This window comes from Halichoeres trimaculatus, unplaced genomic scaffold (genome assembly GCF_033239565.1).
Source record: "Halichoeres trimaculatus isolate MK-OKI-2021-1 unplaced genomic scaffold, fHalTri1.1 fHalTri1_scaffold_17, whole genome shotgun sequence".
NCBI classification, from domain to species: Eukaryota; Metazoa; Chordata; class Actinopteri; order Labriformes; family Labridae; genus Halichoeres; species Halichoeres trimaculatus.
This window is the reverse complement of record NW_027437195.1, coordinates 2,759,204-2,881,099: the sequence shown is the minus strand read 5'-3', so window position 1 is coordinate 2,881,099 and position 121,896 is coordinate 2,759,204. Positions and strand designations below refer to the sequence as shown.

At 40.9% G+C, this 121,896-nt stretch overlaps 5 protein-coding genes across 7 annotated transcripts in view; 3 read left to right on the top strand and 2 right to left on the bottom strand.

The window, feature by feature from the left end:
* Window positions 1-534: 534 nt before the first annotated feature.
* Window positions 535-5,920, bottom strand: odc1 (ornithine decarboxylase 1). Its single transcript, XM_074692732.1, has 11 exons — window positions 5,614-5,920; window positions 4,544-4,691; window positions 4,215-4,342; window positions 3,822-3,995; window positions 3,409-3,581; window positions 3,097-3,313; window positions 2,924-3,007; window positions 2,649-2,811; window positions 2,446-2,561; window positions 2,110-2,324; window positions 535-1,906 (listed from the first exon to the last, which is right to left on the bottom strand). The coding sequence occupies exons 3-11, from the start codon at window positions 4,314-4,316 to the stop codon at window positions 1,768-1,770; spliced, it is 1,383 nt and encodes a 460-aa protein (XP_074548833.1). The 5' UTR covers window positions 4,317-4,342; window positions 4,544-4,691; window positions 5,614-5,920; the 3' UTR covers window positions 535-1,767.
* A 17,506-nt stretch (window positions 5,921-23,426) lies between these two features.
* nol10 (nucleolar protein 10) lies at window positions 23,427-46,359 on the bottom strand. The gene is made up of 21 exons (XM_074691242.1): window positions 46,161-46,359; window positions 45,932-45,977; window positions 45,721-45,819; window positions 45,546-45,623; window positions 45,425-45,462; window positions 43,588-43,724; window positions 43,423-43,488; window positions 43,200-43,260; window positions 41,312-41,397; window positions 41,015-41,093; window positions 40,698-40,847; window positions 39,332-39,398; window positions 38,566-38,618; window positions 30,799-30,925; window positions 28,166-28,245; window positions 27,913-28,011; window positions 27,632-27,724; window positions 27,226-27,402; window positions 26,505-26,818; window positions 26,071-26,173; window positions 23,427-24,413 (listed from the first exon to the last, which is right to left on the bottom strand). The coding sequence occupies exons 1-21, from the start codon at window positions 46,224-46,226 to the stop codon at window positions 24,255-24,257; spliced, it is 2,178 nt and encodes a 725-aa protein (XP_074547343.1). The 5' UTR covers window positions 46,227-46,359; the 3' UTR covers window positions 23,427-24,254.
* Window positions 46,360-47,825: 1,466 nt separating this feature from the next.
* On the top strand, window positions 47,826-60,326 carry LOC141806845 (V-type proton ATPase subunit C 1-B-like). The gene is made up of 12 exons (XM_074692531.1): window positions 47,826-47,981; window positions 48,461-48,528; window positions 49,033-49,118; window positions 49,783-49,877; window positions 52,401-52,492; window positions 52,577-52,672; window positions 52,769-52,837; window positions 56,268-56,360; window positions 56,454-56,541; window positions 56,854-56,951; window positions 59,185-59,314; window positions 60,204-60,326. The coding sequence occupies exons 1-12, from the start codon at window positions 47,826-47,828 to the stop codon at window positions 60,291-60,293; spliced, it is 1,161 nt and encodes a 386-aa protein (XP_074548632.1). The 3' UTR covers window positions 60,294-60,326.
* Window positions 60,327-63,747: 3,421 nt separating this feature from the next.
* On the top strand, window positions 63,748-65,359 carry kcnf1b (potassium voltage-gated channel, subfamily F, member 1b). The gene has a single exon (XM_074692534.1). It carries the CDS (start codon window positions 63,825-63,827, stop codon window positions 65,142-65,144), a length of 1,320 nt encoding a protein of 439 aa, XP_074548635.1. The 5' UTR covers window positions 63,748-63,824; the 3' UTR covers window positions 65,145-65,359.
* Window positions 65,360-119,246: 53,887 nt separating this feature from the next.
* mocs1 (molybdenum cofactor synthesis 1) overlaps window positions 119,247-121,896 on the top strand; it is an 18,665-nt gene continuing 16,015 nt past the window's right edge. For 2 of the 3 annotated variants that reach the window (XM_074692756.1, XM_074692758.1), the window contains exons 1-2: window positions 119,247-119,531; window positions 121,882-121,896. The exon at window positions 121,882-121,896 is cut by the window's right edge and continues 97 nt beyond it. In XM_074692756.1, coding sequence (XP_074548857.1) covers window positions 119,331-119,531; window positions 121,882-121,896 — 216 coding nt within the window. In that variant the 5' untranslated portion in view covers window positions 119,247-119,330. The remainder of the gene's footprint in view (window positions 119,532-121,881) is intronic. The other variant, XM_074692757.1, reaches the window with a different exon arrangement.

The window sequence follows — 121,896 nt, the reverse complement described above, 5'->3', positions numbered from 1 at the left end:
TCCCCCATTTACAGATTTTTTCATATCTGACCAATGAAGGTTTCCAATGAAGAGCACCAGAGTATTAAAAGGTGTTTTATAATATGAGCAGAAACATGAAGTTCCAGAAGGAAACATGAATGTAGGCCCTGGTTTCACGGTGAGTAGCCAGTCAAAGACGAATTTGAATCTCATGAGTTAAATGTGCTTTCTGCACAGAACATATGAAGTTTAAGTTTGTAAAGAACGTATCCTGTGTATAAATGTGTCATTTGCTGTGAAGATTAAATTTGTTCAGTGAAGTCACTAAATTAATGTTTATCGATTAACAAACATTTTAAGCAAGAAGGCTAATCAGGAGTGTTGATTGACTGGCATGATAAATCTTGACACGGCCAGATCAGTCGTTCAGCAAGTTCCTCCTATATACACTAGGTGGAGCTCTCGATACATTCATTGAATTTTTACAAATGCGTCAGTGATTTCTTCAGATCTGTCCCTTTTGAACAAAATACACAACATCCACAATTTGGCTCTAATGTTTTATTTATTAAAAAAATACAAAACTTCAAAAAGTTTCCATAGGAAAGCGTTATGACTTTGCAATCCCGTCTCTTTCGTATCCATTTCAAAACGTACGGTTAAACACTGCTTCTTGTTATCACGAACAGCCTTCTACAAATAACAAAAAAAAAACAAAGATAAAATAAAATAAGGAGAGGAGGAGAGGTGCAGTCTGCATCTTGAGTCCCTGTGTTTGTGTTAATCTTGAAGATCTTGTTAGTGTGGCAGCTGTGGCGTCTGGTGACCGAGAGACCTACATTAGAATTGCATGCTCTATATAGGGAGCATCTGTGTAGGTATATGTTGAAGCTGACTCAATGCTGCAGAGTTACACTGTACAGTCCGACTACATGCATTATGTGAACATGCATTTTCATGTGTTTATGTGCATTCTTGTACATTTTTAGATATTGCTTTCATTCTGAAAACAAGCAGACACGTACTCCCAGGCTGCAAAACACGCAGTTGATAGCACTATGATGCACATCAGTCTCAAGAATAAAAACATTACTTGTAAACATCTTAAAGATTAACACTTGAGGAGTTCTGTACAGAAGCTGAGATTTTGGAAAATATAAATAGAAAACATAGCAGCCATGTTTTGAGGAACACATTCACCCTTCAATCCCCCTTTGCAGTAACAAACTACTTCTGCAGTAAACAGGGCTGTGGAGGATTTGCAGTTTGAGAATAAACCAACCCTCACAGTTGGAATTTGACACTATTGTTCTGAATAGTATTAAATGATTAGCATGAGTAACCCTTCACCACTTGGACTAATGCTACAGTTTCAAGTGTTGTGGTCTTATGGTGATGGGGAACCTTCAGAAAAGTAGTTGTGCAATGTCTTTGCAAAACAATGGTTTCGGGTTCCAGAACAGATCTTCATGATCTAGAGTACTCTATCTCTTAGTCACACAGACTCCCAAAAAGAGACTGCAGGAAAACATTCAAGTGTAGAGCTTTCCTGCAACCCTCCACCTGGAACATAGAGACACTGAAGAGTGTGATTCAGCCTCATTACATTGAGTCACATCCTCAGCTTCCATACAGAACACAGAAGTTTGTGCAACGAGCCGCTCTCCGTCTCCTGTCAAGTAACTGGCCTTCAAATGTCACGTTTTATATTAGGAGAAGAAAAAGAACACATCGAGTCATCTCCAGGAAAAGAAAAGAAAAAGAATGAGACATGTTGCGGTCATTGCTTCGAAGTACAGTATTCATTTAAACCACACGGGCCTGGTAGGGCTTGGTGGGCATCTCCAAGCCACTCTCTCTGCCGCAGCAGGCTGGCACCTCAAACAGACTGGACTCCTCTGCAGGTGCTGGCATTCCTTGGGAACAAATCTGCTGCACTTGTTGCCTGCAAACAAAAACATAAGTGTTAGTTTGCAAAAGAAGCAACTTCAGCTGCTTGTTTTTGTCTTGAGCAGTCAGAGATGCTTGAAGAAACAAAATCCAGTACTACAGCAAAGGAGGGCAATTATTGTCAAGTTTGGTGTGGAGCTCAAAGAGATGTTCACTGATTTCATCTTTGACCATTTCCAGCCTCTGAACTTCACTTACCAAGCAGTGCGGGACATGACATAGTGAATGTCAGGCCTTTGGAAGCCGTTGAAGGTAGAGGAGGCTGCCACTGTGTATGCACCCATGTTCTCAAAGACCAGCCAGTCACCGACCTGCATGTCAGGCAGGCTGCACTGCTCAACAATGCGATCCAGGCCATCACAGGTTGGGCCCCAAATACTGCAGGGGTACATAGCCTCATCTGGCTTTGGCTTCTATGAGGTTTAAAACGGACGTAAACACACAAAGTTACTCACTACTGCATTTTTTTCACTTTTCTGAGATCATTTGTGATGACACATTCTGATGCCATTTAAATCCTGAACAGTGACATACCTTGTGCAGTGTTGGCAGGCAGTGAGCGTGGTCATAGAGTATACAGTTGAAGGATCCGTACACTCCATCATTGACGTAGTACATCAGGGTCCTGTCATTGGTCCCCTCGTCTTCCTCTGTGAAGAAACAAATGTTGAACTTGAATTTTTGCATTAAAAAAAATCATTTTATAATTTAAGTCATTTTCATATTTAGATCTTTACCATCTGATGCAGACTCATCATCCATGATGACCTTCTTGGCAATGATGTTAACAACCAGTGTGTAAGCTGAGGCCACATAAAAGCGGCCTGGCTCAGCAATGATCCTAACACCAGCATCGACAGGGAAATACTTGTCCAGGGCTGGGTTGATCACTGCAGTGATCTACGAAGAAGAGAAGAGAGTGCCCAAGTGTTAAAACAAGTCTCAGAAAACTCAAAAACCTGTGCCAGCTCTAAAAATTTGTCTTTGAAAAAGCGTAATAAGTGCACAATACCTCTTCAAATTTAAGCTCAGTGTCATCTGAACCAGGGAATCCACCTCCAATGTCCAGCAGGTCCATGTTGAAGCCCAGTTCATCCTGGTGGAAAAAATTCAAACACCTGAGTCAAATTTTCTATGACAACCTACAGATGGATACACTGCAATGTGTGTGAAGTCAGAACTCACCCCCATATCGAAAACGCAGCGGGAATCAGCGATAGCCTGGGTGTAGGTTTCAGGGTCAGTGCAGCCACTGCCGACATGGAAGCTAACACCGATCACATCCAGCCCCAGTTCTTTAGCCCGCTCCAGAAGACCTCGACAGGCTTTAAGAGGGGCACCAAACTTCACACTCAGTCGACACACCGCCTTTGAGTCATCTGTGGCAATGCGCAGGACCAGCCTGAACAGAAGAACAGGCAGGGTTAGTACTAAATCAAAAAAACTCTGAAGAAAGAAAGATAGATGCCACACAAAACCTCAGTGAAGAAAACTTACTTGGCATTGTCATGACAACGTGCCACTTTCATCAGTTCCACCTCGCTATCAAAGGTCATCATCTGAACGCCGTGGGCAGATGCATACTTGATCTGAGAAACTTGCTTGCAGGGGTTTGCATAAATGATTCTGCTTGGATCCACTCCCAGAGACTGGACCAGCTGAATCTCAGTCTAGAGAGAGACACAGCCAGCAGGTCAGCAAAAAAACAGAAAAGAGTGCTAATTTAGAAACACAAGCTGCCAGCACGTTTTGCAGCTCATCATTAAGAGGGCTTTGTACTGTGTTATTCTGAGAACATCTGCTACTATGAAAAGTTGCACACACACACACGCTCATGCGCTTTAACACACACACACACACACACACACACACACACACACACACACACACACACACACACACACACACACCTTGCTTGCACAGTCGAAGCCAGTTCCCAGGGATGCCAGTGTCATGACTACAGCCCGGCTGTCGTTGCATTTCACGGCATAGAAGGGAGTGACGCGCGGCAGGGCTCTTGCCCAGCGCAGTTGTTTCTTGAGCACATCTCCTAGGTCACAGACATAGAAGGCGTCTCTGTCATCCTGTGATGGAATACAAGGAGGAAAAGGGGACATTGACTTAAAACAGCTTTCCTGAATCTTATGAAAAAGACAACAATCAAAAGCCTTAGAGCTGAATGGAGACTACAGAATAACAGGAATCTGACCAGCAGTGTAGAGTTTCAGTGACACAGCTATTCAATGGTATCAATGACAAATGAGGTCATCTGTGTATCCCTCAAACAATGACAAACCATTTACCGTCATGGATGACTCGTTGATCTTCTGCTCAACAATATCCCTGGCAGAGAAACCCTCCTCCAGGAACGAGAATTCAAACTCAGTAGAACTGGTAGTGTTCATGGTCACGGTGCTTGGTCACAAGAAAACTGGATAGAAGAGAAAGGAGGGGGAGACATCAAGGTTATGTTTGGTGTAGAGAACGCAGCGTCCTTATTTGATTTCCCCAATCATGAGAAAAGCGAAAACATGAAAATGTCAGTCATCACAGTGTATTGTATTGTAATGAACAACAAACTGTACCAGTGTTATCTTTCAAAGATAGCCATGGGGTACAGTGAGACACTTACTTGGATATGAAAGAGATAGAATTATTTTGCTGTTTTCTCAGGTGCAGAGAAGCCAAGGTGGTTCACCAGTGAAGTTAAATCCCTTCAAATAAGACTCGAGGCCAGGGCCTTCAGAGTAGCCAGTGTGCGTTTTCCTAGAGTGATGATTCTGAGCAGAACAAGAGCAGAACTTTGGTTAGAATACTGAACTTCTTCTAAGGAAAAAAGGGACAAGATATGACTGTCTCACTATGCCAACTACCATCCTGGAATGTTCAGAATATTGTGTCCAATAAACACACAGAGAGATATGTATTGCTACATTAAATATTTTGAAGTTAAAAATTCTAAATGCTTGATTTTAAAAGGCATCGAGTACTCGCCAACACAGCCAGCAGACATTAATGGCGCTCTATTTCATAACTATAGTGTGACAACTTGACACCACCTGCACAGGAAAAAGTCATTCGAAGTGTCTTAACTCCGCCCACTACGGGTTTTAACCAATTGCAAAGAAGGCCCGCCTTCAAATGGTAAAGAGTGGAGCGAAAATAAACCTATCAGAGGTTAGCGGATGACGCACCCCCCCCAATATGCCGGTTCCGCTTACTGCCATGCGGCATTTTAGCATTTGAGGAAAACGTCAACGTATTTATCTCAAACTATGCTCCCCGCACAAAAATATGTTACACAAAAAGTCCACACATCGATGTCGATGGTCCAACACATTTCACGCAGCGGGGAACCGTTATGACGGCTTCCCATTGAGAGCAGCACAATAGCTCCCAGCTAGCTGGCTAACTAAGTTAGCACACCAGCTATATAAAACGCCGGCCACGTATGAACTAACGATTTTACATACCAACTATGTGGCTTAAATATACATTTTAAAAACATCTGTCGTCAATAATTCAGTTAAACAGCAAAACTCCCCCCTCCATATAGACACAATTTCTGTGCTTTTTACACCGGCCCGGTTGCCCGGCCAACTGGAAAGTGCTTATCTTGAACAAGCCACTGAACTGTCACCAACGGCTGAAGCTGAGATATGACGTTGTTGATAATATGGCTTAGAAAGAGTCCTTACTCACCTTAAAAAGCATTTACAAAGACTTTGTCCATTAGACTCGAATGCTGGGGTGAAAAATAAAGCAGCTCCCTTCACAGTGAAGTCCGCTGCTGGAGGTGGATGTCTCTGCCAGGACTGATACCAGAGTGGAAGCCGGTTCAGGACTCCGAGAGTATTTATAGAGAGCTTGTTACTACGGCAACGCAGCCAGCTGAAACCGGACTCCTTTCCACGTATGAGCCGGTTTAGCCTTGTCACCTCATCCACATGGTGGAAAAGACAGACAGAGACTGCACCGAAGATTACAAAAGGTAACACAGCCGGTTCAAACCGGACTCCCGGGCACTCCAAAACTTCAGCCTTTTAGCACATTGTGGAGAAGTCAGGCAGACAGAGGCCACCAATTAGTTAACTCGCACTGAGCCACACAGCCCCGGCTTGTGTTGCCTCCATTTAAGAATGCGCAACGTCTCTCAGACGGTTCTACACTTAAACTCTGGATGAAATGTATTTTTGAGCCAGTTAATTTCAAAGGAGAGGCATTTATTTAATAAAAACAAAAATCATGAAAATACCTTTCCAGACAGGTTTGAAAGTAGGTGACATAACATAACTGAACATTTTTCTTACATTTTAGGAATACAGAAAAAATGAAAAGAAAAAACAAACAAATAAATAAATATAAAAAGTGAACATTGCCAAATATATGCTAATGGTGGACAGTAGGTGTCAGCCAGTTTGCTAAAGCAAAAACATGAAAGCAAAAGCCACAACACAACAGAAGTAGAGCCACAACAGAAGTTAAGAGGTTATCCCAACGGACACATAAAAGTTGTGAAAGTCAGTAAATGATGGCTTTCTTCTACAGTGTACGCTATGACAAATATAGCTTTAATGCTAATTTTATGACGACTGATTTATAAAGCTAAATATAAGATTACACATTACAGGTAAATATAGAAATACTATGGGGGATATCACAAGGTGACACTACTATAAAGCTATAGTTATCATTGATGAAGTTGAAAAAAAGATAATTATTTACTTACTTTCGCAACTTTTCTGTGTCGGTTTTGATACCGGACCTCTTTTCACTTTCGTTGTGGCTGCACTTCTGTTGTGCTATGGCTTTAGCATTCATGTTTTTCTCTTGCATTTGTCACCCATTGGCCAGCATATACTTGTGCTATTCATTCACACCGCATGCAAAAAATGTCCCTTAAATGAGCCCATGGCTGGTATAATGTGCACACTGGCACACTGTGCAAAATGTCCAAATTGTCAGTTGGTTACATGTTAACCTCGGTTTTTCATCTTTTTTTTGCAGAGCATACTCAGGGAATAACAAAATGTGATAAAAAGATAGAGTTAAAATATATTAATTTTATATCTAACAATGTGAGCATTGACAAGAACTGAATATGTATATATATATTTGAGCCCTCATTATATGCCAATCTATAAACTCATCTGGTATTCATTAATATAAATAATCATTAATTCCTGTCCCAAAGCTCCTCATAGCCAGCTGGTATGGATTAAGCAAGCACTGGATTTGTGTCAGTCTCTGAGATGCTCACTCATACTGTCAGACGTAGACTGTCTGCTGTCTGACTATATGACCTCGCTTGACAGCCGTCTGCTCAGTTCTTGACCTTCTTGATGAGATTAAAGGAGATCACAACATGAGTCAGATTGGAAGTTGTCAACACCTGCATGCAGGTCATCATTGCCTTGTTATATGTGTATGGATGTACTGTTAATGAATTCTCATGTGATGCATGAGAAAATTATGGAATTTATCACACTGGCATCCCTGGCTGTGATCACAACAAACAAAACACAACAAACCAAATAAACTGTGGAAGGTTCATTTTAATAGTTTAAACCTTCAAAAGTGGAAATAACCCTTAACCCCGACACTCTGACTCCCCATCTCCCCTTCTGCACAGTCTAAATAGCCCAAAGGTTGCTTTCATAGACAGTTGGTTTGCAGGCAGACATTACCAAATGGAGGGAAATGAAGAATTTGGTCAGTGTGACCTAACAGCACATGTGGAAATGTTGCACCAGCTTTGGTTTAAGGACACTGACAGGATACTGTAGGACTTCACGAGGGCCACATATCTGTGGGCTTCATTTAATATGTTTTCCAGGTCTTGAGACCACAACCAAGGTGCCTTCCATTCTCCGCACAACAGGGTTCTTTCCAGATTTTTCTGCAGAATCGGTGAATAAAGTCAATTTTTCCAAGTGTGTATCATTTCCCTCAAAGAAAGGAGCAATGTCCTTTCTGAAATGTTAAAGGGGTTTAAGTGAGGTTTAATGCATACTGCTGGGGCGACTGTGGCTCAGAGGAAGAGGAGGTCATCACTCAAAGAGAAGGTGAGGGTTTGACCCCAGGTACTGCTGTCAACATGCGGATGTGTCCTTTGGCAATACTGGTGTTCTCTTTACACAGCAGCATCTGCCATCAGTATGCACAGTGTATGTTGAGAACGGGTGATTGTGGCATGTAGTGTGAGAACACTGTGAGTGATCTAGAGAAAGGTCTACATAAACACAGTCCACACAGTCCATATCATTTCACTGATGACAATCTGCAATGATTGTCATGCACTGCAGTTTTGCGTCAAGTCTTGCACTCAGACTGAACTATTTGCCCAGCAGCAGGCCTCACCTCCTGGGAAGACTCGTGGCTGTGAGGCAGGAAGTGGGAGCTCACTTATGGATAATTAATTTTCAACAGATGTTTATCAGATTGTTAGAAATCACAAGATTGATAAACACTGTAGTGCATTCCATATTAACTTTAGATTGTCTCTCTTAACAGCCATCATTTCCTTTTTTTTCCTATCCACATTTTCATGTCATGTCTCTCCTTTTCAGCCCTTTCCCTCTGCTCCTCTTGTAATGTCTATCTCTCGCTCTGTGGAGTTTCTGTTTTCAGTACTGTAGACCATTGTGGCCTGACACCCACATTTACAAGGCCTCAAAAAAGACAAGGAGTGTTACTGTTAGAGGCCACCCACAAGATACAGTGTTCAGGCCTTAGTGACTGCATGTAGCTTGTTCACATCTTCAACTCATACAGGCACATTGGAATGCCACAGTTACATTTACTGTTTCATCAACAGCAGTAATACAGAGGTGCTCCAGAAGATAAACTGTATTCATTCTCATTTGTTTCAAGTTATTGAAAGCTGATGGCATGACACAACTCAAGAGAGGTCCTCAGCACTTTATGACCAAACTTATAATTCAAGTTTAGCATGTAGAAAAAGTTTGCATTGTGTAGCTAAGATTACACACAACTTTAAATAACAGAAATTTGTTACTGTGCACAATGAGGCTTGGAGTATATGAAGCGGTGGATCATTACTCATGTATTGTTGTTGGTTGTTGCTGTTAAGTTTCTAATATGTTGAACGCAAGGAGCAACCCCTGGTCTAAAAATAGGAGACAGAATCTGCTGTTTCTCCAGTGTCCTCTTGGGGCTGGCTCCAGAAGAACAGGAAGTCACATAAGCTGCGTTTCCACCAAGCAGTACGGGTCGGTTCAGTACGGTTTGGGACAGTTAAGTCTGATCCCGTTTGCGTTTCCACAGCAAACTGTGCTCTCTCGTGGTGGGCGGCGTGTAAGCCGCATGCCGGAAGCCACAGCTGGTAAACAATAGCGCGACGCCGTAGCAGCTTACCCCGCTATTAAATCCAACAAAGAAGAAAACGCGACACAGTAAACAAAGAACACGGATGGAAGACATGCAGCATTTCGTCCTCTCTGTGATTTTCATGTAACTCTTTGTTACAAAGTGCAATCAAGCTTCGTTTCAGAGAAGTCTGTGAGCCGCCAGGAGAAATGCAGCCGCTGTCGGGGTGAGTGACGATTCTTTTGACCAATCAACCGTCTGCAGTGTGTTGCTCCACCTCCCGAGAGCGGATCGGTTCAGTCTGGCACCCATACGAAAGGGTCCCAAAAAAGTGGGACAGCTCGTCTCGGTTTTTAGGGATCCGTCCCGGGATGAGTCTGTGGAAACGCCGCTAAAAGCGCACCGTACCGAGACGAACCGACCCGGACTGCTTGGTGGAAACGCGGCTATATACACCGAGCCAAAAAAGCTGTTTTAACAGCTGAAATTAACCTATTTACAGCCCGGTACAAAAAAAAGTCTCCTGGGGGGGGATTTTTTTTCTACACAATGGTTTAAAACAGGGGCTGTCTGTCTTTAGACTAAGGACCCCTTTCAGGTAAGAACCCCTCATTGTCATAAAATTAATAAGCATATTTTGTTTTATTTGAAATAATGTACCATGTAGGACTTTGTAATTATAGAATCAGGCTACATTTATACTTTAAAAAGTAATTCATTTTGTAAAATTTGAGTGAATGATGGTTAAGTTTTGAGTTCAGTTTTGTTTTGAGTTTTTTTTTTTTTTTTCCATTGTTGCGCTCTATGAAGCAATAAACATGTCACGATTATATCAGAATTGATCTCACAGCACAATACTAGGCGGGAGTATTGGGGGAAAAAAGGGTTTTATTGATGCAAGAGACCCCACATTGTTGGTATGCTTTTTCAGTGATGTAGCACACTTTTACAATCATTTCTAAATTACTCTTTGGACCCCCAAGCTACAGTTCAGGGACCCTACTTTGAGAATCACTGGTTCACAATATGTCAAGATCGAACAGTTTAAATTGACACCTACAGCTGTTTTTGAGACATTTTATTTGCAGAAATTTTATTTTTCTTCTCTGACGAATGTTCTGGTCACAAATTAAATTTAAATATTTTTAACTATTGAGCTTTAGGCAGTGTATTAAGGCATCCATCTATTATGATGTGACATCAGTTACTGCCCGTAAAGATACTGTTTGTGGTTTCACATGGTTAATCTAGGTAAACTTGTTGCTGCAACAGCAACTTATCCCTCTGATCTTTTAAACCATCCATGTCTTTTACTGAAACTACATTGCTGCAGGATGAGAATGAAGAATTAGAGACTCCATAGTAAACTCCACAAAGGCTTGACCCAAATATGCATGACATTTTGGCTTGGGTCAGATGGCTACTTATGAGGCCGGAAAGCTTACAGATGGTACCTGTGGTGTGTCTTTGCTCTCTTGACTCAGGTGCATCAGTAATTTCAGATTAGACGGGGAGATTTCAAAGCTGTGAGTCCAAAACAAGCATGTGACACCAGATAGATTAACCAACTCTAAGCTCTGACGACAGACTTCACCCAGATAGCTACACAGTTTAAACCTCCACACCACACAGCCTCTGAACGGTAAGTAGCCACCCACAGGGAAAAAACAGTGTATTGATGTTAACTGTCTATGAAATCCCTGAATTAAGATACAAACCTGACCTGTTTGTTACGTCAGTAGAGAATGATGAGACGATGCAGCACGTCAAACTTAAATGAGACAAAGATATTCCATGGAAAAAAAGGAGGTAAATGTCAGGAGCTGTGTTTTTATAAAATACACAGACAATGGGTGGCTTGTAATTTAGGTCATACTTGAAAAGAGTTAATTAAAGGTTTGGTTTTGTGGGTTTTTGCTGACTGAGTGCACTCTGTTCATTCACAAGGCAGATGGTACACAAGCCATGTCTTGAGTCCATGTCTAAGAAATCTATTTTTAGATTAAAGCCTTCAGTGCCTTTACTGGCACACAGAGAAATATCAGAATCACATCATGGTTTATGTTTGTTTTGGGGCTTTTATGTCCCTTTGTTGAGAGGAAAGAGCAGCAGATAGAGCTGGTATCTGGGAAACAGAGGGAGTGGTGTACATGGGGCACAACCCCAAACCAGCACTACACATCTTGATAAATATTACTTCTCAGGCAGCATGGTGGAGCAGTGGCTAGCACGGTAACCTCACAGCAAGCAGGTCCCTGGTTCAACTCCAGGCCAGGAAGGAGTTTATGGAGCAAGCATATTCTCTTTGTGCATGTGTGGATTGCTCTAAGTGTTTTCTAGTCAGGTGTGGTAGGTCACACTTTAAATCGACTGTTGGCTAAGAAACGGCCTCAAACATGATGAACCAATCACAGCGCATATATCTACATTTCCTGCCCGTAGTTTCATTGAAATACTTTTCAGAAAGTCAGTTTTGGTTTTGTTTTACAAGGTTTTTGTAAAATTTTGAATTTAAATAATGGTCAAACAGTGTTCATAGGGTGCGGTCAACCCCAACACAAGATAACCTGAAAGACTGGCCGAGGGGTTGTATTTGTTTATCCTTTTCTAAGACACATCTCAACAGAGAAGTGTCTCCATCTGCTCTAAGGTCAGCTAACATCATATTTGAGGCAGCAGATTGTTACTTTGCTGTGAAGAAATATAAAGTTATCTTGAACACTAGAACCACCACTGCAGAATGATGGACGCTTTGGGATTTTCTCTAACGTTGGCTAAAATTAGCCTAATGTTAGCTCCTAGCTGTGTTGTTCATCATGTCTCTTTGTTTGTTGGGAGTTCAGTCTGTTTTGTTCTAGTTTCTGTTCTTTGGTGATCGTACATCATTGTTAGCTGTTGTCCAAAGAGCTCTAGTTAAACTAACGTTAGCTTCTGGAGCTAAGCGTCATTAGCTTATCTGTAGTAGCTGAGATAACAAAGGTTGTCTAACATTGTGCTGAATGATTCAGTGTAAATCCTGTAGCTCAAACTAACAGAGACACACTCTTGGTAAAGATGGTAAAAAGGAGGTTATATTTTTGTCCTGACCAATGCTGATCCTCTGTCTTGTTGTCTGAGATGCTAAAGCTAACCAGATGCTGTTCATCAGGTTTGATAGTCTGTAAATTGAGTCTGTAACTGAAGATTTCTATCAAGCTTTTCAAAAATAAAAAGATTCATGTTTCCCTCCAATGTGGACTTTAGAGACTTTTGGTGACTGAAAGATGATCTGTGATCTTTCTGTCTCCCGAAATCATCAACAGCATCCTGTGAAATGTCTCCTACAGTTACACCTGCCATGGAGCCTGTTAGTGAATATTCATTGTTTGTCCAAGTGAGTAGAGGGGGCGGGGCTTAGCCATTGGTCAATTCTTGTTGGTGAGATGATGCAAGCCCCCAGTGACCCTTGCAGGTGAAGATAACAGATGAAAAGGTGGCTCCAGCATCTTTTCTTAAAGAGTTGATATTTCTGCCACAAGCCATCTTTTTCATGTGCCATGCTTCTATGTGTTGAAAAACTGCACTGATTCAACAAAAGAATTCAACACCCGTGGTTTGCTGTCAAGCTTTGTTGTGGTTCCATCTCAACCAGGTTCTCAGTCAACACTGATAAATATCAGTTTGGTGAGAGTGAGGAAGAGGTCATGATTTGGGCTAAGGGCCGATCCCAATTGACATTCTTGCCCCTTCACCTTTTGTCTTATCCCTTTTTCTATTCCTTCCCCTTGGCCCTCTGATTTTAGGGCCAAGAGTAAGAGGTAAGAAAACATCTCTTAGAGATGAGACGCCACTTGATTCCTGCTACGTCATCACCCTAAGACGCTCCCTGACTGTCGTAGTCAGAGCGACTGTTTCTTCTCTTTCAAAGACAACACATTTTCACAAAGTGATGATAAACTGATGTCAGATTAGGGTGACACATTCACAGCAAACAAACTTCAATACAATGAAATGCATTATATGAGTGATGAGACAGCTGAGCTAAGAAAAGCTAACATTAAGCTAACGTTACAGTATTCAGAAGCTATATTATGTAGCATCTGAATACTGTAATGTTAGCTTAGCATAGCTTATGTAGCTAATGCAGCTCCTGAATGCAGCTTATCTGTCTGATCCTTAATGAAATGCAGTTCATTGTAGTGAGGTCTGTTTGCTGTGAATCTATCACCCTGCTCTGACATCATTGTAGCTTTTATTAGCTGTAGCTGTAGCTATAGCAGTGTTAGCTGGATTGTTTTTACAAGTGATTTTAAAATACAACCAACAACCAAATGTTTTAAGAAGCATATCAAAAAGCTGTGCAATTCAATTAAATACAATATCTCTTCCTTTAGACATATTAGGAATAGTCTGACTACAGAGGCATCTTTTATGTACTTCAACGCAATGATCATTTCTCACATCACTTATTGCCTGTCTTGTTGGTCTCAGGCCAATGAGACCACACTCAAACCACTCAGATCCGTCTATAATCAGGCACTAAAGGTACTGGACAAAAAAAACTTTTGGTTATCATCATTGCAATTTTCTCAGTAGGTATAAAATATTACGTTTTGACAATTTAATTTTATTTACAAACTTAAGAAATATCTTTAAATTTTCAATCACATTGCTCCACCTCCATTAAAAAAATTTGTTCAACTTTACTCTGAGCAAACAACCCGAATATCTGGCTCGACAGTTCACAGAAACTATGCTGTCCTAAAAAGATCCTCTGCCTTTGCTCAAACAGCTTTATCATTCAAAACCATTAAACAATGGAATCAGCTCCCAGACAGTCTGAAATGTTCTGTAGATTTAAACATTTTTTCTAGAAATCTAAAGAAATATATTCTTGATAACCAACTGTGTCAGCATCAGTCCGGTTAATTTTGTATATTGGATTTGACACTGATGTATATTAATTTTAAATGAGCTAATGTAATGTGTTTTGTAATAGTTTTTAACATAAACAGTTATGTAGTTGCATTGTGATTGTTGTGAACCTGCCCAGGGACTGCAGATGGAAATTAGCATTTGCTAAATTTGGTACAAAGCATCTTTTCCATTGAAAGATTAATGTATTTGTACATGGTCCCTGTCAAATAAATCAATAAAAAAAAAAAAAATCAAAAATGACTAATGTTTACGTGGAGGAGCAAAAGAATTGTATGTCTTGTAAAAATGTTGATATCATGTGAAATTTGTCAAACCCAAGTGAGGTCCTGGTTTATGTTTGTTTCAAAGGCTGTGTAGCTTTTTCCTTTTACTTTACGGGGATTTGGGACACTGCTTCTCTACACATAGGCACAAGCAAAACCAAGGGCTAAGGAAAGAATTGTGACTGATCTGAAGAGAGTCAGCTGGAGCTTTTCATGTGAATAAAGAGTTCAGGAGAGGATTAGTTAAACCCAATTGATAGACATCTTCTGCTCGCATGGGACTTTTTGAACAGACTTTTTCCACATACATGTGAATCTAGTTCATGTTTACAAAGTAGTTTAAAGTTTTTTTTTTTTTTTTTCATGCAGCTGTTGTTTAACAAAGTGCTTCCTTTGGGTGGATTAGAAATAGTTCATCCTCTACCAGATGCAACTGATGATAGTTTATATGTAATACATCCCAGCACTTCAGTGTTCAGGCCAGACTTTCTTAAATTTAGCTTAATTACATGGTGAAATTGACCTTTTCTGCACCAGCTGTTTCTGTGCTGGTTTTCAGACCAGTTTCTGGGATCTTTGTGGGGGAAACACCTACTGTTGACAAGCAAATCATAAAACTCTTCTCTATCAAACAAATCAGCCCGTCTCTTCATAAAGGCAAAAACTGGGGCAGCCTAGTTCTCAAGTATCATAATTATAATTGGATATAAAGTTGCTCCAGGGTCTTGTAACATAATGTGGCTCAAATGTGAAGGTCAGACTATCTACAAAATTCCAAAATCCTTTCAGTGCCAATGCTCGTTACATCACCGTCTGCTTATCAAACTGAGAGTTTTTACTTTTAATCCTGAGAGTTATTTCAACAGTGTGCTCATCGGGGCAAGAAGTGTCACAACTCTGTGCTCTGAAGTTTGTAATCCTCAGTTTATCATGTTTGTCAGTATTAGGAGGAGCTGTGGGGTTGATGTGTCTGGGTCAAATCTGCAGCATTACCAGGAAACTCGATGTGAGTGTTGGTAAAAGTGAGAATTTTAATGACAATCTCATTTTACATTGTGGATTCTTAACATGCAGATCAGTTATTATGTTCTTACAGTGTCTGTGAAATTTAAGGCAAGAGTGGTTTTCATCAATGCATTAAAACAGTATGGGACAGCTAGTTATCTTGTGATAAATATAAAACATACCTCACTGTCAAAGCTTGCCAAAAAAAAAAAAAAAAAAAACTGATTTTTGTGTGTATGTTGCTCTTTGTATTCCTGAAATCAGATTGTGAAAAACCAAATGAGTCTCAGTTTTCCAAACAATGTGAAATTTGAACTCCTGCAGGAGGAAGAGCTGCAGGTGAAATACAGAAAAGGTCTCATAATTTTCATCAGTGCATCATCATCAATCTAAAATCAGTCATTCAATAAAGCCGTGCCTTACAGCCTTGAATACTTCTGTGATGAATGTCTGACCGTACTGCTGCCCCACTTGCCTGCTCTGTCCCTGGAGAGATGAGAGGAGACCTGTTTAATCTGGCCCTCTGCTGACTCATCATCTCTTCTTCTTTCAAGGCTGAGTTGTCCAGGGTTGGTGATGCAGCCTGAACTGTCGAGACTGGGACAAAAAAGAAAAGTGATCTTATTTTTACTGGGACATCTTTTGTGCTTTCCTGGACTGGCCTGAAGCTCGGCGAACAGGCTGTGTCAGCACATTTCACACCTTTAATCCTTTTGGGGTCAGACAGTGGAGAAGGTCCACATTTTGGATGTCATGGTTTCACCACAGACACGAGAGATGGGGGACGAGAGCAGAGATCAAAGGCGAAACTAAAGTGTGCGTACAATTCAGAGCATTTACAGAGGTCAATGAGGCTACTGCAGTTATTCAAGTTCAAAGACCCTTCAAAATAAGAGTCCTGAGATAACTTTCAAATCACAGTTTTTCTTGAATTATCCTCACCATTTGCAAAACAGTAAGAGCATTTCTCAGAACAGTTTGTACAAATAGCAAAACACCATGGATTACCTGCAAAAGCCAGTCTCTGTCTCAAAATCCTTAGTTCATCCCTCAAAAGTAAATTTCTGTGTCAGTGAACATGTCAGTGCATCAGAATGACCAGTCCTGGTGTCATTATGTATGAACAGGACTGTCAAAGTGCTGAGTTCTGTCAGTATAACAGTGAACTCTGGAAGGATGTTCTGATGTAAACTAAAGTTTTGATGACAGTTGTAAATTGAAAGTTATGTCTTAGTGTGTGTGGGAGATTGATTATAAGAGACTGGAGAAAATATTCACTTTCACTGTTGGTGCTGTAATTTGTTGACTGACCCCAACATTGTGATGAACATAGATCAGTGTCTTTAGTGAAAATTGTGAAAACAGTGCTGTGGGAATTACAGAGCAGTGCAGTCTTCCCCCACTTCCTTATGTTCCTGTACGCTGAGTAGGGATGGGTACTTTTCACATTTGAAACGACACGGTACCAATGCCCGGTACTAGGCGATCAGTATCGGTACTCAACGGTACCAATTTTCGGTACATTTTTGTGCTTCTGTGGTAAAAAAATATAAATTGTTTTAACAATAAAATACAAAAAAAATCAACTTAACATACTAACAGTGTGTACCCACCGAAAGCATCGCAAATTTTTCATGCGTTGATATTACATACAAAGTCAATTTAAAACCCCAAATTGACGCTGCGTCGGGGCGAGCATAGAGTGGCGCCAAGCGTTCAAGCATTGAGCGGTGAGCGGCGAGTATTTCCAGCGAAAAACGCTCGATGCTCACCGCTCAACACTTGACGCTCGAGTTGAAATAATTGAACTTTTCAAGCGAGCGAGCGTCACCGATGGACAGGCGCTCCGCAGCTGGAATGGAGCGCCTGTAGTTTGTATCCAGGCAGGAGATCCTGGCACCAACCCTGGATAGTAGGTCTTCAAACTGGGCAACAGTCAGCCTGAAGTACCGCTAGAACCGGCCGTCGTCCAGACGTAGCTCCTGCAAGAGACGGTGGAACTCACCAAGCTCACACCGTCTCCATAGGGTAGCATGCATCCAGTACTGACGTCGGCGCCTAGCCTACAGCTGACTTCTCGACAGCAGGTACAGAGCAGCCATGGTGGTGATTGGAGCCATGTTCAACGATGAAATGATGATGGCGGACTTTTCGTGCAACCAAGCCGCGGCGAGCGGTGAGCGTTTTTTGCATATTTGTACCAGCATCAAAACTTGAGCGTCTAGGGCGGCGCAATTTTACTTGACGCGCGAATACATTCGCCCTCAACGCTTTCGGTGGGTACGCAACGTTATTCTTCAGTATATAACCTTAAAATGCTGTGTTTGTGTCCACCATGGAAAATCACCTTCTCATCCACGCCCCCACAGTCACAAAGATGCATCTAGGTACCTAAACATGGTACCTTTTGATTTTACATGAATCGGTACTCGGTACTTTTGACAAAATTCGGTCGGTACCTATAAAAGTACCTGATTCGGTACCCATCCCTAACGCTGAGCCACAAATTCTCATCCACATCACAACAAAGATCTTCTCTGTCCACAAACAGTCTGAATGATTGAGGACACAGTTGTTCTCTCAGCTTTTTGCTGCATCCTTCAACCAACCTGGGCCACTGTAAACTGATGATGGAGAACATGGTCCACAGTCTGATAGATCTTTATTGTCCTTTACAGGAAATGTGTTTCCACTGTCTGTACACAGGAAAGTACACAGACACACTGACCAGCTGATGGTTCATGAGATGAACCTTTGAGCTGTCTCAGAAAACTGGTTGATCATTGGTTGATCTGATGCTTTACACATTTTCTTTTGTTAGAGAAAGTCAAGATTGACCAGGGAGAAATTTACCAACCCAGACAGATTAAGGAAAACAGTCTAATGGAATTGTGTGGAAAGATATGATAACAATGATAACTTGTTCAACCTTTGTGCATGTAAAAACTTATGAGATGAACTCATGACTAACATGACTAACAACAGAAACCATGACAATCCATTTTGATCAAAATGTCAAAAGCAGCTAATAATGTAGGAAACAACAAAGGGTTATACATAATCATTTGCATGAATGTCCAAAAACATTTGCAACTTGTTCAAAAAAATAAAAAGTGAAACTGCTTTTCTGATGTGCACAAGTGACACAATGATGTGAAGAACAAGTAGTTTTGAGAGTTTCAATTGTGATCTGAGAAATGAACCAAAGCAACTGAGAAAAACAGTAAAACATTGAGCTCTTTATCTATTTCAGAGTTGTCCGACCATATTTCACTTCACTCCAGAGAAAGTGCTACAAAAAAAAAAAAAAAAAAAGACTAGCCAGATACAGGTTGCAAAGCCATCAGTCATACCACAGTTATCCACAGGGGACGCCAAAATCAACACGATCATCACGAGTCCTTAAGTGGACGTGGGTTGAGGGGTATTGCAGCCTGCATGCTGACAGAATGATCTCACTGGAAGAAGAAGCACAGAGAAGTTAACGCTAATTACACAACCACATTTCTATTAAGAGCCATGAGTCATTTTCCTTTAGCTGGAGAATCTTTGATGGTATAAACAAGGCAGGTCAATCAGTGCAAAGACTCCAAATAAAAGAAAGATCTCAGCACTCTGGTATCATGACCACATGCTCTCAAATGCACTAAAATCCATCTTGATTTTCAGTTCCAACAGAAGTCCTGAAATGGTATCATGGCTTCTCAGATCCTTCCCCGAATGTTGGAAATAAGGAGAAATGGACATTGAACTTCCTTACTTCTTTTGTCAGAATAAAGTGAAGTCACATCCCTATCTTTCTACTTCAATCACCCAAAGATTTGCTTTGACTTCAGTTTTCCCACTTCAGTCTGTTTTTGATTTCTTTCTAAAGGAAGCTGAAGCAGGATATCGTTTCACAGCTGAGGCCGACGGCTGTTCACACATGATCTATCCAAAGTTTGCATCACAATCTTAATTTTTCAACCTCATTTTTCAGTTGTAGGTGCCTCTGTAAAACACGTTTAGGTCTCACCAGTATCAAGTGATTGATCTAGAGAAACTAGATCAGACAGATTGATAGATATGTGACTGTAATCATCTCAAAACTCACAGAACGCTGGTTTGCTCATCAGGAATAATGTATGTAACATCTCATTCCTTCTTCACAGGGATTTGAATTTCTCTTTTTCTCTGCGCCTCCTTTGGTTGACCCACTTCCTGTGGCCTGATTGCTGGTCGTCATGGTGAAGCCGAAGCGTTATGAAAGGAGAAAGGAAGGTCATCTTCTGGAAACCCAGAATATAGAGCTGTACAGTTTGCTGAATGGTGTTTATTTGTCCTACAGTGAGACAGAGTCGGTGGTTTCTCAACACAAAAGACAGAGTGAGGCTGAAGCTTTGTTGTCTGACCTCAGAAACGTACTCACCACTGATGGAAACCTCCAAATAGACACCTGCAACTGAAACTTTCAGTTCACACTCACAAAGGTCACGTGATGGAGTCTTCATTTAGAAACTCTGGCTCTTGTTTTTAAACTCTATGAGAGGCAAAAGAGTGAAGAAGCTTCCTCTGTCTCTCTTTGTCATAACTGTTTGTATTTACCCCCGGAATTTAGCTCATCTTAGCATTAACACTTGAAGATGGATGCCTGTAAAGGTCATACTTAAATTGGGGTATGCTTCAGGACATACAGGGTGAAGCTTTGGCTCTGGTCTTGTGTCTGACTCTCTTCAAGGTCTCCCTTCCAACTCCAACTCTGGGGCCACTTCGCCATGTCTTCTTCAACATCAGTCTCTTGATCCTTTTCAGTCCTAAGATTTTGTTTTTCACTTTCAGGGCCCGTCTTGTGATCTAAATTTCCGGTGTAGTCAAACTTCTTTCTGTTGCAGTCAGTGAAGCGCCACAGAGTCTTGACATTGATTTGAAAGAGGTCACACTCCTGCCTGCCATTAAGAAAAAAACTGGTTGCCAGTTGTGCTTCAGATTCTTCTTCAGACTGGAATTCATAGTGCTCATGTCATAAAGGAACACTACAATGAAGAATGAGTAACCGCATGAAATGTATTCACATCTAATTAATACTTGAGTGAAAAAACTTTACATTTAACTTTAAACGTATTATGTAAGAAACCATGAAAAATTTCATCCTGATTTTGTTCTGGGTAACACTTTAGTCTGTGGGAACCATCTGTTTCCAGAGCGGGGTTTGAAGTTGAACAGATTTGAAGTAGAGAGGTAGAGCTGAGGCTCTGGGCCTTGTTAGAGCCTCATATGTAACAATGTCCCAAAATGTAATAAAACCTGATATGTAACAAGACGCTGAGTCCAAAACCTAACAACTTGTTACATTATCCTGACCTACAGGTATGGTGTTGCCTCCTGTCAGTCAGCTTGGCTGTGCCTCTGATTACACAGAACTCATTATTTTATCTTTTGTTCTGGTGTGGTTAAAGAAATATCATCCCAACAAACAGTGGAGAATTTATTTTTGTACTGGGCTGTAAACATGTTCAATTTTGTCATGAAGATCAGCTTTTTTGAATGTGTGTGCCTTGGTTTCTTGTTCTTCTGGAACTGGCCTCAAGTGGACACATGAGGAACTGCAGTTACTGCTTTTTTCCTCCAGGCCTGAGGTTGCTATTCGGTGATAAATGTAAGGAAAGAAGGACGCTCACCCACTGGATTCTGCCAAGGGGGAAACTATGGTATAAGATATGAAGCCCAGTGTTTGCCATAGGTTTACAGCCTTGGGGGAGCGGTGACGTTGTCGGAAGGAGGGGGGAATGCAAGTACACAGGAGGCCGAGTGTTGAATCTTCACGGAGAAAATGTTGAGAGATGTTCCTTGTGGTGGTTTTCTCAGCTCTCTGTCCGCTATATGGAACAAGCTTGTCTGTGTGTGTAAATGCACGCACGTGTTTGTGTGTCTGTGAATGCATTGGAGTGGAATCTCATCGTGCGCTAAAGATCACATGCTCTTTCGCGCACGGTGAAGTTCCGTGAGGAGAAATGTGAGCCCAACGACGTACAAACCGACATCCCATCACGTAAATTAGATGAACAACAAACTGCTATTTAGTCTGTTAGATTAAAAAACAAGGTTTAGACCTGAGTTATAAGAGAAGGAACTCTAAATTACTTCTGCTGTGATCTGGTGCTGTATGGAAAATAAAATTAACTTGACTTTGAGGGGGGCCGGGCTACCCCCCCTACTTAATGGTAGGCAAAATACTGGAAGCCTACACAGAAGAGCTAAAAACTGCAGTCCTTGAAGAGTCCACAGGTTGATGATGGTGTATGAGGTAGTTTAAGGTACCTTAGGACGCGGTCACACTGGCAAACCGTGCCGTGCTTAAGCACGCTTCAGCCCTAAAGCACGCTTGGAATGGCCAGTGTGGCTGCAACCGTGCCATGCTTGAGCACAATTCACTTCTCTGCTTTGGCACGCTTCGGAGAGGTGGGCTTCAGCACGGTTTACTTTATGCATGAGCACAAGCACGCGGACAGCGCGTGTGAACCATGATGTATGATCACTGCGAGGGCATCTCTCGACAATCATTTTAAATTAAACGGGGTGTTAGAGGGCTGTGCCAGGCGAAAACGACTTACCATAAGTCCAAAAGTCTCTATAGTTGTAGCAGATTTGTCCGTGTCTGTTGACTGATGAGATTGCACTTCATGTTAACAGATGCTTCACGATGACGGAGGCGGCCCATGCAAGTGTGTAATACCTGGCAAAGACTGGTTCATATAGGGGTAGTGTGACCGCTGGCCGTACTCTCCAGCTGGGGAACAGCTCTGCAGAAAAATCAAAAACTCTGTCCTGCTTCTATTTCTTATTATTGGCATTTGTGATTTAAAGGTAGAGTATGCAGGTTTTCCCTAAAAAAAATTAAATGTCAACTCTCACAGGAATAATCCTGCTTGATCATCTCCTCTGGGTCTCCATACATGTGTGTCAGTGTCTGTGTCTGCCTCAGCCCCCTCCTCTGCCTGGATGTTCATGTATTGGTTGGGATGTTTCTGGGTGGACAATAACTTGGTTACATTAGCCAATCGCAGAGCGCCCAGTGTGCAAAGTAAATTTTTCTTGTTGATAAGTGAGTGGAAGAAGCTAATCAGAGCAGCTACGATAATGGACATAGCGTGGAGGAAGAACCAAAGTGAAACAACACGCCAAACAGATTTCTAAACAAGAGTGAAGCTTGGCTCGACTTTTACTTGCTTTAATACTTTTGATAGAAATCTTAAACTTCATCATTTTAAGAACTTGAGTCACAGAATTGGCTAGTACACGTCTGCTGACATCTGACTCATAACACTGATTTGATATATAAAAGTGTTTAACTACACTCAGCATTATATTAAGACCTGAACTTGTAAAACGTCTTCCTCTGCTGACCTGAACAAAACCTTCTTGTGTATCCTCCTGTAAATAAGCAAGTGAGAGACTGACCCTGGTTTCGCATTTTTGCACACTGAGCAACACTCTTTTGTTTGCTAGCTCTTGTCTGAGAACAAAGTCAAAACAAAAACACTTGGATAGTTTGTCAAGCTTTACAATAAGCCTAAAGGGAAATTTCCAAACACGTTGTGTTATGTGGGTTTGATGACAGTTTTAGGCGTTGACGGTTTGTTTTTACTTAGTATTGAGCTAAACCTAAATCAGTAATAAGGATGAAAGTATTCAACATCTTAACAGATAATATTTAAGTTTCCATACTATTTCTATTTCTTCATTTGTTTGATTATAATCTGACTGACTGAATGTAAAGGATCCTGCCTCCTTAGTAATGAAAGCATGAAGCATGGAATAAAAAATGAGTCGTGTCTCCGTTCCGTGGATTCTATTTATGAACCCTGTGGACAAATTCCTTGAAAACCAAAAAATGATGAAAGTTTCCAAAACATCTCGATATCTCTTCTTATCTTCTTATTCATCAGTACAAAATGTAAAGTGTTAAACTGACAGACATCTGACTCAGACTCCAGAAACTACAGATCCTTTGCCAAGAACCAGTCCAGCACATAACCCCCCTCCCGTGAAATTGGGCATTGTCGTTTTTTCCACTTCTTGCTTTTGTAGGCAGCTGGGTCATGGTGAAAATTCATGGAGACATAAAATGAGTTCAAATGAGCCCTGGGGGCCAGTGTCGGCATGCTGAGAGGCTCCTATGGACCTCCCTCACATTTGAAATGGGCCAATGCTGGAGCAGAGGGGGTTCACACCATCAGCACAAAGGGGGATGGGAAAGACACCCAGACAGTCCTCCTGTTTCCAAGAACTGTAGTTAGTGGCGGGGAAAGAGAACAAAACCCCTCTGCCCTCCTCTTTCTCCTGACGTATATACGTGAATAACTGCTGCAGGGGGAGCGCGCTCCAGGAGAGCATGGCACTGAATGGTAATGATGCACATGACTTTAAGAATAAAAATGATGTAGACGAGAACATTTAAAATTTAGTACAAGTATTTAATCCAGAGCTGGTTAATAATAAACATTTAGGACAGACAGCATTGAAAAATACTCACTACTTTGTCTCATGTAAAGACAGACCATGTCTCTGTGCCTCGTTTCTGAATAAAAAAATCTTTTAACAGCAGAATTCTTTTTTTAAATATGCTGAGCTGAGAGATCAGTCCAACACATGTTCCAGACCACCCAGGTACAGGCCTGTCTGTCCCCGTCAGTCTCTGACACCTGTGCAGCATGTCTCCTGCATGTCCTCAGAACTAAAAATAGTCTTCTTTTGAGGAAACAAAAATAAAAAAAAACAATATTTAAAAGAAAAACAACTTGAATGTGAGCTGAGGTTTGTTTCCATATTGTGGACGTTAGGTTGCTCTCTTCAGTACCGGCCTCTCCCTCCTCCTCCTCCACCCCTGCCGCCGCCTCGGCCCCGCCCCCTCCCTCTGCTGCTGCTCAGGTGTCCGGCGGAGCGCCGCAGCTTCTTCCTCTCCTGATGGTGCTCCCACTCCGCCTGCTGCTGCTTCTTCTGCTGCTCCGACTGTAAAAAAACAACAGGAACGCGTGTTAAAGTAACAGTCGATGGGTTTTGTCCATTATTCAGTCACTGGATCATTTCAAATATAGACTTAAGAAGGAAAGACAGGGTGTTTTTTTCCTCTAACATAAGACTGCATTTTGTCGTATTGTCAGTGAAAATGTGCAATAAGTTCACACACTAACACACCAAATGTTGTCAGGAAGTTACAATTCAGGACTACAGGAAGGACCGTGGACTCGTCTACTCTAAAGGCTCCACTGTTGTGTTAGCAAACTCAAAACACACTTAAACCTTTTAATCTAGCTTTGAACTGAGTTTGACATATGTACTTATTTTAAAGTGATCTGAAACTGTTTAAAAGCATTTATTTTTAATGGTTTAAAGTTAAATATGTAATTTTTATCTGTTTTAACTTGTTTTTCTTTTACTTCAATGCTTCTATGAGCTTTTAGTTTTACATAGTTTTCTCTTTTACTGCTTCAGGTTTTTAGTATTTTGTTACTCTAATTGTTTCTTTTAATTTGGTGGACTTATTTTCCTATCTGGATTTTTAACATCTTATTTTACCTGTGGTGTTTCCTCATTAAAGTCACCAAATAGTGTTTCTGTTCTCAGTTCATCTGCTCAGATTTTAATCGTGTTGTTCTTTTCTTATGCACTAGTGTTACAGGGGGTTGTCAGGTCACTTTATTTTGATATTATTAATTTTCTGTATGTCAAACACTTTGTGTTACCATTTCTGTGTATGAAAAGTGCTCCATAAACAAAGTCTGATTGATTGATTGATATCATACCATTGAATAACCTCCGATAGAGCATTTAAAATATGTGTTTAAATAATTACACAGCTATACAACTGTGATTGGCTAAAAAGGAGATAGAAATCTGATTGGCTACAGACTTTCCCTGATGAAAATATAAAAATGCATGCATGAATCCAAGTACCTCTCAGGGGCCTCAAAAACCCCACACAAAATCGAGCAAGGTTCAAGAATGACAAACATTTGTAAATACAGGCTGAACAGTTTGTCTATAAATGTAACAAAATACAAATGTATCACATGTTTGTGGATATATATTCCATTTATATAAAGGAATAAATATTTGTATATGAGTCTGAAATATATTTGTGAATCCTGCTGTAAGCAGTTGTGAATACTGAGACAATCTGTCTAATTGTCTGTTGGTTCCTCCAGAAACACATTCTTCAGTATGGATGGTGCCTCCCTCAGTGTGTAAGCTACACGTCACAGCCATGTGTGCATTCCCACGCCATCACAGATACTGGAATTTAAACTGTGCAGGTGGTGAATGAAGGACACAGTGTCCATGATTTCCAAAAAGGATTTCAGGTTTTGTAGCTAAGAGGGGCTCAGGCCCAGATTTGCTGCTGGTGTACCAGGCTCATGTTTACCTACGAGATCATTGTTGTGTGGTTCAGTTTAAATCATCACCCATGGATGCAGCATCAAACTGTGTTCACAGACGTTGGTTTTTGGACGTGATTTTGAGCCCATGCAGAGACTTCCACTACAGAGTCAGTGTGATGCTTAATGCAACTCTGCCTTGCAGTACCTGTGTTGGGCCTTATCCTTTTCTTAGAGAGATTAATGAGTTGAACATGGGTCAGACAACAAAACACTGTATTAACATTTACCTTTTTCAGAGTGAAGGTCAGCTGTTTGCTGCCCACGGCTGAGTCAACCACGTTGCTGATTCCTGAGTTCTCCTCCAGCTTTAAGCGGTCCTCCAGAGACGCCCTGAAACAACACACACACAAATACAAATAGTAAACAAAACACAGAGAGAGCGGTGTGAAGGTGGGTTTGCTGTTCAGCCCTGAACTCCTGCACTGTTGAGTTGTTCTGATTTTTACAAATGTTCTCCAAAACAGCCTAAAACCAAAGCTCAGATTTAAGAACTGCCTAATTATGTTCTGAATCCATTTCATGCTGCCAAATGCACCAGATGCTTATCCTGCAGCAAGTTTCGACACAGAGCAGGAACTAAAACAGCCTCTGCTTCAACAATACAGGTCAGGTCTGCTCAAAGCTCTACAGTAATGTGGACGGTTTGTTTCAAAAGACGTACTTTTGCAGTTTCTGCTTGCGGGCCATGTCATTAAAGCTTCTGAACTCCTCCCCGGCTTTGATCTGATAAAACTGCGGCTGACTTGTCCTCTTGCTCTCAGCCGTGTTTGAGCTCCTCTCTTTTCTGCTCCCATCTCCCTCCAGCAGAACGGTGTTGCGGTCTGCTGCCTTCCTCTCCTGTCGGCGGCGGTCTCGGTCCTCCTGCCGCAGCAACCTGCGCTGCTCCCTCACCTCCTCCACCCAGCTCTTATCGTCATCTGAGCTGTCCTCTTCGGAGGAAGCTCGACCCTCAGGCTCTTCCTCGTCTTCACCCGCCTGGACAGAAGTCATAGAAAAATAAAAGTTATGCTGTGAAGCTCTTTTATTAAAACTATGATTTATAACTATCTTCATCAGTTACGGTCTGTGGAAACACAGCATGCCTGCAGAAATCTGTTCTAAAATAAAACTGAGGACTGTATCAAGAAGGATTATGGAGCGTGTCGGCATCATGCTTAATTGAATATTTCCAAAACAAGAGCCAAATGTGGAAAGCCACAAATTTCTGCATTTCTGCATGCCCTGGTTCAAACTCATAACAAAAATCAGCCCCCAGGCTTGTTTCTCCTCTGTCTCACATGGTAGTAACTTGGCAGCTCTTTTCTGATGCCCTTCACTGACATATATTTTGTTTGCCTCCGTTTTCAGAGGGTGCTGTAACTCATGGAAAAGTCCAGACCTACCTGCTGGGAAGCAGCGGCCTCCTTAGCGAGCAGTCGCAGCTTCTTCTTCCTCTTCTGCTCCACCTTGGAAACAATGGGGTTGAGGAGGCGGAAGTCCTCGCTCTGCTCGTCGACCTGGTAGTCAGGGTTCTCGAACATCACCTTGAAGCGGTTGTCCCCAAGGATGCTGGGGAGAGCCTGCAGTTTGGAAAAAGTGAGATGTTGAAAGCTGTCTCCTTTTTTTGTTGTAGGTGTTCAACTTCAGAGCTGCCCTCCATTTAGACTGGTTCATACAGACCAAAAAAGATCTAAGGAACTGAGAACAGTTTCTGAGTTTTCGAGGTAGAAGTCATGTAAATTAACTCCTTTAAAAGCATCTCACTCAGACCTTAAAAGGCCTTTGATCTTCTGATGTTTGCTCTCTTACCTTGCCCTTCTTCTTCCTAGCAACCATCTCCAGTTCATCATCGCCCTCCTCCATCAGCTTCAGCGCCAGCTCCTTGTTAACCTGGGGCAGTTTCTGTCTCAGACAGTGACACAGAAAATCAGACACCAAATACAATCAAACCAGGGTTCACTTACAGAGAAACATGTAACACGAGAGGTGAAAGGTGAGAAAAAACAAGTCAGGCAATTTTCTTTCTTCATTCAAAAAAAGGAGGACTCGCTGGTCCAGTCAAAAGCTCTGAGCGTGAAGACACGTCTCACCTTAACCTGAACTCTTTGAGTCCTTGTCTCCTCGATCTTCTGTCGGATCTTATCCTTGCGATACTCTTCGTATGCAAACGGGTTCGCCATACTTTTAACCTAAGGGTCGACCAAAGAGACACAATTTTAAGTTCAAACACTCGTCTTTGAAAAACAAACATGGTACACACACACTGTGTGAATCTGTTCAATTTGTCAAACAATAAAAACTGTTAAAACAAAGATGATGAAGCTGCTAAAAAAGAAAACTCACCTTGTGATAAAGCCTGATGTCCATGAAGTAACCGTGCATGTAGGCTCTCAGCAGAGATGAACCCACCAGGTGAGACAAACCTGTGAGACACAGTCGACAATACAAATTGGAATTTAGTAAATAAATGAACTTAAATAGTCGGAAGTGGTGACGCTAACCTCAGCTAAGGATTAGAAATCATTTAAGTCACATTGAGTCCAAATGTTCATTTTTCAAGATGACCAATTCCTATCTTTTCTCTGTCACACACACAAACTGACATTTCCACCATGTTTAATGCAGCGTTTCTACAAACATGTCTGAACGAATGGAGATTAGATCTGAATCATTTATGCTAGAATATGTCATGATAAGTGCTGCTGGTTTGTGACCCACATCACCTCCGCAGTTTCCTCACACATCAAGAGTGAATGAAGAAACAATGATCTGCAGAGCTTCTCATCAAACCAGTGAAGGTTAGAACCTTTATATTTAGACACTTGAGCTGTTCAATCAACTTATCTCACTATGAACCTCAGCATAAAATATCATTTAAGAGGCCATAAGGAGGATCTGCGTTGATTAGACTACAGCGCCACCCTTTGGCTAGGAGTCTCATGCACACTGTTGTGATGATGTGACTGTTTGGAGATCAGATCTTGTTTTCAAAACAATTTTTCTTTGTTCAAGATATTTTTTTACCATATACAAAGCAATGAGGTAAGGTATATATCACAAACGCAAATTTGTAGCACAGTTGAGTAGCCGGATATGTATAGCGCTACTAGCAAACTATGTCAGTTTGTACCGTAGTTTTCTAGCTGTCTATATTTAGCTCAGCTGACAGCCCGGTGCTCTGAGACATGTCTGGAATGTGTAACGTTGGTGAATCCTGGTTCTGTCCTACCAGAGCTCATCTACCAACTCCAACCTCACCAAGCAGAGCTAACGTAACTAACCTTGGTTAGTATGAAAATACAATTTAGCTCCCATTCAGCTTTCTTCTGCTCTCCTGTCCTTTTTCTGTCTGGCAGTCAGGCTCCAGTGTCCACTAAGCAGTCTGGTTTAGATCGGTACAATTTGGTACGGGTCGGATCAAGGACTGATCCTGTTTGTGTTTCCACAGCCAACTGTAACCCCTTGTGGTAGGCGGCGTGTAAGCCAGTTGCCAATAGCTGCATCAGTTGAGTAATAGCATTAGGCCATAGCAGCGCGACACAGCGTACCCCGCCAATAAATCCAACGAAGAAGAAAAACGTGACACAGTAAACAAAGAGTAATGATGAAGACATTCAGCAATTTTTCTTCTTTGTGATCGTCATGTGTCTCTTTGTTACAAAGAACAATCAAGCTTTGTTTCAGAGAAGACTGTGAGAAATACAGCAGCCGCTGTCACACAGGAAGTGACCTTTCTTTCAACCAATCAGCGGTCTGCAGTGCTCCACAGAAGGGTCCCAAAAAGTGGGACAGTTGTTTGGGGCTATATCCCACAAAATACATGCTGTACAGAGACAAACCGAACTGAGCCGCTTGGTGAAAACGGGGTTTAAAGCTCCAGTGTCCACCATCACTACAAAATTAATCACAGAATTCACTTTCAGCAGAGAAAAACACAGATCTCTCTTCTCACTTCTAAACTTCATCCGCCGGCGTGGTGCTGTCATAGAGACTTAGATGTGCCTGCTCAAGCTGAGAAATAGCATTTAGGAATAATCTATGTTGGTGCAGATTATCTCATTTTTTAAGTGTGGATTACAATCAGGTATCTAGAAGGGGGAGACTTTATCAAGATCACTTAGAAACTCCTCACAGGGACTTTAAAGTACAACAAAGAAAAGTTCAGAGATTTGCACAAGAGCACATTTCCTCACTAAGAGCTGTATGTGAGATCTTAGTTGATCCCCGAGCAGATTAAAGCTCCTGCAGCTAGCTTAGTTAGTTTTTTTTTCCACTGATGGCTTCTAAAAATTATACTACAGCATCAGTTTCAAATCAGCTGAAATCTCTCCACAGTAGCTGTTAATAGGAGAGAGTTCACCCTGAGATTACTCACTGCAGGGTGTGAATGGGTGCAGCAGCATGCTCAACTGGTGTTGGATTTAAAAAAAAAAAATGCATTGGTTGCGTCAAAGCGTCAAAGAATGTGAAGTGGCTGCTCCCAGGATCTCCTATCAGCGAGTTCAGCCTTGGTGTTACATAACCAGGCCACATTACGTGGCTCCTGTAAATCAACACCGCTGTTCCCCTGGGTGCCCCCCTCCTTTCCTTTTATTCCACAGCAGCCAACCGTCTTCCTGCTTCTTGTCATTTGATCTCTTTACTGCTGAGCCTGCATTCCTCTGTTCATTCAACCCTTCCAGTGTCCCCCTCCACTCACACTACACTTTCCTTACCTAAAGCCTCTCAATCATTACCCAGACCTCTAGTTAGGCAGTCTAGCCTCCCGAGCTAACCCCCAAGGCGACAAAGTGGCTCAGGCTGATTCATAGTTTAGGGTGTGACTTCCAGAGACGGCTTCAGATTCTCTTTTTTCACCGTGAGCTCTTAATCCCTTTTGCTTTCTAACAAAGAATAAAAGCCACAATTGCCTGCTGTGAAAACTCAAGGTGTCTTTTCCAGAGCAGGCTGGTTTGGTGAGAGGAGCAGGAGCTCACCCAGGTTCTCCAGGTCTTTGCGGGTGACAAACTTGTAGTCGTCGTACACGGTGCTCTCCGGGCTCTCCTCCAGCTCCTCGGTCAGGTTGTCGAGGAAGGAGCACCATCGAGGTGCAGGGCCCAGAGCCTGTGGGTTCAAACACACACACACGAGTACTTGGGTCAGACTTGGAGTGGAGAGTGAAATCTGAACAGGATGAAACACACTTAGAGTTTCTCAAGCTGTTTCCACTCAAGGTCAAATGTTCGCGTCTGGTTTTCCACACAGACCAGGGGATTCTGCTCAGGCGTGTATTAACATGATGTGACTAAAGCTCAGCAGAGCACAGACACACTGTTTCTCATTCATTCATTCATCTACAGACTGACAATAGGAAACACTTCTTGCTCTCTGCTCATTGCTTGCTTTTAACTCCCTCTTTGACGAACTCCACACTCACATCTGTTTTTATTCATTCTTGTTTCTGTGATAATGTTGTAAGTCTAAAGTCCTCTTATCAAAGGCAGCTGCTGATTTTATGTTATAATTACTTTTCTTTGGAATATTTCATGATTTCACTTATCTACAAACATGAGAAAACAGCTTTAACCCCTCTGCTGTTGGACTGTTGGTGCAGTTTGCTAACACCTCTGTGTCTACAGGAAACCATGTGTCAAACAGCCAAACTGTTCATCCAGAAAGAGGAATTAAACCAAGAAAATGTGATGGATTATTTAACTGAAGCCAGCTTTCTGTCAGGATCCACTGGACCAGAAGTCACCAGGAGCTTCAAGTTAACAGTATTTTACAGCCCAAAACGTAACCAACGTTACCAAAACTGTAATTAAAAAAAAAAATGTGATAACTGACCCAAAATATAATCAGATTGTTACATTTTGGGTCAGTATTAGATTCCATCCATCCATCGATCTTCCACCACTTGCCATGGTCAAGGATATTGGGGTGGCTGTCCTCAGCCACTTCCTCAAGCTCCCTCTCGAGGGATGTCAGGGCGTTCCCAGGCCAGAGACACAATCTCTCCATCATGTCCTGGGTCTACCTCAGGGTCTCCTCCCAGGTGGGCATACCTGAAGCGCCTATCCAGGGAGGCATCCTCACCAGATGCCTGGTCCACCTCATCAGGCTTCTCTTGATACAACCTCACCGGGTGTGTGAGCTCTGAACTCTGTCTCTGAGGCTGAGCCCAGACACCCTGTAGAGATTTTCAGCTGCTTATATCTATGATCTTGTTCTTTTGGTCACTACCCACAGTTTGTAGCCAGAGGTGAGGGTTGGAACATAGATTGACTGGTAAATTGAGAGCCTTGCCTTCACCACAATGAACCAGTTAAGTGTCTCCAATTTACTGTATTTTGGGTTTTATAAGTCTTTAACGTTTCGGGCTCAGCACTTTTTTTTACATTTCAGGTTTTGTTGTATTTTTTATTTTACATATTGGGCTGTTGTTACATTTTGGGCTGTTGTTACATTTTGGGCTCTAACAGGGCACCCTGTGAAATGTGAGTTAGGGATGGTTAACGAATAGGTACTTTTATAGGTAGGTATTCTGTCTACTGGGTACCGATTCACTTAAACTCAAATGGTACCATGTTGAGGTACATAAAAGTACCCTTGTTATTGTGAGGAAGTGGAAGAGAAGGTGATTTTCCATGCTGGACATGAACATAACACTGCAAGTTTATATACTAAGAAACAAATGTGTTAAATTGAAGAACTTTGAGATTTAAGCATTAAACAGATTAATATTTATAACCACATAAACACGGATAAGTACCAAAAATTAGTACCGTTAAGTACCAGTACCCATTGCCAGATACCGAGCATCAATACAAATGTGAAAGGTAGCCATCCCTGATGGGTGTAAAACAAAATAGTGTAGGTAAAGTCCAGTGCTCTTAAAGTGAACCTAACAGTTCTCAAGCACTTAGCGCTAACGCTGCGATAATTAGCTAAAGACACAACAAGTTACAAGCTAGGCTACATCAGACTGCAGTCTGAGGCCTGCAGCAGAGATTTGTTGGCCAGAAGAAACGCTTTGATACTTTCAAAGTAAGCTTGCCTGTTTGTCATTTAGAGTCCAGGTGAATTTGGTGTATACTTTGCATCAAAATATGAACAAACATTTGCTAAAGGGCACAGATTGAAAGAAGGGTAAAGACAACGAAATAAGAAAAATCTTTTTTTTCTATAAAAATGAGCTATTTGTGTTGTAAACTGGGACTGATTGTTTATTTATCTCCCATGAACGTGTTTGTATACATCCTTGGTACCTAATCCCTGGACATCATCCTCCTTCCTCTCTACGAGGGCTCCTCTGAGCTCGTCCTACAGATTCTATAGTTCAACCGTCATATTGTGTCAGAGATCTGAGTCAGCTGAACCAGGAGGATATCTGCATCTTGGCAGCAGTCTGTGGGATATTGATCAAGATCAAAGAGCTTTCTTCCAGCAGCAGATCTTCATGTGACTCTCAGAAAGTTACCCTCTTTAGCATCTCACCGAGGACAAACAGGGCTGAGAGAGAAGCAGCTGAACTGGGCTTTTGTTTCCTCCAACTTTGAACTGAGTGATGGCACATCTGGCATGTGATCAATTCAGTTGTGTGGATAGACTTAATTAACTGTGTTATATTTACCTGAGGATGAGAGACATCAAACTAAGTATATGATCTGTATGAGTGTCATTTGAGCATCTCATAAATCAAACTACTCTTCTCTCTTTTCTCTGGCCAAGAAACCCTCAACACTCTGAGACAACAGAGATTTATACAGTTCATTTCAGTATATACCTCTGATGTAACCATTTCTTTTCTCAGTACTCTGTGGGTGTGCTCAGTCACGTTACATAAAGGTGCATGTCGCCACCTGAGAATCCTGAAAGGTTAGACTGTCACTTATCAGAGTAACTTGTACAAAAATCATCTTATCTTCTTTTCTTTGAGTGTGTGTAGAGTTTTCTGTCACATCCTGTCTGTCAGGCTGAAACTTGACCAATTTGCTGACATACCTGAGTTAATGTGATCAGCCATATTAAATGTGTCATTCTCACTTGTTTTATGGTGACTGTCATTAACTTCTGATTCTAAAAGTCCAAGTCTTGTTACAGGATGCTAAATACAGCAGAGAGCTGGAGAAAGGTCAACTCCACTCCACTCACGCTGTGATGTGTCACTGAGGAGGAATCAATGAATGACTGGGAATCTTAGAGTAGGTGTAATCTGCTCTGTTCATGTGGATAACGACATCACAGAGAGCTGCACGCTGAGGTCAAAGTCTACAGAATCCAGCTTTAGCTCCTCCTCCTCCTCCTCCCCATTCATCAGCTTCATCACCACTGAGTCTGTCACTGATAAAGCTTCAGGTCAACCTGCAGAGGTGATTTCAGGGCTGAGAGTGAGTTTTGGATGCAAAGATGTGCAGGAACATAAACAGCAGGTCCCTTCAACAGTCTTAACATGGAGTGTCTATGAAGTCTGTTCCTGGAAGTTTAAAAAAAGCATCCTTATTTAAAGTCCCCTTCATGGTAGAAGGAGGCTTTTCAACATCAAAATGAGCTGATCTCAGGCCAGAGCTGCACGGAGGCTGAATCTCTCAGCACTTCTAACCCTTAAAGTCAAACAGGACAAAACTTTCAGCCTGCTGAAGACCTTTCGCTAGTTCTGAAACATTTATCTCTGAGTTTGGGAGGTAATTTTTTAAAAACATTTTGTTGATATCTCGGGGTCTTGTTCACGAGTGAGGGAAGGATGGAGCGAGAGATTGACAGGCGGATCGGTGTAGCGTCTGAGTAATGCGGACTCTGCACAGGTCTGTCGTGGTGAAGAGGGAGCTGAGCCGGAAGGCAAAGCTCTCTGTTTACCGGTCGATCTTCGTTCCCACCCTCACCTATGGTCATGAGCTTTGGGTAGTGACTGAAAGAACAAGATCGCGGGTACAAGTGGCTGAAATGAGCTTCCTCCGTAGGGTGGCCGGGCTCTCCCTTAGAGATAGGGTGAGAAGCTCGGCTATCCGGGAGGAGCTCGGAGTAGAGCCTCTGCTCCTCCACGTTGAGAGGAGCCAGATGAGGTGGCTCGGGCATCTGATGAGGATGCCTCCCGGACGCCTCCCTGGTGAGGTGTTCAGGGCACGTCCCACCGGGAGGAGACCCCGGGGCAGACCCAGGACACGCTGGAGAGAATACATCTCTCGGCTGGCCTGGGAACGTCTTGGGATCCCCCCGGAAGAACTGGACGAAGTGGCTAGGGAGAAGGAAGTCTGGGCTTCCTTGCTTAGGCTGCTGCCCCCGCGACCCGACCCCAGATAAGCGGAAGAAGATGGATGGATGGATTTTGTTGATAGTTGTAAGAAAAACAGTGCATATAACTGGAAATCAGTGATAACATAAGCGAACTGTTGGGGAGTAAAACGTCTCATGTTTTCGTCCAATAAAGAGACTTCTATTTGAGATGATGGCACATACTTGTAAGTGGTGCCTGATTTTTTTTTGGCTTTTTATGTTTTTAATTGGATAGTATAGAGGACAGTGGATAGAGCAGGAAACAGAGTGAGAGTGGAGCATGTCATGCAGGAAAAAGGCCACAGGCTGGATTCAAACCTGGGCCACCAGAGAGGAGGCCAACCTCATGGAGCGTGACCTAAACCAGTGAGCAATCTGTGCACCAATAGTGTCTGATCCAGACCCTCTTATAGGCAGAGTGATCAGGTCTGACTGCTTTAAGAGGGGGAAAGGCAGAAATGAAACGCTACTTTTTTTAAAATGTCAGTATTTACTTTTTCCCCCTGAGGTCACACTGATCATTTCTTTTTATCTTTTCATTCCGATCATCCATCATGACCAACAGAGGAGTCCGAGTTCAGCAAGACCATGAGGATCATGTGGAATGTGAAGTCTAGTTTACCACACACACACACATGCACACACACAAACTAGAGCAGCACATGGGGTTTGATCATATCTGAGTCACAGGACAGAGTGTTGATGAAATAAAGCTGTAATAAGCTTTAAACATTATGCTGCAGCCCTGTGATAAGCAGATTAATGAACACATGTTCATCAACAGTCATCTGAACCACTCCGGCTGGTTTGATCCCCTGAGATGAAACCCCAAAACAAGAAACTGACTGACTAACTTTGTAAGGTCTGCTGTAGCGTCTACTTCCTGCTCCTGTGTGCAGGAAGACCTTTCACCATGAGGAAAAGGGAGTAACAGACAACAACCAGGCTGTCACATGATGCACACTGGCCAAGACACATCGTCTCCTTATCACCTTATGAATTTCATTAGGGCCACACAACATATTGTTTCAGTATTGTCAGGTGATATGCCTTCATACAATACTCATATCACAAGGTTGTGCTGTAGGGATGGGAACCTTTCACATTTGAAATGATACGATACAGATACTTGGTACTTGGAATCTGTACTCAACAGTTCCATTTATGTGGTAAAAAATATCAATTCAATAAAATTTAATAATAATTCAATCTCAAATTTATTTAATTTAACATATTTTTTCTTCAATATATATAAAACTTGCAATGCTGTGTTCATGTCCTGCATGGAAAATCACATACTCTTCCACTCCCTCACAATAACAAGGCTGGGTTTAGGTACCTAAACATGGTACCTTTTGATTTTAAATGAATAAGTTCCCGGTACTTTTGACAGAATTTGGTTGGAACCTATAAAAGTACCTAATTCAGGGCCCATCCCTATTGTGCTGTATGAAGATATAAAAAAAGATTTGTCAGGAGCCTAAAATATGAAAATAAAATATAATATGAGCCTTTTAGTTAAGTTTATGTGACCTGTCTACACCAATTCACATTACTAATAAATTTAAATGAGCATTAGAGCTGAAACGATTCCTCGAATGATTCGAGGTACTTGATTACAAAAACTACTCGAGTAATTTTCTCCGCCTCAAGGAATCGTTTAGTTTTAAAAAATTATATTATTTCAAATGGAGCTGAGGCCATATTAAGAGAGTTTTCAGACCCCTCAAGCTACCTCTTATACAAAATAGCAACTAGCAACAAATCTAGCTTCTTATCTGGTGTTTGGAGACTAATGGGTCATTCTACCAAGCGGGTGCCATTTGGGGTCCGCAACATTTGATGAGATGTACAAGGCACAAAAAATGTGTGGAAGTGTGTTTACAAATTTTGGAGCTACCAAAGCAAGTGCTCTTATTGACACGCTGAATCAGAAAATTCTATTTCTTAAAGAGAAAAATTTTCATTTGAAAAATAACTGCTCTTTAACCAAACAAAAATGTATTTTATCTGATTACTCGATTAATCAATGGGTTTTCAGTAGAATACTCGAATACTAAAATATTCGATAGCTGCAGCCCTAATAAGCATCCATTTATGTACTGCACCACATCACGTGCAAACACTGGCACAGTTAGAGCACTCTGTCATCGCACCTGCTGTGATCAGGGTCAGGCAGAGCAATGTACAGCGTAATTGGTTGAGAGACTGAGACAGGGAGCAGGGATTCTGATAATCTGACACTTTGCTCATAGTTAATATCACATGAGAGTTAAAGGCAACAGCTTCCAGATCTGTGTGTTCCACTGTGTCTTCAGTCAGAGCGGGCTGTGGGTTTGTCTTTGAGCTCTGAGTTTTGATCTCCTGATAGCCCTTTTTATTGTTAATCGTTTCCTCCTTCCCACGCCTTGTGACTTCATCAAACCGCCATAAAACTTAAAACAGTCATAGTTCAATGTCAAAGTAATCCATTTCTTAAAGTTTGCTTTGCATCCAACAGAAATCGCAGTTTTTTTCTTTTCAAGAAAAAAATTATTTGAGCCTACAAAAAGGCAAAAAGAAGAAGTTCAGCCTGATTGTGCACCCTGCTGTGTTTCTGTCTCCGCCGTGCAGGATGGAGGGTCGCAGCGTGTTAGCATGTTTAATTATTATCCCCATAACATTATTTGGTAGTGGAGGGAAACCTAAATGAAGGAACCTCTGTGCAGGAGAGCATTATCAAAGTCTGACCTGATGTGAGAGGAATCACTCACAGGAAATATTAATAATTGATGGATATCAGCACGGTTAAGACTCTTTGCTGATGTGTACAACATTCACAAAGGAAGAGAGACAGAGGCAACCAGGTGAGAGTCTGTGATTTCAGGAAGAATTCAGCTGAACAGAGTGAAGCCGTTAAGTTTAGAAAATATCAAAAAAAATATTCCAGAGGTTTGGACACCACTATTGGATACCATTTGATAGGTCAAAGCTCCTGTGACGAACCTTCAGCTTGTGTTGTTTTCTTGTGGGTTAATTTAAATCTTTCCTGCTCTCATACGTCTTACCATGAGGACATGAAGCGTTGGTTTCAGCCAGTTTCATAACAGCTAAAAACTCTAAAAAGGTGCTTTACGTTCCCAGAATGGTCCCTTTAAAGCCCTTATTTTAAGTTCTGAGCAATCCTGGGTTAAATTTAGCTGCAAAGGAGATGAAGGCTAAAGGGGGGTGCTAGTGAGCCTTCCTCTTTTGAAATTCAACCACACAAGGAAAATTAATGGTTCATTTTGTGAAATGTGTTTGCCTGAAGGATTTCTGCCACAGGAGCTCAGAGACATCCTGACATGGGCCAAAGGCACACAGATACTGATAGAACGACCCAGAAACACTGAGTATCCTCTGGCTCATGTGCTGTTTGTGCCCTCAGCCCAGCACCTGCTACACAGGATGTGGATGTGACCTGTGCTGCTTCCTGTTTTTACAGTGAGGGAAATAAAGGCCTCTGAACTCACCGGGATGTAGAATGTGCTCATCTTTGGATCTTCGTTGGCAGTGAAGAGCATACCTGACAGACGGACAGACAGAGGCAGGATGCAGACACAACAATGTGAGGATGGAAGTAGGACAGATATAAATAGAGATCATCTGCTGTGGAAAAAAACTGAATTTAGAGTCAGTCCTCTTTGTTTGGATGCGTCATTAGTGTTTAAAAACATGAGGCCTTTCAGATATCAGTATCATTAGAATTTTTCCTGGAGAACTGTTTCAGTTAGCTCTCATCTGTTGGGGAGGTGAAAAAGGATATTGATGAGGCTGATTTTAAAGAAAAGCTGACTTTTCTCTAGCTTAAATACGTAATATAAATCCAAACAATATTTTACATGGTAGAAACAGACCAAAAGCAAAATACGTCTGCACTTTTTTGTGCAATGGCGCCACCTTGAGGTGACACAGCTGCATTAATGTTGAAGAGTGACAGGAAAAAGTTTTTAAGAGGTAACAGTTCTACATCTCCTCTGTTCGTATTTGCTCGTGTCACTCAGCCTTGATGATGATCTATAGAATTGCAGACACAGCTCTGCACACAGGCTTAAACTGTGTGTGTATTTACTCCTCCTCACTCCATCTGAGACAGTGTTTGATGAAGATTGATTCCTTTATGTACATTAGATGCTCAGTATTTGGAAGTCCAGTCTTTTTGTTTTGTTTCTCTTTACTGAGAATGAAACCAGTTTAGTGTAATTTATCTCATGGTCATGTGGAAAAAGTTGTTCTCACCTGAGTTAGGGTAGATGCAAACGTCATTGATGTTGGTTGGAGGCTGGATGGAGGAGAACACTTTTCCCTGTGGTGAAAAAAACAGAGCACATGAGACAGAAACACCGACGGGAAAGAAAGAAATGTAAACTGCCAGTGCTGTCTGTTTCTGTGACTCCAGGGAGGATTTTTTAGTTTTTGTAAGCTTGACCTTTTTTCTCTGGGAAGTGACAATGACGAAGCAAAGAAACGTTTTAAAGATGTTCCTGTTTGTTAAAGCTAGCAGTCATAGAAAGCTGTGACATAGGTTTTAAAGAAAGGGTATTGTTCTTTCCCATGTTTTAAACACAGATATAAAATACTAATCTGTCTGTAAACTGACCAAGGAGTCACAAATTGCTCTCTTTGGTAAGTACACTTGGTAAGTGCACTGTGTACACTCTGCTCTTACGGGAACAGAGCATGAAATCTCACAGGGTGGTGTTGTCCCATATCAAACACTGCGGCTTCACACTTACTGGAAACTACCATGATATTTCACATCATATCTTCGTATCTTTAATGATTAAATATTGTTGTTATCAATGAATCAATCAGGTGTAGTGTTTTACAAAGCAGAGAAATTATAAAGCACATCATTATTTTTTGACATATAACAACAAAAAGACGTGATTTAAGGTTTTATGTTATTCTGGATTGTGACTGCTCAGAGAATTCCAGCGTGTTGGCCAAAGAGAGAGCTTGAATTAAAGAACTTCATGATGCTATGTGGTTTTCAGGGCCTGTATTCGCAAAGCGTCTCAGAGAGCTCCTAACTCAGCCTTAAAACTCCCAGCGAGGAACCCCGGCTTAAAAGTGCTTCAAGAAGTTTCTGAGAGCAACTCTGAGCAAAGAGGGGACAGAAACTTTGATCTCAGTGAGGAGGTGTGGTTGACTCTGTTGCTAGGTATGACACAGTCTGCTAAAAGCTGTGATTGGTTGGTACAAAAAGGGAACAAAAAAAGGTGCTCTGTGCTCCTAGTAATGAAAGGACAGAAAAATCAACAGATCAGATCGCTTTGACTGTATTCAGAAATGTGTAACTGCGACATTAATTTGAAAATCAGCTAAATGTAATTAATTGTGACACAGCTTCAAAATGTTTAAACGTACTTCATTCAGGATTACACTGATCTGCTTATTGTTCTGTTTACTGTCCATGCTGCTAATGTTACTACGCAGTGTATTTGATTGTAATGGTGTAACTGTAACTCTAAGACTTTTCTGGGGATGACGTTACTTAAAGCTACTTTCAGCCTCAGGATGTTTGTGGATTTTACAACAAGTGGTCTAATAAATTGACTGAGCATGTAAATAACTCTTGGTGAACATGGAAAACAAGCCTTACTGTGTCTTTGTTCCAGATCTTTATAATCTTGGAGTCAGCTGACAGAACCAGGTCCAGCTGATTGTGGAAGTTGAGGGACTTGATTGGCAGGTTGTAGAAGTGATCTTTAACCAGCAACGGTTGATTGGAGCGCAGGTCGTAGAGCAGCACCTTCAGGAGGAGAAAACCATTCAAATCTAATTCATTCTGAACAGGAAGGCCTCAAATAATGTTTCTCTAATTATTATCATTAATATTTGCTGAAGACAATTTGTGACCTTATTCTGTGACTCTTTTTTATTTGTCACCAATCAAAGACTGAGCATGTTGTGGCTCACCTGTCCTGTGCTCGTACCCACGGCCATGGTGAGGGAGCCGTTAAACTTCAGAGCACTTATTGAGGGCAAAGCTTGAACTCTGTCATCAAAAACAAAATTAGAAAAGTAAATTAAATGAATATGAAATGTTTTTTACAGAACAATATTTTCAGTGTGAAGCAGATGAAAACTTTGTCAGAACTGAGCTCAGCTTGTTTCTCAGAGACAGAAACAGCAGATGAAATGCTCTGAACTACACAAACATGATCGTCAGGCTGCTAAAATGGTTTTCTTCTCATGACATCAGTAGGTACATACTCTGTTCCTTCAGTGACGCAGCTCAGAGCACAGTCCAGCATGCCCACTCTGCTGCGGACGCGAGGGTCCCAGCACTCCACTCTCCCCTGAGAACCACACGGAGGACGAATCAAACAAAATGATGCACAAGAATGGAAGAAATGATTTCTTTAGAATAGGGATGCACCAATCCAGCTTTGCTGGTCCCAATACTGAAACATGGGCTTTGGGTGTTGACCAATACCGATCCTGATCCAATACTAGTGTTTAATAATAGCCTGCATGCTCTACTGTGGGAGAAGACTAGTCATTTTTTTAAATAAAAGACAAAAACAAGTACATGTGGAATTACTGAAGTTAATATTTATTTAAACTAGTTCTGTCAGGTGATTAAGAAAAAATCATTTAATTAATTACAGGATTTGTAATTAATTAATCTAATTAATCACATTTTAATCTCATATCTGCTTAAGGTCCCAAAATGAAGAATTTGATTTTCAGGACATTAAAATGCATTACAAGACATAAAAAAAAATAAATAAAATTTTACAATAAGGTGGGAATATATACAACACATTTTTAGGTACCCTGAGGCATAAGGAACACATGAAAAAAGTTTTATGGTTCTATCTTTACAAAATCTACACAGTCCTGCACCTAAGATAAGCTGATTTGATTTTTAGTACGGTTTTTGCTTCTGTCACATTTTTACTCAATGTGGACTCAATTTTCACTGCAATATGAACTTCTATACTTCTATGAGGTCAGGAGAACCAGGGCTACAGGCTAAAAACTGTGAGGAACTATGTAAAAAACACTTTTTTCAAGTCTTGGATCAAAGAAAAGTGAAGTATTCTCAGTTTAACATGCTCTGAACACACAAACTGTTGCTCATTGGTGCAGAGCAGCCCCAAGCTGAAACATGACACCAGGAAGATGGAAGGAAATTTTCAAAGAATTCTTTAGATTTATTTACAGGACAAATATCGATCATTCAGGACTTGGTTAAAGCGTGTAGAAGAGTGTAGAATTATCTGTTTATTACAGAATTGAGCAAGAGCAAACGGTTGATTTTCTGTAGATTTACAAAAAGGACGTGTGAATAAATAAGATGTGGACGGCAGTTTCACGAAAATCACTCTCTTCCCCCCGGTTTAAAGCATGTTGCTGACGTCACGTGTGATACATTTAGGGGTCGTTGGAAGTTTGAGAATCTGACTTGAACACCACTGTTTTACAGCTTTTGAATAGGAAAAACGGTGAGTAAATGCCAGACATTTGAAAATAAGTGCGTCTTTGAACGCCCCGCGGGTTTGGGATCCAGATTAATCTGCGTTAATTTCTATAACCTGTTAATTTGCGGTGTTATTAATTATTCAATTAACGCATTAAAATGACAGCCCTAATTTAAACATAGGTGATTAAATGTTCAACAGCAGTTTGGTTCAAAAAATATTTCAGAATTTACAGAAATGATGATTTTATTGTAAAATTTTAAACCTTATAGATCAAATCATAGTTTAGCCTTAGTGTCAAGTTTGGACGGATCCTTTCCCATTGGGGATAATCCAGGAATATCTCTTACATAAAATGGAAACGTGGAATAAAATGTTAATGCTACCAGAGGCTGTCTGACGTCTTTTTGTGTTTTAATTAAAAGAATCGACAGAGTTCAAAGATGTCAAACTTAAATGTTGACGGCCCCAAGTTTTAGGAGCTGGGAGCCTGAGATCATAAATTATCAGTCGTTAAACACTTGTGTAGCGTAGTGTTTGTCGTTATTGACATTTATCACATTTATCTGATTCAGTGTAGAGCAAGTCTTTGAGGACTTTCAAAACGCTCTGCAAACACACAGTCACACTTTCACCCGTGCCTCATCTCACACACAGCCTGCTCGGACACTTACCTCAGAGGATCCTGTGGCAAACAAATGATGGACTGGATTAATGTCACATACATTGTTCTCCCTGAGTGGGAAGTCCAGAAAAAGAAGCATGATGAGCATCATCTGAGAGCAAACTGAGTGGTATTCTGTTAATGACAGTTTGCACTTCCTGTGTGTCTGATTATAGAGTTCAAACAGTTTCTGTTAAAGAGTTATTCATAAATCCCTGCTGGGTTCTACTCACACAGCGTCAGTCTGAAGAGAGTTAAGGAACCGTCCTTGCTCCAGATTCAGTCTAAACACCTCTGAGCTGGAACAAAAAGAACAGAGTGATCCAACAGGTTCAATCCAACTGAAAGGGAAACATCAAGAAAAGTGTTTGAACACCTGTATTTAATGTTATTCTCACCTGGTGCCCACAAAAAAGAGATCACAGGAGGGATAGTGGTAAGAGAAGTCCCGTCCAAACTTTGGGATTCGTGTTTTGTAGTAGTGTCCGTGCTGTGAGTGGAACTCTACGAACCGATCACTGTGCAGAAACACCAACTGCAGAGGAGAAAAGGTGCTGGGGTTAGACACGGATACAAGTTTATCAGCATGATCATTGTAAGAGGGATTTGAGCAAAGATTAGAGCCAGAGCAACACAGAGCTGTTAATAAAAATGATAATAGGTGAAGAAGTGCACGAAGAAAGCAAAGCCAAGGAGGTTGTAACTAAATATGTAAGTTTAAGAAAGATTTCAAGTTCAAAGCAGGGGGGGATAACTGAGTTTCTAATTAAGTCTTGGAGGCTGAAGGGTCAGCGGTGTCACTAATGTGTTGTGGGAGTAAGTTCCAAAGGGAGGGGGCAGCAACAGATGAGGCTCTGTCCCCCGAGGTTAGGTGCTTGGTCGTAGGGACCATCAAAGAGTAGGGATGAGCATAATTATTGATTAATTAATACACCACAATATTTACCCTCCCAAATAGATATTGAGTCAGCAAATACTCTGAATCGATTCAGCAGGGGGCACTGCAGGTCTTATTTGAGTTGTATGGACGGTGGCTGCATGAGACCAAACAACAACTAAACGGCAACCTAAGCAGACAGCAGCGGTAGAAAGCCAGGGAAAACGGTGACATACCACAAATGATCACATGTACATGAAAATAAATAGTTAAAACTTGTCAGCAGGAACCTCAAACTATCGGTGTATTTCTACTCCTTGCTGAAATGGCATTGAGGCATTTAAATCGATATCAAATCCAATTGTGTGAATATCAGATCACAACCTAAAGAATCTAAATTGAATTGCATCATAAGGTTCTTAACATAACCTAGACCTAGTCAAGAGGTTTGCGTCTGAAGAGTTGAGGGAGCAGCAAGGGCTGTAAGGTTGTTTTTATTTTATTTTTATTTTATTTTTTAGCTACACCCTAAGAATAAAGTCCCCAGTTTGACAGCCAATAGAGTAAAAGCTGGGATACAGCTGGAAAACAAGTCTCTTTGGGACAACATTCCCCATATTTTCCCATAAAAAGTTGATCCTTCTTTTTTGTCACATACTTGTTTCAGAATTTGAAACATATTTCTATCATCGATCATCTCTACAGCTTCTCTTCATCAGTGACATCCAGCTGAAACTAGGCACATGGCTGCTGTAGGTGTTTCTTTTCTGACAAAGTCTGAATTGGTACTTAACATTTCAGTGTGTTTTATAATCAGATAAAGACTTCTTACTGGGCACATATTGTGATTGCGACTGCAGGACAACACCATACACACACTGGTCATAATTATAGGATAGGCTAGGAAAGGATAAGATAGGGTAGCATAGCATAGCACAGCATAGCATAGATCAGGATATAATAGAACAGAATAGAATTACTGATCCCAAGTTGAGAAACTGTGTTGTTACAGTAATTATCAGAGCCAGTGGAAGAATATAAAATATATACATCAAAATGTAAAAAAAAGAATCAGAAGAGCTATAGACACCAATGTTTAGTTTTACATACCAACTGGTTTTAACTTAAATAAAAAATACAACATTTACTTGGAAAAGTCAGCTGAATGTAAGAATTGTGGCAATTGCTTATTAAGTTAGGAGGTGATGTTTGTAAAGCACAGGGATGACAGAGGGAAATGTATCATAATATTACAGAGGCAGAGCAGTCAGACTATGTTTTGAACTTAAAATTAATGTGATGTAGACTGTACAGTAAAATAGGAAAACATTATTTGTTGGTTGAGGACCCCATCTTACCTTAGAGTAGTCATCTGACAGGATGTCAAAAGCTACAACTATAAGAAAAAGAAAAGAAATCAATTAAACTCTCATGAACTACATCACTGGAGTACAGCTCTGAGTGTGTCTGCTCATTTACCATCTGAATCCAGACAGCGCTCAAACTTCAGGGACAACTGGTAGGTGTCATAGCAGCGTATCCTGGGTTTGTAAGTTCCTGTGTTCAGTAGGACAGTGTTATATTTCATTACAAAAAGAATCCTTCTCTCTTTATAGATGTTTGGAGAAACAACTCCCACGGAGCTGGTTCCTACCTGCTGCCAGGACGAACTGACCATCCCTGGACACTTTGATTGAGGTGCACACAGTGGGCATCTCGAAGTCCTGGATGAGCTCAATCCTGCGCTGGATGTCTGTAGTCAAATTAAAAAAAAAAAAAAAATAAAAAAAAAAAAACAGATCAATGGGTTGTGATTCAAAGAAAGTCGAGTATCTGTGCAGCTGAAATCAAAGCAGCCAGCTCACCAACATCTTTCTTCTGTAACTGCCTCTTCTTTCGATCTGACAGCCACTAGATTAAACAAGGGGAGATGATTACGATTCAGCATGACGGTTAACTTTCAAGGAGGCCATAGATACAGAAAACCTTTAAATAATAAGTCAAAATGTTCCACTGAGATGGCAGACTGTCCTAGCCAGTTAGCCGGCTTAACATCACAGGAAAAGTGAATTAAGAGTGAATTGTTGTCCTCACCTCCGGGAGCGACTTCCCATGGCTCAAATTATAAATCTTCACATCGTTCACACTCGATATCTGCATCGTAGAAAGTTAAATACGGCCTGGTCAAACATGAACACAGTGATCAAACACCCATGGACTGAAAGGGATCCACGTTGTTGCTGCACGGCAAAAACAGGATGTGACGCTGAGTTTTCAGAAATAGGTCCGTGTGGAAACCACACTGCCCAGACAGTTCCACTCTTCTTAAAGGTTTATTTTCCGTTCAAAAGTTAAAGATAATTATCACAGACGGTATATAATAATTATTATAATAACTATCATTTATCTATAATTGTGAAAATTATAACATAATGATGATATAATATTTATAATTATCATAATGAATAAAATAAATATAACTTTTATAATAATCACATAATTATAGTTAATTATCGATGATCATACATTTTTAAAGCCCTGGTAAATAAGACAGAAAAAAAAAATCTCACGACATATTATATGTTTAAGCTTGACACTTTGTTTTCTAACAGATGCATATTTTCAAATGGATAAATAGTGAAAAGTAAATACAGCACAATAAGAATTAGAGATACATTAAAGGTTTATTATGGTTGTTATATTGTTGCTGTTGTTGTTCTTATCTGATTTAAAATGCATTAGTTACATGCATCAGTTTTGTACAGTTGTAGTGAGGCAAGAATGATTTTGATAATTAGCTTTGAACTTAAGCACTTATATATATATATATATATATATATATATATATATATATATATATATATATATATATATATATATATATATATATATATATATATATATATATATATATATATATATATATATATATTCTGTGTGGAAAGATTCATTTCAGCTTAATATACATGCTTGAATTATGTCAAGAAATGAGCAAACAACAAAAAACGATGAGTTGAGTGATATTATCAATATGTATTATCAAATTCAAAATTATTTTGTAATTCTTCAACTTTATAAATTTAATTTAATTCTTGTTTACAAAATATATTTAACTATCCATTAAAATGTATACACCATATTGTCGTTATTGTGAAGGTAAAGTAGATTTTGTGGCTTCAGAACGACTTTAATCCAAGGAGATGAGTAAAAACGGTTCCTTTGATCACAAAGGTCTCATAATGGGCTCTTTTCCTGATCAGAAAAAAAACTGACTCCAATAAATAAAACCAACACATGATTTCCTGGATAGAGTCTGTGTTTAATTTCCTGCTGACCTAACAGGTTTTACCTGCTGAAATCACCTGGAGTGATGTAAGAGTTGTCAGTGATCCTAGACGACAAAGAGCTGTCAGTTTAGTCTCAGGTGGAGCTGCTGCTCAGACTGTCCCAGCACTCTCATCGAGACAGACACAGGGCTGTCATGAGGATTACGTGAAGGTAAGAATCCTGCCTCTCTTTAATTATCTTAGTTTGCTTTATTTGGTTTTATTCATACACTTAAACAAGGAGATTTTTCATATGATGTCAGGATGCCTTAAGCTTTTGGAAACAAAAGGATCAGTAACAAGGTGAAAAGTATATAGGTTTGAATGTATGAATGAAAGAGTCAGCATCGTATGAAGGTTTAACTTTGTCTGTTCTGTGTCTTGGTGACAGTGTGTTTGGTGCCAAAGCTCTCATCAGGAGGATTTTGTCTGGATGTCTCCATGTGAAGCACTGGGAGTCATGACCGATTTGTGGTTAATTTCTGTCCCTTTGGACAAAACCAGTTTAACCAGTGTGGACAAACTGAAGCGTACAATAGCCAAAACTAACCTCGCATCCTGCTGCAGGTTCTCCATCCCCGACCTGAAGGTAAGGCTACGCACCTATACAGGGAGCCTGAGGGGTCAGTAAATATTCGTATAGGAGCTGTTTCAGGAGGAACTGTTATTTAGTATCATTGCAAACACTGATGAAGAACTGTTTGAGTGTTAGCTCTGTGTTTGTACAGTAGAGTGCAGCTGAGGAGGCTGATGGTGTTTGGTGTCCTTCTCTGGTGAAGGTGCACGGGCTCAGGTTGCTCTCTACAGTTTGAGGCAAAATTTCCATCTGACCCATTTCACTCAACGTGATACACACTCACCTGCTCACGTTTAACCAGAGGTTTTTCCATTCTTTAGAAATCCTCTGATAGAGCCCCTCAAAGTCTTTGAGGTTGTTCCCCTGGGTTTCATTTTTTTTTTAAAAAAAGCTGATACAGGCAGAAGTGCTGCTTGTGTGATCTGAGCTCTCTGAGATGTAAAATCGATGATACAGAAACACTAACTGTGCTGTCTGTGCTGTGACCTCAGGTGGGAATTCTGGACAGTCTGCTCAGCGTGTCAGATGATCTTTCCAAGCTCGACGCTCTGACTGAGAGGTAAAAAAAAAAAGAAAAGAAAGAAAGGTCAGAGGATGATGAACCAGACAGGAAATGTTGCTCATGCTCTGCTGAAAGTTTTTGTCTTAGTTGTTAGTTTGTGTTTGTAGCTCAGCATGCTCTGTCGTCCTTAAATAAGACTTGTTGCTCTGAGCCTGTGTGCCGTCTGAGCCATGATTAATTAATGGTCAGGTTTGTTTTCACTCCTGATTTTAAATTCATTGTTGGTATATTTGAGCTGGAGAGCTCTGAGCTGGGACGTTAAAGTTTAGTCCATTCTTGTTCTGTAGACTTTAATAAACTGTTTCTGAATCTCTCTTCAGCTAAAGGCCTTTGCCTGGAGGAATAAACCCTCTGGTTCCACATTAATGGTTCATTGTTGGCCTTAGTGTCAGCTCTGCATTTAAAGGAAGAGAAATAAAAAAAAAATAAATAGAAGAAAATAATTCTGCAGAAATAGTGTAACGTGTGTAAAAAGTGCTTTTTTCCCCCATGTCTTGTCAGTGTGATCAAAAAAACGCATCAGTGTATGAGGGAGGTGATGGAGCAGTCAGATGACAAAGTGCTGGAAAACGCTTTAGCCAATGGAGGTGAGTCACACACTCTCACACACACAGGAACACATTCTCAGGGTGTTAATTACCTCGTATAGAAACTCATTCAGTAAGTGTACAGAAGCTTTAGGCCACAGCCACAATGCAAACCACACTGGAAGCCACTGACGTATGTGTACACACAGCATCTTTCCCCACACACTCAGAGACAACATGTAACCCCTAATGTGCATCAGCCTTCCAGGAAAGATCAACACAAACTCTAACCACCTTCTCTGATAACTCTCCATCAGACCATGGCAAGACTCAGAGAGCCGTCTTGTCCCCCCTGAAAGCTTACCTCAAGTCCCTGAGGGGTATTACCTCTGCTGGAAGTTTGCTCTTTGAGCTGGAGTGCAGTGCTGTGACTCTTTGTCTGAGAGTGCTGTTTGTGTCATGCATGGTTTTCAGAAAGCTGCACCAGATAAAGGAAAATATGTCTATTTTGTCACAGTAGTGGTTTATTATATTTTGTTGAATAAATTTAAAAAAATATTCAACTCTTTTGGTCAGGAATTAAAAATAAACCATGTAAAAAAAACAACATGATGTTATATTTTCCACTATGTTCTCTTTTTTTTTTTAAATATTGTATTGTGGTGTGTTCAGCTGTGCATATTTCCCTCTGTTCCAACACTTTTCTATCTGCTTTTGTTTCTAGTGGATTTGCTGAGCTATGTGACCAAGTTTCAGTGGGACAAAGCAAAGTATCCCACAGCTCTGCCTCTGTCCAGCCTGGCAGACATCATCAACAAGGTACAGACATTTTCATACATCAGGAATAGACATTAGATACACACGTTTCCTTTCATTTCGTGGCCTTACAGAGTATGCACACTGCAGCTTAGGGAAAGTAACTTTAAAGGTAACTGCATGACAGTACGTGCTAAGACCTTCCTGCAAACACTGACAGCATGACACAGTTTATCAAAGTTTACTAAAAACTTTGATAAACTTTGAAAACTGAGCAAAAGGGACTCTGTTGTTTCCTCTTCTTAGTTTTTTTGGTGAGAGAGGTTGGTGTGAAGGTTGTTCCTCTGTGTTGTAGCACAGCTAAAGAAAGACAGAAAATGCATAGAGTAGAAAGTGAGGAAAAACATAGAGCAGGTATGGCTGGAAGCTGAACCTGTGGCTGCTGAAACAAACGTGTTAACCCTTACTGCCTGAATTAATTAACAATTTTTTTAATGTGTTTTTGCACTTTTACAGATGTTAAATTTAGTGGAGATTGTAAATTTATTATATACATAGACATGAGAAGTTCATCCCCTGACCAATGTATTGTGACATAGTGGATTGGCAACATCTTTGGTTTGTGTAGAATATGAATCAATAGGTAATAGTAAGATACAAAGGTCATTTCAGCTGCATCAGGATCTGACAGGGTACGTCGCAAATATCCAACAACAGGCATCAAGGGGTTAACAGAGTTATAAAAACATAATCTCTGCAGCACCTGTTTTATAACTGTATGCATTCTACTTTCTGCTCTGACAGGATATTGATGTGCAAAATTACACATACTCTTAATTGATTGTAGGGCTGATATAATGTATAATAAATATATTTTACAAAGACAGATTTTCTTGTAAATTTAATGATAGTTTAAGGTAAATTTTATATTCACAAATATGAACTCTAAAAATACACCCCCTATTTTCCTGTTTATTTACAAAAACAAAAATTATACTTTGAATTCCTTAAATTAATCAATAGCAAAAACCAAAAGTAATCAAACAGTCTACCTTATTAATGAGTATCTTGAAGAGAATTTCCCTCATTGCATCTGAAAAAATATAATTTATATAATCTTATTCATATTTTAAAGTCCCTGTAAGGAGTTTGTAAGTGATCTTGAAAAAGTTTCCCTTCTAGAAAAAAAAAGCCAAATCATCATTCACACTTTAAAATGAGATTATTAGCACCATTGTAAGTTATTCCTATGCTACTTCTTAGCTTCCTGACCGGGTCAAGCAGGACCAGATTGATTTACAGCATGTCTCTGTCTCTATGACAACACCACACCTGCTGACAAAGATTAGTGATGAACAGAGAGATCTGTGTTTTTCTCTGCAAAAACGATTTCTGTGATTAATGTTGTAGTGATGGTGGACACTGGAGCCTAACTGTCAGACAGAAAAAGGACAGAAGAGCAGAAGAAAGAGAAACAAGAGTGAGATAGAGTATGAGCCAAAGGCTATAATACAAGCTAAAAGCTAAAGCACAGGCTAAAATACAAGCTAAAGGCTAGAACGCAGGCTAAATGCTAACACATAAGCTAAAGGCTAAAACACAAGCTAAATGCTAAAATACAAGCTAAAAGCTAAAATACAGGCTGAAAGCTAAAACACAGGCTAAAGACTAAAAGAGCTAAAGCATTTGTGCTGATGTTAATTCCAACCCACAGTCAGCAGTTATTCTGCAGTGGTCTGTTCAAACTTGAGAGTCTATCAATAAAATGAAGAGTGAGGTTATGTTAGCTCTGATTGGTAGATGACTGGCAGGACAGAACCAGGATTCACTAACGTTATACATTACAGACATGTCTTACAGCTTTGGGCTGTGAGTAGAGCTAAATATAGCTGGTTACTACACTACAGTACAAACTGACAAATTTTGCTTGTTGTCACGTTTCAAACACCAGTGCTATGTAACTGTTGATAAATACCTTACCTCGTGTAGTTGTATCCAGTAAGAAGTTGTCTCGAACAAAGAAACTTTGTTCATTTCCAAAACAAACACACACCTTGTTTAGAGTCACGTCGTTGAGACAGTGTGCCTGAGACTCCAGGCCAAAAGGTGGCGCTGCAGACCAATTAAAACAAACCCTCCTCACAGCATCTTTAACAAGATTATATGGTTATAACAAGATTATAACAAGATTATATACCATGTCTTTGTTTTGATTTTTATCCTCACCTGTTTTATCTATTATATTTGTATTTTTTTCAATATCATTAGTGGTCAACTTGTATTCAAACAATCAGTGAAGCAAACGACTGACAAAGAAGAGCTCTTGATGATAAATGTTAGCAGTGAATAATCATTCCTAAGGCTTCGTTTGCAAAAATGATTTCTGTGCATGAGGTCGAAATAAAATAACCACCTTTTGGGATTTCAGAGGCTCCTTAGTAATTTGATAATTTTTTATTTATTTATTTATTTATTTATTTTTTAAAGAGCTGTGATAGGTATAGATGTTTGGAGGTTTCTGAATGTTTTGAGCTTCCCACATGTATTTTCAGTAACTTTATGCACTTATCATCTGCCTGTCTGCAGGAGGTTTCCCAGATGGAGACAGAATTAAAATCTCGAGCTCTGGTCTACAACACAGCGAAAATGGGCCTACAGAGCCTTGAGCACAAAATAAAGTGAGTTACCTCCGTTAAAAGAGTTATGTGTGAAGATTACTGTGTTCACCTTAAGGTAACAAGCTGGCGTGTCTTTCCTCACAGTGGGAGTTTACAAAGTCGCAGTCTGAGTGACATCGTGAGGAGAGAAGACCTGGTGGTGTCCGAGTATCTCACAACTCTGCTGGTCGTAGTGAGCAGGTCAGTGACTCGTAACCACTCATAGGGTTTCAGGCTGTTTCACTCAGTGTAAGGTCACCTGTGAAAGTCTTCCTGGTGATGTGTGTTTCCTGACAGAGGGAGCTACCTGCAGTGGGAAAGGACTTATGAATCTCTGTCCCAGTTTGTGGTCCCTCGCTCCAGCAGGTGAGCTCTCTGTGTGCACTCTGGGCTGTAAGTCAAGACACTCCACCTGATCCAGGTGCCTGTGCACCTTGAGTCCGTTTCCCAGCATCTAAAGGTCAGGCTCTGTGACAACAGGTGTTTCATTACCAGCAGAAAGTAAGAGTTCATGTGGCCTGGCTCGGCAGCACAGCGGGAAATGTATTCAGTTGTTTTTAATATTTCAAAGCTTCACGTTGTCTCGCCAAAACCAGCAGGATGCTGGAAGAACAGTGGAGAAAGAAAGAGACTCTTACGATCTGCCAGTGAGAGAAATGGATGAAACAGAGCAGAGTTATTACTCATCTAAGCTTGAAACAGAAATATGATTTTTCTGACTAATTATGTCAATATTAATCACAAATTCATCTTTGATATTCTATTTGATGTTACTTTGACTCTAGACCAAATAAATCATATAAAGCAGGGGAAGGCAAACTTTTTCATGACTCATGCCATTTTAAAATACACTCATGCCCAAAGAGCCAATACTTACTTTTTTCATAAAATCATTTGTAAATGATCAGTTTTACAGTATTTTCACAGTGATTAGACATGCTCACAGCACAGTTCACCCCATAGACTGTATGAAACATGGACATAGTCTCCCTGATGTCACCCGTCTGTTTCTGAAATGGAAAATGAAGCACATTGGCTATTGTAGTTATATTGGTAGTGGCAAGGGCTTCGCATACAGTCATAGGGTGCCTGTCGGTCATGTGACCTGACCTGTGCCTCTGATTGGGTGAGCTTATGATCGTAATATCCTTTGAACTGCTGAGTTTGGAAAAAATAATTTCCCGTACACTGTGTGCCAATAGTAAACTTAGCGACTCTGACAGGAGACGTTTTTTGAACCAGGCTGTAAATAGGTTAATTTCTGCTTTGAAAATGTATTTTCTTGGCTTGGTGTGTATGTGACTTCAGGTACTTCTGGAGCCAGCCTCAAGTGGACACTGGAGAAACAGCAGATTTTAGCACTTCAGCATTGTCTCATAATCTTAAACAGGAGGTTGTCGCTTGGTTCACTCTCATCTGTCTTCTATCGCTGTAGCTCATCATAATAGCAAAGTGCGGGACATCTTTGATGGTCATGCATTGATCCACAGCCACACTGTATTCAAGAATATCTTGGGGCCCATTTGCTTGGTCAGTCATTAAAAAAATGGACCATTAGTCCTAACATTCTGTCATGGAACGACCCGTTTGGCTGCAGCGTTAGCCACACCCACGACTGCAAATAATCAGCCGGTTAACTAATTACACCACAGAAGAGACGCAGGTACAGATTACATCATAATTAAAAAGAACCTCCTGGAAAACCCCATCAAACACATTTGAAATGTGCATGCCATGACTGAGAGAAGATCAAGAAAAACATTTTTCAGAGGAAGAAATGGAGATTTTATTACAAGAATACACAAACAGCTGTTATCAGTGAGTCAATCAGGTAAACAAAGAGAAAGAGAAAGTTTGGTGATCTTAACCTGAGCAAATGTGTGTGGTGTTTCTGAGCAAAGAGAAGAAAACCTTAGTAATTAAATCAGTGGCATGAAAGCTGTTTTGAGGAACAAACACTGCAGCAATGCCCCAGTACCTCGATGAATAAGGGCGTATTCAGACCTGGACTGTTTGGTCCACTTTAAACGGACCAGGGTTCGTTTCCCACGCTGGTGCGGACTTTTTATGCAGGTGTGAATAGACAAGGACCGAGACCTACTTTTTGAGGAGGTCTCGGTCTGCGTCCAAACGAACTCAGGTGCGGTTCGCGGTTCTCTGGTTAGGTCCATCTGAACTAACTACAGGATGCATGCACCTTTTGGGCCTATAAAGCCACCGTAACCTTTAGTTCATACCTGATCCTACGTCTTCTGTTTAGCCACGCTGTTGCTAGCATGTTGTGGGTCAGGACACGCAGAGCATAGCGTCTCCTTGCTGCACGCATTCGTCTTCGCTGTTCTAAAATTTGAAACAGTGTTGTTAAGCCTGCTTTGAAGGAGCTGCTCTTGAAACATGATTTTTCAGCTCTAATAAGAGCACAAACATACATGTTTACCTCCATTTCCAGGTCTGTATTCTGTGTGCCGCCCTTTGTCAGTGCTGTCTAATAGTGATGGGAAACCCGATTCTTTTTACTGAGTCGAGTTTAAATGAGTCATTCACCAAAGTGAATCGGGTTTTGAGTCATTTGAGTCCCTCGAGTCAGTTACCCAGAAAGTGCATAGAAATCTATATTTCAGAGAGATCCATACCAGCAAAATGACTGAGAAGGACAATTAATACACTCCAATGTGAAAAAAAGAGTGACCCGTATGTGCTAAGAGTCGAGTAATGCCACGTACGTTCGAGCTGGCGAATGACTCGTATGTGCTTTGAGTCATAGTGTGAGTGAGTTAGTGATCCGTATGCACTGTGAGTTGAGCCATTCTACATACCAGCCATTCTCCTGTGATGTGAGTGAGGGGCTGGGCTATCGTGAGCTTTGTACTGAGTCAGTAAATGAGTCATTTGGGGCGAAGAATCATGATTCTGGAATCAGTAAAGTGATTCTCGGGTATTGAACGATTCGTTCATGATTCGCACAACACTAGTGTCCAATGAGAGCACCGATCGTCACACACGTGGATGTGTTCAATGAATGCAGTCCACTTGCAAAAAGTAAAATCTGAATACGAACCGCACCAAACGAAAAGAATAAAGTCCGCTTTTGGTCTGGACCAAACAAGTGGACCAAAGAACTTTTCTGACTTTTTTTTTTTTTTTTTTGCAAGCGTATCACTTTCCTCGCTAATGGCTTGTCATGCATACAAGCCCAGGAGTTTGCTGCTGTGACACATTGTTTTGGTGGTATTTGAAATAAGACGTTGACAGTTGATAGGAAAGTCTATTTTATGTTTTCCCTGTCAGCGAATGGCTTTCTATACTTCACTACGCAGTGAGAAATGGTATTACTTCGCTCCGTTGCCTGGTTTCTAATCATTTTGAACGCGTTGCTCTGTTTAGCATTCTTTGCCAACGCTGTTTTGGCTGTCTCATCTCTAGCACTGTTTTTCATGTTTGGTCTCAAAAAGAAGCCACACGCTTAATGCCCTACATATCACACTTTCACAGCAAAGGGTTGCCATGAGAACACCACTAAATAGATGTAATTGCAAGCTAGCTGACTGAATGGCACCCATGCCCCAGGTTGCCTACCCCTGGTATAAAGGCTCAATTATTTCATTTAATCAACACAACATTGATAAAACTCCATGCTGACAGATGTTCAGAGTATGATAACAGGGCAGTGTCATGATACAAATATATCAGCCAACTTTTGCTGACAGAAATATTGAGAACTGAATTTCCTCTTTGGTGCCTGTCACCCTGACCGTGAAGCTCTAACAGCACGTTGTGATTTTTGTGTTTCTGTCAGGAAGTTGTACGAGGACGAAGGGGAAGGCCTTTTCTCCGTCACACTGTTCAAACGAGCTGTGTGTGAATTCAAAGCCAAAGCCCTGGAGAGCAAGTAAGCAGGACGGACTGACAGAAACTCCTCCGTCGAGTCCCGGCTGTGTTCTCTGTGTCAGTGTGACCAAAGTGTAGTCTCTGATCCACACAGGTTCGGCGTGCACGAGTACAGCTTTGATTTGGAGGAGAAGAAGCAGCAGGAGATGAAGCGGCTCAGTGTTCACAAGAAGGAACAATACGTGAGTCAAATGTCACGTCTGTCTCACCAGAACTCACAGGGTGACACGGAAACATGTCAGCTAAGAAGATCAAATGATGAAGTGATGACATTTATGCCTAAAAGTCAAAGATCAACCTCACTGTAGTGTAATATGATGAATCACCTGAAGGGTCATCTCCAAATTCTGCTGGAGCATGAGCTCAGTGATTACTGTGAGCTTATTTTTCCACGAGCCACAGACCTTCCAAAACGCTGACTCTGAGTTGTTTTTGTTTTTATTTGGAGGTTTTGTGTTGAATCATGTAATAAATTAGCACTTCCCCCTCCATAGGGCATCTTTGTGCGCTGGCTGAAGGTGAATTTCAGCCAGGTGTTCGTCGCCTGGATTCATCTTAAAGCACTGAGAGTTTTTGTGGAGTCCGTCCTCAGGTCAGTGACGTATTTCCTCTCATAAATAACAAAGTATTGCTTCAATTCTTTCAGTCTACAAGTTCACAACTACGATTAGGACCACCTAAAAAGAATAACAAAAACTTCCCATTTTATTATCATTACTATTTTTTCTCAGAAAAAAGTCTGAATTCTGACATTTTTCTCTATGGACGGATCACTTCCGTGTTGGCGTGAAGTTGCTTGGACATTTCCTGTAAGCAAAAGAAGCGGTAGAAAGTGACAGCAGACAGTGTTATGGCGGCAGAAATTCAATAAATATGTTGTCTGCTGGAGTTGCTTAAAGTGTCTGTCAATGATATACGGAGAGTCGTCCAGATATCTAGTAAAACACCATTTAACAAATTGTATAAAGGCTTTAAAATGTACATGCCTGTATTTCTTTGGAGTATTGAAGGTTATTTGCTAACAGTAGCTAACCTGAGCTAGAAGACGTACTTGCGTGTTAAAAGTTGAGAGCTTCAGGTCAGTCATACTTCAAAGAAAGTTATTGGGCTCTAATTTTGTGGCGCAGCCTGCGCAGTGCTAATTTCGTGCGGGGCACCGCCGTGCGCTGCCAATTTGACAATTTGGTAGACTGTCTGCGCAGAGATGGGTGTGACGGCGCGCCAGGGGGAGTTGACGGCGCACCAGGGGGAGGTGTCAGCAGATTCATGTTGGCGCAGTGACAGTTTCGTGCCAAAAAAGTGCGCTGAAAGCTCGCCAGCTCCAACCTGGTCTATCCTCGGCGCAAGGCGGAGCGCACCCCACGCAGCTGTAATTTGGTGACAGGCGCACATGTGCACACATGTCATCAAAGCCTCAGAGGCAGGTTTCCAGAGTGTCAGGCACATTTTAATGCAATAAACAATCACAGCAATCACTATTTAATGTAACCGTCTGAACCAGCATATACATTTATATCTATATTAACTGTCCCGTCACATCTGATGTCAGATTAAAGCCGTTTGTCATAATGGAAAGTGAACCTGACGGCAGCTGGAAGTTTGATGCACATCTTACAATTAAACAATAAACAGCCTTAACATCTGATACTGAGTATATATCTGGTTCTCTCATTTCATTTAATTCAAAGAAAAGAGGGAGAGAAAAGACGAAGAAAAAAGAGACAAAATAAATGTACGTCACTCAGGATTTACCCGTGATTTCCCATATTTCTCTGTTTTAGTCTTTATTTTTAACCTGATCTAAAAAGATGGAGTACATTATTGTAAGGAGGATGAGGTGGAGACACTGGGAGAGTATACAGTATATCACCAAAGGTTCTGCTATTTGGTGATGACAAACCAGGAGTGCAGGTGGATCAAAAGTATTCTGAATGGATAAGCCAGCTGTGTAACTGTCTCTTCATTTTTTACTCCGGATAAAGACAAAGGAACAGATTACATCTGTCCCAGGAGCTGGCCCACACGGTGACGCGCTTCGTGTCCTCCGATGCGCCCCGCTGTCCATTGACCTGCTGCAGGCACAGCGGCTCTGACCATCTCCGCTACCAACACTCTCTCCATAATGCTGGAGATCACTCAGACCAATCAGACGCTGCGCCTCAGTCGCAGGGCATTTAAAGGCGAGGAGAGGCGCTCATTTGATTGGTGAAAACAGCGCTCGGCTGTGTTAAACCCACTCGCGGCTTTTCTCCTCCCTCTCTGCCATTTGCGCGGAGGGAGGCGTGGACGCGCAGCTCTGCGCTCATGTGCGCCTGTACTGCGCCTCTCTTGGTAATGCAGGAAACTTGCAAAGTGCGCCGGTCACGCCCTGTGCGCACGGCGAAGGCCGGCGCAGGGCAGGTGCGCCTGCGCCTGCGCCTGGTCTACGAAATTAGAGCCCATTATGTGTATGTATCTCTCACTTCAATAAAGCAGAGGGAAAAAACAGAGCTATAAGAGATCTCCCTGAGAGTCCACTGATACAGGACTCTCATACAAAATATATGCTAGCGGTTAGCATACAATGATAAAACTTTGGTTTTTAAGCAAAATTTCAACATTCATCACTGAACACACAAACAAATGTACATAACTTCCTCACAAGACTCACAAGACACACTCCTTCGGTGCTTGAAACATCAAGCCACAGTTTAAAAACATCAACATTACTATTAACACTAACCACACAGCAATGATGACGGACCTATCCCCAAAAAAAAGTCAGGATTCTGATACGTTTTTTTTTCCTTTCAGTGGCCCTAATCTACCGTAATGTCTCTTAACAGGTACGGCTTACCTCTGAACTATCAGGCTCTTCTGCTGCAGACAGACAGGAAGAGGTCTAAAAAACTCAGGGATGAACTCTCTTCACTGTTCAGGCATCTGGACCCCACCGCCACAGCTGAGAAGACAGAGGTATGACTGAAGCTGCAACTAACACTTCTGTTTATTCCTGGCTGAGTTTTTCTCTCAAAGGAGGCGTGACAGCATTTTGCTTTAAACCACAAACCAGTAGATCAGATCAGGTAATGTCCTTTTCATGCTAATGTTTCCCTGAAACATTCATCCATTCACACCCTTCTATTTGATACAGTTTGAAAAGTCAGATGGGGGAAAAATGACTTACTTTAAAAAACACAAATGAGTCAATGAAGGGGAATGCAAACATAACTTTAAAACTGTTTCAAAAATCTACTTTATTTACACTTAATGTTTCCTGGCTTTGCTGCTAATTTTTAAGAGAGATGTGTGTGTGTGTGCAGTCTAACAGGAAGTTTTGAAGCTGTCGATGGGGAAGAAAGGGATTTTAAAGGACTTACTTTGATGAACGTATCTGATCCTTTAAGTTTATCTTGCAGTCGTTACAGTTAATGATAAAACCAGCTCGACCACTCTAAAACCTGTTTGTCAGATCAGTGACAGAAACAGGTTGCTCATCCTGGTTCATGGTATTTTGAAATAACTGCTGTGGAAAATGTCAAAATAAAAAATTGCATCAAAGTTGTTATAGTGTATGAACAAATCTCTTTTGTAGTGAAGCTACTCCTCTCTTTAGTTTTTACACTTTGCAAAGTCAGGCAGCTACACTTTCCTAAAAGTTTCTCCATCAGCTTTAATACGGATGTCTGAATGATGAGCCACAGTGTTGATAATCCAGTGTAATGTGCAGTTTGCAAATATTCCACTACTCCCAAATATTTATTGAAAAGAAGAAAACACAGCTGGGTGTAAAACTACATTTATTTAACGGAGGAGTGGTTAAAGACTGATCCTCTGTGTTTTTCTGTCTCCCTCGGCCCAGCAGGTGAGCCTTGACATCCCAGGACTGTTCCAGCAGGAGTACTCCTCCGTCATCTGCTTCAGTATCAACACCAACCTGCTGGAGATCAGCTAGCAGTCAGCAAAGAGACCCAAACAGTAACCCACCAAAGAGACTCCTGTCACTGACGCTGTGGACAGCTCCTCAACAGTCAGAGCGGGGAGCAGTGAGACCCTTCACTCCTAACAAAGCTCAGCTGATGAAGAATATATCCACAAATACTTTGGTCTCAACATTTCCTGTGAGCTGGAAAGAAGTGAGGAGCTTCCCCTGGACAGCCCTGTAGATAATCTGTGAGGGAAATAAACTTTGGTGTTCTTTACCGAAACAAGAGCTGAACATGAGCGACAGTGTTGAGACCAGCCGCTCATGAAACTGTGGAGCTACTGTAAATGTGTATGTTAGTGTACAGCTTTAAGTATTTAAAGTTATTTCTTCTTTGAAATCACACCACCATCCCAGAATGATGAAACAGGTTTCAGTCTTCACAGCTCAACAAAATACAGAGCATGAACAGTTTATTTTGAGGAGAAGAGCATAATCACAAAGAGTCAGGGGTATCTGTCTATCAGGTGAAACTTCAGAAAGCACCTAAAATGCCTCATAACCTCTACAGGTTAATGTCTGAGCAGGTGTGTCCAGATACTACCTGAAAAACATCATTGATCCAGTAATTCAGTCACACAGGCCTGATTTCATCCTCATGGTTCTCAAAGCCCCGGCTCACTGAGGTCCCATCACGAGGGAACAGCTGCTGGAGGCTGGGGTACCTCAGATACAACAACCTGGACGTTCTCCAGACTTGACTCCCACAGAAAGCCTCTGGGATCAGCAAAGCTGTCGTCCAGAGCAGTGGTTCTCAAACTTTTTCAGCTATGCTCCCCCTACGAAATGATTTTTTTTCTACCAAATATTCCTTTTTAGTTGAAAAAAAAAAAGACTGTCACAGTGTCTGATTTGTAAATTACTCTTTATTAAAAACATTGTTGTTAACCCTGAAAAATCGTGACCAGACAGGCTCAAAACATTATAAAAACATAAAATATGAAACAAAAATAACTGAAGACATGTTGAAAAGGGAAGATTTATGCACATAGAAATATCTGTCGCCTTAAAGCGCCCTCTGTTGGTATCAAAGTAAATAGCTGTTCTCAAACCAAAATAATTAACTTAACATAAGATAAATAAACATTTTGTCACAGAAAAGACATTAGGTCATTTAAAAAAAAAATCACAATGCCTTGGTAGGGTTGCAACCTGTGGACGTGAATCCAATTAAAGCACATTTTTACAAACACCAAGAGAATTTTGTCTGTTGTAGTTTTTCCTACTTCAGCATCTTTAGAGTCCCACTGTGTTTTCAGCAGCATTGCTGCTACGCTTCAACCACGATGCTGTTATTTGTGTTGTTATCCTGGTTTGAAGGAGAAGGGTTGGTTACCTTTCACATTTGAATCAATACAGTACTGTTACCTGGTTCCTGGCAATCTGTATTAGTACTCAATGGTAGTAATTTTTGGTACTTTTGTGTGTTTATGAGATTAAAAATTTAATCTGTTAAACAATAAAATCTCAAAGTTTTTCAATTAATCATATTTGTTTTTTAATAAATAAACTTGCAAAGCTGTTTTGATGTTCAGTATGCAGGATCACCAAGCCTCCCACTCCCTCACAATCCCAAGGATGGATTTAGGTACCTAAACACGGATCCGTTTGATTTTAAATAAATTGGTATAACACAGGGTCACCCAAATTCTACTCAGTGAAGGGCCAAAAACGGATCTGGATAGAGGGTCGTGGGCCAAAACGAAATATTCATGTTGCAGTGCATGATATTGAATATGCCTATGGCGTAACTATGAAAAATAAATACTCATACAAGTAATTTTGAAAATAAAAACACTTTTCTTTACTGTATTTCACAGCATGAAGTTACTGAGGATCCATATGGCACAAATACTAGGCCTATGTCTCCAGCGACATTTAAGGAAATATAACCCTAAACAACAAGGGGCACAGCATGCTCCTATGAAACAAAAATAATGTATTTTCCCTCCTTTTAAAATAAGGAATAATAATTAAACTGGACACCTGCTTTAGATTTTTCCCCTTTAAATGACCACTGTATTTACATTAATTTATATTATTTTAAAGTATATGTGTAATAAAATTGAAACATGGACAGCGGACCGAAAAAAATTGCTTGCTGGCCAACTTTGGCCAGCGGGCCCCAAATTGGACAGCCAAGGTATAACAGCTCGAATTCGGTGGCTACTTTTATCCAGTTCAGTACCCATCCCTATGAGAGAGAGACTCTTATTTTGCGGGGTTTAAAGAAATGCATAATCTGGATAACGTGCAGTTTATGAACTTAAACTGATATCTGATTCAAACATATATTGAATAAATAGTGTTCAAGGAATTTTGCTTAGTTGCTTTTATTTGAACATTTTTGAATTTTGTGCAAACCCTGGAGTGCCCCACGTGTACCCCCAGGGGTACTTGTACCCTGTTTGAGAACCATGGTCTAGAGGGCTGTACCCCAGAACTTCACAGACAGGTTATGACAAGTTATTGAGACATTTGTGGTGGTATCCCCACCACTGCTGTTAGCTCCTGTTTTCAGGAAACTGAGATGATGAACTTAACATCTACAATGTAATTTTGTTGCTCTGAAACATGTGCAATGAAGAATAATTGCATACTTCAATGTCCCACTTCCATAACATAATAGCACTGTTAAAAACCTTTCACTTGTTCCATAAACTTCACCTGTTAGTCAAATATCCCTCACTTTATGTCAGCAGAGTGTTTAATGAAACTGTCTTTATGTTTATTTCTTTCAGCTCATATGAGGTCACAGTGTATTTAAATGTAAAACCTCCATCAGAGGGGTACTCAGATTCTTTATCCGATTAAAACTACTCACACAATGATGTCATCACCCGTGCTTATTCTGCAGTAACTGTCAAAGTCACCGGCTGCTATATACAGTACATGGTCAGCAGAGGGCGCACTCTCTGGTCCGTGCAGCAGCCACTCTCATGGTGCTTAATTGATGAAGCAATTAATGAGTTTCTTGTTGAAATTGTCCTTTGAAAAAAAGAAAAAAAGGATCAGCAAGACACAGCAAAGACCGTTAACTACCCTCATTAATTAATCTTTATAAAAAATGTCACTTTCACCGATAGTTTCAAGCTCAACCCTCCTGACAGGAAACTGGATTTATTCTGAAATCGAAGCAGAGCTGATTAATTGTACAATACTCAGTATTGACTTGAACAATCAAACAGCTGCATATTGGATTCCTATGATGTGAGCGCCTGAGAAAGAGAGAGGAAAGGAGGTATGTGTGTGTGTGTGTGTGTGTGTGTGTGTGTGTGTGTGTGTGTGTGTGTGTGTGTGTGTGTGTGTGTGTGTGTGTGTGTGTGTGTGTGTGTGTGTGTGTGTGTGTGTGGAGGGGCTGTACCATTAAGCATTAAGCCCAAGAAGCAGTCTTGAGACGACACTTTTACGCACCAAAGTCATGAACACATTGGTCGTTAGCGCTGAAACCGTCGATGATCTTCATGAAAAACAGGTTATTACAAATTAAAAACTTGTAAAATGTGGACAATCCCGAAGCCAAACTATACAAGTGGTGTGTGTGCTGAGGGGGATATCGCTGTGAACATCGGCGGAGTCCGTGTGGTGCTCTTCGGGGACGTTTTGAACCGCTACCCGGAGAGCAGACTGGCAGAGCTGCTGAACTGCTCCGCTCAGGATCGAGACGTTATCTCATCACTCTGTGATGACTTTGACCCGGGGAGGAAGGAGTTCTACTTCGACAGAGATCCCGATGCTTTCAAGTGCATCATCGACGTGTATTACTTTGATGAAATTCACATCAAGCGCGGGATCTGTCCAATTTGTTTCATCAAGGAGATGGAGTTCTGGAAAATTGATCCAGGCGTCTTGGACGAGTGCTGTAAAAGTTACTTAAATGAGAAGGAGGAAGAGTTGAGGGAGATTGCCAGCAAAGTGAAAGTGATTCTGGAGGATCTGGAGGTGGACCAGTGCATTACGCGCACCCAGCGGTGCCAGAGGTTCCTGTGGAAGCTGATGGAGAAGCCGGGTTCCTCCCCGCCTGCGCGCTTCATTGCCATCGCCTCCTTCCTCTCCATCCTGGTGTCCGCGGTGGTGATGTGCGTAGGGACCATCCCAGAGCTGCAAGTGACGGACGCCGAGGGGAAACAGGTGGAGCACCCGGTCCTGGAGGCGATCGAGACCGCGTGCATGTCGTGGTTCACCGCGGAGTACCTGCTGCGCTTCGCCTCCTCTCCAAACAAGCTGCACTTTGCGCTCTCTGTCATGAATGTTATCGACTTTATGGCTATTATTCCTTTCTACGTGGTCTTATCCCTCACTTATCTCGGCACCACATCCATGATGGAGCTGGCTAATGTGCAGCAGGCAGTGCAGGCGCTCCGCATCATGCGTATCGCGCGTATTTTCAAGCTGGCGCGCCACTCCTCCGGGCTGCAGACTCTCACCTACGCGCTGAAGAGGAGCCTGAAGGAGCTGGGGCTGCTTCTCATGTACATGGGTGTGGGCATTTTTGTTTTCTCAGCACTGGGCTACACCATGGAGCAGAGCCACCCGGAGACGCTCTTCAGGAGCATCCCGCAGTCTTTCTGGTGGGCCATCATCACCATGACCACGGTTGGTTACGGCGACATCTACCCCAAAACCACGCTCGGCAAGTGCAACGCAGCCGTCAGCTTCCTGTGCGGGGTGATAGCCATCGCCCTGCCGATCCACCCCATTATTAACAACTTTGTGGTTTTCTACAATAAACAGAAAGTTTTGGAAACAGCTGCAAAGCATGAAGTGGAGCTGATGGAGCTGAAGTCTAGTGGGGACGCGCGCAGAAGAAGCAGGGATTAAGACGCACGGACAGTAAGACCCGATGAAGACAGGAGCGCCAGCGGCTCCACCTGTACATGCTGTAAAAATGTAATTTAACAGTTGACACTAAAATCAGAGAGTCCAAGCTTTCAAATCAAGTCACGTTGACTCTTTATGGACCTTGTTCGGACTGTCCCAGTATTTCTGCAGTCAATCATTTTACTGGTTCTCCTTACTGCGCTTCACGCTGCTCATTCCACACTGCAGTTATCTCATTGTCTGTTACTGCTAATTACTACTGTGAAGGCTGTTGTTACCAGATAATTAAAGGATGTGCATGCCAAACCGTGTGCGTGGAGGATTATTACAGCCTCACTGCAAAGTGACAGATAAAATATACGATGATAAAAACCGAGTTGTAATCAGGGGCGTATTTAGTGGTTTGGGGGCCCAAGGCAAACCCAGTCAATGGGGCCCTCCATGTCCTTGTAACTCATCTTCCTCAGAGCTAGACTGGCCTTCCCTGGGTCCACTGTCTCTTTGCCAGAATCAAGGCATGAGTCAGTGCTAATCTTGTACATGGTAACTTAACACAACTAAATGCATTTCCTCAAGTTCTGTACTTTAGTTTGATTTTGAAAAAAGTGAATACATAATTTAGTCCACTTTGTCCTGGATTTGAAATCTTTTGAAATCTTTTGGTCAATTGACAGCTTATTTGTCCCACAGTGGGAAATTTACAGAGTAACAGTAACAAACAAGAAAGTATGAAGTGAAAAACATTACAATAGGTAAATATTGAAAAAATAATTTAGTAAAGAAAAATATGTAAATATCAAGCACAACATAAAACTGGAAAAAAAATCTACTGAAAGAGGTGATATTTACAGTTACCATACTTTTTGATACTATTATTTTAAAGTTAATGTATTTTTATTTGACCCCCTGTCCAGTGAGTTATGTATCCATAAAAGAGATTTTGAACAATGATGTTTATCACCAACTGAAAAAGTTTGATTTTGATAAAATGATCCTGTTTCCTGGGCTAGATAAAGTCCTTAAAATCCTAAGTCTGATGTGTTTATCTCAGATATCAAAGAAACATTGTTTTTATTTCTGACTTGGTTGAAAATAAGAAAAAAAAATGGGGAAAAAAGTGTTTTTTACCACTTTCTTCCTGAATCAAATTTTCAGATGTGTTGTAACATGGAATAGCCCATTGAATAAGAAGGGAGGGGGAGTACCCACGATCATTAAAGATTATTCGATGTATTTTGAAGCATGTGAAGTAAGATTTAGAAAAAAGAAATGCTTTCAATTGAAGAGAACTTCATAAATCAGTTTTTAAGAGATGCTTTGGGGGGCCCCTGGGAATCTTGGGGCCCCAGGCAACTGCCTGTGTTTGCCTAATTGTAGCTACGCCCCTGGTTGTAATGTAGGTAGTAAAAAAGAGTAACAGGTTATAATCAGGTTACATGTCTAGGTTTCAAACTGATGACAAGAATAGGGCAGTGTGAGAAAAAAAAAAGTTCTGTCAAATCTGATCAAATATAACCAGAAATGAGGAAAGATGTCTCAAGGAAGTGATTTTTCTAGAGGAGATATTTTACAGGGACAGATTTTTAAGACCTGTATGATGGGGCTGAACAACCTCTCTGGGCATTCAGCGCAGGAGACACACTGTGAGAGATAGTTAATTTTTGATGAAGAGGGGTCGTCTGAGGTGCCGGTTCAATAAGAGTAGTGTAAAAGAAGGGATTGTAAACAGGAGCTAAGCTTTGTGTGCTGTGCAGTGGATCAGTTAAAACATGCTCTGAAGTCACTTAAAGATTTCCCTTCTACTTCAGCACTTTCAGCTCAAGAGTCTTTCTATATGGGACAATGTTGGTATTACCACCATGACCGTTTTTGGCAGTAAAGTGTGTGTCCATACCTGTTACCATGAAATCTTAGAAACATGTGAGGAAAAACTGTCCCACAGCTGTGAGGTAAACTTCCAATGGGACTTAGTGTTGACCTGATTCAGGTTTGGTGTTAAAAGGTCAAAGGTCAAGGTTAGTGTGATCCCTCAGAGGACAGTTTTGTCAAAACAAAGCTATACTACAGCAATCGTCAGGGTTAGAAAGTAAGAATAAAGTACTAAATTAGCAAGGAAAAAAAATTATGTGACTATTCTCATAATCTTATTCTGCAGCTATAGGATATCAGAAGATCTTAGAAAAGATAGAGGACAATTTCAGTTCCCTAGTGTTGAGGACAGCTTGTTTAGAGGAAAATACATTTGTAGCACTCAGTCCACCTCGCTGTGAATGCAGGGAGGTGTGGATTTGTCAAACAATGTTCCACTGATGAGTTATTGACCAGGAAAGACGAATCTGTGAATATATATTTTTTTAGCTCTACCAGAGTTCTTAACAAAGCCCTAGTTTCTATCACAACATCAGCATAACATCATCATAAGTCTAATTATACTTATCTTAATTAAGCTGATGAGCATAAAGATGGAATAATTCCTCATCAGTGAAACCTTCTAAAGTATAACTCTACATGAGGCTCCATAGTCCTCATTTTTGTACAGGGGCTCTCCTAATGACCCAAAGCTATGGAGTTAAACTTATGACTTTTTTCTCATAAATTGATTAGATGATTGTCTTAAATTAACTTTTTATTTTATTTTCTTAACGTGGTCCCAATCCTCCACCATACAAAAGAGAGGCTAATGTAGAATGAGGGAAACTGCAGGTTAACAGGTGACAGTCATTAGATGTTATCTTCAACCGTTATCAAATTGCATCATATGTAAGAAGCATGTTGTTGTGTCCCTGATGAAGCAGGAGTTATGACGTTTCAGCTGCTTCCCAGCAACAGAGTCAAACTGCACAGCAAATCAAAAAATCCTAGGTTTTGAGGAATTTTTATAGTTAACAGTACAGGTTTGCAAAGGGGTGGGAAATTTCAGGAAAGTTTGCTGAAAATTTGAAATTGAAAATTTTCAGGTTATTGTTCCCATAAACTTAAATGAATTTTTCTAAAAATTTCCAGGATATTTTGAGAATTTCCTTTTTTTTCTAATCAACTTAAAAGAGGTTTTCAAAAATGATCTTGTTTGAAACAACTGACTGAATGCAATTTCAACTGTGTACGATAAATCATGAGCAAAAAATTCCAAGCGCATTTGATCATCATTAATCTCTACTTCACCAGCTTTCAGCATTTCCACTGAGACTGCATCTCTGGATTTGGAGTCTAGAAGTCCTGTGAAGGTAGGTTTTGATGGTGGCACTGGGGTAAATCTATTTTTATGGTTTGTTTTAACTTTAAGTAAAATCAGCTCTTTCAAGCTTTTTCCAGCTGAGACCTCTGAGTAAAGTTAAGTCCATTGTCCCTGCTCATGAGTTTGAGAGGATGATACACACGTTTATCACATCTCAATTGGACTATTGTAATTCTTTATACGCTGGTGTTGATCAGTCGTCTCTGTGGCCCCTACAGCAGATTCAGGATGTGGCTGCTTGCCTACTGACTGGGAAGAGACGACGTGATCATATCGCGCCTGGTAATCTTCACTGGCTTCCTTTCAGCTTCAGGATCAGGTAATATAAATTGTGTTGTTGGTCCTGAATGAGTGTCTGAACCTGGACGCTCCAGTCAGAGCGCTCAGGTCAACACACCAGGTCCTCTGTGATGTCCCTCTGGTTTTGAGTAGGGCTCAAAACCAGAGCTGACAGAGCTTTCATGGTGGCTGCTCCCAATCTGTCCCTGCCCCTGAATAAACAAGGTCCTTAGATTATTGAGAGCTTTAAATCTGTAAAACACACCTCTTTGCATTGGCATCAAACACCTGCATGAGCAACACATCCAGCATTGTATTTAGCTTCAATCTATTGTGGCTTTTTCCTCGTGTTATCTATTGCGTTTTTTATTTCTATTCTTTTGAATTATTTTTTATTAACAACTTTTTTTTTTTATTTATGCACTTTTAAGCTTGTACAGTAGTGATGGGTCAGTCGTGAACAAACCGGCTCTTCGAAGTGCGACAGGAGCCAGTCCTGATTGGGAGCCATTTTTTCTTTTTTTTTCTTTTTTTTTTTTTTTAAGGAAAGAATGAAAGAATAAGATAAACAGTAATCTAGAGTAATAAAATGAATAAAGACCTTAATATCCAATGAATCATTTTACATTGTTTGTGGTAATAAAGGTAAAGGTAATACGATAACTTGGAAGCTGAAATCTCTTATTGAGCCACTGATTCTGTGTTGTTTCACCAAATTTGTTGAGTAGAAAAAAGCTAAAAGTGAAATTGTAAATAGTTTGTTTTTGCATTTTAAAATTATTATGTTTTTGCACCCTGTAGAGTGAGTAAATAAAGGAAACATAATTAGATTAAAAAAACAAAACAAAGTGCAAATTTTTAGATCAATAACTAATTTCGCATACAATTTTACATTATTGTTGGTATTAAATTAATTTAAGCAAAAAAAATAAATAAATAAAAAATAAAAAAATTGAATAGCCGCTTTGGAGCCAAAAGAGACAACTTTTTTAAGTGAGCTGAGCCAAAGGAGCCAGCTCTCTAAAAAGAGCCGTAATTCCCATCACTATTGTACAGCACCTAGGTCAACTGTGGTTGTTTTAAAATGTGCTATGAAAATCAAGTTTGACTTGACTTAAATAAAGTAATGGACACAGTTAATTTAAACTAACAAATGGTCGTCAAAATGTATATAAGTTTCTGAGGCTACCTACAACAAATATCAATGGCAATGTTCATGACAGGTAGACACCATGAGGACAAATTTCAGAGAAATCCCTGAAAATTCATAATTAAGTCATTTCAAAATGTTTGCATGCAGGTCTGGTTTAAAACAAACCAAAATGTGTAATATCTATACATGCATATAAACAGGTAAATGCAGATGATATCAATTCATAAAAAATCCTGTTTATTCCTGTTAATTTCAGAATTTTGCAGCCATAGTTAACGGATTCAAGCCTTCATGTGAAATGCCTCCAGAGACTTCCAGAAAATCTACATCAGTCCATGGAAGGAGGAGGTGAGGCTGAGGTCAGTGTTTGCAGTGTTCCCTCCTCATCCTGTGGGATCTGGGGGTTGATTTATCAGAGCGTCTGTGTCTTCATTTATAAACTGTAGGATCATTTTCTCTGTTTATTCCTGCTTGAGCTCTGCAGGCGACAGGATCTGAGGCAGCAGTCTGTGAGAAACAGCCGTCCTCAGCAGGGGAAGCTTCAAAGTGGAAGTGTATACACCCACACGCTAAACACTCAAATACTTTAACCCCCTCCACCCCGCCTCTTTCCTCCAGCATCATACCACCACCACCCCACCTGCTGTTCCCCTCCCGTCTCCTCTCACTCCTCCGCTCTGCCTCCACCTCCTCATCCTCCGACTCAGACGGAGATCTGTCAGCTCCTCATGCTGAGCGAGCAGCAATCAGACACTTCCTGATGCAGAGATCTAAAGTCGTGAAGTGTTAAAACTTTGCACTTTAAGTATGAAAAGAAAGTTTACTGCAGTCTGAAAGTTTTAAAAAAACAACTAAATGATTGTTCATCAATATACAAGGAAGAAAGATGACAAGTGAGACATTAACCTGCAGTGACTTCAGCCAAAATAGCTCCTCATATGATATGCATCAGTGAGCGCTCCAGGTGACACAGTCTGACTGCTGCTGGTCACTCAGGTGACGTTTGAAATGTGCTGCTTGAACATCCATGGTTAAGTTTCTATCCACTGTTAACACACATTTCCTGAAAGCTTGTCTCATACTGTCAGAACTCTACACACAAACACAATAAAACCCCCAATTCTCCTGCAAAATAAAACTTTACAATAAAATCGATGTAATGTCTTCTCTACATAGTTTTTGTTTTCTAATGACACACCAACCTCCATATGTAGAGACATTAATAAGAAGCAGCTGAACACTGATGTGCTCAGTGTGAAACACTATGATGAATGGAAACTCGTCTTCTCTATTTATCATCAAGTTTCTATCAGTTGTTTACACACTAATTCTGGTAGTTGAGACACAATGACCACAATATGTGACCCATGCATTAACCCCCGGGACCTATCCATCCATCCATTTTCTATACCACTTATCCTGTTCAGGGTCGAGGGTGACTGGAACCTATCCCAGCTGTCATTGGGCAAGAGGCGGGGTACACCCTGGACTGGTCACCAGTCAATCACAGGGCTGACACAGAGACAGACAAACATTCACTCACACACTCACAAGTGACCAATTAACCTGGTGACATGTTTTTGGACTGTGGGAGGAAGCCTGAGAATCCAGAGAGAACCCACACATACACGGGGAGAACATGCAAACTCCACACAGAAAGGCCCACCGGACGAGGTGGGGATTTGAACTGGTGACCTTCTTGCTGTGAGGCTGCAGCGCTAACTGTTGCGCCATCATGCAGCCCCAACCCCAGGACCAATTCTGCTTAACTCATGCTTTACACTCAAATGCAGTTTCTAAAACACACTAAAAAATATAAATAAAATAAAAAAAACAAAAACAACAACAACAAAAACACTCATACACACACAGAGTTGTCTGAATTGGTCAGAACGTAATGAAGAAAATCTCTTTTTCACAAGGAAAACACCGTCATTCACAAGTCTAAAGTTAATTGACCTGTTATGCACTCTGACTCATCACATGGGCAAACTCCTGTCACATTTTTACAATCAGCAATCAGAGCTTTAGCATAAAAAGACAACAGGTGAGCTTTTCTGTTTTGGAACGATGGATGACAACACTGGAAAACAGGCAGAGCCAGAGGAGTGAGAGGAAGAGGAGGAGGAGGAGGAGGAAAACAGAGGACTGTAACCTCTGATGAGATCTGAGCCTCTTTGGTAGACCATGTGGTCCACCATGGTCCACCAGCTGTGAGCAGGTTCACTGTACCATCCATCATCAGGACTTTCTGAACTGAGAACAGCTTAAAAAAAAAAAAAAAAAAAAAAAAAAAAAAAAAAAAAAAAAAACTACTCAGTGAAAAACTGCAGGACTGCAGGTCAACACAGGACTCAGAGAGTACAGTAGGACAGAATGACCTGTGGACTGTTCTGTAGGACTGTGAAAACAAAGTCTGCTCATTTGGGAAATGTATTCCTGATTTGTATTCCTGTACTCACACTATTAATATTTTTACAGCATTTTAATTTTTACTGTTTGTAGCAGACATGAAAGATTAACAACACAAGGTGGTTAAGAACGTTTTCAGTCTCCTGAACAGGAAACTTATCAGCCAAGAGAGGATGAAGAGAGGATGAAGAGAGGATGAAGAGAGGATGAAGAGAGGATGAAGAGAGGATGAAGAGAGGATGCAGCATAGTTTTATTTGACTGTTTACAGTAAAGTCTTCTGTTGTTTTGTCTGTACATCACTGTCTGTTCAGCTTTGTGTTGGTTGGGATGTTCACTGTGTTCATTGTTTTTATTTAGAAGAAGAGTGTCCATTCATCATAGTGTTTTTACACTGAGCTCATCAGTGTTCAGCTGCTTTTATCAATGTCTCTACATATGCTGGTTTGTGTTTCATTAGAGAACAAAACACTATATTAAAAAGTAACTCTGTTCTGATTGTAAAGTTTCATTTTGCAGGAGAAATGAGGGACTTTACTCATTTTGTGTGTGTGTTTTTGCTTTGTGTGTAGCGTTCCGAGAGAATGAGGCATGATTTAAGAAAATGTGTGTAAACGACTGAGAAAAACTGTGATGACTTAGGCTTTTTGTGTGTGTAGTGTTACACAGACAGTACAGACAAGAGCGTGTTGTAAAATATTTTAGAATATTATTTTTACACTCAAAAAAAAAAACACAGAAACAGATTTATTTTTCCCACAAACACAATGAACACAGTGAACATCCCAACCAACACAAAGCTAAAAAGACAAAACCAGAGAAGACTTTACTTGACAGTACAGTAAAACTATATTACATCCTCTCTTCATCCACTCGTCTGTTTCTGTTTGGCCACAGCACCTCATCCATATCACCACATGGTCAAACAAAGAGGCTCAGATTGAATTTATGAAAGGATAGCCCCTTGAGGTGCATCATCTCATTTTCAAGAGGGTCCCTGAACAAACATAAACAGAAAACTCAAGTCACACTACGACACATTCACATATAAACATATAAAACATACAACAGCAGAACATACAGCAGATACAGACATCTTGCTCGCCCTACTCCCATACACAACCCCAACCAACACACGCCTAAAATGCAGAATAGACAAAAAATAATAATAATAACACAGATCAAAAAATGTGAGTGTAAAAAAACTGAAATGATCTTTTCCCAACTTCTTTTAAAATTCTAGGAACAAAAAAATGGGTAGTTGATATGCCTAAGGGTGTATGGAGAGTTGTATGGAATCATGACTTCTTTTAAACATGGAGGGCAATGGAAATAAACACATTTGAAAAGGAAGTGAAGCCAGTGATATTGCCGTCCTGATTTGGGTTGTAGCCAGTTCAATGAATAAATAAATAATACATTCAAACATGTCAGATGGGAGTCTGAGGTGTTTTGATAAAAAATATCAGCATAATTAACAATTGGTAATATGAGTTGTGATATGAGTTGTGTTTTTGTCTTCTTTTGTCTTTTTCTGACGTTCAGTGTAAAACAATTAATAGAACGATAAAGTGATGCAAGACAACCATATGTTTATAATCTATGTGAGGTTTGAAAGTGAGTTCTGGATCGATCCAAAGTCCAAGGTATTCCAATGATATAACTTTATCAACAGGAGATCCATCAGAGAAATAAATGTGAAAGTCCACTGGATAAGATTGGAGGTGACGCGTACTAAAAATCATGCTGCAGGACTTCTTTTTGTTCAGATCTCATCAGATGTTACGGTCCTCTGCTTTCCTCTTCCTTCTCCTCCTCCTCTTCCTCTCACTCCTCTGGCTCTGCCTATTTCTAGTGTTGTCATCCATTGCTCCAAAACAAAAAAGCTCACCTGTTGTCTTTTTATGCTAAAGCTCTGATTGCTGATTCTAAAAATGTGACAGGAGTTTGGCCATGTGATGAGTTAATGTGTATAGTAATGTAACTAGCTTAAAAAATGTAAATGACAATATGTTCCTTTTTGAAAAAGAGATTTCCTTCATTAAATTTTGGCTAAATTCAGAGAACTGTGTGAGTGTTTTAAAAAAGAGTGTTTTAGAAAATTCCAGTTTGAGTGTAAAGCAGAAGTTGTGTTTGTAGTTCAGCAGAGTTGGTCCAGGGGGGTTGGTAGATTGATCACATGTTTTGGTCATTGTGTCTTAAGCACCAGTGTTTGTGTGGAAACAGCTGATAAAAACTGTAATAATGTACAGTTGATGCCTCTCTGCTTGGCTCATGGTGTCTGACCTGCAAACAAAGACATCAAAGATGGAAACGCTCCCATCGATACCTGACTCCCCTCTGTGCGCCTTGATGCTTCTCAGGAAGATCTCCCACGATCTTTAGCGTCCCAGTGTGGGCTGGAGGAGCAGAGAGTGGTAAACAGCTCCTGTTTGAACAATGGTTTAACTGGTCATTAGAGCGCTTTTTAATTAGCTCCCACTGGTCGTGCTGGAGGTGAGGGCAAAGGTAGGTGAGTGTTTAGGTAGCTAAAGTTTACACCTGTCTAAGCATTTTTTAAGACGCCTCTTCATTAGCACATTTCATGTCCACAGTGAACGGAGCTTTGTTTACACCTCTGGTAGGTCTCTAAGGAGTTTAAAAATATGAACTTGGACCTCTCTGATATAACATCACAAATGAGCTCGAGGGTTAGCCTCATGTGGTGCACGCCCCAACCGCTGGGCCACAGTAGAGCATGATGCAATGTTTTTAGAATAATACAGCAGAAAGTCAAGATCATACGGTACATTTCATTTCATTTTATTTCCACATCAAGTCACCTTGAAACTTTGAACGATTAAATTATGGAAGATTCCTAAAATCAGTGAATCATGAAGACCAAACCAACATCAACAACAAAGTCATCATCTGTGTTAGAGTCGGCCCCCCATCTGTTTTTAGTTTCAAATGCCTATAAGAACCACATGAATTTGTTTAATGCACTACGTTTTTTTTTTTTTTTTTAAATAAATAAATTAAAAAAAAAAAAACTTAATCAGGAACACCTATTTCAACAAAATAAAAAAGATAAAAATAAATTCATTCAATCATAAAATACTCTTGGCTCTATGGCTCTTGTCTTGTTAGGTTTGCTGTTGACCCGTTAAAATAGGACTATAAAGCAGAATTAGAGCCCAAACTGAAGTCATTAGTGCTCTGTCAGACAACTCACTGACATCTCACTGTCAGCTGACCCTCTTCCAATCATTTCAGGTTTAGTCCATTCTTTTTTGCCTTGTTCTACCCTGTACAAAAAAAAGATGGTGTGTTCAGTCACAGCAGTGTATAAAGTATTTGGAAGCCATAATTGAATAAAAGTAATATAAAAGTGAAAGTCACTCTCCAAAAGATCGCTTGAGTAAAAGTCTTAAAATATCTAAAATGAAAAGTATTAAAAGTTAAAGTAAAACTTAACAAAGCTAGAAACTGTTGTTTCTTACTCAAGATTTAAGAATAATTCTCCCTCCCTCCTCAAGTGGAAGAGGTTGTTTCCATCATACTGTGTAGACACTGAGGAATATTCCAGGCAGTGTGCATCTCGCTAAGATCAGTCTGATATGAGAGCACCAGTTATTCACTGAGAACACACAGTCCTGATAGTCTTAACATAATTTTGCAGCGAGTAATGACAGTGACAATGTAAAAGTAGAGGAATAAAAGTAAAATTTGGAATGAATGTAAAACTCAAGTAAAGTATAGATCCTCCCAAAACCTACTCCCTGTGAGGAGTTTGAAAGGGATCTTGAAACAGTCTCCCTGCTCAATACATTCCTGAAGGTAACTTACACTTTTTTTTGTTCCTTTACACTTCTGTTCAGCTATGTGACGTTGAACTGGAGTTGGTGACTTGCAAAGTTTCATCTCCAGTCAGCAGCCTGCTAAAATGAGAAAGAGATTCACAGTGGGCCAAGTTCTAGATAGAATCTTTGGTAAAACTGTCACTGAGCAGTAGACGCAGCCACAGCCCCACTCAGACCACCTGACTCTGAAAGAGAGAGACGTCGAGTCTGCCCAAGCAGGACTGAAAGACCAATGAGCAGAACTCTAACTGCAATAGATATATCTGCAAAGAACACACTGGAAGGGTCAATATTTGCCACACATGCATCTGATAACACACTGACACATACATGTTCCTGTAAACACACAGAGACTGGTTTGATACATTTAAACTGTTGTTGTTTGTTTGACCCTGCAAATCTAAATTTAGTGTTTTGCATGATCTGCTTTTAATTTTTTCATTTTTCTTGAGGTGCGCGCGCACACACACACACACACACACACACACACACACACACACACACACACACACACACACACACACATATATATATATATATATATATATATATATATATATATATATATATATATATATATATATATATATATATATATAAATATATATATATTCTGATCAGTAAAAGTAACATGAAAAGTATTAAACTAATGTCTCAATCATAGTCACGTAACACAAAAACCTTTTTTTAATATTAATTTAGATTTCTTGAGGTTCATTTTACTTTACTTTTTTTTTCTAAATTGAAACAGGGATATACTGACAAAGAAAGGCCTTGAGGAACACACCAAAAATATTCAAACTATTTTTTCCATGGGTAATGAAGCCTAGGTAACCATGACATGAGGAACTCTTGGATGAGAGGTGGGTTGTATTTTTAGTGTATTTTAAAAATGTTTAACACAATGGATGGGTAGTGAAAGCTAACACAGGAGCAGACTTAAGTTTCTGAAACACTGAAAACCCCAGAGCTTAGCGGCAGACTGGCTGTCACACCACAAGTAAATGATTTTCAGTATCTCTCCCTGCAGAGGTTTCTCCATTTTATTCTGACATGAAGCCTTCAAACGAGAGAGCAGGAAATGCTTCCTTTAAAGTCAAACGTCTCTTCTTCAAACCCCCTGCACTCTGCAGGTTCATGGACTTTAAATTCTACAGTTATTTTCATGCTAATTCTTTAGCGACATTCTGCCCTCTGCTTCTCTCCCTCTCACAATGAAAAAACACAAATCTGATCATTTCCTCTGCAGAGCTGGTTTTCTGTTGTCATGGCTCCAGTCTTTAAATAACAGCCTGGCTCTCATTATTCTGCCTCGACGAAGGCTTTTGCTTTTTGTCTGGACTCCCACTGTAAATGCACCCAGCGGTTCATTTTAATACATCTAAGAGAACAAGGTGCTTTCAGACTGTGTGTACGACAGAGGATGAATCATTACAGATGTTTAAGGTCTTGAGGAGCTGGAAATTAAGGAGGAATAACATGAACCTTAAATCTAATAAAGCCCCTGTGTTAGTTTTCACCAAGGGTTGACTACAGAATAAAACACGACACCCAGCTCACCCTGATTTTTACACGCTCTTATTGTGTCTTCATAAGTCTTAGTTACCAGCTGGTTTATGAATAGCTGCAGGAGAGCAGCTGGTGTTAACAGTTTCATATCTGAAACATTTACAGACATATGGAAATTTGCTGGAAAGTGATGGAAAATGATGGAAAAAGGACCAACTTTTGTCCTTTTAAAACTTCAGGTCAACCAAAAGCTTACACTCATTGGCCACTTTATTAGATACGTGTCCAACTGCTCGTTAACCCAAATTTCTAATCAGCCAATCACATGCCAGCAATTCAATGCATTTAGGCATGTAGACCTGGTCAAGATGATCTGCTGCAGTTCAAACTGAGCATCAGAATGGGGAAGACAGGGATTTAAGGGACTTTGAACGTGGTATGGTTGTTGGTGCCAGACGGGCTGGTCTGAGTATTTCACAAACTGCTGATCTACTGGGATTTTAACCCACAACCATCTCTAGAGTTTACAGAGAATGGTCCCAAAAAGAGAAAATATCCAGTGAGCAGCAGTTCTGTGGGTCAAAATGCCTTGTTGATGTCAGAGGTCAGAGGAGAAAGGACAGACTGGTTGGAGCTGATAGAAAGGAAACAGTAACTCAAATAACCACTGGTTACAACCGAGGTCTGCAGAAGAGCATCTCTGAACACACAACACGTCCAACCTTGAGGCAGATGGGCTACAGCAGCAGAAGACCACACCGGGTGACCCTCCTGTAAGCTAAGAACAGGAAACTGAGGCTACAATTCACACAGCAACACCAAAACTGGACAATAGAATATTGGAAAAACGTTGCCTGGTCTGATGAGTCTGGATTTCTGCTCCACATTCAGATGGTAGGGTCAGAATTTGGCATCAACAACATGAAAGCATGGATCCATCCTGCCTTGTATCAACGGTTCAGGCTGGTGGTGGTGGTGTGATGGTGTTGGGGATATTTTCTTGGCTCACTTTGGACCCCTTAGTACCAACTGAGCATGGTTTAAAGTCCACAGCCTACCTGAGTATTGTTGCTGACCATGTCCATCCCTTTATGAGCACAGTGTACCCATCTTCTGATGGCTACTTCCAGCAGGATAACGCTCCATGTCATAAAGCTGGAATCATCTCAGACTGCTTTCTTCAACATGACAATGAGTTCCCTGTACTCAAATGTCCCCCACAGTCCCCAGATCTCAATCCAATAGAGCACCTTTGGGATGTGGTGGAACGGGAGATTCTCATCATGGATGTTCAGACGACAAATCTGCGGCAACTGTGTGATGCTATCATGTCAATATGGACCAAACTCTCTGAGGAATGTTCCCTTTTTGAATCTATGCCATGAAGGATTGAGGTAGTTCTGAAGGAAAAAGGGGGTCCAACTCGGTGCTACCAAGGTGGACCTAATAAAGTGGCCAGTGAGTGTATGTTACTTTAAACCTATAATTTCCAATACCTTGAAGGCATGGTTTATTTCACAGAAGCTTGAAGGGAGATCCAACTTAACCCCCTTATTAACTCCAATTCAAAGCAAACCAGGCTTGATAATGTCCTAAACCAAACTGACGTACTAAATACTCCTGCTGCTGCTAAGACATGGCAAAACAGACTGGGTGTGAATATTGATGAGGATAAATTAGAGGCGATATGCCTTGTTCATATCCTGTAGAATGTCAAAGTCTGTTGGTATTTCTGAATTAATAATTCATGAATGTAATTAGTTACCAAGGAAAGTAATTCTTACGTGACTTTTTTGAAAAAGAATTAAGTTTTTGTGCAGGTTTTGCTCTGAGAGATAATGTTCACATATAGGCTTTTGCCTTTTCCATCTATGACGTTGAAGGGCTGTCAGTTTACTCCCATTCTGAAAATGACATTAAGCCTTGTATTATGTTGAGGAAATTGCATTGATAATATTGTGGGTCATTTTAACCCATACTGTAAAAAAAATAACTTGAAACAGTAAAAAAAAAAAAAAACCATGATGAACAGATAACAGCTTTATTTTAGATTATAAAAACATTGTGGGAGGAGGCAAAGAATACATTTTCAATTCCAAAACTTTTCTTTAGAACAATGTAGTTTCTCAAACACTCTTTCTTTTCTGTCTCAACTTGTCTCATTTTTGCAGATTTTTTAATGTTCAGGATTTCAACGCTCTCCACATGAAGGACAGATTGTAACAGTATGCTTTCTGCAGATGTAGTTCTTGCATTTCACACAAAGAGTACTTGTTTTACTGTCTTCTCTGGGGGGACAGATCTGGCACCTTTGTCATTTTTCTACACCTGTATCCACTGGACCCACTGCAGGTTGGGTGGCCTGAGCTTGACCTTATCGATGACAGCTGCAGCTGCTGGGGATCAAGCCAGCCTGGCTTGCCTCTGGATCTTTGGAGGGACGAGTGCTTTGCCGAGTTCTTCCAGGAAAAGGCGACGTCTGTACAGTTTGCTGGCATTCCATTGATTTCAGTCTGCAGTCTGTATGCATCGTAAGCAGATACGTCCTCAGTGTTGTAGAAAATCACCTAGGGCCAACGGGCAGTCTTGCGCTGACAGCTCTAGGTTGCTGTGACTTTATCTGGGTTGTCAACTCCTCCTTTGGTGGAGCTGTAATCCAGGATCATTAGTGGCTTAATGTCTGCTCTTGTACTCAGAGATGCATCTGTGTGCACTGTGTTCATTACAAGGACATTCTTGTTTTTCTTTGGGCAGTGTGGAACAACCATTTCTTTCTCAGTGAAAACAGATATTGAGGATTGCAGAAATCTGCCCTGCATCTTCAGAGTCTCTTTGGGAAGTTCTAGCTTATTTCTTTTCACTGTTCTTTACAAAGTCAACTTTCTCTTCTGAAGTTCATCCCCAAGGCGGGAGGATGGAAAGAAGACGTCACATGCAATGTTATGACCTTGCAGCCCTTCACTCATCTTCAGCACCACACGCAACCCCTGATTCTCCTCAGATGTTCCTCCAGGTAGCTTTCCAGTGTACACTTGTATGTTCCATGCGTAGCTAGATTTTGTATCACAGGCAGTCCATATTGTGATGCCATACTCAGCAGGCTTTTTGGGCAAGTACTGTCGGGGAGGGCAGCGCCCCCTGGATGGAACAAGGTGTTCATCTGCAGTCACATGAGGACCAGGATTGTACAAAAAATGTAGAATCTCAACTCATTTGATTGTAGCGAGCTTGTCTCTTTCACCAGCTCTGGTGTTGTGATTACCAAATCGGATCACACGAGATATCATGTGAGATGTCTCCAGAGACATTGTTACTTGAAAGATTGGCCTTCCATTGTCTTGCAGTTGATTCTCCCTTTGACCTGTACACTCCAGCTAAAACCAGAACTCCAATCTAAGCATGCGAGTCAGTTTGATCCAGTAGCTTTCATTTTTCTTGAACAACTTGCCTCCCCTCCAAGTTGGTAATGTCCAGTACCATCTTTTGTTTTGGTGGTAATATGATGAGCACAAATGCTGACTGAATATCATCATCTCGTGTGACTGCAAATCTTGTAGGTCCAAGAGTCATTTTGATGACACTGGAAGATGACAGTCTGCATTGGCTTTGGAGTGGTGATGTTGACTGTTTTATATGACCATCTTTGGTTACCTATGTCCTCTCTGTGGATGATGATTGCTGCATTCCTTAGTTTTCCTCTGATGGAGAGACAACGGCACACTCATCCTCTGAATCCCCCTCATCCCAGGAAATTTGACAATCTGAATCATCAATAAGATTACCCTCTGTCTCTGAAAAATCGTGTCTCTGAAATCTCTTCCTCTACACCACTATCCCAGTTCAAAATCTGTGATAATGCTTCTTCAGCGGTAAACTTTCTGGAGCTCATTTTTGGTGTTTTTGTCAAAGAGATGACATGAGAACATTGAAAAGGAATAGGAGGAGAAAGCTCCTCTTCTACTCACACCTGGGTCTCTGGGTATGAACTGCTCTTCAGAGGCAGTCAAAAGACAAATAACTGGGCAGTCAAAACAAAGTACATCAAGAAACATCTTTATTTTGGATCTGGACAGCTAACTTACCCACATTAAAGGGTCTGGGTCAAAATGACTCTGCACAGATATTTCACTACACTGCAAAGTGTCCGGATTTTACACACAAGTTCATGACCCCAGATGAGGAGAAGTCACAAAATTTCATGCAGGAAAATGAGAGATAACCAGGACTTTGATTAACACTAAAACTGAAATGTGTCAAATTGACCCTTAACATAATACAAGGGTTGATGTAGAGCCTGTAGGCCTACTCCCATCCAGGAAAAGCCAGTTGTAACCCTACAGACCACTTGGCACTGGCTCATATTAAAAAAACGCTTCTGTTCTGTGTCTGTCTGAGTGAGTCCGGTCTGATAGACCTGCCAACACTCCTGATTTCAGAGGGATTCTCGTGCTTTCTAGCCTTGTCTCTCGATCCACTGTCGACCTGTAGTTGCTCCAGATTAACCCCTTATTTGTAAATTTGGTCCTGTCATCTGTAATGTTTTTTCAAGTCAAAACTAGTCAGCTACTTGTGTCTTAAATTCAAACCTCAGAAGCATCCCCCCCTCTCCCTGGAGTTGGCTTGGTCCAAAGACGCTGCAGGAGATCCTCTCAGACTGCAGGTTACACAGACACACAGGTAGCTGTGTGATATTTGTTGCTGAAAAGTTGACTTTAGCATCAGCTCTTTGTTAAAGACATGTCAACATGATTGTTAACTTATGTGTCTGCTGCTTTTCCTCACATTTTATCTGCAGTTCCTCTCTGTGCCTGCCAGAGCAAGCCAGGTCAGATAAATAGTAGCGTGCCTCATTTCACGGTAATGGTAACGACCTTGTAACGTTTGAAGTAGTGATTAATTAGATTACCTGTTACTGGAAAAAGTAACTGCATTAGGACCAGAGTCAGTTTTTATGCCATTATTCCCAGCACTGGTCCTACATCAGACAAAACCCTCATGTCATGATTAAGTGGTGGTTAATACAGTGAATTTATAATAACTAGTGTTTTTACTGGATCAGAGATGTTTTGAATGTTCAGTACCATGTTTCTCCAAACCACTGTGTCATCTGTTAAGAAGTTTGAAGGTGGATCCCTGTTTGAATACTGTTCAATGTGACGTTTCTCCATCTTCAAATGTCTGCTGATGAACAGCAGTGCAGCTGACTCCTGACTGACATCTTTGCTTTCCTGACTTAGGAATGAAATCCCAGGACTCGCTCCTGGTCCAGTGTCAGCTCTCAGCTCTCAAAGTGTCTGTTTAAAACCTCAGCACTCTATCAGGGTCACTTCCCTGCTGTAAAGAAATGCATCAGTTTAGATCTCAACTTGACTGTGAAGTGGGAGACAGAAACACTTTATGAATGGAGTGAGACACCCTTGGGCGTTCTCACTTTAGACCCAACAGTCCTTCAGATGGCTAAATTATTGATCTTGAGATTTAATCTGTAAAAGCCGCGGGATGGTGACCTTTCAGACATCTGTTTTCTTTTCAGTCTGCCAGTCTAATGCCGAGCGAGCACTCAGCTTCGCCCGTTCATTGATTGCTTTTCACTCCTCCTCCTCACTCACAGCTGGTCACTGTGTCTTGTTTCTAAGGCCGGGCTCTGAGAATTTGAAACGTAAAGACTTTTTGTATGCTTCTCTTTCATTTTTGAGCACTTCTTGTTCAACACTGTAAGAGCTACCTGAAAGGACCATGTGTCTGAACAAACACTGACCAATGAGAAAGTCAAACCACAGAAGAAGGAAAGATCTCAAACTGTACGTTGCGTCACTTTAACCAGATCTCAAGTGAATCATGCTCCATGTTCTGAATTTCTAGTTTCAGTTCCTCACCCCACAAAACAATCACCAAAAACAAACACATGGCTCTGTAGTTGTTAACGTAGCCACAGCAGTGTGATGTGGTCACTGTTGAACTTAGGGACTGAACACTTTCTAAATATCATCAAGGACAGGATGGAAACTCAATCACATGCTTGAGCTCGCTTCCCATTCAGTCTATTTCTTGCAAATTACTCTCTTAAATGTCACTGACCACAGAGCAGCTGCCAGCATGAAAAAGTTTCCTTAAAGGGGCTGTGAGGAGTTTCTAAGTGATCTTAAAAGTCTCTCTTCTAGACATGTGCCTGATCACAATCCACACTTTAAAATGAGATCATCAGCATCAATGTTTTTCTGCTGCTTCTCAGCTTCCCACTAAGGTCAGACAGGACCAGATTGATTTACATCACCTTGAATTCTCCATGACGACACCACGCCAGCTGATGAAGTTTAGCAGTGAGTAAAGAGATCTGTGTTTTTCTCTGCTGAAAATGATTTCTGTGTTTAGCTCTGTAGTGATGGTGGACACTGGAGCCTAACTGTCAGACAGAAAGAGCACGAGCCAGAGGCTAACACAGGAGCTAATCTGTTTGTGCTAATGTTGATTCCAACCCACAATCAGCAGTTATTCTGCAGTGGTCTCTTCAACCTTGATAGTCTATCAATAAATGAAGAGTGAGGTTACGTTAGCTCTGATTGGTAGATGACTGGCAGGACATAACCAGGATTCACTAACGTTACACATTACAGACATATCTTAGAGGACTGGGCTGTGAGAGCTATTAAACTACACACAAACTGACACAAACTGACAGTGTTTACTTGTTGTCCCGTTAGCCTACAGATACATCGATCGAAATACCTGGCTACCAATAGCGCTACATATAGCCGGAAACCACAACGTTTGCTTGGTGTCACGTGTCAAACAGTAGTGCTACATAACTGTGTTGATAAATACCTTACCTCAGCTTGTTGTATCCAGTAAAGTTGTCTTCAGCAAAGAAAATTAGTTTTGATCTGATCTCCATTGATTCCAAAACAAACACACGCCTTGTTAAATGTCTTGTCTTCACGACAGTGTGTGTGAGAGTTATGGCCAGAAGGTGGCGCCACAGTCTAAGTAAACTTCAATGGTGGAAGTTGATGTAAGAGAAAGAAGTTGGCCAGGACTTTGATAACTCTGCTTTGTTTAATTTCTGGAGGGGGAGACACTGGTTATGAAGAGTGAATGTTAAGATTTATGAGGACTGAGATTGTTTGTGAGGTCTGACTGGATTTCCTGGGGTGCATAGATTAGGAGTTCTGTTTCAAAATAAAACATGTTGATCCTAGATTTTTGACTTAGCAAGCAACAAGTAAACATACTGAAGAGAGCCAGGCCTGGAGTCAGTTAGTCAGAGGTTTTCAGTGGCCGGTAAAAAAACATAGAAGAGGAGCTGGAAGACAGAGCCAAACTGGACCAAACACAGATCTGCCAAAAGTGTAGCATTGAAGTGCTTCAGAATAAAATAACTGGTGGATAATTAACCATTCTCCTCTGTCATATGACATTTGGGATCAATCCAAATTCTACCCCTTAGCCCATAGTTTTGAGTGTGCACGTCCAGTAAAGAGGTGTCCTAATTCTCCTTAAGGTCAAGCTGAAGAGCTACACAGCCCTTGAAAGAAAGACAAACCATCTCACTTGAAACCAAGAGGTTTGACAAATTTTCCCTGATCTTTTTTTTTATCAGATATCCAAACTTTTGCTTCTCTATGTAAACATTAGCCACGTTTTGAATTGTTGGTTGTATTTGAAGTTGCTTGTTGTAACAATCTTGCTAACGTTGCTAAAGTAACAGCTACAGCTTGTAATAGCAACAGGGATGTCAGATTAGGGCGACACATTCACAGCAAACAGACCTCACTACAATGAACTACATTTCATGAAGGATCAGACAGATAAGCTGCATTAGCTACACAAGCTATGATAAGCTAACGTTACAGTATTCAGAAGCTACATAATATAGCTTCTGAATATTGTAATGTTAGCTTAACGTTAGCTTTTCCTAGCTTAGCTGTCTCATCACTCATGTACTACAGTACATGGTAGTGAAGTCTGTTTGCTGTGAATGTGTCGCCCTAATCTGACATCAGTTTATCATCACTTTGAAAAATGTGTTCACCTTGGAAGAGAAGAAACAGTCGCACTGCCTACAACAGCCAGCGAGACAAGGGGTGATGACGTAACCAGGATCAAGTCGGGTCTCATTTCTAAGAGATGTGTTTTCACCAGTGGTGAACTGGGACTGAAAAACAGCCCTGGGCTTTGATTCGGCCCAGCCAACAACAACGGGACACATCTTCCACCCCCTGACAGAACCAGCCGTCGTCGGGAAGCACCGGCCCTCGGCAGACTGGCAGCACCAGCCATTCTGGACTTCTCCAGAACGTCCAGGTGTCCAGTTCGCCCCTGGTTTTCACCCCTTGGCAGTCAAAACAGAAGGCCAAGGAAAAGGGGAAAGAGTGACAATTAGGACCTTAAAATGAACCTCACCTTCCTGCACTGATACTTTGTCATACATTTGCACTCAGCAAAGACTGAAAGTTAGACTGGGGTAATTGTTCAGATTTCCTTTAGGACCAGATATGAAGTGGTTTTCAAACCATTCTTACATAGAAACAGGTTCAGGTCCTATTCTGATGGATATCAGTCTCAGAGCCACGTGTGAGGATGAGTTCAGACTCCCTCCAACAGGTCGCAGAGGAAGTCACTTCTTTCATTAATAACTTTCCCCACAGCTATCCTGAGGTTAACTTATAGCTTGGTGTCTGGATGAACCCACTGTGCAGGCTGTGCAGTGAAAAGATGTTCGCTAAGCTGAACAAATTACTCACAAATATTTCCATGGTTGCTCTCTAAGCATTTCTATAAATAATCTGTTTGAATGGTGTTATACATCATGGTTTGAAACAGAATTTCAGCAAAGACTTGGTTATTTAAGAATCCTTTGTTTTCCCATTATGACAGATTCTGGTTTCACTCCAAAGTTATTCATTTCTCCATAATCCTGCAACAAATCCTCTGCTCATGCAAACTGATGCACAGAAAGTCTCATGACTCTGATCCAAGAAAGTGGAGGGTTAAGTGGGTACCGGTCCAAATTGAGTTCAGCAATGAACGAAGAGGACAAACCTAAATTATGCATGTGCTGACTACCTTTTCATTAATCTGGGAGAAGTAGAAAGTGCTTCACCTCTGCGGGAGTTAATTATAGCTCCTGTAAAGACAGAAAGGATGGAGGAGAGACCAAACTACTGAGGCCCTGAGAGATAGAAGTCAGGGAGCATGCTGCCTCAACCTTAAAGTCCTGGACATGGTGGTGTATTTGAGTATTGCAGAAACAGCATCTCCGTGGCGATTGATTTGTCACAGTTCAAAAATAAAATTAAAGATATCATGCTATAAAGGTGCAGTGTGTAGAAATTAGAATTTTAGTGACAGATTTCAGAATGATGACCTTGATGACTCCCAGCTCTGAAACGCTACATTCATATTTGCTCTCCTTTTAGTCGCTGTCTGTCCCAGTTTCTCTTCATTTCTTCCTGATCTTTTTGGACCAAAATCTGATGACTTGCACTCATGACGCATGTTTGTCATTCTCCATCAGAAAATACTCTCAATATCAATTATTTCCTGCAAAACAACAAAAACATACCCTGTTATCCTTTTCTTATAGGTATAGTCCGCAGGAATTTTGATTTTATTTCAGTGAACACACATTCAAACTGGGCTCCTCCTCCTTGGATCAGTGCCAGCAGCAGCGCACACCCACAGCCTCTGACTACAACTACGTGAACACACCTACTAGCTCAGCAACCACCTGTAGCATCATGTTTCTACATAAGAGAAACTTGAGAGCCGTGTGCCTGACTTAGCATGTTAGTGACGTGTCTTTCCTAGAGTGAGGTTCACTCCTGGTCTCCTTGATCTGACTGCGTTATAAATTTGTGGGCCACTTCCCTAATACTGGCATGAAGAAGAGACGGAGTTCAATGAAGAAGAGAAGGTCCAATGGCAGCTTCAGTCCAACATCTTTATTTGAAGTTTACACAACGATGGCACACAGACAAAAACCCTCCTCTCCTCTCCTCCTAAACCTGATGTCCTAGCTCCCTTTATACTGCTGGAGCGTCTCTGAACGCATGCAACTAACCATTTATGGTAAACAGACTCTGTGTCTGTAGCTTGTTTTTCTGTAACATGTAGTTGCTGGGCAAGACACCTTGGTCAAAACAGCTGTGGGTGCTAAATCTTTCAATCCTGGTGAAATGAAGAGTCATCTCAAGTACACAGCTAGGCTATACTTGTCAAAGGGTCAAAGGTTGGCTCCTGCAGGCCCCTGGACCTCTGCAGGCTGCTCTACAGCTCACTCTAAATGAATCCACTCAGAATGAATCCTCAACATTTCCCCCGTTTCGTGATGTGACATCACGACAATCTAAAACTAAGACTAGGGGTACATTCTAAATCTATAACATTACTTTACTCGTGCATAAATATAGTATAAGAGGCTAACATAAAGACAGCATCATTACCATTAACGTTGTCAAAATCAGCTAGGCTTAAAACACTGCACATCTACATAGATAGTCAGGTGGGGCAGTCCCACTCTGTCACTGAAGTCAACTTCTGCTGGGGCACTCCCAGACAGAGGCACATTTCTTGGATAACAAACATTCACAAAACATTCAATCTTTATTAACAGCATATTTGTGTACTGCAACTGTATGAAAGGCATTATGAAGCATTAAACAGTAAATTTCAGTTCCTGTAGGATCACGTTGATTCTGGATCAGTCTCAGAGTTGTGTTGCAAGGCGGTCGCTCGTGGTTCCTGTAAACTGAAAGAGGTTATTCTTTATTCTACTGGTGCTGGAGACTCTCTTCTGTCAGATGTTTCAGACGTCACCCATGGGTATTACTGGTCCTGTGGAGACTTAATCATGTTAGCTGAGACAAACATTATTGCTATTATACCTAAGGATTTATTATTTGCAGGTCTACTGAAAAAGTGATTAATGCGCTATGCAATAAAGATATTTAAAAACTGCAACTTCAAATATTATTCCTTAACCAAATAGATACTGATGGGTCAGCCAAAAAGAACAAAAGAAGAGAAGCCACCTCTGTCCAACCCACAAAGGGCCGTTGGAACAGGGTTCTCCTCTCTGCCAAATATAAACTAAAAACCCTAAACAACAGAAATAAAGCCGCGAAAACTGGACTACCGGTCCCATCAGAAATAAAAAAGAGTGACATTAAAAGTACTACATGTGATTACAAACTCAAGTCTACTAACTTCTCAACTGTTGCTATATCTAGAATAAGTAGAGCTGCAACCCTTCACCTCTTACATCTATTTTGGGTGCTGAGTGGTCAAACCTGCTGAAAGACAAACACAAGATGAGTGAATATGGTCAAACTGAAAAGCAAAAAGGGCATTATATCATACATTTTTCAACCACTTTTATGATAAAGCTTAACTTTATTTACAAGCTTATGTCGTCTGAATCCGAGTCTGGTACAGCTGGCTCTATAAAGTTGTTCATGTCAGTGAAATACACAGAATTATCGATATGCACTGGTAATTGTCCTATGGTTTTTGTTGCACGGTTGATCATTAACTTAATAAGAGGAAAAATACAACATGAGGTGAGCAATGCAACTAATATTATCAGGGCTAAGAGTGTTCCTATTATAGAAAGGACTTTGGAAATAGACAGTTGATTTAACCAGTTCCACGCTTTTTCCAACCAATGGGGTTTAGTTCTCCAGTTTGAGTTTTGAACATGTTCGTCTCGAGCTGCTTTTAATTGTTTCAGTATCTCTGTTAAATTACCTCCTTCTCCTGTATGCATTGGGATTACTGTGCAACACTCTTCACCCACCAGGGTGCAAATACCCTGCTCAGGTGCTAACAAAGTTTCCAAAACAAATCTATTCTGTAAAGCCATTAAGGATGTAGCATGGAGTTGTTCACTAACACTTTCCATGGCTGCTATAGTCCAATTCATAAATAATGTCATAGTTTGGAACTGAATGTAGGCATTTTGGCTTTTGTATTGGATGGCTGTGCTTTCATTTTCAGGAAACTGTCCTTCTAGCATCGCTGTTACTCCTGCAGCTAATGCACATTTTGTTAGTTGTTCCAGTCTAGATTTCCTCTGTGGGTTTTGGCAAGTAAAAACTGTAGTGACTATTAGCCAGCTTAATATTATCATTATCACTATTTTAAGTCCAATTTGTAACATATGACTTTGTTTTTTGCTGTTAAGATGTTTTATTATAGATGGTATTGTGTTTTGCAGCTTTTGGTAGGTGTATGGCTGGCTCTGTACTGGCATGTTTTCTTGATTTTTAGGCCTCATTGTCTAGTAGTCCTGCTGATCCTTTTATTTAGTCGGTTGTCTGCTACCCGTTATCATGAGAGGCTGTGTTTTCTCTTTTCCTTTTTTCTGCAAGTCTTCGTGATCGACGGTTAGGTTCAGGGATGGGATTGTCTTCCTTGCGTCTTTCTGTAGTTCTTGTCTGCGCTTGATTCTGTGGTGCAGTTGCTTCGTTCTTGTCCAATCCAGGCTGTGGTTCTTCCACATCCGTTGGGTCATTTGCACGGCAACAATGGTTGAGATGAAACCAGTTGGTCTTTCCTTTGACCTTAAGGGCTGTCGGGGTTGTCAGAATGACTTCAAACGGGCCTTCCCGTCTTGGCTGATCCCATTTTCTTTTGAATACTTTCACATACACCCAGTCACCGGGTGTCACTGTTTGCAGTTCTGGTTGGATCTCTGTCTTTCGGTCTTTGGTAGTTGCCTTGGTCCGTTGAAAGATAACTTTGTGTATTTCAGTTAGATGTTGCAGATAGATCATGAGATTTGTTTCACATTCTCTTGAAGAAAGTCTAGCACCTGGTCCTTCTAAATGAGGCATTGGCATTGGCCTTCCCATTACCATTTCATGCGGAGTTAGATGTGTTACTCGGTTAGTCTGAGATCTCATGTGCATCAGAGCAAGTGGCAAAGCATCCATCCAGTTTAGCTTATTGTTACTGTCTGCTTTAATCTTTGCCAGCTTGGATTTTAGTGTTCCATTCGCTCGTTCAACCATGCCTTGAGATTGAGGATGATAAATACAACCAAACTTTTGCTTAATCCCTAGCATTTCTAATGAACTTTTCAGCACTTTTGACACAAAAGCAGGACCATTATCTGAGCTAATAGTGTCTGGAAATCCAAACCTTGGAAAAACTTCCTTACACAGAAATTTGGCTGTGGATCTAGCATCTGGACCTCTTGTTGGAAAAGCTTCTATCCATCTGCTAAATCGGTCAATTACCACAAGAATGTATCTGTAGCCTCTTATCCTTTCTGTCATGTCTATGTGATCCAGCACTAGATGTCTAAATGGGCCATCTGGGGTCGGGATGTGAGCTATAGGGGCTGAGAGAGTTTTTCGAACGTTAAATTGGGCACACACTTTACACTCTTTTAATGCTTTGTCCACCATACTGGCCATATAAGGGGACCACCAAACAGTCTTGAGTTTTCTTAGTATTTCTTGTCTTGCACAGTGGTCTTGACCATGCGCCTCTTTTATGGCACTATGCAAAAGTCCAGTTGGGATTACAAACTGTCCATGAGGGCCTCGCCACAAGTTTAAATGTGGTCCATCATCCGAACACTGTATTGCTCCTTTTTTCCGCCAGACATTGTGCTCAAAAACTCCAGCTTGACGTTGTGCTTCTATCAAAGAAGAGATTGAAGTGAGAGGCTGAAAGTCATCATTAGAGAGTAACGGTCCCATACAAGATGCAGTTGCTGCTCGTCTAGCTGCTACATCAGCTTCATTGTTTCCTTTCGCTACAAGAGAATTGGGTCTTTGGTGGGCTGGGCATTTAATAATCGCTAAGGCTGATGGTTGGTGAATAGACTCTAACAAGGCTGCAATATCAGTTCCATGAGTTACTTTTGTGCCATCTGTTTTTGTAAAACCTCTTTGTTGCCAAATTTTGCCATTAATGTGACATACTCCATATGCATACGCTGAGTCAGTATACACATTAAGTCTTTTTCCTTCAGCTAATTGGCAGGCTGCAGTCAATGCTTTAATCTCTGCTAATTGAGCCGAACATGGTTGTGGGAGTTGTTCTGCTTGTATCTCAGTGAAAGAATTATCAGGGTTTAACTGTATTATCGCATAGCCAGCATGATAGCCTTTATCATCTCTGGAACAGGATCCATCAACAAAATAAGTCAGATCGGCCGTTATCGGTTGATTATGCATGTCTTCACGGGGCTTCATAAAGGTCTCTGTTTTCTGGACACAGTCATGAGGGGTTCCTTGTTCTGGCAATACCATTCGAGTAGCTGGGTTAACAGTATTACATCTCTGAATAGTCAGTTCTGGTGCCGAAAGAATTACTTCATATCCAGTCCTTCTTGCTTGGGTTAGAACAAACCGTGGACTCGTAAGCAACGCATGTAATTGATGAGAGGTATACAAAGTTACAGGGTATCCCATTGTTATCGATGAGGCTTTTTGAAATGCAAAAGCAGCTGCCGCTAGTCCTTGATAGCAGGGAGGTAGTCCTGCCTCAACATTGTCCAACTTAGTACTATAATAAGCCAAGGGTTGCTTACCATTTGGGGTCTGTTGCATTAACATTGCACACGCATATCCTGCTCGGTCTGCTACATACAAAAGAAAAGGTTTACTGTAGTCAGGATTACCCAGAGCTGGAGCAGTCATCAAATCATGTTTCAGTGCTTCAAAACTTTGGTCTGCTTGGTCATTCCATATCAATTCAGCGTTCTTGTCTGTTTGTCCCGCTGCTCGAATTAGAGCTCTCAACGGGGCAGCTTTTATGGCATAATCACAAATCCACATTCTGCTGTATCCAGTCATTCCTAGAAAAGACAACATTTGCCCTACAGTTTGTGGCTTTGGTGCTTTTTGAATGGCTTCAATGTGAGAGGTAGCAATTTTCCTCTGATTTCCACTTAGTTTTCTCCCTAGGTATTCTACTTCGGTTCGACAAAACTGGAGTTTCTCTTTGCTGACTTTGTGTCCTCCGTTAGCTAACGCACTTAGGACTGCAACAGAATCTTTTTCACACTGCTCTTTAGTGGGGCTAGCAATCAGAATGTCATCCATATACTGAATGATGGTGCTTGGGACATCTAAGTGGTGCAAATCTTTAGCTAAAACTCTGTTAAATATAGATGGACTGTCTACAAAACCTTGAGGCAAGCGAGTGTAAGTGTATTGCTGACCTTGAAAAGTAAATGCAAACAGATACTGAGATTCGGAATGTATAGGCACACTGAAAAAAGCAGAGCATAGATCTATCACTGTGTACCACTTGGCATCAGGTGGGATGTTTGACAAGAGTGTATGTGGATCAGGTACCACAGGAATTTCAGCATCCACTATGGAGTTGATAACTCGCAGGTCATGTACAAGACGATAATCAGAAGAATTGGGCTTTTGGATTGGATAAATTGGAGTATTACAGGGACTATTAGTTTTATACAAGATTCCAGCACTTATCAAGCCTTCAATTGTACGCTTGATTCCTTCGACAGCCTTTTGTGCTAGGGGATATTGATGCTTGTATGGTAAGGTGATGTTTGATTTCAGCTTTACTTGAATGGGCTCAACAGACTTCAATAAGCCTATATCTGTTTTGTGTTGTGACCATACTTGCGTTGGTACCTGTTGTAGTGCTATCTTATCCTCTTCAGAAAGTGGCAATACCTTGGGGGTTGTACTAGCTAACAGAACTTTCCTTGCCTGTCCCTCATCTTTTGTTGTCAGTGATAATCTAAGGAACTGTTTATCAGGTGATGCATGCAAGAATCTATTCCTAGTGGGTTGCCAATTGCGAACCTGCAAAGCGGCTTTCATCATAGGGCCTAAATCTTTGGACTGATAACCTTTTGCTACCAAGAGTGCTATGTGTGGTGCAGAATGTGACACTAGAAAACAAGATTGCAATTCAGGCGGGAGTGATACAAATGCAGCAACTCCTTGTGGACCAATGTAAATGTCTTTTATCTCCAAACTGTATGGCTTGTTCTTAATCACTTTTTGCCAGCATGCGTCATAATCCTCTTGATCTTGGCCGTTGTCATACATGAGAGTGCAGTGTAAGGGTGAAGCAGGCTCAGTGACTTCTTTATATTCGTTCTGTATCCTCTGTTTCCACTGGTTCCATTTTTTCTTTAGGTTGGACATGTCTTTCAGTTGTAGCCAATACACAGCATCCTTTGTCATGGCAATTTGGTGTTCTGACGCTTGAGATAACATCATGGTGGGTGGAGGTTGATGAGATTCTGGGGGTAGATCCAGCCAGATTCCATCTGGGGTACACATCACTTTGGCCTTTAATGAACATAAAATGTCTCTTCCTAATAAATTCACAGGCGTTTGGTTAGAGTACAGTAAAGGTGCAACAACAGTTCGTCCTGCTATCAACATAGGCACTGGTTTAGTTAGGGGGATGATTTGGGTTTTCCCAGAGAATCCTACAGTCTTTATCGAAGATCCAGAAAGAGGCAGTATGGTACCACTACTCTTGATGCAAGAATACGTCGCTCCTGTATCGATCATAAAAGTATATTCCTTCTCTTGAATTTTAACTGTTATTGTTGGTTCATCACGAGGTTGTGACGATATAGCTGGTGCTATTCTTTCCCCCTCAGGATTCTCTAGGCACCTCTATTGCCAATTTCTCACAGGCCCCTGCCAAGGGTTCGTGGGACAATCTCTGCGTTGGTGGCCCGTCTGACCACATCCCCAACATATACTTCTGTCATCAGGATTTGAATTTGGGTTCATAGGAGGTCGAATTTGGTTTCTGGGTTGTATTGGGCGGTTCCCCAACTGAGGTCGTCGGATTGGACCTTTCCATGGCTCAACGTGTTCTCTTGGACATTCGTGGTGTGGCTCTGAACGTTCAACATGTACATGAACAATAGGTGGCAATGGCGCTGGTATCGGTGCTACTTGACTGTTACTTGTTATCGGTGGTTGGGTTGGCACTTGGATATGCTGTTGCGCTGTTGGCAAGGCAACAGGGAATTGAAGAGCGGTTTCCACACTGGTCTGGGCGTTGGGTTGTTCCATTGTCAAAACTGGGGTTTGAGTTTTTCCTTTTTCCTTCTTATGTCTGGCACTCAGTTCATTTAGCTGCAGCTGTGTCAGCTTGTTGGCTAATGATCTATTAGCATCTTCTTCCTTTTGCTGTTCTCTTCGCACATTTTCAACATGGTGGATGATGTGTTCTGTAAATAGCGGCCAATCCATTTTCATGAGTCCAACCACGTTTTCCAGGCGCTTCTGTACTTCCAGAGGCATAGCTTTCTTTACCATAACTTTGAACAGGCTCTCAGTTGTGCTGTTGGCATTCCATGCTCCTCCGGTTTCTTCTCTCCATTTCCGTTGGAAGGCATGCAGGAACTTTGCAGGGCACTCGTCTGCTTTCAGCATCTCTCCTTCTAACTTGGACGGATCCATTTTCTCTGGATAATGCTTGCGTAGCTCAGCCCATATCTGATTGCGATGTCCATTAAAGCCAACATGGTCTGCCTTGTTTCCTTGGATCAGTATCTGTAATCCTGCCTTTTCAAGAAGCTCCTCAGCAACATGTTTTCCAATAATATGCATGAGCAATGCTTTGATGTCTCCCAAAGCCAATGTTGTTCCTGCCGTACTTTCTTCCACAGCCGTAATCCATTTATTTGCTCCTTCAGTAAGATCCGGTAGTCGGCCAGCAAGGCCTATCATATCACAGAAAGACCATGGTATGTATTGTGGCTGCTTATTCGGCTTTACCAGCAGGGGACACATACTGAAGTCCTCATGTGGTGTGATTGCTCTTGATTCACCAAGACTGAAAAACGGGTTGGTAGGGTGAAGCGTTTTCCCACTTCGAAGGGTCATTCCAAGTCTTTCATGGACATGTGGTTCCTCAGTTAATCCTTCAGATTGTTGGCTGGTCTCATGCTGTGGTATGGGGTCTTCCTCCTGGATTTGTAGTCGTTGTAGAGTGTCATTCATATTGTCCATCTGCTCCCGTAGCTGGGTCATATAGTTGTCTTTGTTTGATGTCATGGTTCCAGACAGCTGTATGGTAACAAGCTTTGGACTGGTATTTTCAGGTGGATGCCGCGGTGTCAGTTGCTTCAGACTATTGATGATTTCATCTGCCATTTCCTCCACATGTGCTAATCGCTGATCCATTTGGCTCTGGTTTTTGTAGTCTTCTTCCAGGAGATTCTGTAATGATGGAGTTCGGGTTAATGGTTCTTCCCGCTGGCGTCGAGCTGAGGGAGTAGACTGTTGATGCTTGGCTGCAGTTCGCTGTTTTTCCTTACACATCTCCTCATATTCCAGCTGCTCCAGTCTGCGACGTAGCTCTTTTTGTTTTCCTTCATGTCTTTCAATCTCAGCATATTGTCTCCGGTTTGCTTCTGATTCTGATGTTCCTTGGCTAGTCATGCCACTGATTGGGGTACCATTTATGCTCTCAGCATTGGTGCGATCACGGCACACACTTTCTGCGATGGTACAACCGCTAAGATTGCTTCTTGTCTCCTCTTTTTCTTCCTCCTCAAGTTGCTGTTCCATGGCCAAGGTAAATTTTCCTTTTAACTTTCCTTTAATAGTTCCCTGGAGCTGGCTTTTCTCAGAGATAATCGGGTATATTCCTTGCACTGCTGTGTTAGGTGGATAGGGCGGTGGTTCATTTCTCCATTCAGGAGCTGTTGGGTGTCCTTCCTTTGCCTCTAACTGTGTTGACTGCTGTTTTGCTTTCTCAGCACCTTTGGTCAGAAGTCCTTGTTCTTTTCCCATAACTGACATTTGAGCTGCTTTTCCACGCCTTTGCGCTTCTATCTTAAACCAATTTAAGACTTCTCGTTCACGTGAGCGCATGCCTATCCGCTTATAAGATGTATCTCTAGCTTTATGGTGTTTAATATTGTGTTCAATTTCATCACAACAAGCCGTCATGAAGGTTCCTTCTTTTGGCCACTGGAATCGACCTGTAGTGCGCTTATGCCATTTCTTCATGCAAATTCTAATTTGCTTTTCATGATCAGGCTGCTGGCTGATTACCTGCTCCAAGGGCGTCGATGCTCCAATTCCTTTTGTGACCTTTGCTCCCATGATGCACTTTTTTTTTTTTTTTTTTTTTTTTTTTTTTTTTTTTTAATTTAATTAATTAAACAATGTCTTAATAAAACAACTAATCAAGCAATCAATGGATGAAGCAATCAATCAATCAAGTAATCAATGGATGACTCAATCAATCAATCAATCAATCAATCAATCAAGCAATCAATGGATGAATAAATCAACCAATCAATCCATTCAACCAACTTATCAATTAATCAATCAATTCAACCATTCATTCATCTAATGAATCAGTCAATGAATTAACTTGTTTAATCTGTAATTGCTTTCTTTACGTCTAATTATTCTAGTAGTAGCACTTATTTATTAATTTTATTTTCCCTTATTAATTTGTGTTTATCATTGATGCCTATAGTTACAAATTAAGTGTGTTTAGCAATAGCTCAAAGGGGGATCACAACTTCAGCCTGCAGAGAAAACTCCTCACTTCTTCACTGCACCCAGAGCTTTAAATAGACTGGTCAACTTTTTCTCCGTGCTCCTCTAGGGACACCTGATACACAGAGTTGTGGAATTTCAGAAATCTCATTCAGCTCTCAGCTGATAGTGCTGTCAAGAATTTGCCTATGACGTCATCGGCTTCCCTACAGTCTCCGTTTTATTTTTAACACAAGCAAGAGGAAGACAGGCTATGCAGCGACGCTCCACTAGCAACAAGGGTTTACTTTAGACAGTCGGACAAGTTCAATGGCTCACCGTTTCAGAGATTTCAGGCTTTTACTTCTTTTATTAATCCAAGATTGATTAATGTTGCCAACAGGAACTCACATCTCCCACAAACACGCTCACTCGTATCGCAATGTTTTCCTGAGTTGATCCTGATTTCTTAACACAGTGAATGCTAAGTTACAGTGTCCTGCTAAAGTAAAGCTTACAAAGTCCTTACTCCTAAAGACAGGCTCATGTTACATTAACGTCCTCTTTATCCTAAGAGGCTCATGGCATTCAGACACTTCCAAATAGATAGAGAGAAAGAGAGAAAGAAAGAAAGGAAGGAAGAAAAATAGAAAGAGGGAAAGGAAAAGAAGGCACTAATTTTACTCTCAATGCTGTTTACTTCTAACAATGCCCACCTCCTGTTATGGAGTCAGAAAAGTGGTTCATTCACTTACCAAAGCTGTATGAGCCTTGTAAGTTTATTTCACTGCCCCCCCTTATCTTAACTGGGAGAGGAACAGGGTGCTTACTCCAAACATATCTCTCACACACACACACACACACACGGGTCCTGTTTCAGACTAGGTGCTATAATTCACTTGACACACGCTCACACTTCAGCAGCAGGTCAATCTTCATGCAGCCCACAAGACAGACAGACAACGGATTTCTGCGCAGTTCTATATGTATCCTTAAACATATGCCAAGTTTAACCTTAAACTTTATCTATCTATTGCCCACCACAGGAGCGAACATGAGCTCATAAAATACACTTTCTGTCCGTACAGACCTCAAGATGCATGCGATTCTTGAGCGGTAGCCACAGAACTTTAATCAAGAGATAATCTACCTAGAAAATCTCCCGTTGTCCACACCCAGGAACAACTTTATTAAGCCCCTTTGCCCGTACAGTCCTTAATCGCAATTAAGCGGTAACCGCAAAGTGCTAATTCTCTCTTACTCATAAAACAAAACACATGTGTGAAGCCCTTCAACACACGGATAACTCAGAGAGACAAGATTGCCCTTCTCAGTTACAGATCCCCTGGCCTGACCTCTGCAGTAAGATCACCCAGGCTAAACCTCCTATATGCGTTAAACACACATTTACCCAATATATTATTAAACATTCAACAAATGGCCATACATGTAATCATACACACAAGGACATCAGGTTATGTAGACTAAATATTAATATATTACAAACATATACATGCAGTTGGACTCAAGCTGCTTGAATCCCTCCTCCGTCTAGTTTATCCAAATATGCCAGGTTTGGTGTAAAATTAATTACTAGATTCTTATGCAAATTAATTACTAGATTCTTATGCAAAGTAATTACTAGGTTCTTTTAGAGTTAAGCCAAATCAGAACAGCTCAAATTTCCTCTATTTTGGGCAAGACTTCTGTCACCTTTTCCCAGACTCTTTTTACAAATTAATAGCAGAAAGAAAAGGTCTGCTTACCTTGAAATTTGGCGCGCTTTATCTGGGGAATTGGTGCAGATCTCGTCCGTCAGCTGCCTCCTGGCTTGGAGACCTCCTAGAAGACTTGAACTTTGAACTTTCTAATATGCTAGAAACTCTCCTGGCGACGCTCGACACTTAATGACGTGTCTTTCCTAGAGTGAGGTTCACTCCTGGTCTCCTTGATCTGACTGCGTTATAAATTTGTGGGCCACTTCCCTAATACTGGCATGAAGAAGAGACGGAGTTCAATGAAGAAGAGAAGGTCCAATGGCAGCTTCAGTCCAACATCTTTATTTGAAGTTTACACAACGATGGCACACAGACAAAAACCCTCCTCTCCTCTCCTCCTAAACCTGATGTCCTAGCTCCCTTTATACTGCTGGAGCGTCTCTGAACGCATGCAACTAACCATTTATGGTAAACAGACTCTGTGTCTGTAGCTTGTTTTTCTGTAACATGTAGTTGCTGGGCAAGACACCTTGGTCAAAACAGCTGTGGGTGCTAAATCTTTCAATCCTGGTGAAATGAAGAGTCATCTCAAGTACACAGCTAGGCTATACTTGTCAAAGGGTCAAAGGTTGGCTCCTGCAGGCCCCTGGACCTCTGCAGGCTGCTCTACAGCTCACTCTAAATGAATCCACTCAGAATGAATCCTCAACATTAGCACAAGCTAATCACAGGTTGCTCTTCATCCTGTGCTCCTCTCCAATGTTCCCCAAAAAGAGTGAAAGTCAAGCCAAGCTTCAGCCTTATTTAGTAGAAAGCTTTATCTGTTTGGCATTTTGTTTCACTTAAAGTATGTTTTTCTTTCTTCGTGCCACGTCCACTATCGTAGCTGCTCAGGATAGCTTCTTTTTTTTTTTTTTTCCGTTGCTTTGGGCGCTGCCCAAGTAGCTGCCTGTTGCAGCAGCTCTCTCTTCTTTGTTCGTTTCTTGTCATTTTTGTCTCTTTTTCGTAATCTTTGTATTTGGAGTGGATCATCACTTTGTATGGTTCATTGTTGGTCATGGACACCAAACTTTTTGTGGCTTCAGTGATATTTTTACTACTTTTCTCCTGTGTTTGTCTGGAGATCCTACATATAACCATGGCTGCATTGTTTACATGTGAAATTAGCTGTTAGCAGCCTGTAGCATGTCAATGCTAACTAGTGTAAGGCTTGATGATTTCCCTCGAGCTGAGGAGGAGGAGGTGAGGACGATGTGCTGGTTCTCGGGTGTGAGCTGGAAGGTGACGACGTGGACCTGTCCTTCCATCCATCATTGTTGGGAACATGGGATCTATCTCTGGTGGGATGGACGAGCTAACCGTGCTAGCCCAGCAGCAGAGGGGCTGCCGGAGGGAAGAGTGGCATCGTGCTGTTCACGGACGTGGCTGACGGAGCTGACATCGGACGCCGGCGCCACATTGGAGGAGCTTCACCTGCTGTGGGCAGACAGGGTCCAGGAGACAGAGACTGAACAGACTGCTGGGGAGGCTCAGTCCTGGACCCTGTGGAGGTGGAGACTGGCTGGGCTGGAGAGTGGTGGACGGGATGTCGTCATCTATTTTCTTATGGACCTTTTTGTACTTTCTATACACTTTCTTATTTTTGTTTTCTTAAATGCTGCGGTGACTCCTGAATTTCCCCTCGGGGATAAATAAAGTATTTTCTATTCTATTCTATTCTATTCTATTCTATTCTATTCTATTCTATTCTATTCTATTCTGTGCTATTCTATTCTACTCAACTCTTATCAACACACAAAGTCTCTTGTGCACTGGGCGTGTTGTGATTGGCTGGTGTGACCGCGCCTACTCTCCATCCAGAAATGTCCCGACACAACCAAAACATCAACACCCAGGCAGAGGAGGGGGTTGAGGCAGACGCAGACACTGACACACATGTACAGAAGCTCATGGGAGACCATTGAGCAGGATTATTCTGGCATTAAAAAAAAATCTTTTTTTATAGAAAAGTCCTGCAGACTACCTTTAAACAACAACAACAACAACAACAAAAACAACCTCTGTCTTCTTTTTCTATGGTAATAACAACAACCACCCCCCTCTCTTCTTCTCCGCCTGACTTCCAGGTAGATTTCAGGACTGTCTAATAAAAACTGTGTTTTGCTCTTTCTGTCCCCCAAAACTCTGCCATAGACAAACATGCCAGTTTGTTATGTCTGCCTTCATTAACAGGACCTGCAGTAATGTAAAGCTTTTCTCTGGCTTAATCAAAACAAAATGAAAGTTTTATGCTCTCATACTCCAGAGGCAGAAATGACTTCTCTAAAAGAAAACTTAAAAGAAAACACAAAACTGAGACTATATCTGGTGTATTTTATCTCTACTGTATACTATATTCAATACATACAACATTTAGCATTTTATACATGGGACTGTGACACATTTATGACATATTTTAAACTGCCCAGTATCTTATTTAAGTTGAAGATATTCAAGCGTAAAATAAGCTGAGGGAACATATCTTCATTTGCAGGGAAATAATCGGAACATTGAATACCCACAATGCTTAGCAGCATGACCACATTAACCTCTGCTCTGCCTGGGAAACTTCTCACCATGATTATAGAATCGATGGTTAAAATCAATGTTTGTTCGCAGCTCTGCATCATTAGGAAAATCCTTTGTCCCAAACCCCTGAGGTCCCTCTCATCCTGAGACGTTTAAAGTTATCTAACACTCCTCCTCTTTTTGTTTCACATTCTTCTTTTCCCTGTGTGCTCTGAGCTGACCACTGTAGACAATTCTGTCTCTCTGATAACAGCTTTAGTCCACACGGTCCTCTGCCCAAACACAGAGCCAACACGACGCCTAGCCTGAGAGAGGAACCACAGCTCTGACAAAGAACTGCAGTCACAGAGGGTATTGATTATTGGGATTGTTTATTCCAGGTGGATTAACAGCTTCTGCAAGCCTGCATGAAGTTATCCACGACGGAGGGTTCATTTAGAAACTTTATATGGACTCATGGGTGCATGACAGGAGTGAATCTGGAAAAAATGTTGGATCAATGGAAGAACAACATACAATATCAATAACTCAGAGTTTGTTTACTCATTTCCAGACCAGAGCCTGGCTTTGTGCACAGGAGCTTAGTGTTCTTCAGCATTGAGTTGTATGAGAGCTGTTAAAGCAGATTTTCTTTTGAAAAACAAAGCACAGGATTTTCTTTGTATTATGGGTCAGTTTTTATTCAAACAAGAATATAAAAGGTAAGATACTTTGATGTCTGTTTATCCATTTTTTTTGTTTTTAATCTTTAAATATGGATGCAGTGAAGACTATACCTCTAATGCAGAGGTAGCCAACCCATCGATCGCGATCGACCAGTCAATCTTTGAAGCTTCCCCGGCAGATCTTGAAAATAATAGAAAATTGAATCACCCTTCATCATGCATGATGAAGTTGTTTGAGAAAATGAAATTTGTGCTTACTATGATCATTTACCAGAGTTTACAGACACGCTATCATGCTCCTTTGTGTTTCCTATGCTGTAATGACATCGTCATCTCCTATATATGTTCTATGCTATGTCCAGATTTACAAGATTCAGCAGCATAAGTTCCCAGCTCCAGCACTGGTGTGTGTTTTGCATGAGCTAATCCTGCTCCTGTTCATACAGGAGTCATCTTTCTGCCCTCTCTTTGGGACAGAAGTCCTAGTTCCTCTATCTCTCCTCTCATTATTTGAAAACCAGCAGAGGAGTTTTCCTCCGGCTTTTGGTGATCAAACCTGAAAGCCTGTCAGCTTTCATACCTCACCTTACTGTGTGTCTCTGTGCAGGGGCGTGTCCAGACTTTCAGACTGGGGTGGCTCAATATGGGCAGGATGTGCACACTTACAAATTGTCCCCATTTTTCTTATTTAACTTCACTCTCTACATTGAGAACTATGAATAACCAAAATTGTATAGATATTATATCCCAGTTTGTGGTTTTAGTATAAAAACTGTATTACATAATACATAATGTGCGTCAGCCAGTCTGTTATTTTAAAGCAGAACTTTTCAGACAAATTGATAAAATAAACCTTTGAATTTCTACAAAAGGGACATTTAAAGGAGTACTGAAAAGAACATATTTAATGAAAATATGCCATGTGCAACATTCCTTTTTACTCAATTAATCTCCATATTAATTTGGTAGACACAGAGTCACATGCAGACAAATTAAAATACAGAAGCCATCTTATTATCAGCCACTCTACTGACTGTCTCTGACTGGCTGTTTGTAGCTATGATATTCAGTCACAGCCGTCTCATTAACTTGTGTCTTTTATATGATGTTTTGAAGTGATGCTGCTTTGACATGTAACAGATGGTGAGTGCAGATAACTGGTGCTGATTGAGAATCTATTTAACACATGTTAAAGTTCCATTTTCTCATAATGTAACATTTTAAAATTATAACATCCAAAGAGCTTCAGCGGGTAAGCAAAACAGCTTCTAACACTTAAATACGAGGGACTTGAGTATAATTCATACATCTAGGCTCATTAAAACTGGAAATACTTATGTGTTTTCCATTTTTTCTCAAGCCTTTAATAAGTAGATCTTGCATTCACGCTGGCTAGGTTTAGAGATCATAGGCTCAAAAAGGTTGGTGACCACTGATCCAAAGCAACAAAAGGAATGAAAATCCACAACATGACAGAAGTACAGCCACAATGGAAGTTAAGAGGACGGTTTTCCTAACAGACACAGGAATGTTGTAAAAGCCACATATAGTTGTTTACATTTCCTAACTCACTTTTTTTTAAAACACTGATGGATTCCTTCAAATTGTACACACAAACCTGAAAACCTCACACACAAAATACTAAACCCTGCACTCTCTTTTCAAGATGACTCTTTGCCATCAAATCTCTTCACTGTTCACAAAATGGAACTTGTGTTCTCATCTGGTACACACAGCCACATTCTCCAATGACACACAAATACCAGTCAATTGATACACACTGCTCAGTGTTTGCTGCACACTACCAAGCAATCACAGCACACTGAAGTGCTAAATTGAAAACCCAATTATAGAAATGCAACACACTATTTGAATGGCAATAACTTGTGAGAATTACCCACTTTTCCTTTTGGAAAATGTCTGTGTAGGCCCACTTCTTCAAACATAAAATATCACACAAGTATGAAGCAGATCATTGTTTTATTTACAGTGTTTCAGTGCACAGGGATTTTTAAAGAGAATGTAAGTAAAAACTACAGTCAGCATACTGTATTCTATGAATATGTACTATATAACTGTGCAGTAAGCAACACAAGGCAAACAGACTTACTGTAGTACCTGTTCTCTGCTCTGAGGGTCCTGATGATTTCAGGGATAGTGAAAAGGCTGAGGTTTGGCTGGACGCTCAGGCCAGCCTCTTTCATGCTCAGACCAAGATTCAGAACATGGTCAACAATAGGGGCCCGGATCTAGTTAGAAATTATTGCTCTCCTCCTCTTCCTTCTTCTTTTCCTCCTTGTCCTCCTTGTCCCACTCTTCCTCCTCCCTGTCCTCTTCTCCTCTACCTTGTACTCCTCCATCTCCTCCTCCTCCTCACACTCTTACCCCTCTCCTTCTCTTGTTGTCGTTGTCTGTTGTTGTAAAGGCAGACTTCAATGAATATATTCACTGCACTGTACAGACCTGATCAAAATCTTAAGAACATTTGAAAAATTGCTAGAATATGCATTTTGCACATTTGGATCTTAATGAGGTTTTAAGTAGAGCTACAGAATGCAAAAGCAAGAAGGAGGAGTGTGACATCATTTGGAACTTGTAGTTAAAAAAAGCCTGAAATGGTCGTTTATCATCTGATCAAAAGTTTAAGACCACAGGATATTAAAGCCAAAATCTGCTCCAAATTTTCATTTCCTGTCAGACATTCACACGGTCATGCCCTCCTGATGGCTAAAGCTGAGAAGAACGTGGTCAGAGCGTCGAGCTGCATAAACAAGGCCTCTCGCAGCGTGCCATTGCTGCTGAGGTTGGCTGCAGTAAGACAGTCATTCTACATTTTCTGAAAGATCCTGAGCATTATGGAACAAAAAAGTCAAAGGTAGACCCAAAAACATTACCCCTGTGCTGAGCCGGAGGATCTGATTGGCTGTCCGTCAAGACACAGGACGGTCCTCCACCCAAATTAAGGCTCTTACTGGTGCCGACTGCAGCACAATAACCATAAGACAGCGTTTGCAGGAAAAGGGTTTCAAAAACAAGAAACAAATTCAAAGAGCTCGACTCCTTCAACGGCACAAAACTGCCTGTTTAGACTTTGCCAGGGAGCTTTATGGAACATTGAAAGGTGGAAAAAAGTTTGATTCTCTGAGGAGAAAAAAAAAATCACCTTGATGGTCCAGGTGGCTTCAATATTACTGGTGTGACAAGGAGATCCCACCTGAGATGTTTTCTACCCGGCACAGTGGAGGGGGTCCATCATGATCTGGAGCTTTTTCATTCAATGTACACTGGAGCTTCAGGTGGTGCAGGGTGGTCAAACAGCGGCTGGCGGGCGTGCTTCATGACTGGGCCCTGTTCTACGAAGCAGGATTACTGCCTAGCGAGGTAGCTTTGAGGATAGGTTCCGGATTCCCTGTTCACGACACGGGATCACTCCTCAGCGAGGCGAGTCTCCATGGCAACATACACTGAACGGCTAACCTGCTCCAGGGCAGGTTAGGTTCCAGATTGAACTCGCGGACTTTAAAAACCCCGCCCACTGACCAATGAGCCCTAACAAAAAAATGGCTTGTCCGTTCTTAGACGATCGCATGGACATCGGAGCTCGCATTGTCCGAGGAGCACTCCGGCGCGAGAGTTTTCAGGGACCACACCAACCCACTCTCTTCTTCGGACGACCACCTTTATAAAAGGTACCGGTTTTCCAGGGAGGGGTTGGTAGTAGCTACATGACACTTTCTACAGGTAGTTAAAGGGAATGAAGAACTCTCATTGCTGTAATAAGATCTTCAATGCCAACACTTCTGTTCCATGACAATATTTTATTGCCCATATTAAAATTGTGACAGGAATTCATGTAGGGCTCATGTGGGCTACATATCACACAAAAAATGTAAACACGTTAGGAATGAACAAATGAATAAATTCATCTAAGAAATAAATTAGGTATGTTGCATGTTACAGTAAAAGTGCATGGTGAACAGTGCTATTTCAGGATGATAATGGCACAAAAGATTTTTTTTTGCACTACACTTCTGCATTTAGACTGTCAGCAATTTTCTGCCAGCACTCCTTCCGTGCTTTAGCAGCGGCGACGGTGTTGCTTCTAACGTTCATTACATGTTTCACCTCGTCATACTTCCTCATGAACACCTCCTGCTCCTCCTGTGTGAAGTATGCGCTCCTTCTCTCTCCGGCCTGCTCTGACGCTCCAGACTGCTCCATGTTCTCAATTGGTCAGATGCAGCAGGCTCCGCCTTATACACGCGCTCATTGCCTAGCTGGATCCACTTATGAGGTTGATAACCAGCGTCGTAAAACCATGTAGCGAGACCGCCGGCTACCGCGCTCAGTTCAGCGAGGTAGCTCCAAGGCTATCTCGCTAGGCTGAACTTGCTTCGTAGGACAGGGCCCTGGTCTGTGTGGTAACAGCTGGTTTTTCAACAGGACAACGCCACAGGTCACAATGCTGGTTTGATGAAGGACTTCTTCAGGAAGAATAACATCACTCTTTGGACCATCCCGTATGTTCCCCTGATTTAAATCCAGTAGAGAACATTTGGGGATGGATGGCGGGGAAAGTTTATAAAAATGGCCGTCAGTTCCAGACAGTTGATGCCCTTCATGAAGCCATCTTCACCACTTGGAGCAATGTTCACTCGCATCAAGCATGCCCAAACCTTTTTTTGAAGTGATGAACAAGAACAGTGGAGCTACTCATTACTTCTCATTCTGAGAAGAACTTTTCATCTGGTTTGGGGAGTTTTTTGTAATTTTCCGAACAATGGTCTTAAACTTTTGATCAGCTGATAAACAGCCTATTTCAGTTTACTTGTTGTTTTGGTAGCACTTTAGATTACAGCCCGCGTCTTACAGTGTAGTTTCCCGTCTCTTACAGTGTAGTTTCCTCAACTGTAGGGGTAACTCTCACACATGAACCATGACATTTTGCGGTATCTATCGGGTTGTTACGTTCGCATCTTACAGTGTAAGTCTTGGAGTCTTACAGTGTAGTTTCCTGTGTCTTACCATGAACTTATCAAAACAGTGTAATTTTCCTGGACATATGCTCTAACTATGCAAACCTTGATGTATCACTTCCTCATCAGCATGGATAAAGATTATGTAGACCAATGATAAAGTTAAAAGCTGTAATGTATTGATGAGTATGGGTTTCACATAATAATGATATTCAGACGTATAAAATATCTTTATTTTTTTATACACACAGAGACCCCACATTGTAATTCTCCTTTTAAGTTATTGATCCATTAAGCTCACACTTGTCTTTGCTTACTGGCTAACTATCCAGTATTTTCTGTTATAAATTGCCTCTGTTCTTCGTTGATGTGTTGTAAGCATTTTGTATATAATTTTATTCAGGCAACTTGGAGGGTAGACCGGGGTCCTTAGGATTTTGCGTATTTGCGTTCATGCCTTTATGCGGGCAGCCTGGGGTCCTAAAAGTTGTATCGCCCGAACGGAGATTCTGAGATTGTTTAAAAGCATCTTCAAAGCATCTTATAAGTTATCAGTGATGCATTCTTGAGGAAGTAAGTACTTTAATAGCTTACAAGTTATCTTCAAGGAGTGTTGAGTGAGGAATGAACATTTAGTTTATGTTTGTTTATGTGGCAGGAATTTTGGTTCTTATTTACCTTACGTTGCACTGCTAATGCTAAATAGCTAGTGGGCGCATCATTTACGTCTGGTAGACACTGTCTTTGATTCACCTTCTGTTATTTATTGTTTCAGATACCATACACTGCCAACCCTGTTGAGATGCACTACTGATAAGTGGCTGTTGAACGTTGATGTCACACACATTATTCATCCTCTTCGTTCATTCAATCTCCATCCATCCGGCCGTTGCTGTAATGCTGTTTCTAAAAGGATACATAAAAGACTGAACTGTGAACTGTGTATCTGCCTTTACTCTGTGACCGGAGTATCTGTGTGGATAAAGTGTCCAAGCATTATTCATCATAGAAACACAGATGTCAGTAGCTTCAACAGTTCCACTGCAACAACCCAGCACTTTACCTGTAACTACTGGTCAACACCTGGAACTGGACTAGATTGTAAAATGCACACTACTAGAGGGTAGTTACACAGTAAGTAAAGCCAACAAGTGTGGACTTTAAAATCCAGCCCGGTTCCAGGTGTTGACCAGTAGTTACAGGTAAAGTAGTGGGTAGTTACACAGTAAGTAAAGCCAACAAGTGTGCACTTTAAAATCCAGCCCGGTTCCAGTTGTTGACCAGTAGTTACAGTAAAGTAGTGGGTAGTTACACAGTAAGTAAAGCCAACAAGTGTGCACTTTAAAATCCAGCCCGGTTCCAGTTGTTGACCAGTAGTTACAGTAAAGTAGTGGGTAGTTACACAGTAAGTAAAGCCAATAAATGAGCACTTTAAAATCCAGCCCGGTTCCAGTTGTTGACCAGTAGTTACAGTAAAGTAGTGGGTAGTTACACAGTAAGTAAAGCCAACAAGTGTGCACTTTAAAATCCAGCCCGGTTCCAGTTGTTGACCAGTAGTTACAGTAAAGTAGTGGGTTGTCGCAGTGGAAGTACTGGACAGTTAGACAGTAAGCAGATGCAAGTGTTAACTTAATGGCCGGGTTACCTAAAAGGTGAATTACTATGTGGGGTCTCTGTGTGTTAAAAAAAAATAAAGTTTTTTTTTTTTTTTACATCTGCAAGTCTTATTATTGTGTGAAACACATACTCATCAATACATTACAGTGTTTAGGTTCATCATTGGTCTACTTTATTCACCATACTGATTGTTAAGAGGAAGTGGCACATTAACAGCAAAAGCATATGCCCAGGAAAATTACACTGTTTTGATAAGTTCATGGTAAGACACGGGAAACTACACTGTAAGACTCCAGGACTTACACTGTAAGACGAGAGCGTAACTACCCCATAGATACCGCAAAATGTCAAGGTACATGTGTGAGAGTTACCCCTACAGTTGAGGAAACTACCAGGATAGACCAGGTTGGAGCTGGCGAGCTTTCAGAGCACTTTTTGGCACTAAATTGTCACTGCGCCAACATGAATCTGCTGACACCTCCCCCTGGTGCGCCGTCAACTCCCCCTGGCGCGCAGTCACACCCATCTCTGTGCAGACGGTCTACCAAATTGTCAAATTGGCAGCGCAAGGTGGTGCGCTGCACACCACAAAATTAGCACTGCGCAGGCTGCGCCAGGCTTGTGCCCCCTGCACTGCGCCACAAAATTAGAGCCCCTAGAGAGTCTGCTGAGAGTGGAGGTCTGCAGCTGGACTGTGTCTGAGGAGACTGATTGGGAAAATTTGTGAGCTTCATATCCTCTAATTTATTGCATCATAAGACAGTTCAACCAGTGCGCAATGTGAGTCAGAGACATAAGCTTTTTTTTTTTTTTTTTTTTTAAATTGGTGTGTATGTGGTTTCTGGTAGCTTCTGGTAGTTTGTGGTAAATGATGCGGAACCATTCATTTCACTTCATTTCTTTCAGCTGGAGGTTTGGGCAAAAGTCAGGTTAAAAGATTCTGTCTTTTTGTGGTCATGCGTGCTCCTCACCCTCAAACATTTTCAAGCATCAACAGGGCTTTGAATCAGACCTGAAGCTCCTGAGGTGGGCTGAAAAATACCTTTACTCAAACCTTCTCCGTCTCACAGCTGCACACAGCTCTCTGTTAATCTCAGTGCAGACATCATCCCTGACCGATGGTTTGAAGGCATAATCATGAAAGTCACCTTCCAACCGTGGTGTTTCACTACATCTCAACATCACAGCTGTATGATATTATTACACATGTGGTTATAGTTGTTTTATCTCCCTTTACATTTTGGTCCCCACTGCTGCAGCGCCCCGTCTGTGGATGTCCTGCTGACCTTGGTGTGTGTTGATGAAGTGATTATTCTTTGGAATAGATAGAATAATGGTGTCTTAAATAAACCCAAAGGCACAGCAGAAGCAGATATTAAACTGCTCTTACCTGGTGTTATGGCCAAAGAGTGATCATCTGGTGTAACTACCTGTCCTCATGTTTTATGACCACCCAAGGCCCTGCTTCATAACAGGTCTTATTTTCTCTGTGTGCTGGAAACAGGTCATAAAAACAGAGATGGTTCAGGAAGAGGACAGCAAACTGAAAGCACATTTCTATCTCTAAATCAGACGTGTGTAAAAGCTTCCAAACCATCACAGAGGAGACTGCTCCATTCATGCTCACTCATAGCTAGATGACTTTTCTATTGCCCCGTTTACACAACAATGTTTCAACTGAAAACGCTGAAACGCACTGAAAAGGCAATGAAAAAAAAACTGCGTTTACACAGAAACACTGAGGAACTGAAAATGCTGTAGTAAGCATGCCAGGCCTCTAGTTGGTGCTGTTACTGTCTTGTCTAGAAGCCGCTTTTAGGAGATCTCAACCGAAGTAGAGTTGAGCCAATCATCTGGTGTATTGGGGAATTGTAAGAGCAGAAGTGGAGCAACAGATGCACATTTTGTTAATGACAGTCACAGATTCAGCAGATTGAGCAGCACAAGCACGGCACGGTAGTTTGCGACGATTGTAACAATGGTACTGTTGTATGTGCTTGTGAGGAGCAGAGTGTGACATCAGCGTTTTCACTGGCAACGCCAGCTTACCGTTTACACAGCAATGGTGTCACTCTGGAGGTTTTCAAAAGTTTGTGTTTTAGGTCGGCTGAAAAGCTGAAACGCAACAAAACTTTTGCGTTTCGCCCAAAGGCCCCATCCACACGAAGCCAACCGAGGTCTAAACGCATACGCTTTTTGTCGTATCATCCATACGAAGACAGCGTTTTGGGGGTCTGAAAATGATCATTTCTGAAACCAGGTTCCAGAGTGGAAAGATTTTGAAACGCCGTATACACAGCTCTGTGATTATTGGCTCTCCACAAGTTTTCAGATACGCTTACGTCATAGTTTCATATTGTCACTGACACGCATGCGCCACACGCAGCAACAACAACAACAATGGCGGTGTACTATGTAGCATATGTTGTGATGTAACTAGAGACCCTACTATCCCTGTTGCAGCAAAATCCCCTTCTTCTCATTCACCACCGAGTTGAACAAACAATTATTGAGGACACACTACAGTGCTATATGGATACACCCCGGAAAACTTTTGCTGCAAGTGTGCATGCCTCATCGTTTTGGAAACTGTTAAGCGTTTTGGCTTCGTGTGGATGAGGCCTCAAACCATTGTCGTGTAAACGGCCCCTAGATCAACCATCTTAGGGCCTGGAGGAAGCTTTCCTGTAGGCCTAGTATTTGATTCAGATAAAACACATTAGTCAGTTTTAAAATGCAGGCATATCAACAATATCAACAAAATAATGGGAGAAATGTACATGCTCTCAACAAATGAAAATGTCTGACGGAGGATTAGGAGCATGTTGAAGAACACAAAAAGTAAATTAACAAGATAAAACCCATGAATTAACAAAAAATAAAGTCTTAAAATTATAAAAGATTAAGTCATAAATTAATAAGATTAAAGTCATTACCTTGGTCTATTGCTACAGGCTTTCAGAAATTCTAAGAAATGTATAAAAATTAAGACTTTTCTCACTCTACCCCAGTTATTTACAAAGCCCCAGTTTCCTGGCTATAAATTCAGGGTCCTCACAGACCTTGAAAAGTTTGCACACAACATCAGCATAACATTGTCATGAGTCTAATTATATTTATTATAATTATGATGATGTGCTAAAAGATGAAATAATTCCATACTTGTGAAACCATTACCATTACCACTAAAGTATAACATTACAAGATACTCCATGGTCCTCATTTTTGTTCAGGTGCTCCCCTGGTAGCCTAAAGCTATCAAGTCAAATTTATGACTAGTATAAAAAATTTTGTTATGCGGTTTATAATAATTTAATTTTATTCTTGTCAATTTATGAGACTGATCCTGTAAATTAACTTTTTGGTTGTTTTTTTACATGGCCAATTCTCTGTCGTCAAAATGAACATCATATGGACTTGTTTCCCTGCTCCTGTTGGTGTCGACAGTTTGTTCACCTCCTTACACAGACATCTGCAACTGTCACTAACAATCTGTTCTACATCAAACATTTCAACATGAAAAACAAATCTTCATGACTTTGTGTTGCAAAAGCTAAACAACATCCTGAAATGAATCAGAAATGATCAGAGCTCTGTTCAATAAAGAAATGTTTTATTAGCAGTTTATTTTCATCTTTCCAATTGAGGACAGCCAAAACAAAGCTTCTGCTTTTTTTTTTTAACCTGCAACACAATGTTATTTCAGAATTTGTTTTCACTCATCTATTGCTATTTATATAAGTTAAACACAAGAAAGTTGCTCTCCTTAATACCACTTTAAACCACTGAAGAAATTCAGAGTAAAGCCCCTGTTTGACAACTGCTAACAGCGAAACTGAGACTCAGGAGGAAGAGATGAATTAGGCAATAGTCCAGGGGATTTAATGAACCAAAGATTGGCCTAAAAACCATTTATATTCAATTGAATTCAACTTAATGCTGTGCATAAAAATGAATCCTTGGATATAAATTGTGCAATTGCAGAAAAACATGAGCTAAGCGCCTGCTTGGGGTGAAATGTACACTTTGCATTGAACCAGCTGTCCTCTTGGCTGGTTGAGACATGATAAACTGCCCTTTTGGGAGTCAAAAATGTATGCTGCGCGTGTTTTTTACATGCTTTTTGCACCTCCCCTTCAAGTTTGTTCAGCCACTGCTGGCTAAAGGGCTATTTATGGACATGGTCATCGGGAGCGCATCTCTCAACAATCATTTTAAACAAAGCAGAGGTGTTTGAGGTTTGTGTCTGACCAAAAAAACTTACCATAAGTCTAAAAGTCTCTAAAGTTGTAGCAGTGCTCTCTGTGTCTCATTGTGCTGACTCTGATGAGATCGCGCTTCATGTAAACAGATACTTCGCGATGACGTAGGCGGGCCATGTGTGTGTGTGATACCTGCTAAAGTAAAGTCTGGTTCATATTGGGGTAGTGTGACTGCTGGCCGTACTGCTGGCGGAACGGGGCTATGCAGGGGGGGGGGTGAAGGTAGAGACAGCACTTGCAGTGTGAATAGCAACTACAGTTTTCAGTGGAAACGGTCTTTGCTGCATTTTTGCGTTTTTTGGTTAAACATTGTGTAAATGGGGCCTGAATTTAATAATGCACACACCATCATCAAAAAGATGGTATATGGATTCTGGATGGGTACAGTGCATGTGTGAGAGATTGGTCAGTCTTTTACTTTCAGTGCCCCAAACTCACTATTAAACTGGTTTTGGTGATTTTTCATGTCTGGTGATGTTCAACATTTGTGTTTTACAAGAAATACAGTGAATTTTACCCCAAACCTTCACTGTAATTTCTTATTCCCTCTAGCTCAGCAGTGAAACTCACCCACACAGACCAGGAGAGCAGTGCTGCACTAAAGTGGGAACAGAGCCTATCATTTCGAGCTCTCTTTAACTCAGGCTCTGGCTTTAAACACCTCTGTTTAATTACTGTATCATGACGGGATAATTACCAACTGTTCAACAGACTGAAGGGCCTACATGTTCCTTAGAGTCTGTCAGTGTGGTGAGCTGGTCTCTGTAACACCGTGGTCAAATAATCATCACAGAGCATGTGCGCCATTCAGAAGTAACACGGAAAGAGGAGGGTCTTAAAGATCTTTGACTCCATGGTTCAAACACAGGCTTGGTATGATGGCGTTCAGATAACACTTCTCTGCATCACTGGTTATAAAGTTAATCTGGTGATATATTTACTGAGAATCCTGTAACACAACTTTGTGTCTCAGTATTCAGGATTTCTTTACAGCATAGATTTAATGTAGATCTTCTATCAGGAAAAACTTGGATGAATTAATTTGCAAAATCAGAACAGGAAGGAGTGAGAATTGTTCTTTGGGAAGTTTTGTAGTTTTGCTGCGCGTTTGATGTCAATGCAGTTGTCCAGCTTCTTGTAGCATGTTTGTTTCCTCTGCAGCATGTTTCAACCGTTGTATTTGCTTTTGATGTTTGCATTTGACACTGAATGTGCAGTGTTTCTGAATACGATGCATGTTTATTGTTATGTATGTTGTATTGGCCGTTGCATCATGTTTGGCCCTTGTCGGCCACCATACAACATGGGATGAGCAGATGAGGGTATTTAACAAATACATAACTTTACAAAGTTAAGGGTTAGTTCATGAATGAGAAGGGCAAGATAGTTTTGAGCAGTGTTGAACAAAAGGCTGAGAAACTCTGTAGTCCACAAGACCAGACTTGGAAATTAGAAATTCAAGGGGTGAGAAGAACAAATCCCTCTGGTTTAATAAGCTTAACAAAAGTCTCTTGAAGAAAGCAGTCTGAGCCAAAAGATGTTTTTGAGCTCTGTGCCAAGCACCAAACCTTCTTCTGATGTTATTGGTGAGCTATTGCTACTCTTTAACTTACAGCTGTAGACTAAAGTTCCAAATATCTCTACAGCATCTCAGCCAAATCTTCCTGGTGTGAGATCTGGTTGCAGACATCTCAAAAAAAGAGAAATGTGACAACAGACCAGCAGCCTCAGAACATCCTCTCCAAATGATCCAGGAATGAAAGCACTTAAAGTCAACCTTGAGTCCCCAGAGTTCAAGTCTGAGTCACCAGATGTCTGACTCCCTCTGTGTGTTTCCTGAGCTTGTTCTTGTCTTCTTCTTGATTATTTGACATTTTGAAGATGCTGCAGCGCTCTGACAGAAAAATGTACAGCACATGATGTTTCTTCATGCACCCATGCAGTAACTGTACCCGAACAAGATGGTCCTCTATCTGACGCCGACAGAAACACAATTAATGCTTGGGTCTTGTTATGATGTTTTAGCTCATCTCGTCACGCTGCTGGATTAAACCAAGCAGACGCAGATCATGTATTTATGGTGACTAGTTCAGATTTTTCCGATTTTTCAGAGCACTGAAGAAACAATCTTGAAGGGTTCAGTACGGTTCAGAAATAGACTGGCTGATTGTAAAATGTTGATTTTAATGGCAGGGCTGCTAGGGAAAATGAGACGTCAAAGAGCCTTTTCCCTAACGAGGTATGTTGATTGGAGAACCAACCCCTTCATCAGGAAACAGAAACTCTCTGCAGCAGGTTCCATACAGAGAGCTGAAGCAGAGAGGTTATTTTCTTAAATATGGACTGGATTGTCTCTCGGCATGGGAACAAGAAAATATGACATTTATACAGTTTCATTTGCAAACACGAATAAACTGCAACAAAATTCAATCCGATACCTTCCTTCAAATGTTTGTTTTGTTTTCTACAAAGTGATCACCTGTGTTTTGTATTTTCAAGAATCTAATGTATGTGTATCATATTTAAATCAGCTTTAATGAACACTCACCTGTGTATTTACAGTGAAAGGACAGAAGGGACTCACATACAGACTTAATAATAACTGCTCGAATAACATTATACTGCCATCTAGTGTATGAAACAGGTATTGTATACATTCTCCTTTAAATGAGAAGTCAGATCAATGCTGTTTTGGGCTGAATGGGTTTATACAAAAGATTTAAAAATGTGAATTCACTATGAGTGAAGGGAAGCTATGGAGGACGAAATCCTAAAATAAATGTAATATATATATATATATATATATATATATATATATATATATATATATATATATATATATATATATATATATATATTAATCAGGGCTGGGCAACGATTAAAACTTTTAATCATAATTAATTGCATGATTTCCTTGATTAATCATAATTAATCGCATTGTGAAAGTGCCATAACATCTGTCATGCAAACACTAAATCAGTACTTGTTATACAGTAATAGTTAAATCATATATTTAGTGCAAATCAAATTTACAAAATGTAAATACAAAATTAAAGCTTGTTGCCACTATCAGGGCATTAAAGTGATACTCCAGGATGGAACAAGTTGGGTCCTATCACAAGGTTCAGGGCAGAAATGACCCCTACAGCAGTGTTTTTGTGCAGCAGAAGCCCAGAACGCTCGCACCAAACACCCCCTCCCTGCTCCTCTGCTGGTTTCCTCTGCACTCAGACGGGCCATATTTTACTTGACCAAAAACACAATTAAACGGAGTCGCACCAAAAACTCTGATATTGGTCTGCATTCACGCTTTATTTAGAGAATTTTCAGCGTGTTGCTTTCACACAAAAACACCGCTAAATAAGGCTCTAGTTCTCATCGTGTCTCTTCGTCCTGGCAGACTACCTGTGTTTGTTTATATCTGGCACGCTGCGCACGGACTGATACACTAAGCGGCGAGCGCCTTTAAAGGGCAACTCCGCGGGGGCCACGGCAAGGGAGCTTCAGCGCGGGACATAATCACTGCAAAATTGCTAATTTCGGCTATATTTTTTCATCCATCGCTATCCATTGTTATCACAAACACACTCCTCTTCTGTTGCCATAGGCGAACACTGTCCACAAGCGCACCACCAGTTCGCACTGAGTCGTGGACGTGCTCCTGTTTGTTGTTCTTGAGCCAGCTCTTCGTCTCTCTCCCTCTGCATCCTTCTTTCATGGAGCTCCTCGTCCGTGTACTCAGGCTCAAACCGGTAAGGACATCCGTCAAACTCGAAGTCGTAGTCTGAAGACTGTAGACGAGCTGACTTTAGGATAACACTGGCAATGGATGAAAAAATATAACCGAAATGCCCCTCTTCTCCATGCTTGTTTTGGTTACTCATCGTGTTTTTCCGCCAATTTCACTTCCGGTCAGCGACAGACATTTACAAAATAAAAGCATGTGAGCAGCATGCACTAATGTGTGATAAATATTTAACGCCTATAATAAATTGACGAGATTACGCAAAATTAACGCGTTAACTTGCCCAGCACTAATATATATATATATATATATATATATATATATATATATATATATATATATATATATATATATATATATATATATATAAACAAATAAATAAATAAGTGAATAAATAAACAAATAAACGTGTCAGTTATTAATGATAATTGGAAATAAAGCAATAAATGTATGAATGGTTTAAAATTGATTTATCAAATAAATGTTTTATTGAATGATAATTATTAAATAATTGATCAGATTTGTCATTAATTATTTAAAATATTTATTTGTCTTATGTTAAATTATTTGTAATTTATTTGTATAATTCATTTTGGCACTTTTGGTCCTTCCTAGAGAACTCCCGAGGAGGAGCAAAGTGAGAATATTTTCGATTTGAACTGTTTTTTTTTTTTTTTCAGTTCAATGAGGAAAGCCTCATTCAGATTATATTATTATTATTATTATTATTATTATTATTATTATTATTATTATTATTATTATTATTATTATTATTTTAAAAGTTCCCTGGCCAAGGTAGCAGCAGTGAACACAGTTTCATATGTATACAACAGAACACGAGATGGTTAAGACAGATGTGCAACAATTTCAGCAGCAGTTATTTACCTGAAACTGCCAGTAATCAAAGCATTTGCATCCAGATGTGGCCGCCTCCAAGTCTTGCAGTTTTCATTTAAAAGTGTCAGATAAGATCAGTTCATTGAGTTTCGACTCTTTTTGTAAATCATTCCAGGAAGGGGGAGCAGAGAATTTTGGGAATGAAGACTGTACCTCTAATTATTCCTTTACCTTTCTGAATGATGTAGGTCTGAAGGTAGAAGGCCAAGAATAACCTTGTAGACAAAAATGTGACAGTGTGTTCAGTCTACCTGAGAACAATGAAGACCATCCCACACAACCATACTACAAACAGTGAAGGGTGAGGAATTTAAAGTTAGTTATGAGCCTTGGAGCTCCATGATACACTGAGTCCAGTCTGTAAGCATGTAGGCCTATATATAAAACATCACCACAGTCCAACACTGACATGGAAGTGGCACGAACAAGTTCAGTAAACTCCAGTGCTCTTCTTGTCTGTCTCTTGTACTTTTGCTGACCACTGGGATTTATTGTTGGTAAATCTTTTTCCCACCTTGTGGATGACTTTTTTCATTAATCTGAAGATCACAGCTGTTTTAAAATGTGGAGGGTAATCCACATGCATTAATACATTTGTTGCAGCTGGATGTTGTGTCTGTTAAGTTTTGTTCACTTTTTTCACATTCATATTTCATTTTTGTTTATTCAATCAAATGAATTATTTGATTAAAGTTTTTTTTTTTTTGAGTTTTAATCATTTAATCAGAGAAGAGAGGAGATCGGATAGAGTAAGAAAACAGGGCAAGAGTGGGGAGTGACATGTGGGAAAGAAGCCACAAGCTTGATTCGAACCCCGGCCACCCTGACCAGCCACCCAAGGGTGACTCTCATGGAGTGTGACCTAGACCACTAGGCCATCTGCTTTTTGTTTTGCTGTTTGCTCAGGGCTGCCTGAGTGAAGGTCCTGATCTTCAACCTGAAACACTCCATGGCCAGGAAGCATAGCTGTTGATGTGTCCAGCACCAGAAAGAGTTCAAAACAAATTTTCAACCTTTCAGGACAACTGTCATGCAAGAAATACTTCCTATTGTTGTTGAGCTTAATTCTATCTACAGCTTCTTTTCCCGTGAATATATTTTAACAGGAAGTATGATATGAAATACAAAACAAAGTATTGATTCACAGAAGGAGATTGTAAACATTGAACAATTCACTTACTTTATTTCCGATGGTCCAGAGGATCCAGGCCCTTTTCTTAAGTCTTTTGGTAAACCTTTAGATCTGTTGCTCTTCACAGATAGACAGCTGGGCCCAGGAGACTCAGCTCTGTCCTCCTCATCCTCAAAAATAACATGTTTTGCACTGAAGTCTGGCTAGGAGGTTAAACAAAAACACTAAGCTCAAAAGACTAGACTTTTTTCATTGATTCAGCCAGAGTTTAGCGAACAAGGAAAAGAACACACACAAAACAGGGGGAATAGCTGCAGGTTACCATTTTGTGTAACTGAGAAGACTTTGAAGCATGTAAACTATAAACATATTTAAATGTATGATAAACACTTACCACGCTTCAGTTACATTCTCTGTTCTGTCACCACTAACTCAGGAAGTGATATGACTTCCCTCTTTTTTTCATAAACCTGGATCACATGTTCACTATCACTACGATTCCCCCAGGTGGAATTATCTGAGCCTGACAGCCTGACGTTGGCTGGTTCGCGCTGGACCACAATACCCAGAATGCATCAGCAAGAACGTTCGTAGACGGGATTGGCTGACGTTCCTCCGCCCCCTCTTAGCATTCAGGCTAACGAACATGTTTGACTGCAGAGGGGACCTGAGAGCTCTGAAAACAGCCACAGAGGAGCCGGTGCAGTGAGGACTTGAGCCATGGCGACTCACGCCGCCGTATTCTGCCGCTTTTTGAACCGTCTCAACAGTTTAACCGTATTTAAACCCGTACAGAGTGTAAACGTTGATTTTCAGCGACTGTATTCCAGTGCTACGCATCAGGAAAATGAACTTGAACTTAGTGACTCCACTTTACCTGCCTCTAACTTCCCTGCATCTCTGAAAAGCAGCTCCAGACAGGTAATATGAACTAACACAAACTGCTGACAGGTTGTTCTGTGACCGAGGTTCCCTGTACTTTATCACATGCTAGTTACTGGTGTTTACAGCTAACCTCAGTGGATGTCATGGAGGGTGGCAAGTTGTTGTGCCTGTTCCTGGGAATTTCAGCCTTTTTCCCTGATCAGATTTTGTGACTTAGTTCACGAAAAGAGTCGGATCTTTTGACCTTCAAGCAACTCTTTATCAACACTACTTAGCAGAGTGAAAAATGAGCTGTTTTTGACCAGTGATTGGCCTTCAGCTGGAAATACCACCTTATTATATCCACACTCATGCATTATGTTTGATGAACCACCTTTACTAACAGACATTACAGTGTAAAGTGTGGATTTCAATGATTTCCTCTGTATTATTGCAAGAAGTCTGAGTGTAAGGTTCCTAACAATTAAATACTTTTTCATATCATGTATTTATGTCTGGGTTGTCATGCATACATAAACTGTCCTCTGACTGTCATACATAACAAACTGCTTTAACACGTTATTATTGCACAGTCCTCTTCAGGCGTGGATTGGCTATGTTTGAAAAAATCTTAGATTAGAAATTTTTATTTCACAAGTACCTTAAAGATAATGGTTCACATATAAGCTCTACACCTTATTTTTCAAGATGATTTGAGGAGGATCTGTTTTAATTGGTCTGCCTCGCCACTTTCTTGCCCAGGGTCTCCGCACACTGTTGTAAATTACTTTTAGTGAGGTGTGTTTTTGTTTTGGAATTAAATGGAGATTGGATCGAAACAATTTTTCTCTGTTCAAGAAAACTTGCAGAGGTAAGGTATATGTCAAAACAGTTACGTTGCACTCTGGTTTGAAACGCGACATCAAGGAAACGTTGTAGTAGCTGGTAGAGTCGGGCCGATTAATCGGGCTGATCATGCCTGTCACCAATTAATCAACATCCGCCAAAATGTAGCCGATTATATAACTTTTTGCTCCATGGAGATTCTGTTGGGTTGCACACTGCCCGAATGTAAGACTATAATACACCGTTTTAACGTCATGTAAGTTGCTCATTGTGTGATTACATTTTTAATAAGTTTTCTACTTACTGTGTTTACAGTCTGACTTCTTTATTTATTATTGTGTTTACAGCTTGTTCTTATTTATCATTGGTTTACACTACAGTTCTTATGTTGACAGTTTTATAATTGAAGTTCCTTGTTTTAATTTAATAGTGTTCTGTCTCTGTCTTGAATCATATGGGTATTATAATGATTTGTGATTATAAACAGTTTATATCCTGTGTGTATTAATGAATTTATTATATATATCAGCCGATATATGGGATATCGGTCGGAATCAGCATCCCCAAAAATCCTATATCAGTCAGGCTCTACTAGCTGGCTATATGTCAGCGACATTGACAGCCTGGCGCTCCGATGTATCCAGAGGCTAATGTGGCAACAAGTATCACTGTCAGTTTGTTTGTAGTCTAGTAGCTGCTTATATTTAGCTCAGCTGGCAGCCCGGTGCTCTAAGACATGTCTGTAATGTAACTTTAGTGAATCCTGGTTATGTCCTGCCAGTCATCTACCAATCAGAGCTAACATAACCTCACTCTTCTTTTTATTGATAGACTCTCAAGTTTGAACAGACCACCGCAGAATAACTGCTGACTGTGGGTTGGAGTCAACGTTAGCACAAACAGTTTAGCCCTTTTAGCTTTTAGCTTGTGTGCTATTTCTCTCCTGTTTATCTTTCCTCTGCTCTTCTGTCCTTTTTCTGTCTGACAGTTAGGCTCCAGTGTCCACCATCACAACAAAATTAATCACAGAAATCATTTTCAGCAGAGAAAAATACAGATCTCTCTTGTCCTTATGAACTACATCAGCTGGCGTGGTGTTGTCATAGAGACTTAGACGCATTGTAAATAAATACTCACTCCAAATTCACAGGAACTTTAAAGCACTGCAGTGGTTAAGAAGAGTTTTACGTGGTTTGGATTTATGTTTGAGACTCAGAAGAGTTCAATCTTTTGGCTTCAGTTAATTATTTTACACAAAACAGGCGGGAACAGTATTGTTGTGTCTTTTTTATTCATGTGTGTGACCTTCAACTGGGTCTCGTGCTCACCTTTGTGCTGATAACATCTTGCTTTACTGCAGCTCTCTGTTGACAGTCAAAGGTCAGGAGCAGTTCACTAAAACATGTGCTGCCTTCTGCCCCAGTGAGACTGATCGAGTGAAACATTGTGATGAGTTGATAAATTTCACACAAAGAGGGACCATGGCTGTGGTTAAATTGTTCTTTTTGCTGGTGATGATTTTTAAAATGTTATGCTTATCTGGTCTTTTCTTTAATCCCAGCAGAGACTCAGAGAC

What these genes read in the sequence shown, in the direction of transcription:
- odc1 (XM_074692732.1), bottom strand. Translation starts at nt 4,316, where the DNA reads ATGAACACTACCAGTTCTACTGAGTTTGAATTCTCGTTCCTGGAGGAG. An exon ending in CGTTGTCATGACAATGCCAA is followed by an intron (nt 3,314 to 3,408) that starts GTAAGTTTTCTT and finishes TCTTCTGTTCAG; the next exon opens with GCTGGTCCTGCGCATTGCCA. An exon ending in GTCATGTCCCGCACTGCTTG is followed by an intron (nt 1,907 to 2,109) that starts GTAAGTGAAGTT and finishes TTTTGTTTGCAG; the next exon opens with GCAACAAGTGCAGCAGATTT.
- nol10 (XM_074691242.1), bottom strand. Translation starts at nt 46,226, where the DNA reads ATGCAGATATCGAGTGTGAACGATGTGAAGATTTATAATTTGAGCCAT. An exon ending in TGCGTCACTGAAGGAACAGA is followed by an intron (nt 41,094 to 41,311) that starts GTATGTACCTAC and finishes TTTTGATGACAG; the next exon opens with AGTTCAAGCTTTGCCCTCAA. An exon ending in AGATCTGGAACAAAGACACA is followed by an intron (nt 39,399 to 40,697) that starts GTAAGGCTTGTT and finishes TTTTCACCACAG; the next exon opens with GGAAAAGTGTTCTCCTCCAT.
- LOC141806845 (XM_074692531.1), top strand. Translation starts at nt 47,826, where the DNA reads ATGTCTCCATGTGAAGCACTGGGAGTCATGACCGATTTGTGGTTAATT. An exon ending in CTGCTGGTCGTAGTGAGCAG is followed by an intron (nt 52,673 to 52,768) that starts GTCAGTGACTCG and finishes GTTTCCTGACAG; the next exon opens with AGGGAGCTACCTGCAGTGGG. An exon ending in TTCACAAGAAGGAACAATAC is followed by an intron (nt 56,542 to 56,853) that starts GTGAGTCAAATG and finishes CCCCCTCCATAG; the next exon opens with GGCATCTTTGTGCGCTGGCT.
- kcnf1b (XM_074692534.1), top strand. Translation starts at nt 63,825, where the DNA reads ATGTGGACAATCCCGAAGCCAAACTATACAAGTGGTGTGTGTGCTGAG.